Genomic DNA, 144179 nt, shown 5'->3' on the forward strand with positions numbered 1-144179 from the left:
CACCGGCAACAACGACATCACCCCTTCACAAGATCTCTGCGACTCCCTCGCCTCGTTCTTCCACCGCAAGATTGCCAACATCCACAACAGCTTCGGCGCACCATCCTCGCACCCAACCGTCGAACCAACGCACCCCACCGCCACCCTCCGCACCTGGACCGCAGTGACCACTGAAGACACAGCCCGCACGATGAATACCACCCACTCCGGATCTCCGACTGACCCCTGCCCCCACCACGTCTTCAACAAGGCCGACTCCACCATCGCACCCCAACTCCGAGATGTCATCAACACCTCCTTCGACACCGCCACCTTCCCGGAGAGCTGGAAGCATGCCGAGCTCAGCGCCCTACTGAAGAAACCAATAGCGGACCCCACCGACCTCAAAAACCTCTGCTTCATCTCGCTCCTCCCTTTTCCCGCCAAAGTCATCGAGAAGATCGCCAACAGACAGCTTGCCGCCTTCCTCGAGACTAATGGATCCCTCGACCCCTCGCAGTCCGGTTTCAGAGCCAACCACAGCACTGAGACCGCCCTCATGGCAGCCACCGACGACATCCGAGCCCTTCTTGACAACGGGGAAACAGCGGCACTCATCCTCCTGGACCTCTCCGCCGCGTTCGACACTGTCTGCCACCGCAACCTAGTCCAACGCCTTGGCAACACCGGCATCCAAGAGAAGGCATTGAAGTGGATCATCTCATTCCTCGCTGGAATAGCACAGAGAGTCCGCCTCCCCCCATTTCGTTCCGAGGCCACCGAAGTCATCTGCGGCGTCCCGCAAGGATCATCACTCAGCCCCACCCTCTTCAACGTCTACATGAGATCTCTCGCAGCCATCGCACGCAAACACAACCGCAAAATCATCTCTTACGCCGACGACACCCAGCTGATCCTCTCCCTCACCAGAGACCCCGACACCGCCAGAAGCAGCCTCCGCGAAGGGATGAGAGACGTCGCCGAGTGGATGAAGAACAGCCGCTTGAAACTGAACTCAGACAAGACGGAAGTCCTCATCCTTGGACCATCACCCTCCGCCTGGGACGACTCCTGGTGGCCCCCAGCCCTGGGCACCGCCCCCAAGCCGACAGACCACGCACGCAACCTGGGCTTCATCCTGGACTCCTTCCTCTCGATGACCAGACAAGTCAACGCCGCCTCCTCTTCATGCTTTCACACCCTCCGCATGCACCGCAAGATCTTCCGATGGATCCCGATCGAAACCAGGAAGACGGTCACCCAGGCCTTCATCACCAGCCGGCTGGACTACGGAAACACACTCTACGCCGGAACCACAGCCAAGCTACAGAAAAGACTACAACGCATCCAGAACGCCTCTGCCCGACTCATCCTGGACATCCCTCGACGCAGCCACATCTCCGGCCACCTGAGGAACCTGCACTGGCTCCACGTCAACAAGAGGATCATGTTCAGGCTCCTCACCCACGCACACAAGTCTCTCCACAACCTGGGCCCCAAGTACCTCAACGACCGCCTGACCTTCCACACGCCCACCCGCCAGCTACGGTCCGCTAGCCTCGCCCTCGCCTCCATAATCCGCATCCGAAGAGCCATCGCCGGAGGCAGATCCTTCTCCTACCTGGCGGCCAAGACATGGAACTCCCTCCCCATCCACCTTCAGCTGACCCAGGACCACCTCGCCTTCAGGAGACAACTCAAGACCTGGCTGTTCGAGAAGTAGCGGCCCCCTTCCCCCAAGCGCTTTGAGACCCTTCCGGGTGAGTAGCGCGCTATACAAGTGGTATGATTGATTGATTGATTGAAAGTCTGACATTATCTATAACAGAATGTACGGGCCCCACACTTCTTTTGATTAACTCATCTCTAATGTACAGGTTTAGGGATGTACTAGTAGCATTTTCAAAACGATGCTTGGCAAATAAAATAATGGTGCTTTTTAATTTTACCGTTTGGAACGAAAATATAGTTTCTCTTCGTATGTCTAATAAAAATCGATGGCCAGTCATATATCAGAGGTATAATAGATAGAAGTAAAATGGACCAAAACTCGAAAGAAAATAAATAATATGCATCAGGGGCCAAATGCAGTGCTTAACTGGAAAAGTTTAACATTAGCAGTGTAACTGAAAGCAGGAAATTATTTATATACAACAAACAAGTTTCAGCCCAGCAGCCATGTTGTGTAATCCCTAAGGATGGCTCGAGGACAGAACTAGTTGGACTGTGAGTGTCGTAAATAAATAATTGACAGCTTTCAGCTATTTTGGAAGCATTGAGCTTTCTGTTCCAAACTTATGCTTGCGTGAAATGTATTTGGTTAGTATTTCCTTATCAACTTTATCAATCAAACTGAATGGAAGCTAGTCTTGGATTGTGCATTATATACCCAGAACTAAGAGAAGAACGGGAGCAGTCTAAAATCAAATTCAGTGGGTGCCATTTTTTAGGTCATGGAAATATCTGTGAAACCAAGCCAATCTGGAATATAAATTGCGTGTTTTTCTTGTGTGTAACAGACACAATGGGGCAGATTTATGTTAAATGGCGCATCCCCAGGGATGCGCCAGTTAACATGCGCCACAGTGCGCCACAGCTCCGCCAGCCATGGTGCGCCGCATTTATAATGCGGCGCACCATGGTGCAAAAACGGCACAGATGCGTGACGCATCTGTGCCGGAAATCTGGCGCATTGCTGGAGTTGCGTCGCAAGCGCGACGCAGCTCCAGCAAGGCTCGGGGGTGCCCCATTTTGACAATGCTGCGTCAAGACCTACGCCTGCTTCAAGCAGGCGCAGGGTTTTGACGCAGCATTGGCTTAAAAGTGACTGAGTGAAATCTCATAGATTTCACTCAGCCACTTTTGCGAGGCGCACCTGCCCCGGAACGCCCACCCTGCGCCGGAACGCCCACAAGCGGCGCAGGGCTTTACAACGTGACGCATCTGCCTAGATGCGTCACGTTGTAAATCGTTCGTAGGGATGCGCCACGTTTACGCCGCCTTGCGTGACGCAACAGCGGCGTAAACGTGGCGCAAGGGCCTCATAAATCTGCCCCAATATATTTGTGGCTGAAAGGGTGGCTGTCATGATGGCCCCTCCGAAAAATGTAATTGAGTGATAATTGGAAGAAAATTTAATATGGTTCATTTGTTTTTATCAAAGAAATATTTCAAAGCCTTCCTATGCATTCTGTCTGCAGTACATTTGTTTTGCAATATAGTCTCATGTATGCTTCCTGGAAATTATGGGGCCTATTGACAACTTGCATTTTGTAGAACTTTTATTAGTGGTACAATAGTACTACTAACATATTTCATTATGCAAGTCAGAAAACTAATGTGGATGTCTCCTCATAGATTTCACTGTGTCACTATTACGAGGCTTTTTGCGAGGGAACGCCCCCTCTGCATACATTATACCTGACGCAGGTATAATGTGGAGCAGGGGTTTAAAAAGTGACGCATCTACCTAGATGCGTCACTTTTTAAATATGTCGCAACAAGGCGCATTTTTTTACACCGCTGGTGCGTCACAAAAAGTGACGCACCGGCGGCGCAAAACTGACGCAAGGCCTTCATAAATATACTTTTGGTATACTTTTTGGAGTAAATGAGGGAGGGATGGGGAGAGGCTGGAAAATTGGAAACACTTGTGAATACAAAGGAGAGGTTTCGAGAGGAGTAAGCAGGGATTAAAACTGGGGCTATAGAGGGGTTTAGAGAGGTGCCTCATGCACCTGTGCACCTACAAATATGTAAGCAACTTTCTATTCACAAACTGTACTTCTAAAGTGATTACAGCCAAAAGGGAACCAATATATTTGTAAATGTACCCCAGCTCAAAGGCTGAGGAAGTCCAGCACCACTAGGGTCACTCACCAGTACTCTAATACCCTCCACTAGAAAAATATGATGATAAGGACTTAGGGGCCAATTATGATGGAGGTCTGAAAGTCTCAGACCGTGTCTGACCCCCATCGTCTTTTTCAATTCCGACCGGCTGATTATGTATCAGCCAATTGGAATTGAAACCGGCCGGTCATTCTGGCTGGATTTGGTTAGCCATTCGGAGCTAGCTCGTAATCCCAAAGGGCAGGCATTTCCGCCCTTGGGATCACAATGCCATGCCACCATGTGAGAAAGCTTGTCTTTTGGGTCCCTAGCAAGGCCCCTTGTGTTTGCGGACTCCGATTGTGGGCCGAAGTGGCACCTATGGTGCCTCCCTTTTGATCCCTGCATCCTGAGGCAGGCACCTTTAGGTGCCTGCCACGGGGTGCAGGGATGAACAGCACCTCCAATTTCCCTATGGCATGAATTAGGGCCAGTTTACAGCTGTAATGCATGTTCCCATAGGGAAAGGTAGAAATGCAAACAAACAGAGTTCGGTCGCATCCTAATTAGGCTGCCGTTTAATTATTTACGTGTCCCTTGTTTATGTTGGCAATTTTGCTTGCAATACAATCAATAATGTTAGTTTCGGCGCACATGGTGATACTGACGAAGGCGACAGCTGTAACGTGCCTGTTCTCTACAAGAGTTCAATAATAAATCTCACTACCCACTCCCGCAAGTACTTTTTGCTTTGTAACATAGGATACCAAAAAACTGAGCTATCATATATATATATATATTACCTACTGGTGGTTGCCAGTACGTAGTTATAGTTAGGACCAAGTTTTCCATAGGAAGAGCATTTTTTGTTTTGCTTATAACTTTGGTGTCGTTTGATGAATCTTCATGACATTTTCCAAACTAATTCTTTGTGCATATCAGCTCCTATGTTGAACGTTTGGGGGTGATTTGTCAAGGGGGGGCCGAAAAAAGGGGGGTCCCAAAATGTGTTTTCGACACACAATTTCCATTGTAAACTGTAGACAAGGCTACATGTTGAACAGGTGAACGGAATTACCCCAGATTTGGCAGGGAGAAGAGTCTTGGTCTAGAAAGCACACTTTTGTTTATTTGGTGTAAATCCGTTCAGTAGTTTTGGATAAATATCTTCATCTACAGATATCGATATTTGGGAATTCTGTCATCTGATTGGCTGAGGAGTTACGAGCACAAGCTTGCTGCTTATTGGCTGCGAGCTGTTGCAATTAGGAAGTGTTGGCAGCCATTTTGTGATTCCGTTGATATGAGTAAGGGTAAAAAAAGAGCAAAAAGAGTAGGAAACCGGAGGATAGGAGCACTGTAACCGCTGCGGGCGAGTGGAAAGCGAAGTAGTCACTACTGGTCTGAAAGTGCGGTGTTGCTTAGAGTGACATGGTGCTGAAATGAGATGCTTCTACATTCGGGTATGAAATCGAGAGCCTAAACCGTGAGCTCATTGCTGTAAAGTGATATGCTCTGGTCTTTGTAGCATACGTGTGCAAGTAGTGTTAGTAGGCGTTTATACTATACCGGGAGTGGAAAGCGAACTACTGACCCCTACCATGCAATTATACTATACCGGAAGTGGGAAGCGAAGTACTCCCGCCTACCGGTGTGAAGACTCGGGGATCAAACCAAGCTGATTGCTGTAAAGTGATGGGCTCTGGGCGCTGAACCGTACTAGCCGCTGTAGTATAATTGTGTAAGTATTGTTAGTATGCGTTTATACAGGGAGTGGGAAGTGAACTACTCACCCCTATTGGTCTGAAGACTCAGGGATTAAACTGTGAGCCTAAACCGTGAGCTCATTGCTGTAAAGTGATGTGCTCTGGGCACTGTAGCATACCTCTGGAAGTAGTGTTAGTTTGCGTTTATACAATACAGGGAGTGGGAAGCGAATTACTCACCCTTACCGGTCTCAAGACTCGTGTATGAAACCATGAGCTCATTGCTGTAAAGTCATGTGCTCTGTGTAGTATTCCAATGTAAGTCATAGTAGAATGTTAGTATATAATGCTACTAGAATGTAAGTATGTAGTGTTAGAATGTAGGGCTGTCATGAGGGAAATCTTGGGGAGTTTGTACACAGTGCTGGAGAAAACGGTTGACTTGCTGTCTGCTCCTGTTGGTGATTGTTTAAGCTGTCTTGTTTCGCTGCAATAAATCTACTTATCGGATCCACTGCTGTCTGCCTCTCCACTACATAAATTTGGCGACGAGTGGGAGAAGGTAAAAAGGCAGCACTCTCCAATATTTTGAGCTTCCTTGTGTTCTGCTGAAGACACGTTTTCTTCATGAAGCTGTTTCTACTCATCCCAGGGTCGTCGGCTCATCGAACTATGTCATCCGACCGCTGGTAGGATTTTTATTTTTTGATTTTGGACTTCATCTGCCTCTTCACTACACTCTGGTCGCTGTACTACACATGTGCAAGTAGTGTTAGTATGCGTTTATACTAATTCTGAAGTTATGCAGTAACCAATGCATCATGGCCCTATGGAACGCCACCTCCCAGGCGCAGCTCATACAATGTCCTGGGGTATGCATCCATGAGACATTTATGTTTGCTATTACAGGGCGAGAGCATGGCTTCCACCCTGTGATAGCAAATCCTTTTTTGCCTCCTTGAAGTGAGAGGAGGGAAACCACGTATTGCTTCAATAAAGCTGAACCGGATGGTAAAAATTGAGAAAAAAAACTGAAGTGGGTCTCACCCGTTCAATTAAATGAGCCCCCGATGGGTAATGTTTCTGGGCCAATCCTATTATTATATTGCAGGGTCTCTGGAGCACTGGGGACCTTAATCTAACATGTAAATTAGGCACAGGAGGGCACAGAGACATATTGTAGCCTACGGGACCGCCACGTCCCCAGGTATTGCCCCCTCAAAATTACAAATGAGGTGGTTGAGCATCTCCGGGAACATCCTTCAGATGAACCATCCCTGGCTGGTGAGCGTATACCTACCCTCCTCTTCGCGGATGATACGCTTTTAATATCAAAATCCCCAATTGGTCTCCAAAGGCTTTTAAATAACTTCCAATCCTTTTGCTCTAAACGAGGCCTGGTAATCAACACAAGCAAGACAAAATACCTTGTGTTGAATCCCCCCAAAAAACCAGTCCGCCCACCTACTCTGAATGCTGAACCTCTGGAGAGGGTTGAAGTCTCTGACTATCTTGGAATCCGTCTATCACACAAAATGGAATGGACCCCACACTTGGACAAAATGCTTCTAACCCACAAGAGGATAACAGGAGCTCTTTTGAAAGAACAACGCTCCTCCATAACAAGACCAATAGCTGTAGTCCTCTAAATTTATTCGGCTAAAGGGGTCAGCTCTGCTCTTTATGGGGCAGAACTTTGGGGTTCATCCATTACTAATGATCTTCCAAAATCAGAGAAGAAATTTTGTAGAGCAAATATGTCACTCCCTCAGGGCACTCCTATGGTCCCGCTGATGTTGGACCTAGGCTCTCGCTCAATTGATGAACTTGCAAGACTCCGTCCACTCCTGCTATGGGCTCGATTATGGCGAGTGGAGGAACTTGGTAAATATGCGCAAGGCCTAACAGAAATTATGTCATCATCTGGGTGGCACAAAATCAAATGGTTGAGAGACATGAAAACACTACTACTAAATTTGGGCTTAAATGAATCGTGGGTAAACAGATCCTCACCCCCGAAGTCAACTCCTAAGAAACTCTATTGGGACTGGATTCTGACGCAAAGGAATACTAGCACTACCAAGGGCAGACTTACGGAGGATTTCTTGAGGTTTAAGGACCAACCTAAACGAGAAGTGTATCTTGATGTTATTGAAAAAACCCTTTGATAGGGCTTTGTATTTTAAATTTAGAGCAGGAACTCTTCCTTTGTACTCCTTTACCTCACGATGGAAATCCCCCGCACAGACTATAGAGCTTTGTCCAGTTTGCCTAGTGAAGCCAGAGACAGTGGCACACTTCATGTTTGAGTGCGGAGAGTATGCCCTTCCTAGGAGGGTTTGGCTTTAGAACCTATGTCGCCAGCTGGGTACTAGGCGTCATATGGATGCAATTCGGATATTAAGGTCTGACAGTCGTGCCATCTATGCTTGTGCCTTAGCAAAATTTTTATCATGGGCTTGGTCTATCAGAGCCAAAAGGCTAAAATTAACTGTTTAATTCCTCTTTTAAAAACTGATTGCCATATGAACTTTTTTAAAGGAAAATCTTCTTTTCTTATTAATTTCCTTTACTGGATTAAATTTCCTTTGTGAATTCATGTTTATTTTTCTTTACAATTTTTTTGATGTATCTGTGATCTATGTACTGCTTTTATGATAATTTTTATCGAAATAAAGCCTTTTTGACTTGCCTTGACAAATGTTTTCTCTCATAACCTCATATTAACCGTCGATTTTCACAATAAACTACAGACAAGTGTTGTCAGAAAAAGAAGACCCATACACTCCCTTATTTATTGGTAAAAAAAATAACCTTTATCAAAACAAGAAAAATAAATGGAAACACAACTTTATTCAAACAAACAACAGTATAACATGAAATAAGTGGGTGGGACTCCTCCGGAAGCAGCGTACAAAACCTGCAAGACAAAAAAGAAACAAGCATGTGTGCCATGTCCCAGTGAAAATGAAAGGTAGTCATAATGAAAGGAAGAACGTGAGAATGGGACATAGAGCAAGTGGGTGGAACGAAGAAGGGGAGGGAGAGTCAAAAGAACAGATGGAGGAGGAGACAGAGCGTCAGCCTATTGCACCCAGCCCTCACAGTTCACCTCTCATCACCCGTGTGTCTGAGACGCTGGGGTCCATGAGAAAGAGTACAGTCCAGCAAAGAGTGCAATGAAACAGAGATATGAATGAGGCCAGAGAATACATTATTATCTTAGGCAGCATCGCTTGCCCACACCTGTGCACCTAGGCTGCTGCACCCCAGCTCCTTCCCCTGACTGTGCTCAATTGCAGCTCCTGCGCATAGAGGCTTCACTGCTTACCTGCCACCACCGGTGTGTCCAACGACGTGCCGGTGCAAGCTCCGACTCCGCGGTGCCTCTCTCAGGGTGGCACAGCAGGTCTCTCGTCAGGGACGGTGTCTTGATACCACGATGGAAGGTGTCAGAATGCCCAGGGCATGATCACGGGCTGAGGACCCGCTCCGCCCATTTTGGTGCAACCAACTCAGTGTCTGAAAAGGGAGAAATAATATAATGCTGGAAATGTCTTGAGGTAAATGAATGTTTATTTCAAGCTTAATAGAGAACACCAGTTGAGTGCATCCTTCCTTCTTGAAGTACAATCTACCAACTGTTAGTGGTAATCATGGTTCAAAGAGGAGTTGGAGTGCACGAGAATACAGAATGTTAAATAATAATGTTATGCCAAAGTTCACATACAAAGGAACTGAGTGAATGCTAGAAGCATAATGTGCATGTGTACTGCAGTGGCGGAAGCTTGTGTGCTTGTACACTTAGTAATCAGCTCACTACAGTGCCCCAAAAGCCAACCCCATGTGTCTGTAGGGCAGCACTGCCCGCTGGCTCAGGCCTACAGTACGGTCCAGCAGGTCCTTAAAATGAGACAGAGATGTGACTGAATGAGGTCAGAGATTACATCATTACGCACAGCAACATCCCTTGTTCGCACCTACGCACCCAGGCTGATGCACCCCACACCTCCCCGCGCTCAATTGCAGCCCCTGTTCACCCAGGTCGCACTGCTCACCTGCTGTCATTGCTGTGTGTCCAAACACTACGGCCAGCAGGGTTCACAATTCAGATGGAGTTGCCAGGATGGTGTACACCTTATGGATTCCTTTTTTTATTGAGCATTGTGATATGCAAGGTGGATGCAGCCATATAATATACCTGAGGTTATATTATTTATACGTACGGAAAGTGGGCTGGGCTTGCGTACGCCAGGCCAGCTTAGGGGTGTGAATAACTATTCTGGGGACCTGGGCATTGACGTCACACAATCCGCAATTTACATTACTGTAGCATGTACCGGAAGGGTGGCAACTATTGCTAATTAGATGCTGTCTGAAAACATTGAATGGCCAACATCACAACCCGTTGTCAAGCTTGTGGATATATGCGCAGACATGCATGTCAATGATGTGCGGTATTATTGAGAGTGTTGCTATCACAAAGCGCACACATGTGAATGTGCTTGGAAGGAGGGAGGATCAACAGAGAGGCTACGTCATACACAGTGATAACGCTCATTACAGTCAAGCAAAGCATGTCAAACGTGAATCTGAAAGTCTCACATTTGACACACTACTATACTAGTAAAGCTTGACACAGAGCATACTGCAACACAAATCTACAAATTACTCTTTACTGTTTGTCACATGTGATCTAGGATGTGCACTCTGCTCCATCAAGCCACCAATACCCAGGCCAAAAGGCAGCACAATAATGCACACACACACACACACACACACCAGGGGCATTGTGTAACACACATTTGTTTTTTGATGTTTTTGATCAGTCAACGGCCCCACAAATCAAGATCGATACAAGCACACAAACTCCTGTAGTGATGCTAGAAAAGGCACCTGCCACCTTCAATGGCATGAAAAAATCACATCCCCTGGAACCACTTCCTTCAATCTTAACTAGTGAACAATATTCCACAACAAACGTTACAGTCACTACTCATGATTGGTCAAGCCAGCCAAGTATCTCCACTCTTAGTAAGATCGTAAGGTCTCCCTCACAAGACCTTCTTAACAGAACAGCTCTGCCTGCCAGCAATAGAGCAATTGCACCTGCTCAGTCAACCTATATATGGCCATACAGCCCCAGTTCAAACTTCCCACCATTGTCTAGGTATGCTGCAATGTCAAACTTGTTTTCTCCATGACAAGAACCCCTGATATAGCTATCCTCACACCCCGGTTGTGGGATTCCTCCACAAGTTCATGACGACACCACTGACAAGGAATCAGAAAAGCTTGAACTGATTACACGGTTTAAGACAAGAGGAAGTCATGACGTCCTAAACAGAAGCCCCATTATAACATTGGTGAGCAGTCTTGATAATCTCAAACATCTGGAAACAAATCACATAGATCAAATAGAAGTCAAGCCTAATGCATTCTGCCCAGACAGTGAAATAACGGTAGTCACCTGAGCAAACCCAATAATATAGCCTCTGATGTAAGGCAAAACAGGGAGAGATTCTCCAAATGAGGCATTGAAATAAGAAGGCCAGATCCAGAATCTTATCCGAGCCTCCTTCTTCCACCTCAGAGACCATCACTGAAGAGAGCACCACCTGCCAGCAGAGTATTAAGCAAAGAAATAGGTCCCATAGATCAGTCAATTCACACATTACAGAATTTAAGCATCCTGCAAACCACTGCCCGAGGAGCACCCAGCGACATGAGGCAAGTCTCCCTGCAACCACAGCAGAACCCCCTCCCAGGAGTCACGAAGGAGGGATGAACACAGGGAAATCAGCAGTGAGGAGCATCCCCTAAAGTTGTGTTCCTGCAATGTAAATGGAGGAATGTTGACGTCCTGCTCACAAAATAAAATCCCACTCATTGGATTTAAAGAATTTCACCTAGAAGAATTGAAACCAAATATGGCAGGCAGAGCCACAGGCAGTCTCTCCATATACACTGGAACTTACCTTCAGTGGTACCGATACACTGATTTGGTTCTAACTAGGGCACAATGCGTCAAACTCTCAGAAAGCCCAGAGCAGCAGTAATAGCCTCAATTGCCCGCAAAACAGGAACACATTCTATACAGGTTAGCTCAAAAAATTACTCAAATCGAGGCAGTATTTCCAGATACTACCCCTCATGAGAAACACAGGATTCTAACAATCTGTTTACCATTGGGGATCGCACTACACCTTGGGGACTGTGACACTTGGGGTACAGTCTTTGCTGCAATCTATACAAAAACACATGGTGCTCTGTCTATGGCGGTAATACCAGATGTCATGAAACAGATTCAAAATGAATACGGTGCAGAACCTGCTTTAAATCTAGGTATGAAACTATTGAAAGATTTCAAACAGGTCTCAACAATAATATTAGCTAATATTAAAGGTGAGGCAGCATCCGTGGCGATCCACCAAACGTTAAGAGAATTTGATGTAACTGGGCAACCATATGAACTTGCCAGAATAATTGAAAAATCCTATGAAGAACTAGGTAGAGATATTTTGGGTGGGAAGTGGGAGAACACTAAACAAACTTCTAAAGAGAAGCATTGTCAATCCCGAGGTAGGTTTCCTCAAAAGAAGCCCTCTGAAAGGAGATATAACCTCAGGAACAGGGATAATTTGAGAAAGATATCAAGATACTGATACACGTTCCTCTCGTACCTTTCAGACTTCCTCACAGAAATTGGAATGAAGAGGACGGTCAGAACACAAAGAAGAATGCGTGAAGTCCGAAGACGATCAACACATTCCAAAAAGTAAGAAAACCCAATTCACCAAAAAGAAGTTAGCAGGTCTAAAAATCAGACATGCCGAGGATCTTGAGAACACAACTCAAGAACGGGGAGTGGGTTCAGACAATGTTGGACAGCGCAGCAGAAGTAACCATAGCTCGCAAGATCTTGAAGGATCATCTGAAGACAGTGGACTTGAATGAATACATCCAAGTTGAAACTGCAGATACCAGGATTAGTGTATTCCATAAGTTATATGAAGTAACACTCCGGAAGGAGGGGGATGTAACTAGAAAAATAAGAACACTCTTTTGGGGAAGCTTTCTAAGGGTTATGACATTCTTCTAGCTGAAAAAGACTGGCCACCTGGATTTGTCAGGGAGTGCCCACATGGCAAAGACATCATTATGCCAGCCTTCTCCAATCATATTCCAATTCATTTAAAATATACTTATGCCAGACAATGGGCAGTAACCCAGGCTCCAGCATTATACAAAAATCTGTAGGATGGGATGAGGGTGTCCCTCACCATAAAATACAATTAAAAACTCAACCAACTGCACAAAGGCAGTACCCATTTAAGAAAGAAGCTAAAAAGCAGGTCAGGGAGATCTTAGATCAGCTTGAATACCAAGGGGTGATTGAAACTTGCACCTCATCCATGAACAATCCTTTGTTTCCTGTCTCCAAACCAGACAATACATATTGTCTAATTTTTAATTACAGACATCTAAACTCTTGTTGCAAAACTTTTTCAGTACAAAATGCATACAGTGCAGTACTAATGAATAGCATTGTGCGTAAAAAATATAAAACCACATTAGATATTTCTAACGGTATTTCTTTTTTTTATTTCAAAAGATTTTATTAGAAGAATTTTTACAAAACAGTACAGAGTAAGCCGAAACAAAGGCACTACTGGTTTTCTGTAGTTACACGCATGGATAATGATACATACTGGCTTGCTGAGTGGCTTGAGTGCTGGTTATACATAAACAGCTTGAAACCTCGGCGTTACATACAGGTTCATATGCGTTGCCCCCTTTGGCCGGAAGAGATAGTGTATAGAGGTAAGTAGGACGAAAGACGAGAAGAAGAAAAGGAAAAACGGACACGAGTGTGGTGTGTTGTGGGTTGCATGACTACAGAGTTTGCTGACTGGTGGCGCCAGGGGATACAACCAGTACATGTACTAGCAAACCAGGAAACAAGAACAGTGTTACTACCACCCCTTGCTGGAAGAAAGGAGAACAGGTTTGTATCCATTGACCTTGTAAAACCACATCTTGTGGCCGATCATAATTAGTAGGCCAAGTGGGCTCCAAAGATGTAGCAGACGACCAAATCTGGCTACTATCCAACAGGTTCAAACTGAGAGACTCATCACCTTTGAAGCATCTGCAGTGCGAAAAGAAGCACTATGCAACAAAGCCATGGAACTTGTACCTCTTGAGACCCAAATAACAGTTTGTCTAGAAACGCCTGTCTACAATGATATAGCGTCTGACTATACTAATATGACAAGAGATCAAGTAGCTCCAGCGATTTCAAATAATCCTGATGCAATACCTACAATTGAGAGAACTGCCTCTGGCAATTTCATTAACTTTGATACGTTTTCCGAGAAACCCTGTGAACCGGAAACAACGCCAGTAAAACGAACTTTTAAAGAACAAGCTACGGAACTTTTTCACTGCGCCAACACGCTCGCCCCCTCAAGACACTCTCCAACAGCCACACCAACAAGAAAGCGACCTGGTTCACTGAAGACCTCCAGGCCCCCAAGCATACCCGCCGGAAACTGGAGAAGAACTGACTTTGCGAACGATCAGCAGACAGCCACATGACCCTCAAGAACGCCACCCGCAGACACCATCAACTCATCAGAACCGCCGAGAGGACCGCATTCAAGGACCGCCTGGACAACAACGCACACAACAGCAAAGAGCTCTTCAATATCGTGAAGGAACTCTCCAACCCCAGCTCCAACAACAACAACATCCCCCCTTCGTAGGACCTGTGTGACTCACTGGCCACCTACTTCCACCGCAAGATCACAGACATCCACAACAGCTTCAACACCACGACCGCACCGCCAACTTCCGACACCCCCACCGCCGTGATCACCTGCCGCCTGACCGCATGGTCCAACGTCACCGACAACAAAATCATGAACTCCATCCACTCTGGATCCCCGTCTGACCCATGCCCTCACCACATCTTCAAAAAAGCCAGCACAATCATTGCACCCCACCTCCGGAAAGTCATCAACACCTCCTTCGAGACAGCAACCTTCCCAGAGAGCTGGAAGCACGCCAAGATCAACGCCTTACCCATCTCCCTGCTCTCGTTCCCGGTGAAGGTCACTGAGAAAATCACTAAGCATGGGCGAATTTTCCGAATTCACGATTCGCGAATTTGCGTATTCACGAATTTGCAATCCGCAAAATCTGCAAACTTTCGCGAATTTGCGGATTTTTAATTTTTTTCTGTTCGCAAGGGTTTCTGCCAGTTCGCAAGGGTTTTTACCAGTTTGCAAACGCAAACGGTTGCGACCATGTTGTTTCTACTTCTGGTTCATCACAGCACCCTCTGTTTCACCACTGCCACCCTCTGGTTCACCCATGCCACCCTCTGGTACATCACTGCCACCATCTGGTTCAGCACTGTAGATTATGGAGGGAAAAGCACACATGCCCTGCCTCAACTGACATGAATTAATTTGGGGCTGATTAATGTGTCACTGAATTTGAGCTGGCACCTGCTTCCTTAGCTGTAAGTGCTTCCTGATTAATGATGAGCTTGAACTTTTGCACCTGCTAACTGCTTTCAGTTTTGCAAAATTCGTTAGCACATCTGCCCTGCCTCAACTGACATGAATGAATTAGGGGTTGATTAATGTGTCACTGAATTTGAACTTCCAGACTGGCAACTGCTTCCTTATCTGTAATTGCTTTCTGTTGCAGTGTAATTTTTTTTAACAGGATCTTTGTGACATACTTGTAGCTATTCTCTGAGCCTGCTTTGAGGGTCAGAGCAGGGTCATAGAATAGCTGCAAGTAGGCAACTGAACTCTGGAGGGGCCCCTCAGGAAGCACTACAGGGAATGGTTACTAATGATGATCTTGAACTTTTGCACCTTCTGAGTGCTTTCAGTTTTGCAAAAATCGTTTTTCTGCAATTTCCCGGGATTCGCAGGTGCGAATTTGCGCGAGATCGAATTCGGAAGCCGCAAGTTCGTGCGAATATGTGATTTGTTTTTTTGCGCTGTGTTAGTTTGCATGGTTTTTTGCGTTTTCGCAAGCCGCTGGTAGCGCAACGAGGTGAAGTTACCCTAGTGGTCGTACATGGGCGCAGCCATCTTGTTTGAGTGACGTATTTCCGTTTCCGGGCGCTATGTGTAATCTCGCAAAGTGTGCGGCTCGCTAGTACAAGTTCGCGGGGGAAATCTCGCGCGAACTTACCCGCGCGGTCGTGAACGGGCGAGGCCATCTTGTTTTTCATTCATTGCTATGGTTCTGGGCATGCTTTCTGTATCCTCTCTCAATCTCTGCCATCCTTTGCCTGTTTGAAGTTTTTTTTAATCTATTTTACTTATTATCTATCCCTCTATTATTATAGCTCTATATTTTTGTGTGTTCTGCTACTTTTGGTTAATTTTAAACTACTTTTTTAAACTCTTTTCTTTTCTTCTTCCCTATTCGATTTCTTATTTATTATTTACCTTCCTTTCTGCCCAGACAATGGAAAAGGGAGCCAGGAAGCAGCCCGAGAAGGGGAAGGGTCCCGTACCCTGTGCCCGGCTCCTGTGCGTGCGTTTGAGGGGTGAGCTAGTGATGCCACGGGAGATCTTTAGCGCGGAGGAGGTGGCCGCACTAGTGTTCTATGTATAGCGCCGCCTCCCCAGGACCATCATGGCAGGCAGCAAGATCGCAAGCGGCTACGGGCTCTGGGAGCGCCGGAAGCGGTGGGAGAAGGTGTGCAGGGCTATGTATTCTCACTCTCGGATCCGGCGCACCTACAACCAGGCCACCCACCGTTGGACGGATCTCCTGGACCGGGAATGTGACCTGCTCGACATGCTCGACCTGCTTGACCTGCTTGGCATCGAGATCCTCGGGCTTGGTGAGTAGTAGTAGCTATTTCATCACTACTCTCTTTTCTCCTGCTCTGTGTGTTATTATATTGCAAATTTTTGTTTTTTACCAAGAGCAATAATGCTGCCGATTACATTGTAGGTAAATTATATTTCAAAATCTTCTGTGCATTTCAGGTGCACTGCTTCCTTCCCAGTAGCATTGCTACTATGCTTATTTGTTATTCGATTTTGTGTTCATTTCATTGGCCTGAGAAATTATGTATGAGTGTAGTTTACAGAACTGCGTAATGCTAGACACTAAGGGGCAGATTTGCAATTACGGCGCATTCCTGCAAAGTAGCAGGGATGTGCCAGTAATTGTGCGCCACGCCACCACCACCCATGGTGCTCCGTATTTACAATGCGGCGCACCATGGGCCCAAAACGTCACTGAAGCGTTGCGCATCTGTGCCGTAAAGGTGGTGCATTGCTGGAGTTGCATCGCAACAATGGCGCAGCTCCAGCAATGCTCTGGGGTGCCCTGTCTCCCCAATTCTGCGTCAAGCCATACATCTGCTTCAAGCAGGCGCAGGGTTTGAGTGACGCATCATTGTCCTAAAAGTGACTGATTGAAATCTTGTAGATTTCCCTCAGCCACTTTTAGGATGCGTTCCTGCGCAGGAACGCCCTCCCTTGCGCCGGAACGCCCCCTGATGGCGCCGGGCTTTACAACGTGATGCATCTCCCATATGCGTCACATTGTTAATATACGCCGCACCATGGCACCTCTTTTGTTCTGCCGCTGCGTCACAAAAGTCACGCAGCAACGGAGCAAAAGAGCCGCAAGGGGCTTGTAAATCTGCCCCTACAGACTCAAGTCCAGTCCTTCCTTTGTACACCTGGCAATAAGAAGAAATAGTGGTGGAGGATTGAAGTTTGAGTATTTTACTGACTGGTTAATGTATTAGGAAACTTGTTAGTGTTGTCACTGATCTGCAATCACGATGGAGTTTGTCTGTCACTTCGCGTGCTGCGGACTGCTGCCTGCCAGTCCTAGGCGAACGTTTTTAGTAGTTTGTTTAGTGAGTTACATAACTTTCCAAGTCGACGGTCCGCAAATCAAGCAATACTAATATCGAAGTAGACCACATGAGATAGGTCAATATATCCAGTGGAATAGTTGTCTATTTGCTATTTCGACAAAATATTTTGTTATTGTTCTTTTCAAATGTTTCATTTGGTTGACAACAATCATCCATGTTTTCGGGTCTTTCTTTCTTTTATGTTGTACATCAGCTCCTCCAGGGGCAAGAGGACAGAGGAGGAGGGGGTATCGGCTGCTGCTGCTGTACAAGGCCAGGATCGGTCGAGCGAGGGCTCCTTTGCTGGCCCCGGTAAGTTTTAATTTTAATATAGAGTACCTATTTTTTCCTAGCGTTCCTCATTCGTTTTTTTTTTAATCTTCTTTGATCTTCTTGGAGACTGTATCTAAATTCTTATCCTGCCTCTACTATGACTCCCTGTGGTATTTCTAGATTATTTTTATTAGTCAGTCTGTGTAGCTAACTAAGATTGCGCATTTGGCAAAAGGTGTTAAACGAAACTCCCATTCTAGTCAGCAATAGCTCTATGCACTGAGTGCAGTCCTCTGGGATTGTCCATAATGTCTTTTCAAGTCTTCTAAATATTTATGCTTTGACAATTACCAACAATAAAATGTGAATGACCACCAAGAAAGAATAAGATACTACTTTACTTTTGGTTTGGATAGGAGGACAATCCATTCCACTACTACTGTTGCAGGGACAAATCTGCACAAACAGAACTATAGACACTAAATAGTGCATTGTTTATCAATAATAATAGGTGCAGGTAGACTTTCCGCATACCTCAGTGATAGCAAACTTTGAAGAACCCCCATTCTCCTTACTGACTAGATAGTGTGGCAGAATCATTTAGCTCCCGAATTCATTGATTATTGATCCACAATGATGATTATCCAATGCAGGACAAGAGTATGGAGTCAGAGTTCAGAAGTGTCAGAGGCACGGACTCATGCTTGCAAATTGCAAAAATTTGCTCAGTCACTCTTGACCAAAAACCACAGAGTCTATTTAAGTTTTAAAGCTTTATTAAAAGTAAAAACATTTATTAAAATTAAGCTTGTCATAAAACATAAATGGTTGATTAAAAATGGAAAAGTGCTTAGTGATTTATTTCACACATTTATTATGGGCGAGCCGAGCTCTCACCGGGTTTGAACTTTAATTTTTCATTTTGGTGCTGAATCGTTGGTCACTCGGTCCTAGTGATGATGATCTGATCTTGCTCTTGTTCTTAGAAGTGAAGCTTCTGTCTGTTATGAGAAAAATGGTGCTTGTTAAAAAGCAAGCATTCATCAGTTGTGCCAAAAAGTGCAGCAAGACAACACCCTTCCCTGGAAAAAGGGACATTTTTACTTTAGCGTAGACAGTCACAAATTATTAGCTTGGTTTCAGTATTCACATTTCTTCATTCCTAGACAAAATACTAGTGAGTGGTGTATGTCTATGACATCTAACATTCTTAAATGTACTTTGTAGGTGGAACATCTGGTGTCGGGGCCAGCGCGGAGGTGGAGGAGGACACTTCTGGGGAGGAGGCGGTGCAAGTGCCGGAGGAAACTGCTGTGTGGGTTGCCACGGTAGCGGCGGGCAGTGGTAAACTCATATATTGCTTACTTATTGAGATTTCAGACTTCAGAGTGTGCTCTCTGCACGGGTGTAATATATATGTTCTACAGTTAAGTTACTATACTGTTAAGCAGACTTTCAAATTTAGAACAAAGTTTTTATCAACCAGGTATGTAGCCTCCTCTACAATTTACTTCAACTCAGCGGTGAATTTTCTTTCGAGAATCCAAATAAGATCTGAGATGAACATGATGGATGGGATGAACGAAAAGCAAAAGAAAGATGTAAGTAAGTGTAGAAGGATGAGCAAGTTTAAAGTAATGATGACTGACAAAGAGGAATGATACGTGTTTGATTGGTGCCCAAGGTGGCTGGGAAGGAATATGATGCATGGCTGGGTGAAGGATGAAGCAAGGATGGGTGGAAGGAGAACAGCCTGGGTAGGTGAAACAGAAACTGTATGTGTGCGCAATACATGCTTTGGTTGAAATTCAAATGCAAGTCAAGCACGGATGTATGGCTTGCGGTTTCCCAAATAAAATTAAAAAAAGGTTGTTTTCCCATGAGAAAACGTAAGGTTTGTCCAGATGAGAGACATAAAGAAGAATGATTAACATATAGTTTGAATGGATGGATGCCTGGATCATGGTGCTATCTGACTCTTAGATAGCATATGTGTATCTAAAGAGAGTAGACGGTCACTGGATGATCTAAGTGTTACTTTGAAGAGCATGTAACACCGCACCCGCACGTCCGTCCCAGTATAGGAAAGGCAAGGATACTACCATGAATAGTAGCAGTAGTTTGTATTGCAAGCACAGCATATATCCGGCTATTATGATGGCCACTCACTACCTCTGTAAATAAGTTTAGTAGAACTCGGTCATTCATGTGTGGATGTATCACTGTTCACTCAATAAAAAGCAAAGCACCTAAAGTCATCCCATATGTAAGCAAATACATACCTTGCGCAGTGATAGATAATCAGATTATTTATCTTCTTCATTTTCCTTTTCTAGTATTCATTGGCACTGTAGGGTCAAAGTTAAATTAATTAAGCAGTAGCCCTGGTAACAGAGTATTCTCAGTGCCACCCGTAATAGAAAAGTAAGAGCATCACCACCTGCATGTAATGGACTGGTACAGTAACGCAAGTCTGTCTCACTCATCATGGCGGGCGTCTGTTTTTCTCGGGTGCAAGTTGACTGCGCTGGCATTATGCCGGCTTGCAGAAGTTAACATACCAATTTTGGTAAACAAGAGAGAAGAAGAAGAATAAGACTGGTGTACTGTCATAGTCGACTCTAATGGAGTGAGTCCATAGTGCACGTAGAATTGATTCCTTAAACTCCCACTAATGTTAGAGCAAGGATGAAAAAGTGGGAGGTTAAATAGATACTGGCCACAATAGTTATGTACTGCGCTTGCAAGTTGCTAGTTCTACTGTGACACAACTTTCTGCTGAATCATTTTGTGTTAATCTTAAAGAGCATTGGTTACAGACTGTCTTTCTTTCTTCATATAGATGCTCCTTCCAAACCAACATGGAAGGAACTGGATAAAAGGGCCCGGCAACGGAGGCTGGAGGCGACTGTCACCGAATATCGGCGGCTGGTAGTCCAGGAGGAGGGGGGCACGCAGTCGACCACAACATCGACCGGGACAGCTGCATCCTCCTCCGCGCTCCGTGGGTCAGCCAGTCAGCGCAGCAGGTCTCCAGCTGTACGGAGCCGGGGTACCGCAGCCACCCGCCAACGCCGAGCAGCAAAAAAATCAGCTGCCCCCCACAGCAGTACTAAAAAAGGTTGCACCGCCTTTGACTTAGGGTGTCCTACCTCGAGCAGGAGCTGTTGAACACCAAAACCCTGCTCGAGACCCTCTGCAAGGAGCATGCTGACCTGACCCGAAAAGTGAACAGCAGCCAGCAGTAGGAGGAGACTGTCCCTTGCCCCTTTTTTAAAGACTACTGGGGGTGGGAATTGGGAGTTGGGTTTTTTGGACTTTTCACAGACATTCGTTGGGGTTAGGGATGGAAGTGGGTTGGGTCTTGCTGGAGATTATTTTTGTTAGGGATATAAATATACTTTAAACTTTATCTTAGCATACGTGTTTCTTACTGCTTTTGAGGCTGGTGGGTGGGGGTTTAACAGTAAGTTTGTTTTCCTGAAACGTAAGTGGCATCTTGATTCAAGTTGTGTAAGTAATTACTAATTTCCCAAATGTTTTCAAAACTAAGTGCCTCTCACAGAGTAAGTGAATTCAATAGTCCTAGGACTTTACTAGTACTACCGTCAGTCTCTCGTCTCTCCTAATACTCCATTATACTACGTCCCCGCAAACGCTTATCTTACCTGTAATTTGTGTTTGGAAATAGGGCTAGGCACAGGGCTGGCTGCACGGGAAATGGCAATTAAGGTTGTCAATCCTGGGCGGATGAAATGTCATCATTGCGGTGGTACTAGTGGTGTTACACAGTGGCAGTTGCAGCATATGAAAAAAAAGAAAATGAAACCTTGTTTGTCCTTACCGTAGCATTAGAACGGTATGATAGTGAATATAGCAGGTGACGGTACACTAGAACAGTGCCACAATGTAGCCTAACAAATGGTAAATTATTGAAAGTATAACTAGTACTTCCGTTGAATTTCTTTGACATTGGCTACTACTACAAGAAATAGTACTGAAGGTGAAGGACACAGCAGCGTAATAATTTGCCACGTCTAGGAGGAGGATGTTCTTGATCAAGTTGATGGCGCACATGAAAATCTGCTTTCATTTGCAATTAGTGACTCTGTGTCAAGCTGAGTAAGAATATATCCTCGTATTCCTTCACCAGCCTGTTGCTATGACCTTATCCTCCCCAGCAAGTGTGTGGAATTATTGCTGTCATTTAGTCACACATCAATCAAAACCACACAGCCCGGGGGAAGGGTTTGGAAAATGGATGGGAATGGGGTTTTTTAGGAAAGTTTTGTTTAGAGAAGAAAAAAAAGCACAGCATGGACAAACAATAATTGAAGATAAACAAATCTTTGGGTACAAAGCTATCCATAAATTTTTTAAGTGACATAAAGGAAGAGCATGCACTACTGCATGCATGGTTACTGAAAAGTAAGTAGTACTTTCGACAACCGTGAATGAAAGAATGCGACAGTACAGGGCTGCAGTAATAATTATGCGTTTTCACTTGCCTATCTCTGCACTCAGAGAAACACTTTGTACATTAAATTAGGTGTGAAAAATATCAGAAGTAAAACCTATACAATGGCTATAGGGATGAATTAAGAAGCAGAGATCAAAGAAATGCAGAGTCACACTCATAGAAGTTCACAGCAATAACATTACCTAAAAGATCATTAGAAAAGAACAGATACTGTATCTGTATGTTGTTGTAGTTGTCCTGTTGAATTTGGTAAGTTGCATGCATCCAACCATTTCTCTTATTAGCGGGACTCCTCCATTCCATCAGACACTCCGTCCATCAATGTTGGTGACCAGAAGACACCCTGTCCACTGCCCGCCTGGCGGATGCTGAATTGCGGCTCGCTAATGTGAAGCCTGACTTCATCCTTTTTTTCCCATTGCACAGGCTGAAACCCGGCCTGTAATTATTGATGGAAAAACAGGACGTGATATTAGAACACCACTGACAAATAAATATAAGGTATGTACGCTGTGTACAAAAGCTAATTGTACTGTAAACTGTGTTTTAGAACAAAATTAGACCTTCCCAGTAGTGCTCCCAGACCCTTACTAAACCCAGTCGCAAAAATGTAGAAGACCCCCAATCAGATCTCCAAAAACGAGGCCTAGTAGAAAATGGTGACAAAACGTACTTTGAAAGTAAAGTAGGCCCAAATCCCTCCTTACCCACCATGGATTGTATTCAAACCACTTGCAAGCAAGGAAAAGTATCCATACCCAGCATTGCTCCAAGACTCACAACCCCCCCCACAAACACCAGGAACCCCCAAAAACAGCCCCCCGAAAACGGTAGAGTGAGCAAAATCTCAGAAAATGCAAAAACTTTTTCCCCAGGGATTGTCTCCAAAACACTTCCTTTTGGGTATTAGACCTTCCCAGCAATGGCCCCAGAACTGTCAACCCGGGCGAAAACAAGTTTTACAACCCGGGAAAAGCCACACTTAAAAAACTTTGGGCCTACCTGGAATTCAGTCCAAATGCGCTCTGCAGCTAGGCCCCAACTCCCCTTTTCCACAATGGATTTCCTGTAAAACAAATGCAATCAACATTAGACTGTGCCATCAGTGCTCCCAGACCCCAAAACCCACCCACAAAAACCTGGAAGCCCCCCAAACAGCATCCCAAAGATAGGCAATTGAGCAAAAACGCAAAAACTTTTTCACCATGGATTTGGTCCAAAACACTTGATTCTGATATTAGACCTTCCGAGCTATGCCCCCAGACCCCTGCAGCCACCCGCAAAAAAGCAGAACACCCCCAAACAGGCAAAAAGCAAAAATGGGCCTACCTTCAATTCAGTCCAAATACCCTGTGCAGCTAGGCCCGAACTCCCCTATTCCACCATGGATTTCCTGAAAAACAAATGCAATCAACATTAGTCTGTGCCAGCAGTGCTCCCAGACCCCAAAACCCACCCACAAATACCTGGAAGCCCCCCAAATAGCACCCCAAAGACAGGCAAGTGAGCAAAAACGCAAAATCTTTTACACCATGGATTTGGCCCAAAACACTTGATTCCAATATTAGAGCTTCCGAGCTATGCCCCCAGACCCCTGCAGCCACCTGCAAAAAAGCAGAACACCCCCAAACAGGCAAAAAGCAAAAATGGGCCTACCTTCAACTCAGTCCAAATACCCTGTGCAGCTAAGCCCTAACTCCCCTTTTCCACCATGGATGTCCTGAAAAACAAATGCAATCAACATTAGACTGTGCCAGCAGTGCTCTCAGACCCCAAACCCCACCCCAACAACCTAAAAGCCCCCCAAACAGCACCCCAAAAACAGGCAAGTGATCAAAAGCGCAAAAACTTTTTCTGCTCCGATTTTCTCCAAACCACTGTTATCCGGTATTAGACCTTCACAGCAATGCCCCAGACCTGTCAACTCACCCGCAAAGAAGTAGAACACCCCCACAAGTGCAGAGTCTTTCTTCATTGGGCGTAATCCAGCCATCTGCTTTGAGGGAAATAAGAGTTTGAAGGAGGAGGATAGAGGAGCATGTTCTTGTGAACTTGTGAACCTGAGGAATGCAGACTGCGGCACCTTCAAATCAATAAGCAAATAAGTGAAGACAGTTCTGCTGATGGGCTTGTTTTTTTGATTAATTGATTAAAGTTTTTTTATATAGATTTTGCAAAACAAAGAAAGACAGACACGCAGGAATAAAAGTGAATAAGGACAAAAAAGAAAGTTAGTGATTCATTGACTCATTTTCAGGGCTGGGTGTCAGGGAAGAAGAGCTCGTCCTCAAACGCTGCGAATTCAGACGGGAGTAGGTCAGTTATCAGAGAAGAACTTCCCTCATCTAAGTTGGTGCCCTCCTCGTCTCCTTCCTGCGTGCATTCTCGTATTTTGTAATCTGGTGGTATGAGGTGCTGATTCATCTTGATCATTGTTAACCTCTCCACATTTTTGGGCGAGAGGCGGGTCCTTTTGGAAGTTACAACGCCACCAGCAGCACTGAAAACACGTTCAGAAGACACGCTGGCGAGTGGGCAAGACAAGTAATTTATAGCAAGGTTGGTAATCTCTGGCCACACATCTCTTTTCCCATGCCAATACGCCAATGGATCATCAGGAACATAGACCTCTGTTGAGTCATTCAGATAGTACTGCACCATTGACTCAAGGTTCTCCAGGGTTCCTCCACTTTACTTACTTTTTTCTGGGTCCTTTTGAGAAGCAAACCGAAGCTGAGTTAGCCAATCCTCTTCTTCATACAATGTTACTGTTGTGTATGGTGCAGATGATACGGTTGCTGGTGTCGTTAACGGCTGAGAGGAAAAATCACTCAATTCTACCACAGCTACAGATGCAGAAGTGGATTTTTTTGACTCCGGATGGCCAGCTGATGCTGATGTACTGCCTTTTCCTTCAATTTCCTGCCGTTCTCTTTCAAACCAACTGGCTGACACAGCTAGCCAATGTTTGTACTTTGTAAAATCTGCGTCATCAAAAGGAAAGAATACTCTGCCTGCCACTGCCTTTTTGTACCGTGGATCCATTATAGTAGCAGAAATGTAATGCTGTTCTGTGTGGATCTCGCAAAGTAGGCGCTGTAATAACTTCTCCACCAACTCAAATGCTTCTTGCTTTCCATCTTTTTGTAATGTAGAAGACACCGCCATCAGTTGGTGCTCTAGCATGCGCAACAATGGGATAGCTTTTCCCAAATTACAGTCCTCCCTGCTGACTGCACGCGTGAAGACCTCAACAGGACGAAGCATGTCTGTCAGGCTTTTAACTAGCTCCCATTGCTCCACCTGTATCCACAGGTCTATCATACGTGGACCCAGTTTAAAGAAATACTGATCGACTACCGCATACTGCTCATACAGACGCTCAAGCATGTAGAAGGTTGAGTTCCAACGTGTTACCACCTCCTGGAAGAGTGCCTTCACTGGCACTTTACGTTCATGTTGCAGGCACCACAGCTGCTTCCGGGCCTTAAAAGAATGGTTGAAATGTGTGCACATTCTTCGGCAGGTTGTCAGTAACTTGCACACTGGACTTTCTTCACTCAAGAATTTTTTAACAACCAGGTTTATACAGTGCGACAAACACGGCACTCTGAAATAGTTACCCTTATCCATGGCCTTAACTACATTGGAGCCATTATCTGTGGAAAAATAACCAATCATGCGTTTTGTTGGGGACAGCCATTGAAAGACCTTTGTGTTAAACTCATGCAAAATGTTTTCTCCTGTATGATTTTTCTCCATGGCAAACATGGCTAGTATTGCATGTTTCCGAGCAGCTTTATAAACTTTGTCTGTGTCAACATCAACGTTTACCTTTGCTTTAACCCCTGAAAAAGAGACCCAGTGTGCAGTGATGCACATGTAATCAAGGGCTTGGCAACTGGTCCACATGTCTGTTGTCAGATGTATAGTGTGAACAGCACTCTTCTGCAAAGCTGCCCCAATCACCTCCAGCACATCTGCATGTAGTGCTGGAACCGCAACTCTGGCAAAATAGAACCGGCTAGGAACCTTCCATTTAGGGCAGAGCATTGCCACTAATTGAAGAAAACCCACCCCTTCCACAAAAGAAAAAGGGAGAAGGTCCACCGCTAGCATTTTAGCCAGCTTAGTGTTATACAGACGCGCCGTTGGGTGGTTGCGTTCAAATGGTGCATCTGAAAACAACATGCTTCTAATGGTGGGCTGCACCATTTTACGGGATGATGATGACTTCTTCGACCCAGTCACGCTCGGTGATGATGAACTTTTTCGCATTGGTGTCTCACTCTCTCCCACACTCTTAGTGTGGCTCATATATCTTGCAGGGGGTGTGCTGCTGACAGTGGTACTGGGTGTAAGTAAAGAAATGTTTGACGCTTCTTCGTCCTCGTCATCATCAGATGAAACATCAATGGATACAATTTGTTGACTTGCAATTCGGGCTGCCTCGATCTCCTTTATGTGCGCATGCCATTTGACAGTGTGCTGTCTCTCAAGATGACCTCTCTGGCCTCCTGTACCATAGTTGGTACCAAGCTTACCACGACTAACTCGAACCTTACTAATGGTACAAATGGCTATGTTTTCCCTTGTTGGGCTAACACTAAAGAAGTCCCAAACTGCGGACTTCAAATGTCTGTGGGGGGCGCAGGAGGCGATACTGGGAATGCTAATGCCAGATGAAGTGGAGGATGTGTGTTGCCGAAATTTACTACGTTGTGCACTTACAGCACCACTAATTGAGGAAATGGAGGTCGAGGTGGATGGAGGTCCCTTCTGGCGAGAAAATATGGAAGCGGTAGGTGGTGGTGTACTAGTTAACTGCATTGGTGGTGGTCCCATTGCCACGTCGCCAACTTCACGCTCAGCAGCATTTCGGGATAGGGTAAAAATGTCTGTTTGCTGCATGCCCGCTGAGGCTGGAGTGACGTCTATGATGACTGCATCATCGTCGTGAGAGTCTTCATCAGCAGGAGTATACGCCACTTCTTGTTCAGCATCATCATCACACTCCATAACTATGAGACTTTCGAGGACCTTCCTTTTAAGCTTAGCTACCTTTGTCAGATCATAGTGTGCCTCACTCTCAGACGGCCGTGGTCTGAAGGAAGGGGGCTTGAAGAAGATGTAGACACCATCCTTGATCTTTTCCTTGCTAGGGATCAGGAAGACAATGAATGATTACATTCAAGACACCCCCCAAAACACTAGGCCCATGCACCACTGAGTACCCCTGGGCATAATGGATGAAAGCATGGCAGACTGGGTGCAGGCCTATGGAACAACAAAGCACACTGCCTGGCTTCAAAATGGCCCCTAGACCCCAACCCACATGGCCAGGCCCTGCCTGGACCCGGCCTCAAAATGGCCTCCACCCACATGGACAGGCCCCAACACCACCCCCAAAAATCGAAAAACACATAAAAATCACCACAATCCAATGCCATTCATGCCCTCAATGATGTTTACATTCAAGACACCCCACAGAAAGACGAGGTCCATGCACCACTGAGTACCCCTGGGCAGAATGGATGAAAGCATGGCAGACTGGGTGCAGGCCTATGGCACAACAAAGCACACTGCCTGGCTTCAAAATGGCCCCTAGACCCCCACCTCATGGCCAGTCCCTGCCTGTACCAGTCCTCAAAATGGCCCCACCCACATGGCCATGCCCCATCAACACCCCAAAAAAATGAAAAACACACAAAAATCACCACAATCCAATGCCATCCATGCCCTCCATGATGTTTACATTAAAAAGACCCCACAGAAAGACTCAGTCAATGCACCACTGAGTAACCCCTGGGCAAAAGGCCCCAACAACAGCCAAAACATCAAAAAACATACAAAAATCACCACAATCCAATGCCATCCATGCCCTCCGTGATGTTTACATTAAAGAGACCCCACAGAAAGACTCAGTCCATGCACCACTGAGTACCCCTGGGCAAAAGGCCCCAACAACAGCCAAAAAATCGAAAAACACACATAAATCAACACAATCCAATGCCATCCATGCCCTCCATGATATTTACATTAAAGAGACCCCACAGAAAGACTCAGTCCATGCACCACTGAGTACCCCTGGGCAAAAGGCCCCAACAACAGCCAAAAAATCGAAAAACACACAAAAATCACCAGAATTCAATGCCATCCATGCCCAAAATCATGTTGAAATTCAACAAAACAGTTTTATCATGCACCCATAACGAACGCTGGTCAAACTGGATACTGTGGCTACCCACAATATATTTTTTTAATGTTCTGAAAAAGTTCCAAAATTGTAGTTGCAGCAACTGTAATGCCCCAAACAAACTTACTTGTGAAATTTCTAATCCGAAAGTGATCCAAAGAAAGTCAAAAAGGCCTCAAATCCTAATATCCAGCAGCATCCCAAAAAAGTAATCCTTCCAGGTCAAGATCCAAATCAAAGTGACCAGGACATGAACAAAGCACTGGGAGGAGCCTGCTGGACAGGAAGAGGAAGTTGGAGACTGTGGGGCACTTCCTTCCTCTCACCCCCCCAAAATGGACTCCTTGCAAAAAAAAGTGCAGGCAAATGTCAACCTGAGGAGTTATTCTGATAAAAATCATCATTTTCAGAAGGTTTATGCTGCCTGCTGGTGGATTTCTTGTGCAGAATTGCAAATTTAGCAATTTTGCAAACACGAGATTGTTGCTGCCCGCCGCATCTATGTGTTCACAAATGTTTACTCCTGCGATGCGTGATCACGGGCCTTTATGACGTACTCGCGTTGACAAACTCTCGCTGTGCAAGGTGGCAAGCCGCGATGACGTAATCGCGGTCGACAAGCTCCCGCGGGATCCCGCAGCAACATCCAAAATGGCGCAGCACACGCAAAGAATGGAGATAAACAACTCTGCAAACGCTGAATGACGGTAAGTGAACACTGTGCGCCACAATATTATATCACCAAGCAAAAAAATCCGCTGCATGCGAATGTGGGAATTTTCGGGAAATTCACGAGAATTCGCGGATCGCGAATTTGCCAAAAATCTGCAAATTCCGCGAGCGGAACTGATTTTACGCCCATACTTAAAAATCACCAACAAGCAACTGACCAGCTACTTCGAGGACAACCACATCCTGGACCCATCCCAGTCCATTTTCCGCAGCAACCACAGCACCGAAACTGCCCTCATCACCGCCACTGACGACATCAGGACCCTTATTGACAATGGAGAAATAGCAGCCCTCATACTCCTGGACCTGTCAGCCGCCTTCGACACGGTCTGCCACCAGACACTACGAACACACCTACACAATGCCGGGATCCAAGAGAAGGCCCTGGACTGGACCACATCCTTCCTCTCCGGCAGAACACAGAGCGTCAGCCTCGCCCCTTCAGCTCCACCGCCACCGAGATCATCTGCTGCATACCCCAGGGCTCCTCCCTCAGCCCAAAACTGTTCAACATATACATGGCACCACTCGCCTACTTCGCCCGCCAGCACAACCTCAACATCATCTCCTACACCGAGGACACCCACCTGATCATCTCCCTCACCAAAGACCCTCACACCGCCAAAACCAACCTCCTTGAAGGAATGAAGGCCGTCGCCGAATGGATGAGGAACAGCCGACGGAAGCTGTACTCAGACAAGATGGAGGTCCTCATCCTCAGCTCTACCCCTTCAGTATGGTGCGACTCCTGGTGGCCGACTGCACTGGGAACAGCCCTGACACCCACTGACCACGCACGCAACCTGGAGGACATCCTCGACTTCACCCTCTCCATGACCAAACAGGTCAACGCCATCTCCTCATCCTGCTTCAACACCCTACGAATGCTCCACAGGATCTTCAAGTGGATCCCCTCTGAAACAAGAAGAACAGTAACCCAGGCCCTCCTCTCCAGTAGGCTGGACTACGGAAAGGCCCTCTACGCAAGAACGTCAAACAAGCTCCTGAGACGGCTGCAACGCATCCAGAACGCCTCGGCACGACTGATCATCGACATCCCCCGCCTTGGCCACATCACACCCCACCTGAGAGACCTACAATGGCTCCCCATCAACAAGAGGATCACCTTCAAGCTCCTCATCCATGCACACAAGGCTCTCCACAATGCCGACCCAGCATACCTCAACAAACAACTCAGCTTCTACACCTCTACCCGCAAGCTCCGCTCCGCGGGCCTCGCCCTCGCCACAGTGGCACGCATCCAAAGAACAACCACTGGCAGCAGATCCTTCTCCCACCTCGCTGCTTAGACCTAGAACACCCTCCCCACCAACCTACGGCAGACCCAAGACCTCCTGACCTTCAGACGACTTCTCAAGATCTGGCTCTTCAATCAGTAGCAGCACCCCCCTCCCCCCTGCGCCATGAGACCCTCACGGGTTTGTAGCGCGCTTAACAAATATCCTGATTGATTGATTGATTGATTGATTGATCAACTGGAAAAGACTTATTTGGTTTCACCATGGGTTGAACTTAGGATTGTGTTGGGTGCACTTTTTCTTCTACTTTGGTTGACAGCAAGTAAGAAAATCAATTTACTCCCCTACCCACACAAATCTTCCCATCGTGGACAACAAGACTTGTCATCAGTGAATATCACAGACGTTCCTATACCAGGTGGTATAGCTTGGGACAGAACTGATTATGACATCTTTGGTCCGGCGGAGCTGTTAAAAATTCTACACCAATTCAAGGTTTCCTTGAGTGAATTTGTTCCATCTAGTACCTTTTCTGATGATTGGGACTTTGAGACTGTTAATAATATGATGTCAGACTTAGAAATATCTGCAAAATTTACAAATCATGAATACTTAGAAGGTTCATCAGATTATGAACAAATGTACTGTTATAATCACTATTGTCATCATTTTTTGCACAATGCTGCAAATCCTAGGAATGTTTTTACTTATAACCAATGGGAACATTGTCCTACGCCACCAAAAGGTAGCTCAAAAACATTTTATGACAAATTTCTATACTTTTCAGGTTTTAATGTCTCAAATCCAGAAGCATTTTACTTTTATTCTGCAGCCTTTTATGCTCAGCTGTCTACATTAGGTTTTACTTTTGGAAAGACAACATTGAGACAAAAACTGTCTGGGGCACAAAGGACTGGCAGGTGTAGGGATTAGAAGCTTTATTTAGAGCCTGCATTATTCCAGAACAAATAATGTTTTAAATGACACTGTTCAACAGACATCTTGTCTTGGATTAGCTAAGATAAAAGATTTAAACAAACCGTCAATACCTACACCTGATAGTAAAGACACTAGAGGGGGGTAGTCGACGTAAAAACTATTTTACTTAAAAACAGAACAGATCCCGATTGGAAAAAGTGGTTAATCTGGCCCACAGACACACCCAGCTGTCAACATAGATTCCTTGATAAGACACAAGGGTTCACAATCACCAGGCCAGATCCAAGATATATCCAGAGACAACATCCAGGGATAGTAACATCATACAGTGTAGGCAAACTATGCCTTGAGTGGCTAAAAAAATCAATACTAAAAGAGGTAAAAACAACACTTATCATTACTTAAAGATGGTGTTGATTTAAGGGACTTCTTACAAGGACCCAGGAAACTGCATCATAAACATTTTATATACGCTGGTATCTATGCCATTTTTTAATGAAGCATGGAAAACGACTCCAGCAGAGACTGCAGAACGAATACGAGAAATTGATCGTATTAATTTACAGAAATCTCTCTTTGTAGTTGACAATGGGTTAACGACTCTGTCATCCAGAATTTATTCTTTGGACAGCATAGAATCCTCTGCCATTGACATAATGGAACTGGACTTGGTCATGTTACAGCATGATCAGTCGCAATTGTTTTCTATAATGCTTTTAGGCTGGACGTTACAAAATCTTCAGTCTGGCTCTTTGCCATGACGTCTAATCAACACCACGTCATTGTTTTCTGAATTTAACCTTACGGATAAACAAATCACTTTGGCATAGAGAGGAACAGACTATACAGTGCTGAGCATTGAAAAACTGGAAAGATTACCATTAACTGTTTCTGAAAAGCCAGCGACAGAATGGATAATACATGGGACAATCACTCTGCCTGTGACGATTTTCCATTTTCAGTATTGTTTGAAACATATACCAGCAGGCGTATATGAAAGGTTGGGTAAAGAATACATCAAGATATTCTGGGATTTATCATATACACACAGATGTTGGGGCATGTTGCCAGGAATAGCCTATGTCGTTAGCATGTCTGCCAGGGTCATTTTCTGTATGCAAGTATTGTTTCCTAAAACCAAGTCAGACGGGGAGTCGCAATTGTGGCCTTCACTGAACATCTCTTCTATACGAATTTATACTTTAAGCAGAATGAAAGCCATTATTTTACAAAAAACTTGCCACTGACCTCGTCCAAAGAGACGTAGGATCGACAAGTTGCAAAGACTTCTGCAGAGATGCATGCCCTTTTATCAACAAACTGCCCTCTACATTCCTCATAAATGTTAGGTCGTATCTTAAACATGTCTAATACCAGTAGTATTGTACATGTATTTAAGACAATTTTTTCGGGACTGTTAGCACCCTTTGAAGCAGTCATCTGCATATTTCCAAACTTCGTGCACTCAGTGTTTGGCGGCCTGCCTCTCGTTTTGGGTCTCGTAGCAGGAATACTGTTTGTATTCATTCTGCTCTGATATGTTAAGTCAAATCACCAGCGACACCCAGATTACCTTAGAGAACACTCTCCTGGCAATGAAGTGTCGTGAGCGCATGATACGTATTCTGGGCTTGGCTCGTTTAAGAGATCTAAATACCACATGGTTTTCATCATTCCGACCAATCTGGCAATATTGAATCTTACCTGTTCTATGATGCCTGCTATGTGGAGAAGAATGCGTGCTAGACATCTGTCTGACACTTCCATCAGTCCTGCCAACGGATGTTCATACTTTGCTCGGACCGGTAACGGCTCATGCACTGTGTTGTCCCCAGCGGCTACCAATCCTGATGACGGCATTCATTGAGATCTCACAGATGCAAACTGCAGACGATGAGATACTTGGAGCGACAGTCACACAGGTACCATCTCCTTCGAACATTGCTAATGCGGCTTACGCTGACAGCAATGCTTCTCATCTTTGTGTACTCAAGGTAGTCCAACTTTCACCTACAGTAGTAGACAAATTCTTTTTCAGCTTAGAAGATTTGATGTTTTCTCCAAGCAATGAGACGGACTATTGAAGTTAGCACACAGTGTTCTGTGGGACTCTGTATTCATCCTTTACTTTCCAAAACAAACTTCTAACTTTGGAACTCTATTTTTCCATGACTTGACTTTTTTCCAAAACTGAATTAATGTTTTTGGCACAAAGTAATCTGCTTAAAGTAGAACTATTTGTAGAGAATACAAATTCTTTGAATACTTCCAAGAGACAATATTTGACCTTGTCCACAAGCACACAAATTATAAAGTATGTCATGGAATGGTCTCAAATTTTATCATCTGTATTTAAGAGCCATTTCATGAATGTATTTTTTCATGGTTCATTTGTTTCTTTTAAATGGCATCTATATGCTTTGAATAAAACATTGCTTTCAAATGCGTGCAGCACAAATGCTCTTTTTGTGTACAACCATTTCAAATCCATTTTTATGTATTTAGGATGAGGGTTTTAACACATCATGTTTTAGATATGTTTTATGTGCTTAGAACTTAGTAATGTCGTACATAATAAAGTGGAGTGGGTGTTGTATGTCGCTTTAGGATCCAAGTGAAGATTCATGCCCTTATATAGGTACAATTCACATTGCCCTAATATAGGCATATAAATAATTCCCGTATTAAGACATAGCCCATGCAGTCCAAATACAGGCATGGCTACTTCCACCCATACCAAAACGTCACAACGATTTCCTGGAAAATCGGCTTAATCAGTCAGGGACCTTCCCTTGCTCGAATATTGATTTGTCCAAGAACGCATGTACTTTACAAAGAACTACGATTCCATTGGGGTTCTTTACTGCCGTTATTATGCCTGACTTTACATCTAACTAGGCACCTTCAAGGTATAAATGTGCCTTTACTTGCTCTAGCAAGATACGGTGGTTCGGAGCAGTTAGACTATCTACTTGCCCGATGCAGCTCGCTACAGCAAGTGCCGAATAAAGCCGACCCTCCAGATGACGCACTGATTGAGAATCCAGCTCGCGGGGTGTTGGGAAATTGAGTACCAAGACAGAGATACCAGACCTTCTTCATTCTAAACTAAGGTATTGAGCTGATTAGAACCTAGGAGAAACCTTGGATAGATTCTTGGCAACTAAAACTAAACCTATGCTACACCACACTTACTTCTTCCCTTGTACTAGACTTAGGTTAGGTACACTAGGGTAGATGTATTTTAGAAGCACCAGTTGAGTACTTTTAGTCACTATTATTTATGTATGTATTTTTATATGGCTTAGAAACCATACAATGCTCTTAGCGTATTACTTTATAATATTGTTCTTGCTGTACAAATTAAATTATACTTTGCAGCCTGCATTACGATTGTAGCAGTTCACTTTACTTGCATGAGAAAGAAGACTGTTCAATATATCCTTTTATTGAAAATGCCCGTCTCTCTATTTCTATGCACCTCTGTTGAAACGAAGCATGCACGATTGACTAGGTGAAATACTTATCTATTGTTTCTGCAACTCTAGAGATACATTTCTTATCCTTGGGAAACAAAGTTGTCATGTTTATGCGGTTGTCAGAAACTAATCCCTTCTTGTGTACTCAAGAAAGTTTCTAGTGACCACTGAGCTAGCTGGCACTCACTATTAAGTTTAATATATTCGATAGAGACCTAGTCGACCTCAGTCCTACGTCTAATCTATAGGATATATTATTTCAATGCGCAGAGCCTATTGGGAATATAGGAACTACATTACAATAGCCTGTGGGATTTCCTCCGATGTGTTTTGATTAAAATTCATTGTCTGGTTGCATGGAACACACTTACTCAACATCCAAGCTCCTGGTCCCGGCTGGTGTCTGTCAGTGCCTGGTGCAATGATTTTTTTATTTTAGTTATATTTTTGTTATTGATTTATAAACCACAGGGGTTTCTTGGGTGTAGGTTTTGCACACTGGGGGTGGTTGCTTATAGTGTGTGGTACGGCACACCGGTGTGGGGATCTAACTTATGCTTTCTACTGTGGAATCTGCATATCTGCTGGGACTTCCAATTATGCTTTCAACTATGAATATTTGGGAAAGTATTCTATTGTGGCAATTATTAATGCTTCTACACTTTGCATTTTGCTTATGTAAGCAGTTATGGTGCATCTATAGAGACAGATTTTTGACACTTATACAATTCTAGGTCTATTCAAAGGATGGCATTGTTACTATTTTAATGCATCCATACGTTTACTAATGTGCATAGATACAGTTGATGTGAATCTCGTGTGCCTATTTGTTTTATTCAACTTCTCCAGAGTTGGTGCAGGTGTGGTTAAAATTTAATTGTGCAATGCAAACTATCACACCATCACAATTATTTTCATCCTCTGCTTGGGACCTAAACATTCACTGGGCCAAGAGAAGAACGTTTTTCTTCATATGCTCAAGTCTGTGGGGTGTCTATAAGTGCAGAAACGAAAACATCTTTGTTTCTGCACTGCTTATGGCCAGAAGGCCAATAGGTACTAGAGCTTCTTCTCAAGCTTGATGATAGAGAATCCTTAATTTGAACAAGTTTGAGGTTTGTTTGAAAAATTAGATAACCATTATTTACCAAAGGTGAGTATCATAATAGATAAGTACTACATTGGAAGGAGGTGTCAAAGGTCTCAAGAGTCTGTTAAAATGTTTGTCATGGATCTTCGCAAATTAGGATCCACTTGTAAGTTCGAGGAATCCATGGAAGACTGGATCTGTGACCAATGGATGTTGGGGTGCAACATAGAGAAACTTAATGGATGAGTTGTGGCAGAAGGACAATCACAAGTTGGATGAGGCTCTGATGATTGAGTAGAGAATTGAACACTCTCTCGCATGTGTGGAGGTTAAAAAGAAAGAACATTCTCCTGTTACTGAGAAGTTGCAAAGTGTGAACAAAGCCACCTTGATACACACGAACCATGCCAAATCCAGCACCGCTGGTCCTAATGCTTGGAAAGGATACAAAAGCAAGTGTTTTGGATGTGGTACGGTGGGGCAATTGACAAATGATAAAAGTTGTAGTGCTTTGACATCTAAATGCCGCAGTTGTTGGGAGGTGGGCCAATTTGCTAAAGTGTGTCAGTCCCAGCAAAAAACTAGGCGGGTGAAAAAGGTGGTGTTGGAAGATGAGAGTGACTGTAAGTACGATAAACTACATTGCAGCTAAATAGTTTTGCAGGTGGGACAAAACAAAGGCAGGAGCCCCCCTGACAAGGTTAAAGTGAATGGACATATGATAAATATGCTATTTGATTCGGGGTGAAGATTTACCTTGTTCCTAGAGATTTTTAAAACAGGTACTGGAATGGAAAAGTGAAGGTGTTTAAACCTGACATGAAACCCCTGGCATATCAAGGACTACCTATAAATGTACTTGGTTTCTTTATAGGAGATATGGGTTATTAAGAAAATTTGACAGCAGGCACGATTTACATTTTTGTAACGGTGACAGCATTATCAGCTGGTGATCTGGATGTGATTTGGATCCTTGAGTTGATCCCTGCATAATTCTCAAGGACACTTGCATAGAATGGATCTCTCTCAATGAGGAGAAAGTGAATGTTATTTGTAGTGTTTCTAACAAACGTACCTGCGAGTTGCTTGACATACTTTGTGAGTTTAAGCAGGTGTTTTGTGAGAAGTTAGGATGTCTGTCAAATCATACCCCAAAAATCACGCTTAAAGAAGGAGCAACTGCTGTAGCAAGCAAGATACGTTAGGTGTCATTAGCCTTGCCGGAATCCATGTGTACTAAGATTAAGAAATTAAAGGATGAGGATATCATAGCGGAGACTAGGGTGACTGAGCTTGCTGACTTGCTTCAGGTGTTCATGCATGCAAGACTTCAAGAAAGGTGAGGCTTTGTGTGGATCTTAGAGCACTTAATCAGGTGGGGGTTGCTCATAAGTATCTGCTCGCAAACATTGCAAAAATGTTGACTCAATTGAAGGGTGATGTGGTTTTTTCAATGTAAGACCTCAAGGCTGTGTATCACCAGCTCCAGCTTGATGACAAATCCACTGATTTAAAAGCTTTTATAAACCCTGTACAGACTATTCAAATTCAGAAGGTTGCCATTAGGTTTAAATGCTGCTGCCTCTGTGTTTCACCGAGCGATGGAGGAAGTCTTGGTTGGAATTTCAGGGGTTAAGATTCATCAGGACGCTGATCTGATTTATGGGTACTGTCAAGAAGAGCATGAGGACAGGTTGAGATCTGTTCTATGGAAGTTTGGTGATCAGGGTCTTACATTAGGGGATAATAAATATAACTTTAACCTTGATGAAATAGAATATCTGGAACTCTTGTTCTGGGGTGTAGAGATGACTTGGTCACTTTTCTGGGCATGGCACATATTACAACAAATTCTCGGTTTACCAGCCGCGCGTTTTCGTTGCAGGCTTTGTTGAAGAAGGTGGCAAAATGTTGGTGGTCTCCACAATGTGAATCTGAGTTTGTTGACATAAAGAATGCTCTTAGTCACTCCCTCATTACAAAGCTTTGATACTTCTGCATACTCTATCTAAATTACAGATGCAAGTTCCATAGGGCTAGACATGATTCTGAAACAAGTAAAAGACGGAAGGGAGGAGCCATCATGTTCTTTTCAAGGGCACTGGTAGGCCCTGAAATTCAGAATTTGCTTATCAGCCTTGTTGATTTATTGAGCCATCAAAAAGTTAAAACATTTTCTCTGGGGTAGTTCATCCATAGTCAAGGGTGACTATAAGCCCTTGAAGAATGTGTTTTGTAAGAAGGGCTTGGATTCCATCTTATCTGGAATCTGTAGGTGAGTGGTAGACTTGCAAGGCTACAGTTTCATGGTTGAGTACATACTGGGTAATGAGAATAGAGTAACCAATTCCCTTTCTCACCTTGGTACTGTTATGTTATGTTATGTTGATTTGGGTGCTTCTATAGCGCACGGCTACTCCGAGGAGTGTCCCGGCGCTGTCAGAGCCTCACAAGTCTAGCGGATGAAAATAGACAGGCGGCGCAAGCAGCGTGGAAAGAGAACAAGGTAGATGGACTTATTGCTGAAACAACCAGGTTTTCAAATCCTTCCTGAATGCCAATAGATTGGAGCAGGATCTGAGCGCGAGAGGAAGATCGTTCCATAGCAGGGGCGCAAGATGTTTGAAGGAACGTTCCCCGCAACAAGCCCGTTGTATCCTAGGGGTGACTGCCCTAGCTTGAGTTGAAGAACGAAGGGATCTAGAGGGAAGATAGAAAGTGATCCACTTCTGAAGATAGCGGGCGCCTATGCCATGCAGGGCTTTAAAGGTGACAGTCAGAGCCTTAAAAGCGATCCGCTTCTTTATGGGCAGCCAATGAAGAGTTCTGAGGAGCTCCGAGGCTCTGGCTCTTCTGGTGAGTCCTAAGATGGCCCGGGCTGCAGAGTTCTGTACTACCTGGAGGCGCGATATGAGGTATTCCGGCAGACCAAGGTACAGAACGTTAGCGTAGTCCAGGCCAGAGCCAATCGGGGTCTGCACCGTGGTCTTTCTGTGCTCGATGGATAGTAGCGGCAGGAACTTCCTCAACATCCTCAGGATCGCAAAGCATCTGCCTGCCAGGCCCGACACCTGACCCCTGAAAGAGAGGCAGTTGTCGACCTGAATACCTGGGTTCTTCGCAGACCCAGAATCACTATCAGGAGGGAACATGGCGGCAGGCCGCCACTTTTCCACCTGGGATCTGCGGGGCAGCCAAAAAAGAGTACTTCCGACTTTTCGGAGTTGCATTTAAGGGAGTGTCGGCTGAACCAGTCAAACACCGCCCCAAGGCAGCCCCGAATGGAAGTCCCGTCAAAGTCGTGGCCCTTGTCGCTGGTGAACAGGAGTTGCGTGTCGTCAGCGTACGACACGATCTGGGCCCCAAAGCCCTCCGCAAGTGCCGCCAAAGGGGTCATATAAATGTTAAAAAGCGCAGGGCTCAGATTTGAGCCCTGCGGAACACCGACCTCCTGAGGTGGCATCGTGGCGGAGAAAGGTGGAGCCCAGATTGTTTGATGTCGATTAGAGAGGAAAGACCGGAACCAGCTGAACACCATCCCCCTAAGACTCACCTCCCAGAGTCTTGCTAGGAGGCGGTCATGGGGGACGGTGTCGAAGGCCGCAGAGAGGTCGAGCATCACCAGCATGGCTTTTCCTCCCTTGTCCAAGGTTGCCTTGATCAGTTCGGTGACCTCGAGCAGAGCGGATTCTGTGCTCAAGTTAGAGCGAAAACCCGATTGGGATCTATGTAGTAGGTCATTCGTCTCTAGAAAGTGGGACAAGGAAGTGTGGACATGTTTCTCGACCACTTTCGCAAGGGCGGGCAGAAGGGAGATGGGTCTATAATTGGCGTGAGAAGCAGGGTTTAGATTGGGTTTCTTGAGTAATGGTAGGATGAGTGCCTGTTTCCAAGGCTGCGGCACTTCACCTGTGCTAAGCGAGAGGTTAAGGATCGGATTGATGAGATGATTAAGAGTAGGGGCAAGTTGAGCAAGGGTTTTGGCGGGGCAAGGGTCAAGAGGAGAGCCTGATTTGAGTTTGATGAGGAGGTTGAGCGACGTCTGAAGAGACATAAAAGGAAAGTTACAAAGGGAAGGCTCTGACGCAGATGATGAGGGATCCAGAGACCAGAGGGTGGGAGTGTAGCTCATATTGGAGGCACCAAAAGAGAGCTGGAGATCCAGGACTCGGAGTGCGTGATTTTGGGATTGGTCCAGGGAGGGGAGATAAAATCCTTGACAATCCTGAAAATTTCTTTGCAGGAGTTAGTAGCCTCCTCAATTCTGCTAGCCAGGTAGGACTTTTTGTTGGCAGTGATGTTGTGATGATAGTCTCTGATCAAAGACCTATAGGTTTCCCTGGAGCTTGTGTCGTAGTGTTTACGCCACTTCCTTTCTGCTTTTTTACACTGCAGACGTTTGTCTGCCAGGGCCGAAGAGAACCAGGGAGCAGAGGATTTCACCAATGGTGTCTTAGCAAGTAAGGGGGGGCGAGGTCTGTGAAACGTTGGGTCAGCCAGCCCTGCAGGAGCTCGAGGTCCGTTTCCAAAGAGCCCGATAACATGCAAGGATGGGTCTCTAGTTCCTTTACTAGCATGGCTGGAGAGACTCGGTGGAGGGCTCTCGAGGGCAACACTTTGTCCCTTTGTCCGCAATCAGGGCTTTTTGTAGTGAGAGGGATCTCAAATTCTGCTAGAAAGTGGTCAGACCACAGTACCGGGGCAAGTGCCGTGTGAACTACTGGGACAGTAGAAAACAGTTGGTCTAATATGTGACCTTTACAATGAGTAGGGGACCGAAGGTGTGGGACCGGACCTAAGGATGAGGTGATGTAATTGAACTTAATGCTATGGGGGGTTGTCTGGCTTGTCCGAGTGAATGTTGAAATCGCCAAGGAGCAAGCAGTGGTTAGATCTCAGGCATAGTGAGGAAATCACCGAGTGGAGATCTTCAAAGAAAGTGCCTATAGGGCCCGGGGCCTATAGACCAACAGTCCTATGCAAGACTGCTGAGGTGATAGTGAGAGGGAGAAGGCAAGTGCTTCACTCCCCGGGATGTTATCCGAGGGAAGGATAGAGCAGGCGATACGCTTGTTGATGATTAAGGCCACTCCACCTCCCTTCCCACTAACTCTGTCTTTCCTATAAGTGACGTGGCTCTGGGGAATTGCAGTGGCGATATCCGAGCCAGCGCCCTTTCCAAGCCAGGTCTCTGTCAAGAAAAGAGACCTTGTGTTCAGCAGAAGACAGCTAGTGCTGACTGATCAGTCAGATAGTGGAATCAGGGATATGGAGGAGCAGTGGTAGGCTGATGACTATACAGTTTGTAAGGTCATTGAAGGTGTGGGCAGTGAAGAAGAATGGAGGAACTTGATGGAGTCAGATGTCGTGATACATGGTGTACTTAAAATGATTGCTGATGACTGGAGTGGGCGGATTATTGAGTGCAAAGAAGTTCTTAAGTTCTGGAACATGAGGAATGAATTGTCGGCAAGTGGGAGCTTCCTTTGAAGAGGCCCAAAACTCATTCCCTCTGTGTCTGTCAGAGCAATATCAATTCAGTCAGGTCATCAGGGCTACCAAGGCATTTCAAAAACAAAGGAGACAATCAGGCTGCACTTCTGGTGGTCTGGCCTGTATAACCCAGGAGGGCAATTTCAGGAAAGGGGACAAGTGGTATCCCAATTTTTTCCCTAGTGTCTCATGCACCGCTGCGCAGTAAGTCTGTAAGCCAGGACAGGACCAAGCCAGATGCAGAAAGTCAGCATGTGGAAATGCACATTTCAAACAATTGTGTGACTTAGTAGCATCAATCTTGTGGGCAATGGCTGGTGTAAAATAGACTTGGTGGAGAAATTTGAAATGTAATATCCTATGACGGTTGTTAAGCGAGACGTCCCTGGTGACCATACAACACTTCTCCCATTGGTTGTCTGTGATCGCCCCACCCGTATCTGCCTTACAGTCCTGTCTAATCTTGGAGTCCTCTACAGGTAGCATTCAAGCGCAGGTATTGTACATTTTGGAAATTAGGCATGCACCACTTGTGCTCTCCAGGACCAAACTAATTGTGGGAACGAGTCAGGTTCAACCGGGTATGAGGGGAACGCTGCATACAATGTGGATTTTATTCTGCTCATTAGGAAGCGGATCATAAGACTGCAGTCAAAGAATCTGTTGTCTTCATCTATGGAAAAAATATGACCACCAGGGAACAGATCGCCCACCTTCACGACGCCTGCTAATGCTAACGTACGGTGTACTATTCCTTCTCCAGTGAGTGGGAACCATCTGGTATTGGGTAGTGGTAGGGCGTAGTGGTAGGGCGGAGGAGTACAGTGATGTAGCACCCGTACATTTTCTCAGCTTGTTCCAAGCAGTCGTTGACACCGTTTGAATGTCCCACTTGTCCTGTAGGAAACCACCTGGCAGCACCTCGCTCAATTTGTCCAGGAGAACTAGGTCGGTCTCTGGTCTAAAAAATGGGATACGGGCATCAGGGTGAAACCAAGCGTGTGCGTAGCGGCATTGTGCTACTAAGTAGTACAATTGGAAGTCTGGGACGTTGGAACCCCCTCTGTCGTATGGCAGGGTCAGTAAGGACCAGCGAACATGGGCCGTTTACTACCCCATTCCAGTCTGATCATGAGTGTCCGCAGAAAGCGAAAAAAGCTGTCAGCCAGGGGCACAGGGATATTATTAAAAGGATAAGGGAATTTTGGGGAGAACCACCATTTTTAATATGACTACTCTGCCCGCTAGCGACAAGGGTAGTCTTAGCCAGCGGTCTCCCTGTTCTTCTAGTTTTTGAAAGGTCTGTCCATAGTTTAAGCGTATAATCTGAGTGGTGTCCAGATGGAGGTGGATGCCAAGATATTTCACTGAGTCTTAGCACCATTCAAGTGGGAATTCGCAATCCCATTTGACTGTGCTCTCCGTGAGCGGGAATATGATGGACTTATGCCAATTGATGCCTAGCCCTGAGAATGTACCAAAACTGATAATTTCATGAATTAAAGGAGCCAGGTTTAAGTGGGGCTCAAGGACATACAGGATGGTATTGTCTGCATACAGGGAAGCTAAAACATGCCTGACTAGCGGGTCCATTGCTCGAATGAACAATAGGGGGGACAGGCGGCATCCTTGTCTAGTCCCACGGGATAAGCGAAATGGCCTAGACAGAGTGCCATTCAAACGGAGACGTGGCGAGGAGCTGCTGTATAGTAAGGAAATGGTTACGATGAAGCCATAAGGTAGACCCATGCGCTGCATCACCTGCACTAGGAACGGCCCCTCCAGAGAGTCAAACGCTTTCTCTGCGTCAAGTAACACTGCTGCCGCCGGCACCTCAGGTTGTATTCTGTGCAGCACAGTAAACAATGTTCATAGGTTCAAGGATGTGGAGCGTTTGGGGGCAAAGCCAGACTGCATTGGGGAAATGATATACTGTGAAAGCTTGTTGGCGAGTTCTTTCACCAGAATTTTGTAGTGTAAGTTCAATAAGGACAGCGGCCGGTAGGAGCCGCATTGTTTGTGGTTTCTGTCTGGCTTTGGAAGAAGGATAATCACAGCTTCGCGCATTATGGGTGGGAGACTTTGCTTTTCCAATGCCTCTGCATACACCTCTATTAACTGGGGGGCCAAAATGTCCTTTAACTCTTTAAAAAAGTGCCCGGTAAAATCATCTAATCCCAGGGCAGTATATCCACGCTGGGTGTCTATGGCTAGAACGACATAGTTGACGGATATTGGTTCTGCCATAAAGTCTAGCGTGTATTCCTCTAAAAACACCAATGCGATTTTGTCTAGGTAATGTTGCAGGAATTAGGGTGTGCCAAAAACTCACCTTAGTACCCAAAATCCCCTACCAGACTAGCATCAGTGTCTCATTAGCTCTTTGTCCTACAGCAAAGTTACCAATGATTAGACAACCCAGAACATGAGACTTAGGATGTCTCAGGTAAGGTGGGAAACATGAGCACTCTTTCGTTATACTCTCATACCAGTCCAGAACAGGGAGTAAAGGAAGACATGAGCAAGTTTAAAATGTTTATTTTAATGCCGTGATCTCAGGTGCAGCATCTTAGCTAATACCAGCAGACATGTGATAAGAAATAAGATTGTCTGCATAGTTACTATTCGATAAAATACAAAGGGAGAAAGCATGTTATAATGCTAAATGGAAACAGGTTAAATATAAACCTATATTTCAACCTCCCTTGCTAGTAGGTCAATTTATAACTAAAGAAGCTCTCTTAGGCTTGCTTAGGTGACCCCATACCTCAAAGATTAGCAGGAGTGAATCACATTGAGTTCTGCACAAGCTCTCAACATACAAATGTTCTCCAAGTGTGTTCAATTATGCCTACACAGTGCATTGTTAAAGGCGTCAGTATCTGAGTTGGCCACAACTGCATATACGTTATGGCTAGAACGTGTGCTGATCAGCTACAGCGTTGATATAACCTTGAAGGCCTCGGCACTCACTTTTCAGACTAAGCTTACGAACCAAGTCTAGCAATGTAGAAAATTAGGTATTCTAATGTGAAGCAAAACACTCCGCCTAACTCTAAACAATAGTTAACGTGTTGGCCGTGTGCAAAAGACAGCAAAAGGTAAAATGACGTTTAAACTTCTAATAAGCTCATGCTAACTTAACACTGTATGAATGCAAGGCTCACCCCCACTACACCCTCCCTTGATTGGAGCATGGACAAGTAATGGGGGCAAAGCAGGAACGCAGAGTTCAAGTTCGAGAGATAGAATAAAGTTCAAATTTGCCATAATGGAAAAAACGGGAGCAAATTCCGAATTTTGAAAATACTCCAATTTAGTTAACACTTGTGGGCACAGTAAAACCAATAGGCCAGCATAATTATAATATTTAAAAAAATCTGATGTTCAGCATATGACATTGGTCGTGAAAGAGAGAGAGAGAAGGACATGTACCTCACTCCAACAGTGTATATGCACAGTATGTTGCAACAGCCTCCAACAGAAAGTCATTGTTCTCATCCGAAAACATTTCAGCCATCCAATTTAGTAATGGGAATGAACATACATGTTCCTCAATAACCGGAGCCTATAGTACCATCAGAGGACAACTCAGGTTTACTTCAATATAACTGAGTGTCATGAATTTATGCGCCAATGCAAAAATATTCCAACGTCCCAGGACTCCATGCATCGCTTCAAAGGCCATAATCCCGCCGCCAGAACAAAGCAATTCATGAGCAACTAATGGGCTCGTCAGTTGATCATAATCTGCATTGGGAGACACTGTACTGCAGAGACACAAATCCAGAGCCCATTCAAAATCGCAGCTCAGGCATTGAAAGACAGGCTGGATGCATGTGAAAAAGGAAAATCGAAACGATAATCCATAAGCTGCACTCAATGTACCCAGAGGCAGCGCTCTATAGTAACCAAGCATTCGATTGCGAAGCAACAACAGCCGGGACAAATTGTCTCGTGGCACAGGAAGTGCATCCATTCTTAAATAAACAAATTAGTAGAAGCACTCCGGCAACCAGAGCGAGCATCAAGGGAAATCCACCAAAGAGGCTGGAAAAAATCGAATGAAAAAATGCCGGGAACACACTGAATATAGTTTGGAAGGAAGTCACAAGGCCACTACTAACAACTTTAAAAAAGTGAGCCAGCCCTGTGGTCGAGGAGGCATTAAAGATAGTGTGAATTAACTCCCCGAAATGCAGGGGAAGATCCGTATTTAATAAGGCATGCACTTCTGTGCAGGTGTTTGCCACGTGAAGGACAAATGTTTCACAGGCAGATGTAAAGGTGACTTCTTTCTGGGACAAAAGAGCTCTTATTCAACTCATCTTGTTGAGCTCTGCTTTCAAGGTCGGAATCGACGGCCTGATGGAAACATCCAGCTTCCCATGTGGAGGAGGAAACATTATGTTTTTACAACACACTACACGTTGGGAGACCGTAACGATGTAATGAATTCCAGCCAGCATCCCACAACAATCTTCAGTATTTAAATGTAAATAGCTACTGTTTGCTAGTAATGTGAATGTGGGTGAGATAGCGGGTGTCGGAGTACCTTTCAAGACACAGGTCAAATTAGGTTCATTTTGATTACACTAGCCATGCAATTGGATATTCCTACACACTAACGAGTGATCAGGTGTTGTTGTGCAATCTTCACCATTTAAATAAATCTCTTTTCCCTCCCTCAGGCACCTATAGGTAAATGGTAGTGACCAAGCTTCATGGAGATACGCGGTGCCCAGAGGTTCATACCTGTCAATTGCATAATACTTCATGCAAGCTTCGAATATGAACAAAGGAAAAGGTAATGTTATCAACCCATGGACGAGTCACACAGCAGAATTTGTCACGGCCACAGGAAACTGCAAAGGTTCTAACTTTTCAATATGTAACATAGAAAAAGTTGCATCTTTCATACTCATAAATTACTGTTTGTCAGTCAAATTAAAAGGGGCAAACAATGAGGAAGTGTTCATGTAGTCCAAAGGCACCTTCCCTGCCTTTAACGTTTGTAAAGTCGGAGCAAACTGCATAATGGAACACAATTGATTTTGGCCATGGTACAAAACAGAGACATCTTCCTGCACAATATCAACAACAGAAGAAACAATATTATCTAATGTGTAAATGCGGGAAGAAAGTGTGTTAATGCTGTTATCTACAACTGCGAGCACCTTTTCTAAATTAGCTTGATCATAGCTCTCAAGCGGGAAGCAGCCTCAATCTGTGACAGTTTCCAAACTTCATTGTAAATAGCATATATCCACCTTTGGGATCTGCCGGAAGCAGGACCTTTGACAAAGTCATTCAAATTAACATCGTCACTGTCAGTAAATTTAGACAAATGAAGCTTAACTGATGCTAAAGTGGAGTGTTTGAGCCAATTCTGACACAGCTTGCCTATGGAATAGGTAGTTACAGAATGGTCACTCTCAAAATAGGGATCCACACTAACATGTGTGTAACCAGGGGCTAAACCCAGAAAACGATGTTGGCAAGAATCTGCACTTCTGTGCCACAACAACCAGCCCTTAGGATCCAAACTGGATATGTCGAAAGTAAAATTCAGCAACAGGGTCTGTAATTCCCGATAGAAATACTGGTATTATTATCCCAACCGGGGTACTCTTCCAATTCTGGAAAAGAAGGAGCAGTTAACTTTTTAGTAGTAGCCAATCCAAAGCAGGTGGTTTGGTAAATAGTCGAATTCAAAAACAACATATGATTCGGGATGAGACATGCGCGATGCAAAGCCTCTGTGCCTTGCACTTGCCAACTTTTAGAACCCCAAACTGATTTAAGATCAATAGTATCTTTCCACAGTTCATAGCCCCCCATAGACAATTGGTCAAGAAAGGACTTGGAATATAACAGTTTTGTGTGGGTAAGTCTAACTTTCGAAGAGGACTTTTTGGACATCTTAAAATAAAATGCATTAGGATTTGACTGATTAAAATCAGTAAAATAAGTGAATCTCTTTAAAAGAGAACTTGATGTCGTGTTGCGGCGTTTGCCGTTCCATTGGGGGCCGCTACCCACAGACAGGAGATCAAAAGCCTCGCTTCCGGTTGGAAGTAGGTTCCTGGTCCATTCTTCTGCTGCCCTGCTGACCTGGCATCGCTGAAGCACTTCCGTCAAAGCACTTCTGGGGGAAAACGCATTAACGCTGCGTTTCCCGCCGGCTCAACGCTTTGGATTCCTTCCGAATCCCGCAACCTGGAGTGCAGAGCCGGGGACATAATCTTGACGTGGTCAACAAGCAGAAGCGCTTGTTCGACTTCCCTTGTCTTTGCTGCACCGGAGCATTACTGAGACTACATCAGTAACCCTTGCCACGCTGAAGCGCTGATCTGGGGTTTTTGTGTTCCGCTCATAAACGCTTGTTAATTTCACTTCTGTTTTCACCACGCTGGAGCGCTGACTTGTATTAGTGGTTTATGACCTTTGTTGCGCAGGAGCACTATTTATGTTTTCACTTTTTGCCACACAGGAACGCCACGTGTTACTAGAGCCTGACACTTGGTTGTGCATCACCTTGCAGGAGCCCTTGACTATGGTAACCTCTTCTTCTTGGAGCAGCGCTGTATTCCTGTGTTCCTGGGTCTAGAGGTCTGCATGAACACTGGTGAGTTCGGTGGCAGAGAGTCCTTTGCTGTATGTGTTTAGAGGTCTGCATTGGAGGTGGGAGGTGTGGCCTTTCCCTGATTGAGTCTTGTTTTACCTCCCCAGTTGGCACCAAGACCCTACCCAAGCTCCACACACGCCAAGCCTCTTCGTTCCTTTCTGGCTCCCTTCCCTGCCTCCATCTCATCCCTGCTGGGTACTACAGTCCGCACGGGTCAGGTGGGTAGAGGGGCGGTGGCTCTTGTTGTCTCTGCGGAATCGTTTCACAAGCAGAGGTAAGTCTTGTGGGGCACCTGACACTTAAGCTGCCTTCAACAGGAGCGGGCAATGTTCAGATTGCGTATAATTAACTATATTCCTCCTTGTGTCAGCTTTATGCAGGTAGTTATTTCCATAGTGTTGATAACAGAACAAATAATCATAATTTGCTGAATCTAAATATAAATCCTCAGCATCAAAAGCAGCATAAAATTTCAAATCTAAAAACAAAGCCCCTATGGCTTGGACATCCCAATCATCAGAACGTATATTTTGTTTAATCACATCCCCCACAGAAACTCTCAGTACGTTTGGGACATTTATGACCTCTGTGGGACCGTGAATCTGAAATGTATAGAATCCCATACAATCCCATCTAAGACGGGCCAAGCAGTAATGTTTACAAAAGTCAGGTCCCTCTTCAATCTGTGTGATGAGGAATGGGGTGCCAATGTTCCATTTATTAGTCAAATTGAAGTTCTCTCTTCAAAGTAGTGTCTATTCACAAAACAGAAAAAATACACCACAAAGCCAATTGCCAATTGACATGAACAAAAAAATTGAAAAAAGCACCAACCAGATGTAAGTCCAAGGGGGTATCAAAAAATGTTTTTTAAACCATGCTGCAAAAACAGAAATTTTCAAAGGGGACTTCGATGTGGTAGAGTTAGTGTCAGATGAAAATCTGGAATCGGGCATCGATAAATCTGTGGGGTAAGTATACTCTGTATCATCAAGATGAGCATCAGGTGGGGTATTCAATAAAGGACTTGAAACAGCAGGTATCCCGATGGCAACGTCAGGCCTGTTGTTAGGAGCCGAAGCCAAAAGAGAATTTCTCAGTATTGATGGACAGGAGACCGCAGGTGTCATACTAAGAAGAATCGGCCACTCTGTGTAATTTGACATTGTCAATGGAGATGTACCTTTTTTCCTTATGACCTGGAAGTGGAGGTAAAACGACTGTTCTTGTGCCCTGCACTCCAAGTACAGGAACTGGAGCTCGATATGAGGGGCCAAACTCTTTCTTGTTCCCGACCTTCTCTCAGACCAGTTCTGTAACTCAGGGTAGCCAGCCAACTACCGGAATATGTAAAGCAGCATCAGATGTGGAGGGCTTATATTCTTTTGCAAGACTGTCTCTCGTCTCTTGTAGAGTCTGGAAAACATTACAATGTTCATCTACGTCAAAGGGGGCAGCTGGTCTAGACCTTCAAGGTCCAGGTCAAACATTTTGATACCAAAGAGCATCTTGTATGGGATCCTCCCGCCCAGAGACCTTCTAGGAAGATTATTAAGTGAAACTGTATGCCATTGAGATGGGATAGCCAGTTTCTGCTGGTACCTATAACTCTAGCTGTCAAGGATTGCTTTAAGTCACGGTTCATCTGCCCCACAACTGAATTACCCTCAGGCCTCTATAGAGACAAAAATTTGACCTGGATCCCCAATGAACTCATGGCATCCTTGTATGCCTTAGAGGCGAACGCTGGACCCTGGTCCGAATGGAAGGTGCCACACACAAAAATTCCCACATAGACACGTAAAACCGTTATGACAGTTCGTGAATCAGCACTTCGGTGGGGCCACACCCATACAAAGCGCGTGCAAGAATCAACTAAGATGTACTCATCCGCAGTATCCGAAGAAAAATGACCACAGTGATCCAAATAAACACAACCAAGTGGTTTATTGGAAATGTACAACTGTGTCTGGGGCGGACGCGTAGCAGTCGAAGGCTTGATCTGATGACAAATGTCGCATTGAAGGACATAATCATCCGTCTGTTTATACAGTCCCCGCCACCAAAAACGCTGTTGTAGCTGAGATACAGTAGCCAAAACTCCCGCATGAGCAGACGCAACACCCTCATGGGCAGCTGTAATCAGCTTTGACCTGTGGTCCGTGTTGGGAATCAATCTGTCACCAACGTCTGGTATTTTCACATAAGGAACTTTATCGGGACTTAAATGATAAGAATACTTGGAAGGAAATGCAGTAGGATATTTCCTTCCCTTCTCAGTAGCGGCAATTGCTGTCAAGATGTCATCATCAATCTTACTTTTGGAACGTGTAACTGCTGCAACCAAATATGTCGAAACTGCTGTCTTTGCGGCCTCATCGGCCAGACTATTGCCAACAGAGTGAACTCCCACAAGCTGATGACCAAGAGTATGAATTACATACACAAGTGGCAGGTGTTCTTTAAGTTCAGCCCCTCAAACCCAGATCATTTTATGTTCTATTGTGCTACCTTTGGATTCAATATAGTCGTTCTGAGTCATTGTAAGACTGGACACAGTAGTAAGAGTCACTCACAATATGAGTAGTCACACCAGGGTCTGCGTACTCCAATGAAAGCATTAGAGCACTGAGCTCTGCCAACTGGGCGGTACAGTCCCCTAATGTCTGTGTGTGGTCGACATCGGACTTGAATTCTCCATTCACCATGGCACCAACCAAAATTGCGCAAGCCGAGACGTATGCGTGATTAGACCCAAGCACGACTTGCACTGAGCCATCAGTGTACATTATACAATGGAAATCCTCCAAAGGGCGCATAGTCAACGGGGCAGGATGAGCAAATTCATACTGCAAGAACTCCGCGACCATAAGGAGGTGTCAAAAATGAACATGACATCTGGAGATGTCAATCATGTTGCCCATTGTATCCATCGTGGGTGCAAAGCTCTAGAATTAGGTACACTGACTTTTATCACTGCCTCCAAGGCAGGATACGGTGTAACAGCCAACATGCGTTTTCCCTGCGACAGTGCGCGTTCTTTCAGAATCGTCATTTGCACTACTGTCAAAACTTTTTCCACAGTGGAAAACTGCATTTCAGCCAAAGTGTACAAGTGCGACTTGTTAGCGACAGATACTGTGTCACCTTGGTTAAAAATAAGGTAGGTGAAACCCACCGCCCCAGGGACAATTCTTATCACCAGGTTCGTGAGGTTATCACGAGTCAGTAAGAATTTAGATTCTAGAAGATCAGCATGCAATGATTGCAAAATGGCTGAATGTTCAGGCAGCCAGCACGATTTGGTAAAAGTTGGTTGTATCAAAGCATATAATGGCTTGATACGCTGGGCATATTTGGGAATGTACGTACGCCCAAAATTCAAAAATCCCAGCAAGGATTGCAATTTTTTCAGTGTTGTAGGTGCGCGCAGTTGTGCGCATTTCTCCAAGAAGTGAGAAGCCAATCCTCGACCTTCATTGTTGAGCTCATAGCCTAGGAACAACACTGTGTACTCATGTTGTTGCACATACGTGCAATGTGCGAGTTTGCAAAGTTAAATTTGTAACCGAAGTCCGCAAAATTACAAATTATGCGGTCAACACGGCACAGATGCGCCCATATCTTGTTGTCTGTGAGATAAATGTCATCCACATACGAACACGCATCTGGGTCGACTCTCTCTAGAAGAGAAACTATACGGGCAGCAAACACACCTGGACTATTCTAATAGCCCTTAGCTAAACGTTTACATTTTTGATGTGTGCCACCGCTGGTAAAAGCGTTCCATTGACTACTTAAACCAGATTAGTTGTGGGCAAAAAAACCATTGCATATGCCAAGTGTGGTTTTAAACCTTTTACACACAAGACCATCCACTAGGGCAGAGTCGTGGGTATTCTTAACTGCACAGGTACGGCAATGCGAGTTCAGATGCTGGTAATCCAATACCAAACGGTAAGAACCATCAGGTCTTGGTCACAGTAAAAAGAGGGTTATTCATCGGAGACACACAAGTTTCAATCACACCTTGATATTCCAATTGATCAAGGATTTCTGCGACCAAAGCTTTTGCCTCACACCACATGGGATATTGAGGTTGAGGCTGTGGCATAGACCTGCGAGGGAATCTCATGTTTTGGGAGAATTCATCCTAACCACAGTAAGTACGGTACAAAACAGGCGCAAGGGCATTAGCCCACTCCTCTGCAAAATTCAGCACATGCTTCTTTGACACACTGTGCGTGAAACTAGGGAGGATGACTTCTTCTCCTCTCAGAGCAACAAGAACAAAAGGTGGGGGCCAATCAGCCTCCGCTAACAAAATGTCATACATAGTTGTAAGAGTTTCCCAAAATACCCCTTTTATAGTGAGTTGTATATCACCTTCAATTAAAAGGTCAATTTCAAAAAGCCTAGCAGGGGGAGCTACTCTAGTATCAGCTGTCTCAACAACAACAAATTTGTCAGTCGCTGTCACCTTCAGTAGTGGACGCAGGGCCTCTCGAACAATGGTAATCTCCGCCGCGCTGTCCAACAGCGTCAGAGACCACGTCTGATTCCGAAGCTGCGTTCCCACTATCTGTGGCAGATCTCGCTGTTAAAGTGGCAACATTCTTTTTCTGAAACTGGGGTCTTTCCTGCGAAGAATCGTCCTGCTTGCCTTTTTCTGTCTTACGGGCGGGGTTGGTCATGAGTCTGTTGGCCACCCCTTCCTCTGCCGCCGCCTCCACTAGGAGAACGTTGATCAGGAACCTCAAAACGATCAGGTGTCTTAATCATACCACTGTCGCGCAAGTCATAAGAGCGCTCAGTAGACGCAGGCACTGGTGACGCAGGATGGGACTCCTGTTTCTGTTGTTGTTTTCCTTGTTTCTTGTTTGTGTTCCAATTTTGCTTTGGAGCCTTGGGTTGATCGTCTTTCTCAGACTTCGATCCCTGAGTTTGTTTTTTATCCTTAGCAGAAAAGGGCTTGACACCTAAACTATTACGACCTATGGTCTTATAAGCCACCGTAATAATTCTTGGTAACTGTCAGGGTTTATAGGCATCGGGAACATCGCACAAAGCATTAGACACTTTGAAGTTTACTGCATCTCCCTTTACATTAGAAAGGACGAGATCGAAAACTATGTCAAATGAGCCAACGAGTCTCATTCCCAATTCAACCGCAGCCTCAGGTCTGTGTTCATCTTGAACACATTTAATGACCGTTGGAAGGAGAGCCATTGACAGAGTACCGAAGCACCTCGTGTACACTGCTGCAAAGATTCTATCCCATGACTCGCAGTCACCGGCTTCCGGTACTAAGTCCTTCGGCAAACTAATTGTAAGAATCCTGTATTTTTCTACAGGACTCTAATTAGGAAAAACTGCTTCCAGCTGGTAAAATTTCTCTGCAAGCCAGAAAGGCATATCATCCTTATCCTGAGGACGCTTGCCCATAACCGCATTAACCATGACGGGACTAAGATTCATCCCGCTCGGTCCAGCTGGAAGTGCCGCAACACTAGGGGCCCCGCCCTGGATATTGCGGGTAACATATTAAACCAAGGCCCTAATAACTCCTATTGCGGAGGTATAGAGGAGCCTCAATTCAGTAATGGGGACTGCCCAACACAAGGATGCCGGGTAAATCTAGCCAAAACAGGCCAAGAAGCGCCTGGAATGGACAAAGGACCTAATCTAATCGCCGTTAAACTGTGGGGAATGGCGCCATTAAACCAAACATGGTGCTGCCTTGCAGAAATCAAAATTTCCTGTGTCCTATAAGGAACATATTCCACGTGCAGGGGTGTGTAAGTATAAGTGTGAGCAGCAAAACACAAAAGATGATGTACGGAATGTTGCACAATGGCAAAAGTATAAATGTGAAACACCTGAGTAGCTGCATCCACTGCAGGGAATGTCCCCATGAGTAGAAAATCTCAAACAGGTAAGCTATCTCAGCACTCACTACTGAAATAACCGCCATGCCCTTCAAGGTGATGTTCTAAGCCTGAAAATGATTGCGGACCGCGATGCGACTATGCTGCGGTATGTCAACATCACCTATAACAACACAGACGGGAGAGGTACAATGCAAAAAAATGTAGCACAACTGGGTAGTAATTCAAAAGGAAAACGATTTGACCTCAGTGGATTAGGGTTTGCCAAAAAGTCATCTTAGTTCCCAAACCCCCCTACCAGACTAACATCAGTGTCTCATTAGCTCTTCGATCTATAGCGAAGTTACCAATGATTAGACAACCCAGAACATGCGACTTAGGATACCTCAGGTAAAGTGGGAAACATGAGCACTCTTTCATTATACTCTCATACTAGTCCAGAACCAGAACAGGGAGTAAAGGGAAACACGAGCAAGATTAAATTGTTTATTTTAACACCGTGATCTCAGGTGCAGCATCTGAGCTAATACAAGCAGACATATGATAAGAAATAAGATTGTCAGCATAGTTACTGTTCCATAAAATACAAAGGGAGAAAGCATGTTATAATGCTAAATGGAAACAGGTTAAATATATACCTATATCTCACCCTCCCTTGTTAGTAGGTTAGTTTATCACTAAAGAAGGTCTCTTAGGCTTGCATAGGCGACCCCATACCTCAAAGATTAGCATGAGTGAATCACATTGAGTTCTGCACACGCTCTCAGCATACAAATGTTCTCAAAGTGAGTTTAGTCATGCCTACACAGTCCATTGTAAAAAGGCGCCAGTATCTGAGTTGGCTACAGCTGCATATATGTTATGGCTAGAACGTGTGCTGATTAGTTCGAACAACATCTACATGGTTGATATAACCTTGAAGGCCTCGGCACTCACAGTTCAGACTAAGCTTACGAAGCAAGTCTAGCAATTTAGAAAAACAAGTTATTCTCATGTGAAGCAAAACACTCAGCCCAACTCTAAACAATAGTGAACGTGTGTGCCATGTGTAAAAGACAGCAAAAGGTAAAATGGCATTTAAACTTCCAATAAGCTCATGCTAACTTAACACTGTATGAATGCAAGGCTCAGCCCCACTACAGTATGCAGTCAGGGCCGTACCGTCGGGGTCTGCTCTAGATGTGTAAAGTGTAGTGTAATAATCTAAAAATTCATCCCGGATAGCCACCGTGGAAGTGAGAGTGAAACCGGCGGCAGAGTGTAATTTGGTGATATAATTTTTACTGTAAGGTGGCCTCAGCATTTGTGCCAGGACTTTGCCGGGCAGCTCGCCCTCCCGTATCGTCTTGCCGTGTGGTATTTCCCCAAGTATAGAATCTCGCGATCCGCTATGTCCATGTACTCAGTCAGTAGGGCAAGTCTCGCAGCCTGAGCCGTTGCATTGGGAGGGTCGCCAGTCGCCAGTCTATTGCAGCTATTTCTTGCTCAATGCGGGTCATCGTCTGTCTAATATCTCTAAGTACCCCCGCATGCTTGGAAATGCACACTCCCCTGATAACGGCCTTCAATCCCTCCCACAGCACAGCCACTGTGTCAATCGAGTTGGTGTTAAGTTCAAAATAGTCCTCTATAGCGTCCCGGACCTCAGCCTTGAACAGTTTGTCTTGGAGGGCTCTATCGGGTAAGCGCCACTGCCACTCGTACCCTTCTGGTCGTCGGAGCATTAAATGTAAAACTATCGGTGAGTGGTCAGAATATGTGCAAGGGAGAGTTGTATGGGAATCAAACCAGTCCACAACCATGGTAGAAATCAGCCAATAGTCTATCTTAGACCAGGTACCGTGTCGCCAAATGTCAATTAACGTGTGTTGCTCACAGAAGTCTCACAGGGCGTGCCGCGCTCGCGGCTTTGTGCCCGGTGCCTTAGAAGTGCTGTCTAGCATTTAGTGTATTAATAAATTGAGGTCCCCACCCAGGAGCAATGCGTGGGGGTAGTGCTTTGACCGTGCATTTAGGTCATGGAAAAATTCAGGGGCATCGACATTGGGAGCATAAGCATTTTCTAAGGTGACTTGTGTCTATAGAAGTTACCAGTGACTATCAAATATCTGCCCGCATCTATGAGTGTAAAAGGGTTCTGTGGACCAATATAGCTGTACCCCTAGCGTAGTTACTGTAATTGGAGAAGAATCTGTGTGCGCCCCAACTCGTGCCAAAACGGGCCGAATCTGTAATGGGGTGGTGTGTCTCTTGTAAATATACTATGTCGACCTTATGTTGGATAAGAAAATGGATCACCTGCCTCATCTTACGTGTGTTATTGAGTCCTCTAACATTCCAGGACATGAAGGTGACGGCCGAGGGCCCCTGTACGTTACCTAAACGTGACATTTGACCAGTGCGTAAACCCTAGTCTGCCAGGATTTGTACTCAATAGTTATGTGACAAGCAATGCTATAATTAAGTGTGAACAACAACCAAAACAGTGCGTAAATCTGGTCCCTGCCCCCCTCCCCCTACCCAGCCGCCTTCCATCCCGAAGGTGGCCATCCCCCTCAAAATTCTCCAGCCCGTAAGGCAAACGATCAAGGACCAAGAAGTGGATCCAAAGAATGCAGAAAACCAAACAGAAAGGATACACCCAGGGGGGGGTGGCAGCCCGGAATCAGACCGGCCAAGTGGTATATCCGATAATTACGATAAACAATGTGAAGTCCCCAAAGTAAGACATTAATACAATCAAATGCAATCAAACCATGATCCAGTTCCGGGGTTTGAGAAAAGTTCTGTACTAGCGTCAGATCCGCTGTGTGGCGGGGAAGGAAGAGCGCCCCCGCCGAGTTCAACGAGCTCCGCATCTTATACATGCGAAAGAATTCCTGGGCTTCTGTAGGAGTGTCAAATATTCTGTACCTACTGCGGAAGTCAACTTTCAGTCTCGCTGGATATAACATTCCATATTTTAACCCAAGGTTGCGGAGTGTGGCCTTCAGCCCCTGAAATTTCCGTCTTGCTTCATGGACCATTGGAGTAAAGTCTGGATAGAAGGACAGCTTCGAACCCTGCCACTCAATTAGTCCTTTTTCTCTCGCCTGACTCAACGCTCTGTCACGTTCTCGTTAGTTCAAGAGTCTCGCGACGATGAGTCTCAGGGGGTGGCCAGGATTCAGTCTGGGGCCAAGTGACTGATGCGCCCTTTCAACAACAAAGGCAGGAGTGACAGGGTCGCTGCCCAACAGCTCTGTAAGCAGCTTCTCGACGAAGAGGTCCATCCGGCCTGTGGACGTTGTCTCAGTGACTCCCATAATATGAACATTGTTGCATCGCCCACGTGCCTCTAAGTCCTCGTTCTTGAAGGCAACCTCTTTTAGCAGGTATTCCGTCCGTTCCAGTCTCTTCAACGATTGGGAGTCCCATCTTCCAGGTCCGACACCCGTGGTTCCACCACATCCAGACGGCGGTCGTGGTGCTGGACTTTGGTGGCCAAGGACGCAATAGTTTGAGCCAGAGAATCAAAGCGGGAGTCCAATGCCTTAAAACCTGCCCTCATCTCGAGCAGTAGTGACGCAACTGAGGCCTCAGGAGGCTCCGGTGCCTCCACAGTTGGCTCCTTTTCCGCCATATTAGGTGGGAGCGTTGTTGTTCCCTCCGTCGTCTTCCCGAAAGGTAGGGTGCTCTGTTTAGGATCTTTACGACCCATATACCTAAAGTAGAGCTGCTGAAGCAATGGGCTCAGACAGTCCAGTGAGTCCTGAGGGATGCGTGGGCCAATGAATCCTTCTATACACGCCACCAGCAACATGGGCACACTGGAGCGTAAAGCAACTGCTGCGTACCGCCAGATACAGACAATGGCCCCTGACAGCAGAGGTGATCAAAAGGTCTGTAGGAACAATCTCATTTGCAGCCGGGTAGGAGAGTCGATTGACTGGGTAGCTCCTGTTTATCGGTGATCTGGCAGGCACTTTCAGATCTCTGTCCCAAATTGGAACATCTATCATGTTAGACAGCTGATAGATTTTTCAGAGAAAGAGAACGTGCTCAACATCTCGACATTTCATTTCTAGGGTGGCACACAAAGTCACCTCCTTTCCCTTAGCCACGGATATAAGAGGAAGTGAGTCAGGGGGCTTTGGAAGAGAAAATTATTTAAACACACAAGGCAGTCTGTAACACTAGAACATAGACTCCACTACCTTGGAAGTGTATGTGCCAAAAAATTTCTTGAAGACAACAGGGTTTGCCCACACCTTCACTCATACTCCCGCCAGGACTTAAATGCTGATCTGCGCTGTGCAACTGGTGGTGCTGGTGACGTGCCGGTAACGTGGTGAACCTTAAGGCCCCATGTATTGCACTTCCAGTATAGCGCGTTCCTCGCAGCATTGAAAATGCACCTCAGGAGCGCTCCCTTGGGCGTGTGGTGATGGTGCAGTAAAGGACAGCACCAACTCTTCCCGCCGGGCCCGCCTGCCGTCCGAGACCGGCGCCCCAGCCCCTAACGATATCGGCACGTGGGCCCTGTCCCCACGGCACCGGAAACTACTCCGCTGAAATCACGGGGTAGGGCAGCCAGCCCAAGTGCAGATTGCTGGCACTGGCAATCGAGGGGGCAGGGGGGATCTCAAGGTGCTGCCCGACTCACCGGGGCCTCTCCGGTGCAGCTCTTGACCTCGGAGTACACTCGCAGGGAGCTGTGCTGTGATGGCTTGCCCAGGCACTCTATGAAGCTGCACTGGCAGGCCCAGACCTCACGCTGTTCGATGGTTCACCGGGTCAGGCTGGAGCTGGAATGCTGCAAACAGCCCTGGAGAGTCAGCGCCACCTGTGCTGTCCGCAACGCTTGAAGAGAGGAAGGCCACTTTGCAGATTACGTGGAAAATCACCGCTGGACCAGGCTGATGGTGAGAGCCTCTCTAGCTGGTGGCCATCTTCTCCGCCAGCTTGGCCACACCCCATTTCCAGGGATGAGTCTTGAATGGTTGCGTAGGGTTTAAAACATTTTGGAGAGAAAGAACACTTTTTGATTTGAGGCATTCAACTTCAATAACTAAAGTGAGTGTGGGTGACTGTGTGAGGGTAAAGTATCCACAGAAGCATGGGCTGTTTTAGTTTTCATCACCTTTTTAAGTTGTCAAGTTTTTTCAGAATGTTGTTAAACTGGATGATATCTGCATCTGGAATGCTACGGTTCTTTGTTATGGATGGGACGTTTTTTTGTAAAGAGCAACTTTGAATAAAGAACATTTTCAATATACTTTCTGGAGGCACTCCTATTTCTTTACAACTGTATTACTTCAGTGTATCAAATTTGATGCTAGAATGGGATTAGCTATAACACATTTTGAAAGATATTTCAAGATATAATGTTTTCCTTCTTTCATCTTTTGTGTGAGATTATGTTTTTGGAGGAGGTTCTTGGAGATTAGATAGCATAAAGTATACATTCAGAACATCAAATACGAGTAGTGGAGAAAGTTAGAGATGGAAAGTGATACAACCTAATGTCCCAATAACTGTGATGTGAGAATTTTGTTTCAAAGTGCCATGCTCAGTCTATTTTTTTCAGATGAAAATTAGGAACTGTAGTGAAAAATACTGCTTTCCTGACAGTGCCTTCAAAAGATCCTGATATGCATGCAAATTAGTAATGATTCAATGATACAGTTCTTGCTAGCACCAAGACATGGTCAACAACTGGCAAAAAGCAAGTTTGCTGATTAGCCTTGGGGTATTGCACAGCCTGAGTCTCTTATGAAACTTCTGCTTGATATGTTGAATACTTAACTCTAGGAAGATTTTTGTTAGAAGGTAATGAAAGTATTCCAGAAAGAGCTTCTGATCTCCTACAGAACACTGTTCCCTCAAGAAAACCTACATTTTGAGACTGTAACATGGAGCGTTTGTAGCCACTCAGAAGGGTCACATATAATTGGTGCATGTGGGAAATTGGGTTGCTATTTAAGTGAAATGTTAACCCTGCTCAAGCAACAGTCTCAGTCCTTGTCACAGTGAACTACAAAGTCACTAAAGTAGAGTACATTTTAATAAATTATTTGACACCTAAACGTCAAAATTGGTAGAACCTTAGTTATGAAATGTTAAGATTGAAAGTAATAACTACTGCTTAAAAAATCACAGTTCCAACCTAGGACCCCTAGTCGCATGAGATCAGGGTAAAGTAAAACATATTGTGCGAGTCAGATACAAGAAGTGGATTGGGCCCGATTGGAGCTCATCTTCAGACTAATTAGGAATTCTGATTCAAAAAATTCTGAGAAGGTAGAAGCTCAGCCAAGCAAGAATGCAGGTAGTGCTGCTGCTGTACAAACTGCCAGAATACAAGTTTTGCAGTCGGACTGTCACCAGCCCACTACTACACTGCCAGGATCCAATGGTGCAGCAGAGACAAGGGCAGCTGGGAATGGTGGCGGTGCCAAGGAAGGCATTGTCGTTGGGATTGCAAGTTCCCTTTCCTACAGCCTTTTCATGATGGGGCCCCACCAAGAAAAGGATGGCAGAAAGGGAAGGATGAAGTCCCAAACAGGGCCCCCTGGCAATTTTGTCCAGGGGGTAGTACATGGGGGCACATGTTATGCCCTCTCTGCATGCACTGTTGTATGTGCATTATGTGCCATGCATGACATGGTGCATGGCACAGAGTGCATGGACGTAGAGAAGGGGCTGAGCCATGGCAGCATCTGCTGCGACCATTTTGAATGGGTGAGCCATGCGGTAGGCTACTGTAATCGGCGGAAGTACCACCGACTACGGACCGCCAGCCCAGCAGTCCACTAAGAATATGGCGGTCTGAACACCACTGCCTTTACGGTGTTCTGACAACTGCTACAATGGTGGTCCGGCAGACAGACTGCTGATGTTGTAATTACGCACTTAGGACCAGTGTAGGTAGGCAAATGCCGGTCGGTAACAGACGAAATTCGGTAATTCCGGCCGTTACCGACCGGTATTTGGAAAATGAGACGTAGGTGGGCATTTTACTGATTTGGTAATTTACCGAATCGGTATTTTAAGGAATTGGTAAATTACTGATTCCTTAAAATACCGAATCAGTAAATTACCGATTTTGCTATGTAGGGAGCACTCAAATGAGTGCTTTTCCACTTTTAGGATTCGTTATTTACCACCAACTACAAGTTGGTGGTAAATAATGAAAACCTTGGAAAAAGCATTTTATTTGCTTTTCCAACAGTGCCATGTTGCAGACATACATGCCCTTAGGGCATGTATGTCTGCAACATGTGCACCCATACACAATTGAGGGGTGCAACAGGGTGTCAAAGTGCCACCCTGCCGCCCTTCAATGTTTCCCCCTGTTACCAAATCGGTAAATACTGATTCGGTGATTACCGAAACTTACCGATTCTGTAATTTGTTTCGGTAAAATTACCTACATCCCATTTGTCTGTTCTTAAATACCGAACTGGTATGATTCGGTATTTAAGAATCGGTAATCTGGGATTACCTACATTGGGCCCCTAGTCTCTTTTTTGGACGTTGAAATTTTCCAGTGGCACAAGACTGAAGGCTGCAGCTGATGAGGACTCCACAAGACTGCATACCCCTTCTGTGAAGGACCATTGAACAAGATTTGCTACTGCAGAGAATAATGTAGCAGGAACTGCACCAAGATTAGGCCCCCTTGCGATACACGTTGTGCGTATAGAAGAGCAAATTGGTCCTGTTCTCTTCTCAGTTCTCAGAGACGCTTTTAGCCAAAAAAATTCTAAATCGCAAGTTTTGGCATTTTGGCTATCTGGGCATATTTAGCACCATGTACTAGGGCTCAGGATTGAAGAAGCACCACTTGGAGACTCAGGTCTCACTCAGGCTCGATCCAGGCGTGGGTTCAAGTTAGTGGAATCTTTTCTGTTCCTAAACGACTTGTCAGGAGTCAACTGGCCCTTGGAGCCACTCTAGTAGTCCTGGATTTAAGAAGTGGACAGGGCTCATTCAGCAGAGCAGGCCTCTGTGGGTTCAAGCCATGCTTCAGGCAGCATAGCAGTACTTCCAGGTGCAAAAAAACAGTTTTCTGAAGTATACAGCAGGCCACAGCATCAGATAGTCCTCTGATACACCTGCCATAGGTCTAGAAAGTGAACTAAAGAATGGGTCTGAGTTGAATTCAGTCAAGTCAAGTCAAGTCAAAGAATTTGTATAGCGCACTACATACCCAGAGGGTCTCAAGGCGCTTAGGAAGGGGAGGAGGATTATTTGTCAAATATCCACGTTTTAAGTTGCTTTCTGAATGCTAGGTGGTTCTGGGTAAGGCGAAGGTAAGTAGGGAGTGAGTTCCATGTTTTAGCAGCCAGGTATGAGAAGGATCTGCCTCCCATGGTGGTCTTGTTGATGCGAGGTACAGTGGCGAGGGCTTGGCTGGAAGAACGTAGTTGGCGGGCGGGGGAGTAGAAGGACAGTCGTGAGTTGAGGCATTCTGGTCCGATGTCGTAGAGTGATTTGTGTGCATGGGTTAGCAGTCGGAAAGTGATTCTCTTATTGACGGGTAGCCAGTGGAGGTCTTTCAGGTGACCAGAGATGTGTTCGTTGCGCGGGATGTCTAATATGATCCTGGCTGAGGCGTTTTGGATTCGTTGGAGTTTCTTCTGGAGTTTAGCGGTAGTACCTGCGTAGAGGGTGTTTCCGTAGTCCAGTCGGCTCGTTACCAGAGCATGGGTGACTGTTTTCCTGGTTTCGGTGGGGATCCAGCGAAATGTTTTTTTGAGCATGCGAAGAATGTTGAAGCAGGATGAGGATACGGCGCTGACCTGTCTGGTCATTGAGAGTGAAGAATCCAGGATGACGCCCAGGTTCCGTGCGTGGTCTGTCGGGATGGGTGCTTTTCCAAGGGCTTCCGGCCACCAAGAGTCGTCCCATGCAGAGGGGGATGTACCTAATATGAGGACTTCTGTTTTATCTGAGTTCAGTTTCAGACGGCTGTGTTTCATCCATTCGGCAACTTCTTTCATTCCTTCGTGTAGGTTAGTTTTGGCGGTGCTGGGGTCATTGGTGAGAGAAAGGATTAGTTGAGTGTCATCCGCGTAAGAGATGATGTTGAGGTTGTGTTGGCGGGCGATGGTCACGAGGGGGCTCATGTATACGTTGAAGAGGGTGGGGCTGAGAGAAGATCCTTGTGGTACGCCACAGATGACTTCAGTGGCCTCGGACTTGAATGGTGGAAGGCGGACTCTCTGGGTTCTTCCGGTGAGGAACGAGGTGATCCATTCAAGTGCTTTTCCTTGTATTCCGATGTTACTGAGGCGTTGTAAAAGGGTGCTGTGGCAGACTGTGTCGAATGCTGCAGAGAGGTCGAGGAGGATGAGGGCGACTGTGTCTCCATTGTCCAGTAGAGTTTGAATGTCATCTGTTGCTGCGATGAGGGCGGTCTCAGTGCTGTGTTTTGCTCGGAAGCCAGATTGTGAGGAGTCGAGGGATTTGTTGGCTTCGAGGAAAGCGGCGAGCTGGTTGTTGACGGCTTTCTCGATGGCTTTGGCCGGGAATGGAAGGAGCGAGATGGGGCGGTAATTTTTGAGTTCGGTGGGGTCCGCTGTGGGTTTTTTCAGAAGGGTGGTGAGTTCAGCGTGTTTCCAGCTTTCCGGGAAGGTGGCGGAGTTGAAGGAGCAGTTGATGACGTCTCGGAGGTGCGGTGCTATGACGGAGTCTGCTTTGTTGAAGATGTGGTGAGGACATGGGTCTGTGGGGGATCCTGAGTGGATGGAGTTCATCAGGCGGATGGTGTCCTCAGTGGAGATAGGGTTCCAGTCGTTAAGGGTGTTCACGGGGGGAGAATGTTCAGCATATTAAATATCATGATAGTTAAAGTAGCTGGTGCTTACAGTTATCAATGCTTGTTGCTTTATTAAGTTGCTTCATAATGATGCCTTTTCTTGCAGTTAGCTGTGCTTGATTGCCCAGCATCGTGTAATACCCCAGTTTTCCGCATGTGCATTCACTGTTCAAACGGTTCCTGAAATTCACGTGAGGGAACGTGCCTTCATGATCCCTCGCGCACACCCAAGACTATAAAAACCCAGTCTTAACACGCGGTGATGCTTCGCTTCGCTTCGTTTCAGTGCATCACCGCGAGTGTTCCTGTGCCTGAATCTGCCCCGTGAGTTTTCCGACGCCTTGTCTTGTATCCAGAGTCCCAGAGAAGCCCAAAGCCCGCCCGTCTTCTTCTGTCCTGTCCCCCCATCTTCTCTTACCTTGCTGCGATCTCCCAAGGCTCAAGGACGTTTCCTCCTTCGCTTTTCCCCTACGTAGCAGCCTGGATCTCCATGTCATCAAGGCAGGTTGGATTTCATTTTCCGCTTCCGCTATCTGGAAAACAGCAAGTAGGAACGTTTTGCTATATTTCATGTTAAACAGCTGAAGATAGAGTCGGCTAAAATAGACATTGCACAACAAGCATTGGTAAAAGCATATTGAAACAAAGAAACAGTGAATTCGAGAACTAAGTGGCAGACACTTCGCTACATCGCAAATACCAATAGATATGAAACAGTGCACTGTGGTAAAGCCAGTTGGTGGGAACTGATAATCAAGCATTGCTACCAACAACAATTTAAACAACTGTCAAACATTGTTAAAAACAAACAGAAAGAACTAATAATTTCAAGAACTGCAAATTCGCCTTTATGTTATTTCTGTATGTTGTGTATGAAAACCATTGTGACAAGCATTGACAAATACACTTGTGTGAAGACTAAGGACCTGCTATTGTAAATTCTATTTTGACACTATTGATAGCGATTAGGAAAGTTTATCACTCGTGATACGGTGTTATACCTCTCTAGACATTACTAGGGTATTTTTTGGTTGTTCTTTTTTTCTTCTTTATTTTTCTTCCAGAACCCCCAGTTTGGCTATCAACACTACAAGAGTCAGGTAGGACTTGTTTGGAAATAAGTCATGTAACCTTGACTAAGTACTAACCAGCTAACCTAACTGTTCAACTTGGAAACTGATTAAGACTTCAGGTTAACGAGTGTTGTCTTGATGTTTTTTAAGGCGCTCAAAGAACAGTATTGTCATAAACAAGAAGCGTCTAGACACTTGTAGACGTGTGAGCATGGGCCAAAAGTATCTAGGTATGTACAGTCAGATCTGAAATGTTTAGGACACTTGCTTGACTGTATTCAAGGATATTTACCATATTTACTTGTTGTTCAAAGAAAGTATTCGTCGGCTGGCGAATTTATACACAGAGGCCCAGAACACTTCTCGCAGAGAAACCGCACCTGGGAATAGCAGGAACCAGTGTTTTGTTTGTTTCTCTCTCCACTTCCCCTTTCCCTTGTGGAAGAGTCAGTGTAGTCAAGTGTTTTCATCCTTGCTAACTGATTGGTTCATGAAGGAGTTGGGAGTTTGCATCGCCAGGAAGGAAACAACATGAATCTCGTGAGTGAACGCTCAACATGGGCTGCCTAGGGCCTATCTTAGGGGTGGATTAAATTTAATAAAAAGGGAGTTCATGGCTTGTTAAGAGGGCTATTGTGCCAATTCGAATTGACAGTTTACAACTGCACACACAGGCTGGACTAGCAGGTCTGGGACATGTTTTGAATGCCTGCAGACCACTAGTAGCAACAGTAGGTACAGGTTGTATGTGATTACATTATCCATACGGTGGTCATCCCTGGTACAGCGAACCTATCCAGTTTATATAAACACTTGGATCCAGGTGGAAATAATTTGTAATAACCAACTGTGGTGAAAATATGCAACTAAAAGAATAAGAAATAGTTGGTATTAAAGATAGCTCGCTACTACCAGATTCGCTCATAATTTGAGTGATTTTAAAAACCGTCCTGAAGAAGGTGTACACCGAAACGCCGCGTCGACCTTTTGGTTTTTAATGTAATTGTTTGTATGATTGTGCAATATCAAATTCTATGTACTGTAATGAAAAATTATTTTTAATAAACCATTGTTTTTAAGACATATGCACATAGGATTGTTTTTGTAATGCTACAGGACTTATATATGACATTGAGTACCCAACAAAATTGTCGCTCAGCTAATGGTCAGCTGAGTCTTATTGCTGTCTTTCTGTTGCAGTGCAATTTTTTTTCCCAGGACCTTTGTGGCCTACTTGTAGCTATTCTTTGAGCCTGCTGTGAGGGTCAGAGCAGGGTCATAGAATAGTTGCAAGTAGGCAACTGAACTCTGGAGGGGCCCCTCAGGAAGCACTACAGGGAATGGTTACTAATGATGAGTTTGAACTTTTGCACCTGCTGAATGCTTTCAGTTTTGCAAAACTCGTTTTTCTGCAGAACCGCAACTGTACGTAGGCAACTGAACTCTGGAAGGACCCCTCAGGAAGCACTACAGGGAATGGTTACTAATGATTAGTGAACTTTTGCACCTGCTGAGTGCTTTCAGTTTTGCAAAACTCGTTTTTCTGCAGAAAAACAACTGTAATGCCCCAAACAAACTTACTTGTGAAAGTTGATTTATAATCCAACAGTGATCCAAAGAAAGTCAAAAAGGCCTCAAATCCAAAAAAGTGCAGGCAAATGTCAACCTGAGGAGTTATTCTGATAAAAATCATCATTTTCAGAAGGTTTATGCTGCTTGCTGGTGGATTTCTTGTTCAGAATTGCAAATTTTGTAAGTTCGCGAGTGCAAGATTGTTACTGCCCGTCGCATCTACATGTTCGCAATTGCGAACTCTCGCGATGCGTCGCCAAACTCCCGCGGGGTCCCGCAGCAAGATCCAAAATGGCACAGCACTCGCAAAATGTCGAAACAAGTGAATGCCGCATGCCGCAATATTGTATTACCAAGCAAAAAAATCTGCTGCGTGCGAATTTGCAGATTTTCGGTAAATTCGCGAGAGTTCGCGGATTGCAAATTTATCGAAAATCCGCAAAATCCGCGAGCGGAACGGATTTTCCGCCCATGCTTAGAGTGTTTGCCTTTTTTCCAAGTCCGAGTTAATGTCTTGGTTTTGCGCTTGTGTAGCGCTTTCCGGATAGTGTTACCAAGTTATTTTTGCCCTCAATAGTGTTTCTCTTTGCACATGTGGAATGCATTTGGAGTTTGGCCAAAATATATGACATGTCGCTTAGACTTCTAAAAGGGACTTGAGCTTGAGTAGGAGTTTAAAGAAAAGTCTTGTAAGTAAAAATTCCTGCGAAGTCAGAAAATTTACTCTTTATGCCTGAAAAGCAGAGTTTCATGATAGTATGCCAACTAGGATTTCAGGTAGTTTCTCATCTGTATGCAAGAACATTTTTTCAGTAGACGTCAACTACCTTGTAAGAGAAAAGCACAACAAGAGAACTGTACAAAGAGTAATGCTCAATGAAGAACAAAAATGATACTGATAGAAATTACAACCAGACTTTGGAAAATACTTATTTATTCTTATAAGAACTCTAACATCTCCACGTAGAGAATTCTTCGATTTGTGAGTTCTACAACCTTAAACCAAGTATACAATATAAGAGACAATCAATCGCCTAAAACTCTATTTGGTAATTAGAGTATAGATAGATGAATAGGTTTTAAAGTTTAATGGGAATAGGAACAGTTATTAAGGTATGCTTGTATGATTCTTTACCCAATGCAGGTGCATTGTGACAGAGCCCAGTAGAGGTTTAGTAGAAGATTCCAGGAATCTCTGCTGCAAGGCAGTCTCTCTTTTCTCCACTTCCCCTTTCTTCCCTGCTGTTGTACTCACCAAGAGATAATGCTGTTAGTGGGAGTACTTGTGGAGGGGCTTTGGGACCGTCTACAACTCCTGTGGAATTTGATAAGGGTACCTTCTGACAGAAACCGAGTTATGCGTCAGTTATATATTCTATTGTTTATTCATCCTAGGAAATGGAACCCAGATAGAATATCTAAAAGCATAGAGAGTTGCTCTCTCCTCCTGAGGAGGAATCCAAAATACTCCCTATAATTAGACAAATAACAGCTAAACGCCCAGACTTTAAGATTCTGCTGTGGAACATCAATGGAATGGGAGATAAAATAAAAAGGATATTAGTGACAAAATTCAATAAAAGTCTCCACCCGGATATTGTGATGCTTCAGGAGTTACTCCTCAAGGGCACAAAATGCAAATTCATAGGCCGAGGAGCATACACGGTGCTAGCACACACTGGATTCCCCACAGGGGCAAGGGGAGTAGCAAGAATGATCAAGAAAGCTATCCCCTTCCAAACCACATGACTTTGGCAAGATCCCATGGGCAGATATGTGGGAGTGATTGGCCAATGGGGTGAAAAGTGGTGACCCTGATATCCATATATGCACTGCCCTGGCTTCAATCACCAACAATGAGAAACATAGTAGATGTCCTGCTCAAAATTCCCTCTACCCTACATATAGTAGGGGGGATTTTAACAATGTAATGGACCCCACAGTGGACCGTTGAGAAGGAGGGGATACGCCCACAAAGACCACCCCCTTGTCGAGGTTCACCAGTATGATGGTGCTGGTTGATGCATGGCGACACAAGCAATCACACATAAAACAATTCTCCCATTCATTACTCAGGCCTACACAATACATATTCTAGACTGGAGACAAACTGAACGAGATACAACAAGCAGAATTTGTGGTAAGAGGCCTTCCTAACCACTCACCTCTTCTCATTAAACTAGGAGTGAGAGGACAGGGTATTGACCGAGGATTGCGACTTAAAGCATGGGAACTACGGCAAACAGAATATTGGAGGGTGTTCAGGCTGACGCAGAAATATACTTCTCAGAAAAAACAAACTTGCTCTCATCTGGTCTGATAGTATGGGAGGCATACAAAGCAGTACTGTGAGATAGAGGCCAGAGCTGCATAGCCTGGGAAGAGAAATAGAGAGGTAAATGTCTAGAAGAAATGGAACACAAAATACTAGAGCTGGAGAAACAAGTCACTCAAGGGAAAGACACCATATTAACCCATTAACTGAATGCCTTGAGAGAAGAATATAAGGATATAGCCATGGACAAAGCTAAAACACAAAGACTGGACACATTTCACCACCTTTACAGGGTGGGAGATAAGGCAGGGAAACTATTAGGCTGGATAAGGAAGAAAGAGCTGCAGGCCAATGGGTGAAAGAGATAATTGATAGTCAGGGGAATACTCACAACACAGACGATGAGGTGGAGGGGGGATTTGTGGAATATTATAGAATTTCAACACAGCGGATCATTTAAGATCCCACATGGAGATAGAGGATTATCTAATGCCAATTAGGACCCTGATTCTAGGGAGGGAAGTGTCACAGGAAGTAGAGGCTGGCCTGTCTTTAATGTAAATCTGGGAGGCAGTGGCAAAACTGCGTCCAGGAAAGACCCCCAGCACTAATGGACTGCCGGCAGGACAATATAAAGATGCATCAACCTTCTGACTCCCACCTGCTCTGGCTTTTCATAGATGCACAAAAGGAAAGTATACTGCCTCCTGATATAAGATTAGCAAACATAGTGGTCATACACAAGGAGGAAAAACCCCACAACCAATGTGGTTCGTACAAACCTATTTCACTATCAAACACCAAAGTGAAAATACTGGCCACAATCTTAGCAACCTGACTTCACAAACACATCACATCACTAATACACAACGACCAGTCAGGATTTATGCCGAGCCGAGCCACCCAACTTAACCTCTGATGGGCCCACAATTGGCTAATGAAGTTAAAGGAGCGGGACAAACCCCACATATTTTTATCACTGGTTGCAGGAAAAGAATTTGACGCAGTGCACTGGCCCTTCCTAGACTGTACACTGGCCAAATTTGTGATACGCCCAGGTCCACGACCATTTGGGTCATTCCATTTCTAAATTGGCTACCAAATTTGTGATAGGGCCCAAGTTTGGAAGCTGGGTAGCATTTCTCTACATGCAACCTATAGCCACAGTAAATGGGACAAGCTCAGCACCATTCCCCATAGGGAAGGGGACGAGGCAAGGATGCCCCCTCTCCCCACTGCTCTTTGTGTTAACCCTTTAATCCCTTGTAAAATCAGAGAACCCCTAGAAATCAGAGGTTTCCAAATAAGCACCACAGACGAAGAAGAGGAAATGATTTCTCTCTAGACAAATGACATCCTCCTTCATGTCTCAAACCCTGACACAACAGTTCTGATGCTATTTAACGCCATAATGGAATATGGCAGTCACTTCGGGTATAGAATAAACTGGAACAAAACTTTGATTTATTGTCCCAACGCCACTCCGATATGTGGTCCCGATGCCCTGCGAACTAAGAATTGTTCAGGAGAGATTTCAATATTTAGGGATCTTCATAACTCCACAACGGTTGAAATGTAGGGCCGAAACCTGGAAAAGGTCCTATGAAATTTTAAGACAGAAGCAGAGAGAAGAGCACCCATTTTTAAAATGATTACACTGCTATATGCCCTACAAAACACATACTACCCACTCCCAATGGGACTTTTTGCCGAATTGGAAAGCAGGATCAGATCTTTTCTATGGCAAGGAGGACACCCCAGAATTGTGCTTAAAACATTACAGTGGACCCCGTATAACAGGGGATTGCAGTACCAGATGTGAAAGCATACTTTTGGGCTTCCCACCTTGTCCCTATAAACAAATGGATACACGGAGCTAGAGACCACCCAACATACCACCTAGAAAGAGAAACCATGATACCACACACACATCTACACTATCTGTATAGGAGAAGGACGATCCCTTCTACTGCCCACAACACAAATCACACTAGAAGCATGGGCAAAAGCAACACAGACCATAGGATGGATGGGCCGGGTCACACGCACCACACCATTCAAAGAAGTACACAAACTTAAAGAGTTTGAGACCTGGGACCACCTGGGCATTTCTACAATAGGGGACATAATGGATAAAGGGGAACTCAAAACCTGAATAAAACTCAGTCAGAAATATGATCTAAATAAATCCCAATTCATCAAATACGCACAGTTGCACCACGCATAGCAGGCAGAGGATATTCAGTGCGAAAACCTCCTAAAATATGCCCCTTTAGAGGGAAGGTTACTGCAGAAGAGCTAGTGGAACAAGCAGTCTCCTTTACATACAAAACTATCAACAACAACCTGCTAGACAGATTAGGGGGGTTGCAGGAAAGATGGGTAAATGATATTGGACCTATAGAAGACATTGATTGGGAAGACGCATTAAAGCACCCCAGAGAACTAGCCATTAAGGCGAGGCTACGCCTAATACAATACAAGGTGCTACATAGAATTTATTCAGATAAAGATAAACTACATAAGATAGGATGGCCAGAATCACCATACTACCCCACCTGTAAAACGGTTAAAGGTGATTTTTTTCCACACACTGTGGGCATGTCCTCAAATACAGACTTAATGAGAGACTATAATAGGGACCCGAGGGTCAATATTAAGAACAACGCTGCCAGTTGAACCAAAATGTGCTTTATTGGGTATCCCGAGTGAGGCGGACCTAACGAGAAAACAACTGATTTTCACCTCCCTAGGATTAGTGGTGGCTAAGAGAGATGTGGCTAGATGGTGGGGAGTGATGTAGAACCCAACGGCCCAGGAATGGACAAACGGGATACACCTATATATGGCCGCTGAATGCACCACATACCAAAATAGGGGCTGCCCAAAACAATTCCACAAAATACGGGGTCCGTTGAGATGACACTTTGGGATGATTTGCAAACATCCATGTCACAAAACACACAAGAGGCATATAGGGCAAACAACGAAGATGGGCCCTAGTGATAAAGATTCCTGGTCTTTCATTATTTCTGGGTTCACAGGGGAGAGTAACGGATACGAGATGAGCAATGGTATTGAACAAACTTAATATACAGCATGGGGAAGGGAGTGGTTTCCATTGAAAAAAGAGGGGTTTCTATGCAACCAATCATTGTAATATTGTTTATTGAATGTATTGACTATTGGAAAATAAAAAAGATTACAAAAAATAGATCATACAAGGACCAGGTTGGACCCCGTCAAAAAGTTACCTTCTGACTTAAAAATGTTTATGGAAAAATGTAGTAGTTGACGAGTCGTTCGGTGGGGGTAACCTGCAAGCTAGAGCCAAAGTGGAGGCTCAACAACTGCGGGTTGCTGAAGAGCAGGGTTCTGGTGTAGTCGTGGACAGGAAAGATCCAAGTGGGCAAAGTCCTTGCCAAGGAAGGACTGAACATCAATTGGATGCTGTTTGTCTTTGGTCTAGGTGAATCCCTCTACGTTCAGACTTGAGAACATTTCTGGAAGTCAGAGATCCTTCAGTTGGTAAAACCAGCAAACAGAAACTGACGAGCGAGTCAAAGCCAGTTCTTCAGGCAGAAAGTTGGAAAAATATTTTTAAATCATAGCTCATGCGGTTTAGACCAGAGAACTTCAAGAACAGAACATTGGGGTATGGACTGACTCCAACAGAACCTCCAGGAGATTCCAATGCAGGACCAGTTGAAACTGGTCGGCTAGGCCCTTTCAGGAAAGTGGGCTTCTCTCAGCTTTTTTGTCCCAGTAGCAGTTGTTTTACCTGACAAAATTAAAACTGGTTTTCCCTCTGTTACTGGCCAAGCTGTCTGGTAGGGTCCTGTCAAAGAACAGTAGAATCCGTCTTTGGTGACTGTAGTGTTAAAACAGTTTTGTTCAGTCAACTTTTCCTGTTAACTCTAAAATATCTAATTCCTGCTAAATAGTCAGCAGTTAACATCCACTGACCCTTCCTAGGCTCACTGGAAGGCTATTTTTTCTCTAAGACTGAGTCACTTACGTTTCTAGCCAGGATGTTTAATAAGTGGCAGTACTGGTTTCAAGAAATCTCTGACTCTGGAAGCTTTCACTATATTTTTATAAGGATACTTTTGTGCACAAGTAAATAAAATATTATTTCACCATTAAATCAGATTTTAAAAACTGAGCAGAAAGTCATTTCTGTGGATTTTTCTTAAACTGAAAAAGGAAATTAAGCTTGTAATCCGCCCTTTAGCCCTCCGCTTTCACAGGACGACTGGGTGCGTTACTGTAGCCTGACTGGAGCCCTCACTTCCAACGGTTATTTACTAAGTATGGGCGTAAAATCTGTTCCGCTCGCGGAATTTGTGGATTTTTGGCAAATTCGCTATCCGCGAATTCTCGCGAATTTCCTGAAAATTCGAATATTTGCACGCAGCGGATTTTTTTGCTTGGTGATACAATATTGCAGCGCACGGCGTTTACTTACAGTCATTTAGCGTTTGCAGAGTTGTTTTTCTCCATGTTTGCATGAGCTGCGCCATTTTGGATCTTGCTGCGGGATCCCGCGGGAGTTTGTCGACATCGATTACATCTTCGCGGCCTGCCACCCTGCACAGCGAGAGTTTGTGAACGCGAGTACGTCATAAAGGACCGTGATCATGCATCGCGGGAGTAAACAATTGTGAACACGTAGATGCGGCAGACAGCAACAATCTTGAGTTTGCGAAATTGCAAAATTTCCAATTCTGCACAAGAAATCCACCAGCAGGCAGCATAAACCTTCTGAAAATGATGATTTTTATCAGAATAATTCCTCAGGTTGACATTTGCCTGCACTTTTTTTTGCAAGGAGTCCATTTTGGGGGGATGGGAGGAAGGAAGTGTCCCACAACTTCCTCTTCCTGTCCAGCAGGCTCCTCCCAGTGCTTTGTTCATGTTCTGGTAACTTTGATTTGGATCTTGACCTGGAAGGATTACTTTTTGTGGATGCTGCTGGATATTGGGATTTGAGGCCTTTATTACTTTTTTTGGATCACTTTTGGATTAGAAATTTCACAAGTAAGTTTGTTTGGGGCATTACAGTTGCTGCAACTACAATTTTGGAACTTTTTCAGAACATTAAATAAAATATATTGTGGGTAGCCACAGTATCCAGTAGGACCAGGGTTTGTTATGGGTGCCTGATACAACTGTTTTGTTGAATTTCAACATGATTTAGGGCATGGATGGCATTGGATTGTGATGATTTTTGTGTGTTTTTCGATTTTATGTCTGTTGTTGGGGCCTTTTGCCCAGGGGTACTCAGTGGTGCATGGATTGAGTCTTTCTGTGGGGTCTCTTTAATGTAAACATCATGGAGGGCATGGATGGCATTGGATTGTGGTGATTTTTGTGTGGTTTTCGATTTTTTGGCTGTTGTTGGGGCCTTTTGCCCAGGGGGTACACAGTGGTGCATGGACTGAGTCTTTCTGTCAGGTCTCTTTAATGTAAACATCATGGAGGGGATGGATGGCATTGGATTGTGGTGATTTTTGTGAGTGTTTTGATTTTTTGGCTGTTGTTGGGGCCTTTTGCCCAGGGGTACTCAGTGGTGCAAGGACTGAGTCTTTCTGTGGGGTCTCTTTAATGTAAACATCATGGAGGGCATGGATGGCATTGGATTGTGGTGATTTTTGTGTGTTTTTCAATTTTTTGGGGTGTTGATGGGGCATGGCCTTTTGGGTGGGGGCCATTTTGAGGACTGGTACAGGCAGGGCCTGGCCATGTGGTGGGGGTCTAGGGGCCATTTTGAAGCCAGGCAGTGTGCTTTGTTGTGCCATAGGCCTGCACCCAGTCTGCCATGCTTTCATCCATTATGCCCAGGGGTACTCAGTGGTGCATGGGCCTAGTCTTTCTGTGGGGTGTCTTGAATGTAAACATCATTGAGGGCATGGATGGCATTGGATTGTGGTGATTTTTATGTGTTTTTCAATTTTTGGGGTTGGTATTGGGGCCTGTCCATGTGGGTGGGGGCCATTTTGAGGCCTGGTCCAGGCAGGGCCTGGCCATGTGGGTGGGGGTCTATGGGCCATTTTGAAGCCAAGCAGTGTGCTTTGTTGTGCCATAGGCCTGCACCCAGTCTGCCATGCTTTCATCCATTATGCCCAGGGGTCATCAGTGGTGCATGGACCGAGTCTTTCTGTGGGGTGTCTTGAATTGAACATGATTGAGGGCATGGATGGCATTGGATTGTGGTGATTTTGTGTGTTTTTTGATTTTTTGGCTGTTGTTGGGGCCTTTTGCCCAGGGTACTCAGTGATGCATGGACTGAGTCGTTTGTTGGGGTCTCTTTAATGTAAACATCATGGAGGGCATGGATGGCATTGTTTTGTGGTGATTTTGTGTGTTTTTCGATTTTTTGGGGTGTTGATGGGGCATGGCCATGTGGGTGGGGACCATTTTGAGGACTGGTACAGGCAGGGCCTGGCCATGTGGTGGGGGTCAAGGGGCCATTTTGAAGCCAGGCAGTGTGCTTTGTGCCATAGGCCTGCATCCAATGTGCCTTGCCTTTATCCATTATGCCCAGGGTTACTCAGTGGTGCATGGGCCTAGTCTTTCTTTGGGGTGTCTTGAATTTGAACATGATTGAGGGCATGGATGGCATTGGATTGTGGTGATTTTTGTGTGTTTTTCGATTTTTTGGCTGTTGTTGGGGCCTTTTGCCCAGGGGTACTCAGTGGTGCATGGACCAAGTCTTTCTGTGGGGTCTCTTTAATGTAAACATCATGGAGGGCATGGATGGCATTGGATTTTGGTGATTTTTGTGTGTTTTTCGATTTTTTGGCTGTTGTTGGGGCCTTTTGCCCAGGGGTACTCAGTGGTGCATGGACTGAGTCATTCTGTGGGGTCTCTTTAATGTAAACATCATGGAGGGCATGGATGGCATTGGATTGTGGTGATTTTTGTGTGTTTTTCGATTTTCTGGCTGTTGTTGAGGCCTTTTGCCCAGGGGAACTCAGTGGTGCATGGACTGAGTCTTTCTGTGGGGTCTCTTTAATGTAAACATCATGGAGGGCATGGATGGCATTGGATTGTGGTGATTTGTATGTGTTTTTTTATTTTTGGGGTGTTGATGGGGCATAGCCATGTGGGTGGGGGTCTAGAGGCCATTTTGAAGCAGGCAGTGTGCTTTGTTGTGCCATAGGCCTGCACCCAGTCTGCCATGCTTTTATCCATTATGCCCAGGGGTACTCTGTCAGTGGTGCATTTTATTGGTCTTTCCATTTTGGGGGGTGGGTATAATAAAAAGGCTTACTTGCAAACTATTAATTACAGCGCTACATATGCAACATTTATTTAACTGATGTTCCTCTGGCTCTGTTTGCTTTTAGGTGCAGAAAGACGAATCATCAGCCTCATCGTTCCTCATCAGTGCCAGGAACAAGTCCTGCTGCGGTGTGTGCAGCACAACGTCACGTGTGGCCACAGACAACTCTGCAACTTGTGCAACTGTGGCCTGCTGTTCTGACATCTGAAGAAGATGGCCCCAAAAAAAGTTGCCCGTAGCTCCTCTAGCAAGAAAGTTGCCAATAAGGAGCAGAAGAAGCAAGTGGCGCCACTTACCAAGGAGACTGGTGTGCTGATCGCCGCATTTTTTGGGAAAAAAAAGTACGCCTGCAGCAGCAGCGGGGTCTGCTGGGGACCAAGCTGGGTGCAGCACCTCTGCTCCATTGGGCTCAGTGCCACCACCACCACACCAACTTAAGTCCAAGCCCTTGAGTGCTGCAGAGGCAGCCAGTATAGTTGTTCAATCACCATCGACCAGTGATGTTGGCTCATCGCAAGAAAGTAGCAGCATCCCTCAATCAACACAGGTTGTTGTAACTCATCTGACAAGTGTTCAACAACCACAGCCGCAACAACAACCACAGCCGCAACAACAACCACATGTGCAAGTACAAGCCCAAGTACATGTGGAAGGAGAGGCGGCGCAAGGAGAGGAGCAAGCAGAGGTGCATGGAGCGGCACAAATGCCCACAATAGTTGTTCCTCCCGAAGTAGGGGCACATCAGGAAATCGACATTCAAGCCGAGGTATCATTTGAGAAAGCCACTCCTCCTGATCATTCATTGTCTTCCAGATCCCTAGCAAGGAAAAGATCAAGGATGGTGTCTACATCTTCTTCAAGCCCCCTTCCTTCTGATGATATGGATGAAAATTGGGAACCACCACTGCCGTCTGAGAGTAAGGCACACCATGATCTGACAAAGGTAGCTAAGCGTAAAAGGAAGGTCCCCGAAACTCTCATAGTCATGGAGTGTGATGATGACGCTGAACAAGAAGAGGCATATACTCCTGCTGATGAAGACTCTCACGACGACGACGCAGTCATCATAGACGTCACTCCAGCCTCAGCGGGCATGCAGCAAACAGACATTTTTACCCTATCCCAAAATGCTGCTGAGCGTGATGTTGGCGACGTGGCAATGGGACCACCACCAATGCAGTTAACTAGTACACCACCACCTACCGCTTCCATATTTTGTCGCCAGAAGGGCCCTCCATCCACCTCGACCTCCATTTCCTCAATTAGTGGTGCTGTAAGTGCACAACGTAGTAAATTTCGGCAACACACATCCTCCACTTCATCTGGCATTAGCATTCCCAGTATCGCCTCCTCCGCCCCCCACAGACATTTGAAGTCCGCAGTTTGGGACTTCTTAGGTGTTAGCCCAACAAGGGAAAACATAGCCATTTGTACCATTTGTAAGGTTCGAGTTAGTCGTGGTAAGCTTGGTACCAACTATGGTACCGGAGGCCAGAGAGGTCATCTTGAGAGACAGGTGTGAGAAAACAAGGACCCCCTGGGTATCGACAATCTACAGATTCCTAGGGCAGGGTTAAACCAACTTGAGAGACAGCACACTGTCAAATGGCATGCGCACCTAAAGGAGATCAAGGAAGCCCGAATTGCAACTCAACAAATTGTATCCGTTTATGTTTTATCTGATGATGACGAGGAGGAAGAAGCGTCAAACATTTCTTCACTTACACCCAGTACCCCTGTCAGCAGCACACCCCCTGCAAGATATATGAGCCACACTAAGAGTGTGGGAGAGAGTGAGACACCGATGCGAAAAAGTTCATCATCACCGAGCGTAACTGGGTCGAAGAAGTCATCATTATCCCGTAAAACGGTCCAGCCCACCATTAGAAGCATGTTGTTTTCAGATACGTCATTTGAACGCAACCACCCAACGGCACGTCTGTATAACACTAAGCTGGCTAAAATGCTAGCACTGGACCTTCTCCCTTTTTCTTTTGTGGAAGGGGTGAGTTTTCTTGAATTAGTGGCAACGCTCCCCCCTAAATGGAAGGTTCCTAGCCGGTTCTATTTTGACAGAGTTGCAGTTCCAGCACTACATAAAGATGTGCTGGAGGTGATTGGGGCAGCTTTGCAGAAGAGTGCTGTTCACACTATACATCTGAGAACAGACATGTGGACCAGTTGCCAAGCCCTTGATTACATGTGCATCACTGCACACTGGGTCTCTTATTCAGGGGTTAAAGCAAAGGTAAACGCTGGTGTTGACACAGACAAAGTTTATAAAGCTGCTCGGAAACATGCAGCACTAGCCATGTTTGCCATGGAGAAAAATCTTCACGCGTGCAGTCAGCAGGGAGGACTGTAATTTGGGAAAAGCTATCCCATTGTTGCGCATGCTAGAGCACCAACTGAAGGCGGTGTCTTCTACGTTTCAAAAAGATGGAAAGCAAGAAGCATTTGAGTTGGCGGAGAAGTTATTACAGCGCCTACTTTGTGACGAACGTCTTGAAAAGATACACACAGAACAGCATTACATTTCTGCTACTATTCTGGATCCACGGTACAAAAAGGCAGTGGCAGGCAGAGTATTCTTTCCTTTTGATGACGCAGATGTTACGAAGTACAAACATTGGCTAGCTGTGTCAGTCAGCCAGTCAGTTTGAAAGAGAACGGCAGGAAATTGAAGGAAAAGGCAGTACATCAGCATCAGCAGGCCATCCGGAGTAAAAAAAATCCACTTCTGCATCTGTGGCTGTGGCAGAAGTGAGTGATTTTCCCTCTCAGCCGTCAACGACACCAGCAACCGTATCATCTGCACCAGACACAACAGTAACATTGTGTGAAGAAGAGGATTGGCTAACTCAGCTTGGGTTTGCTTCTCAAAAGGTCCCAGAAAAAAGTAAGCAAAGTGGAGGAACCCTGGAGAACCTTGAGTCGATAGTGCAGGACTATCTGAATGACTCAACAGAGGTCAATGTTCATGATGACCCATTGGCGTATTGGCATGGGAAAAGAGATGTGTGGCCAGAGATCACAAACCTGGCTATAAATTACTTGTTTTGCCCACTCGCAAGCGTGTCTTCTGAATGTGTTTTCAGTGCTGCTGGTGGCATTGTAACTTCCAAAAGGACCCGCCTCTCGCCCAAAAATGTGGAGAGGTTAACAATGATCAAGATGAATCAGCACCTCATACCACCAGATTACAAAATACGAGAATGCACGCAGGAAGAAGACGAGGAGGACACCAACTTAGATGAGGGAAGTTCTTCTCTGTTAACTGACCTACTCCCGTCTGAATTCGCAGAGTTTGAGGACTAGCTCTTCTTCCCTGACACCGAGCCCTGAAAATGAGTCAATGAATCAATAACTTTCTTTTTCGTCCTTATTCACTTTTATTCCTGTGTGTCGGTCTTTCCTTGTTTTGTAAAATCTATATAAAAAAACTTTAATCACCTAATCACAAAAACAAGCTCATCTGCAGAACTGTCTTCACCTATTTGCTTATTGATTTGAAGGTGCCGCAGTCTGCACTCCTCAGGTTCACAAGTTCGCAAGAACATGCTCCTCTATCCTCCTCCTCCAGACTCCTATTTCCCTCAAAGCTGATGGCTGGATTACGCCCAATGAAGAAAGACTCTGCACTTGTGGGGGTGTTCTACTTCTTTGCGGGTGAGTTGATGGGTCTGGGGCATTGCTGTGAAGGTTTAATACCGGATAAAAGTGGTTTGGAGAAAATCGGAGCAGAAACAGTTTTTGCGCTTTTGATCACTTGCCTGCCTTTGGGGTGTCGTTTGGGGGGCTTTTAGGTTGTTGGGGGTGGGTTTTGGGGTCTGGGACCACTGCTGGCACAGTCTAATGTTGATTGCATTTGTTTTTCAGGAAATCCATGGTGGAAAAGGGGAGTTAGGGCCTAGCTGCACAGCGTATTTGGACTGAATTGATGGTAGGCCCATTTTTGCTTTTTGCCTATTTGGGGGTGTTCTGCTTTTTTGCGGGTGGCTGCAGGGGTCTGGGGGCATAGCTCGGTAGGTCTAATATTGGAATCAAGTGTTTTGGACCAAATCCATGGGGAAAAGGTTTTTGCGTTTTTGCTCACTTGTCTGTCTTTGGGGTGCTGTTTGGGGGGCTTCCAGGTTTTTGTGGGTAGGTTTTGGGGTCTGGGAGCACTGCTGGCACAGTCTAATGTTGATTGCATTTGTTTTTCAGGAAATCCATGCTGGAAAAGGGGAGTTAGGGCCTAGCTGCACAGCGTATTTGGACTGTATTGAAGATAGGCCCATTTCTGCTTTTTGCCTGTTTGGGGGTGTTCTGCTTTTTTGCGGGTGGCTGCAGGGGTCTGGGGGCATAGCTCGGAAGGTCCTATATCGGAATCAAGTGTTCTGGACCAAATCCATGGTGATTTTTTTTTTCATTTTTGCTCACTTGCCTGTCTTTGGGGTGCTGTTTGGGGGGCTTCCAGGTTTTTGTGGGTGGGTTTTGGGGTCTGGGAGCACTGCTGGCACATTCTAATGTTGATTGCATTTGTTTTACAGGAAATCCATGGTGGAAAAGGGGAGTTGGGGCCTAGCTACAGAGCGCATTTGGACTGAATTCGAGGTAGGCCCAAAGTTTTCTAAGTGTGGCTTTTCCCGGGTTTTGCCTTTTGGCTTGTTGGGGTGTTAAACTTGTTTTCGCCCGGGTTGACAGTTCTGGGGCCATTGCTGGGAAGGTCTAATACCCGAAAGAAAGTGTTTTGGAAACAATCCCTGGGGAAAAAGTTTTTGAATTTTCTGAGATTTCGCTCACTCTACCGTTTTCGGGGGGCTGTTTGTGGGGGTTCCTGGTGTTTGGGGGGGGGTTTGCGAGTCTTGGAGCAATGCTGGGTATGGATACTTTTGCTTGCTTGCCAGTGGTTTGAATACAATCCATGGTGGGTAAGGGGGGATTTGGACCTACTTTACTTTCAAAGTACATTTTGTCACCATTTTCTACTAGACCTCGTTTTTGGAGATATGATTGGGGGTCTTCTACATTTTTGCGACTGGGTTTAGTAAGGGTCTGGGAGCACTGCTGGGAAGGTCTAATTTTGTTCTAAACCGAAGTTTACAGTACACCTAGCTTGAGGGGAAAGATCCGCTATATTAATTCGCCCATACTTATTTATCCTTCAAAAGGAGACTCAGTCAGAGTACGCACTTTCAAAAATATTGTACTGTCTATTAGGAAACGCAGAGTGTGACTTTTAGCACTACAAAGCGTACATACCTTATACTTATTTGTCAGTGGTGTTCTAATATCACTTCCTGTTTTTCCAGCAATAATTACAGGCCGGGTTTCAGCCTGTGCAATGGGAAAAAAGGATGAAGTCAGGCTTCACATTAGCGAGCCGCAATGCAGCGTCCACCAGGCAGGCAGTGGACAGGGTGTCTTCTGGTCACCAACATTGATGGACGGAGCGTCAGATGGAATGGAGGAGTCCCGCTAATAAGAGGAATGGTTGGATGCAAGCAACTTACCAAATTCAACAGGACAACTACAACAACATACCGATACAGTATCCGTTCTTTTCTAATTATCTTTTAAGTAATGGTATTGCTGTGAACTTTTATGAGTGTGACTCTGCATTTCTTTGATCTCTGCTGCTTCCAAATTCATCCCTACAGCCATTGTATAGGTTTTACTTCTGTTATTTTTCAAACCTAATTTAATGTACGAAGTGTTTCTCTGAGTGCAGAGATAGGCAAGTGAAAACGCATAATTATTACTGCAGCCCTGTACTGTCGCATTATTTCATTCACGGTTGTCGAAAGTACTACTTACTTTTCAGTAACCATGCTTGCAGTAGTGCATGCACTTCCTTTATGTCACTTAAAAGATTTATGGATAGCTTTGTACCCAAAGATTTGTTTATCTTCAATTATTGTTTGTCCATGCTGTGCTTTTTTTTTCTTCTCTCAACAAAACTTTCCCAAAAAACCCCATTCTCATCCATTTTCCAAACCCTAACCCTCTTCCCCCGGGCTGTGTGGTTTTGATTGATGTGTGACTAAATGACAGCAATAATTCCACACACTTGCTGGGGAGGATAGGGTCATAGCAACATGCTGGTGAAGGAATCCGAGGATATATTCTTACTCAGCTTGACACAGAGTCACTATTGGCAAATGAAAGCAGATGTTCATGTGCGCCATCAACTAAATTGATCATCAAGAACATCCTCCTCCTAGACGTGTCAAATTATTACGCTGCTTCACCTTCAGTACTATTTCTTGTAGTAGTAGCCAATGTCAAAGAAATTCAACGCAAGTACTAGTTATACTTTCAATACTTTACCATTTGAAAGGCAACATTGTGGCACTGTTCTAGTGTACTGTCACCTGCTATATTCTCTATCGTACCGTTCTAATGCTACGAGGAACGCTAGGAAAAAATAGGTACTCTATATTAAAATTAAAACTTACCGGGGCAGCAAAGGAGCACTCGCCTGACTGATCCTGGCCTTCTACAGCAGCAGCAGCCAATACCCCCTCCTCCTCTGTCCTCTTGCCACTGGGGGGAGCTGATTTACAACATGAAAGAAAGAAAGACCTGAAAACATGGATGATTGTTGTCAACCAAATCAAACATTTCAAAAGAAGAATAACAAAATATTTTGGCGAAATAGCAAATCGACAACTATTCCCCGGGGTATATTGACCTATCTCATGTGGTCTACTACGATGTTAGTATTACTTGATTTGCAGATTTTCGACTTGGAAAGTTATGTAACTCACTAAACAAACTAGTAAAAAGGTTCGACTAGGACTGGCAGGCAGCAGTCCGCAGCACGCATAGTGACAGACAAACTCCATTGTGATCTCAGATAAGTGACAACACTAAAAAGTTTCCTACTACATTAACCAGTCATTAAAATACTAAAACTATCAATCCACCACCACTATTTCTTCTTATTGCCAGGTGTACAAAGGAAGGACTGGACTTGAGTCTGTAGGGGCAGATTTACAAGCCCCTTGCGGCTATTTTACTCCGTTGTTGCGTGACTTTTGTGACGCAGAGGCAGAACAAAAGATGTGCCATGGTGCGGCGTATATTAACAACGTGACGCATATGGGAGATGCATCACGTTGTAAAGCCCTGCGCCATCTGGGGGCGTTCCGGCGCAAGGGAGGGCATTCCTGCGCAGGAACGCATCCTAAAAGTGACTGAGGGAAATCTATAAGATTTCAATCAGTCACTTTTAGGACAATGATGCGTCACTCAAACCCTGCGCCTGCTTGAAGCAGACGTATGGCTTGACACAGCATTGGGGAGATAGGACACCCCAGAGCATTGCTGGAGCTGCGTCATCGTTGCGACGCAACTCCAGCAATGGGCAGCCTTAATGGCAGAGATGCGTAACGCTTCGGTGATTTTTTGGGCCCATGGTGCGCCGCATTGTAAATACGGCGCACCATGGGTGGTGGTGGCGTGGCGCACAATTACTGGCACATCCCTGCTACTTTGCAGGGATGCGCCGGTAATTGCAAATCTGCCCCTTAGTGTCTAGCATTACACAGTTCTGTAAACTACACTCATACATAATTTCTCAGGCCAATGAAATGAACACAAAATCTAAAACAAATAAGCATAGCAGCAATGCTACTGAGAAGGCGAGCAGTGCACCTGAAATGCACAGAAGATTTTGAAATATAATTTACCTACAATGTAATCGGCAGCATTATTGCTCTTGGTAAAACACCAAAATTTGCAATATAATAACACACAGAGCAGGAGAAAACAGAGTAGTGATGAAATAGCTACTACTACTCACCAAGCCCGGGGATCTCGATACCGAGCAGGTCGAGCAGGTCGCGTTCCCCATCTAGGAGATCCGTTCAACGGTGGGCGGCCTGGTTGCAGGTGCGCCGGCCTGAGAGTGAGAATACATGGCCCGGCACACCTTCTCCCACCGCTTCCGGTGCTCCCGGAGCCCTTAGCCGCTTGCGATCTTGCCACCTGCCATGATGGTCCTGGGGAGGCGGCACTGTACATAGAACACTAGTGCGGCCACCTCCTCTGCGCTAAAGGTCTCCCGTGGCATTACTAGCTCCCCCCTCAAACGCCCGCACGGGAGCCGGGCACGGGGTGCGGGGCCCTTCCCCTTCTCGGGCTGCTTCCTGGCTCCCTTTACCATGGTCTGGGCAGAAAGGAAGGTAAATAAGATATAGGAAATAGAATAGGGAAGAAGAAAAGAAAAGAGTTTAAAAAAGTAGTTTAAAATTAACCAAAGGTAGCAGAAAACACAACAATATAGAGCTAGAATACTAGAGGGATAGGTAAAATAGATTAAAAAAAACTTCAAACAAGCAAAGGATGGCAGAGATTGAGAGAGGATACAGAAAGCATGCACAGAACCATAGCAATGAATGAAAAACAAGATGGCCGAGCCCGTTCACGACCGTGTGGGTAAGTTCACGCGAAATTTCCTCCGCCATCACACGTGAACTTGTACTAGTGAGCCGCACACTTTGCGAGATTACACATAGCGCCCGGAAATGGAAATACGTCACGCAAACAAGATGGCCGCGCCCATGTATGACCACTAGGGTAACTTCGCATCGTTGCGCTACCAGCGGCTTGCGAAAACGCAAAAAACCAAGTGAACTAACATGCCGCAAAAAAACAAATCGCATGTTCGCACGAATTCACGGCTTCCGAATTCGATCTCGCACAAATTCGCACCCCGAAAATCCAGCAAATTTGCAGAAAAACGATTTTTGCAAAACTGAAAGCACACAGCAGGTGCAACAGTTCAAGCTCATCATTAGTAACAATTCCCTGTGGTGCTTCAAGAGGGGCCCCTCCACAGTTTAGTTGCCTACTTGCAACTATTCTATGACCCTGCTCTGACCCTCACAGCAGGCTCAGAGAATAGCTACAAGTATGCCACAAAGGTCCTGTTAAAAAAAATTACACTGCAACAGAAAGCAATTACAGATAAGGAAGCAAGTGCCAGACTGGAAGTTCAAATTCAGTGACACATTAATCAACCCCTAATTCATTCATGTCAGTTGAGGCAGGGCAGGTGTGCTAACGAATTTTGCAAAACTGAAAGCACTTAGCAGGTGCAAAAGTTCAAGCTCATCATTAATCAGGAAGCACTTACAGCTAAAGAAGCAGGTGCCAGCTCAAATTCAGTGACACATTAATCAGCCCCACATTCATTCATGTCAGTTGAGGCAGGGCAGGTGTGCTTTTCCCCCCATTATCTACAGTGATGAACCAGAGGGTGGCAGTGATGTACCAGAGGGTGGCATGGGTGAACCAGAGGGTGGCAGTGGTGAAACAGAGGGTGCTGTGACGAACCAGACGTAGAAACAACATGGTCGCTACCGTTGCGACCCGAAAAGTAAGTTCACGTTTGCGAACTGGTAAAAAACCCTCGCAAACTGGCAGAAACTCTTGAGAACACGAAAAAATCCACAAATTCGCGAAAGTTCGCCGATTTTGCGGCTTGTGAATTCGTGAATACGCAAATTCGCGAATCGCGAATTCGCAAAATTCCCCCATGCTTATTATTTACGCATTATACACTTTAAATTTCTTCACCAGGTGTATCATACACCTCGTAGACTCTTCAGACTTGGACTGCGCGACTCAGACATATGTGCGCGTTGTGGTGCACTAGAGGCTGATTTCTGGCACCTGTCCTGGGATTGTGGGCGGGTACAGGAATATTGGGCTGCAGTGATGATTAAATTGTCTAAAATACTCGGAGCGAATGTGCCCTGCTCACCGCAAGTCTGTTTATTGGGTCTCATCCCCTTTTGGAAAGGTATAAGGAGCAAACTGGTGAATGTTGCATTAAATAAATAAATATGTAAAGCCACAAAAAAAAAATAATAATAAAAAAAAAAGATTGTAATCACCTCTTTCATCCCACTTTAGGAAATGTCTACCAAAGCCTACATAGTGAAGTAACTTTTGGAATATATTTATTTATGAAGGCACATTAATCCCAAAATGCATCACCGTGACTTTAGGGTTTACAAGGCAAACCTTAAGGGTGACTTATGAACATAAAAAAAAAACATTTTCTAAGAGGAATAGACCTTCTCCAACCATGTTTTACTGTGGTGCATTCACACTGCAGCACAACTATAGCTCAATGTGCTACAGCTACATATGACTACTAACTTTTAAAGCCATAATGTCACTTTAGGCACCATTCACAATGGAGTTATAGGGAAGCTAAATAGACCAATTAAGGATTTCCAATGTACAGGACATGTTTTAAAAAGAAAGCAAAGACCCTTTACTGCTATATAGCAACGTCCAATTGTATTTATTTCTGAAGCCATCTATAATAGGGACCAGACAAAAGGTGAAACCTCAAGGGGTGACCATGCAGAAATGGAAGATTTGGGACACAGTGCCTACTACAGTAAGATTATATGAACATTTATTCATTGATTACCTTTAGCTGCAGCATGTAGAGATACAATTATGAGTAGATCTATGTGTCTGGTTTTAAGCTGAGGTTATAATAAAATCGTGTGCAATGTTACCATTACTTTGCAATAAACCTGCAACAGTATTGTGTGAATATGAGTAAAACCCCTTGAAACAGGAAATTACCATGTGGGATTGATTTTTCTTGCCATAAAACCGGGCAGAATTTCAATTTTCTCTGGGTTTTATAGCATAAATTGACCACCTTCTTTCGGCTGGTGCTAAATGAATGAGGAAACAGAAGAGCTACAAGTAAGGCTCCATGATTCTGTGGCATTAGTTATCAATAAACAGTGTCAGCCTGTAGCCTTTAGCTCAGATATCTTTACCATACAGTTTATTCTGCTGAAAGCTCAAAAGTAAATCTGAAGGTGTCTCTCCTCTAAGATGCTTTTACATCAGACTTAAACTTTTTTCCTATTATAAGTAGGTCATACCTTGTGATTAATGAGGGAAAACACAGGAATAAGCATGCACATTTTATTTCACATTTTGTAACATATGTCACACATTGTAATTCATTGTCATATTTAATATAAGAACAAAGGTGTACTATCAACCTATAGTAAAGTAAAACTTTATATGATCAGAAATTTGCATGTAATGCTAAATAAAAAAAATGCATTTCTAAGTGAGAGATGGGCATACAACTACACGAATAAATTAAATGAAATCAGGGGAACATACACAGGAAAAAGCAAGGCATGCAAAGCTGTAAGGTTAAAGAAAGGGTCTACCAAAACAAATAATGCCCAGAATTAATATACATGAAATACCTATTGTATTCTACCTCCCACTACATTGACACTCACTCTCCAATTTCGACAAGAACAGAACATTCCCAAACAAATTAGGCACTTAACTTCTCACCAACATCATCCTATCTATAGTCCCACATATTCCCCACAACCCACATAAATAACACATTCCTACCATTCAAGCTCATCAGTTATTACTCCATGCATACACAAGCAGCAGATAGTTTTGTGATATTAGTATAAGGAAAACTCAGGTAAAAGGCACCAGGGCATTGTGCAGTGTCAAAAGCAATGATAAGTCAATAAGTGAAAGGAGACTTACCTACGGAAGTAGAAAAACACACTTAAATCATTGTGATGTAGTGTTCCTTAAAGTGGAGCGCCTTCAGCTGTTTCCTAAATTGGAGCAGAGTTGTGATGGGTCTGTTGATCAAAGGGATGTTATTCTAGATCACAGGCTCCTAGATGGAGAAGGCTGCTGCCTTAGCTTTACTTTTTTGCACTTCTGTGTCTCTAATTTGATGATCTCCTGGCAGCAGATGTGTGGGAACCACAGGATATTGTGAGTTAATCTACCCGATATGAGGGTGTGACTTTAAATATGATGCAGCTGTCTTTGAAGATGGTCAAGCAGCAATGGGAGTCAGTGGAGTTCTACTTATACAGGAGTGATGTGATCATAATTGTCAGGCCCTGGATGAGAAGTGAGAAGCCTGTTGCATGCACCTAGGGGCACGTGGCGTCTGGGACACCAAGGAGAATGGTATCGCTATGCTCCAGATGTAAGAGTTTCACTTTTTCAGCAGAGACCTGGTGCTGTGCCATTTTTTGTTCACTAGGAAATGTTCTGTTTTTCCTTTTTCCTCAAATGTTCTGTATAATGATGCCATGAGCACATACAATAATCAAACAGAGTCTCCTTACTTCCTTTTGATAATGTTGTACACATATCCTTCCTAATTGTCTTTGAATTACACCAGTTGGGATATCATATGTTTGTACCATACTAATTAAATGTACACACACACATACATGAACAAAACTCCAACTGTGCACAACAGTCATGCTATAGAAACTTAACACATCATACCCATTCCACTTTGTAACCATCCTTAGGCCACACAATAAGCAAATGTTAGATATTTATTCCATTAAATAATGTTTCCCTATCTGGCACTTTACAGATACAGGCATCTCAAAACACATCACAGGGATACAATCTACATCATGGAAATATGGCTTATATCTTCACACACTTTCCGGAAGCCCATGTCCTCAAAGATTATGAGATGTGACACGCAAACCAATGTACAATATCAGAAGAGGCCTCACAGATATCCAAACATACCTGCATCTGTCTGCACATACTACTAGAACCATCCACTTTTCATTCCATAGGTCCACTAATCTCCCGCTTTTACACTCTGAGTATTACAGGCTACGGTTTACTTGATTTCCCATCAACCATTTCAAGTATGTATTTGTAAGAAAAATCAATTTGTTTGGAGGGCACTCTCGCAGGAATATAAAGGATACTGTAATTGATCCTTTCAACAGTGTGAATACTAAACACAATGAAAACACTCCCAAATCAACGGCAATCTCATAACATTGCCTTCATTACCATGAAGAATTTTTGGGGGAGGCACAGTTATCACTGAATATTGTATAAATAGCACATACATCTGTGAACGAAAATTGTGCTTATACACCATGCTTTAGTATTATATTTTCAGTAATGTGGTCCTAATACTATATATATATACTATACCCGTACCACTCTCTCGCTGAACGGGCAGGACTGATTTGCTATACTTGTTATTTGTGTGACGCTTGGTTTTTCACAATCACTATCACTTCAATAATGTAACATTGATGGTAACACCCTCACTCTGAAAATTGTTCTAGCACCACTGATACCATATCCACATTGAACCCAACTGAATGCCAGAAGGATCCTGACTGGGAATGAGAGAATGAGAAAGGCAGTCATGGCAGTGAATGTGACAGAGAAAGAGAGAGTGAATAATAACTGAAAGGGAATGTGTCAAATTGAGATTGAATGGAAATAACTGTAAGGAAGGTGACAACCTGGAAAGAAATTAAAATAAATGTGAAGAAATGTGATAGACAATGTTTTTTTAGTAGAATGAAACAGCCCTCAATCAAAAGCAACTGAAAGGGACCTTTGGGTAATATGAGATATAAAGAAATAATGTAACTGAATATTTTACTCTAGGTACAATTAACCTTAAGCTCAAAGCCCTGGATGCATAAGTGAAAGTTACTTAAAGCCTTACACTTGTAAGAGAAAGGCATTTTACGTCAGAAAGCCTTTAATGGGTCAAAAAAGTCACTTCAAGTTCAGAGCCCTATATGCAGAAGAGAAGGATGCGTCATATTAAAATTCCTTTCTTGCTTGTAGTTGTTGAAAGAAGCTTGGAGATGGTATGCAGCAGCAATTAAAAAACGATTGCTAATGAATCCGAGTAATTATATCCTGTTACCGGAAATAACTTTAGTGCATCAATCATGTTGGTGTACAACCTTTCTGATCGTGAAACACTTACAATCCCAAAAAGACAAAGTGAACAGGTGCATTGAAAACACAAATTTCAGGCGAGTATTACAATGTGACATGTGTGCAAGTAATGTGAGAGGTACACTTTCATAGCTGTGTTTTTCAGAATGTACCTTTTCAAATACTGTGAGGAGTTTAAATGAAACAGTGTTGCATTCGGTTCATTCTCTGACTTGTATAATCCTGCTGATAGAAATCAAGAAAGCAATAGTACAAACTTCAGGAAACAACAGGGCTGCCACTTAACAACATTGATTTTGGGCTGAACACATTTCCCACAGGTCCGGTCATTATGACTTGTAACAGCTAAAGGATGCTTAATTTTTCAGAGCCGCTAAATACAAATTGCTAAATAGAAGTGTGTACATATGGAAGTTTACTTTTTCACACTAAAGAAAATTAACCCCCATGATATTTTTCTGCATATTGCTCACTGTTGAAACTAATGAAAATGTTCATTGAAAATATCAAATGAAAGGCATACTTACAGCACTATGAAAACATGGGATAATTCAAGTGCCTAGGACTTGTCCTTGATCGTCATTCTTTCCTTCAGAAACGTTCATCTCTGCCTCAAGTTCCCACAAGTGGTGATGTTCAGAGGCATGTAGTGCTCAATGTTTTCTGTAAGGAGGCAGAAACGATAGAGCTGTGTCTGTGATGTAGGGCCTTATAATGAGTAGGAAGCTTTAGATAATAACTATCTAGTGATAGCTGACAGAGGCATTTGGAATTTATCGGTGAAATGATGGTTTAAAATGGCACATAACATGCATACTTTAGTGCACACCAAACCAACATTCCCATGTACTGTATTGACAGGACATTTTTCACTCCATAAAATCCGACCAATTAGGGCACAATGTATCATAGGGCACAGGGGCAGAGACAGCAGCAAAAAAATAAAATATTTCATTATCGTATTATTTTTAAGCCACTGGCTCAGCCAGCATGTGCAGGGAGGGGCGAAACAAGGCATGGGCGGGGGTGAGAGAGGGGGGAGGAAGAGTGCAACGTGCACTCCCTAAGTGCTCATGTGTGTTTGGCTGACTGTCTCAGGCCGACCAATACACATATGCGCACTTAGATTTCTCTAACCCGGCTTTACTGAACAGCCGGGTTAGAGAAAGCCCACAGACTCCCTGACCTAAGTGGAGCTTCTTCCCAGCTTGCTCAGGCCAATCCACGCACTGCTCTGCAGCACAGGGATTGGACAGGGATTCTGGGCACCGAGGTGCGACGTGGGAGGTGGCAGGCAGCAGTTAAGTTGAACTTTTTTAGATTTTTTTTATTATTCTAAACTGTCCCGGGTCCCCCTCCCCTGCACCACCTCCTGAGCTTCCCCCACGCCCAATACCTCCACCCCACCCCTTTTTGTATGTGGCGGCTTCCACTGATGGAGCAAACTTAATTGATAATTTACCTTTCTTGAGCAAATGATTCTGCGCTCCATGGATCGCTGTGATTTTGTTGCCCTTGCTCCCTAATTGACTATCTTATGCAACTCGAAATCAGCTGTACCTAGATAGGGACACAAGCTCGTTTACCTTTTACATTTCTTTCAGTCTATATTCATGTTTCAGTTAATATCCAAGATGGTTCAGTGATTATGATAGGAGGCACTTGTGTTTTCATTATCCAAAATTCACCAAAAGATTATTTGGCTTCTCGTTTCTCTATTTATCTTGCAAGTGTTTTGCCCATCCTTTTGCTTCATCTGTGTAATAGTTGTTGTGGCCAAGCAGTAATGTCAAAATCTCTATTTATGTGTGTTTTTCGACGAGTATGTTATAACTACAAATCTGCTGACTTCTCTCCAATTTTTACCACTAAAATCTCATCCTTGATCAGCCCGGAGGATGACATTTTATATCGCTCGCTGCAGTAATATTTTACAGTTGGTAATCCAACTAACAGTATGGGCACTGATTTGGTTGTGTGATACGCCTGGATACTGGACGTAGTGTATTGGTCTTAAAGTTATGACAATGCTCAAATCTGAGTACATGTAGAGAGGATCAAGTCAGAATTATCGGTTTGGAAGCGATAAGAATATGGACTAAGCTAAGTCAAAGTTTTGGGGAAGAGACTCCCTTGTAGAAAGACGAACATAAGAAACCTAGAAGAAGTTTAAGGGGAAGTACTTGAGAAGTAAATAAATCAAGGCTTACATATCTGAACAAGGCTTATTCAGGATGGAATCTGGTCAATGATAATTCACAGAATAAATAATAGCAACTCACAAGTCATTAATGATTTGCACTTTATGAAGAAAATGATGTTTTCCATTTACTAAAAACGTTGGTTCAATCAGCAGTGGTCCGTGGCTAAATTGAAGGTCACAAGAATGTGTTTTCCGTTTCAAGCTCTATTCGGAATTTACCTTTATGCAACTGCATGAACAACTGACCATATTTAAATCAAATTGCGGGAAAAGGGGGGACATGATTATTTTGTATTATTTTAATGTTGAAAAAGCATTTAATATCATGAGCTGGACTTGCCTATTTTGCAACCCAACTCACAAGGTTTATCTCTCCGTTGCATCAGCATGTCAGCTTAGGTAAGTTGAAATACTGAAACAGCTAGTTACATTTTCTCTAAAAGAGGTATGTATCAGGGTTGTTCTCTTGCCACTAACTCTTTTTCTGCTCCTTTCATCAAGCCCTCAGTAGAGTTGATCTGCTATAACAGTTCAATCTTGGATTAATCCCCAAAGCATCTAGGGCTAGATGTAGGTAAATTGGATTTACCAATTCTTAAATACCGAATTTTACTGATTCGGTATTTCAAAATTGGTAAATCCTATGTAGGTAAAAAATCGGTAGAAAATACAGATTCAGTAAGATTCGGTATTTACCGAATCGGTATTTACCGATTCGGTATTTGCCATTGATTCCTATGGGCGCCCATAGGAATGAATGTCAATTATTCAGTAAAATTGTGAAGAAGTCAAGGGTGGCAGGGTGTCACTTTGACACCCTGTTGCACCCCTGATTAGTGTTGGTGTGCACATGTGGCATACATACATGCCCTAAGGGCATGTATGTCTGTCACATGGCATGGGTGTAAATGCACATTTATGCATTTACATAGGAATTCCTTATTTATCACCAACTAATAGTTGGTGGTAAATAACAAATTCTTAAAGCCCTGTAGCACTGTTTACAGTGCTTTCTACATTTCATTTACCGATTCGGTAAATTCCGAATCGGTAAATGTTGATTCGTTAAAAACCGAATAGGTAAACCGATTCGGTATTTACCGAATCAACATTTACTGATTCGGAATTTACTGAATCGGTAAATAAGCCTCCTATATAGGGAAAGGCTTTTACTGGTCGGTAACGGCCAATTTCGACCATTACCGACCGGTAAAAGCCTACCTACATCTGGCCCCTAGTCTTCAGTTTTGTGCAGATGTGCTGGAATTAACACCCTCTGCAGGGTCACCCCCAGACCTTTTGCCTTCACCTTTCCTGTTTGAAAAATTTGTTTTTCTTGGCATTAGACCTCCGTGCAGTTTACTACTGCTAACAAGTGCTAAAGGGATTGTGCTCTTCCTAGAACAGGGTGCATTTGGTTTACACCTGATTGGCATATGTAAATGACTTTTAAATTCCAAGTATATGGTATTACATGTACTGAGGTCCTGTAAAGTAAATGCTACCAGTGGGCCCACATCACTCATTGTGCCACGTGTTTATGTAGCACTTTAAAAATCTCTCAAGCCTGCCATTGCAGCCTATAATGGAGTTTTACACGGCCAATTAGACCTGGCAAAATACATCTGTTGTACTGCCTGAACATTCCTCTTTGAAACATATAAGCTGCCCCTTAGATAGACCCTAACTACCCCATAGGACTGGGTGCTTTTAATTTAAAAAGCAGGGCATGTATCTTTAAGTCCTGCATGTCCTGGTAGTGAAAACATGTCAACATTTTTTTTTCACACTAGGATAAGTCCTATCTCTTCAAATGATTACCATTGTGTTACTTTATTACATTTATTAAGTGGTAACTGTCCTATCTCTGCAAATGAATGCCATTGTGTTAACTTATTACATTTAAGTGCTAACTTTTGAATTAAAAAAGATGGGGATTTCAAGTTTAGACTCAAGTTGTAATTTTACATCATCTTTCATGGTAAAGTTGGATGTTAGGTCAAATTCTTAAAATGCCACTTTTGGAAAGTTGGCCTTTTCCTGTCTGAACCATTTGGTGCCTGCTGCCAGTGCCCTGAGTCACATGGCTGTGAATGGCTTAGCTGTTGGCTTTTGTGTATTCCTCTCAAACTGTGAAACAAAGGGGGTCAGGTGATGGCAGGATGGGTCATCATGCCTGGATTGCTGAGGTTGGAGCTGTTTCCCGGCACACCTATATTTCAAAGGGCTGCCTCCAGCATACACAAAAGAACATGACACTCGTCTTTTGTACAACACACTTCTTAGAGCCTTTGCAGGGGAAGAGAAGAACATTTGACAAACAGATGTGGGGGGTACCCTAAAAGATTTCCCCACTTTAAAGACTGGCACCAGGCATACATATTAAAACCCTCAGAGTAACACATAAATGATTGAGACCAAACTGGACCCAGAGCAGAGGACCCACACTCTAACACACATATTATCCATTATCTCACAGTACACATTTGCTAATTAGTTTGTAGTAATTAGTACTGTGTGTGTAGTACAGTACTTTTAAATTTTATTATAGAATAAAAGCATTGACTGGATTATTATTTACTGAGTGTTGTTATTGTGTACCTGTGAGCTGAGAATAATATCTTACACCTCCTCTCCTGAGTAGGCCTTAAACTGCTCTGCTTCGCTAGTCTGAGAGAATCAAGTGCTACAATGGAATACTTGGTTCCCAGTAAAGGGAAAGTTTCAGAATTTTTACTTAATTCCTTCACAACTAATTTCCCAAATTCTTACTCTTGCTAAAGGATTGAACAATTTGAAAGTAAGTAAGTAAAAATTTTATTTGCACAATTTGAATTTTATATGTGCTTTCATAGAAAATGCAAGATAGGGCGGTAAAGTTTTCGAGGCATATAGCTTGGAGGCCAAGGAACAATGGGAGAGCTGGAGTACCTGTTGCGCGTCAAGGTCATTTGATAAGATTTCTGCTTGTTTGTTTAGAAGCTTCGATTTCACCTCGATGGGCAAGGAAGTTGACCATATGTCTGTTGCTTCGAGAGAAGTAAGACAAAATGTTAGGTATTTATTCCATGGTGTTTCGGGATTACTAAGCACTAACCATATACAGCTCTTTAAGGTAAGGGAGCTAGCTTGTTTCGCCTTTAGGCAGTAGGTGATATACCTCGCGCTCATAATCCATCGCATGGAAGATAAAGAAAATTCTTTCCGAATTTGGGCGTGGGAGGTCGAGTTGGGCAGTCGAAAGACCCTGCGGTAACATGATGATTGCGCTCTATCTAGCCAATTATTCATTTTATCTTTAAAAATTATTGCTCCAAAAGAGATTGTGGGGAGAAATTTTGCGGTGATCAATTTTATCAGTGGGACTAAGTCCTGAGAGTGCAGGGCGTTCTTCGTTCTTATGAAAGCCCCCTCCAGGCTACCAGCAACTGCCTGCATCTCAGTTGTAGGGACAGAGGAACGCCCTTTATGATTGATTCAGATGCCCAGATACTTATGTGCGATGACAGTCTCCAGTGGTTTCCCCTCAATAAACCACACAGGCTTTTTTTATTTTCATGGAAGATATTGCCATTGCTTTTGTTTTAGTAACATTTATCTCAAGCATATCAGTGCTACGGTACTGGGCGAGGGAGTCAAACAGTCTTTGGAGACCCACCTGGGTTTGGTCTAAGAGAATGGTGTCATCTGCGTATTGCGGGGATTGAATTTTTCTTTGTTCAATTCTAGGTGGAAAAGCTCTGGAGCGGGACAACCATTCTGGGAGGTCCGCGAGGTACAAGTTGAAGAGCAATGGTGCAAGGGTGCACCCTTGTTTTAGACCTCTGCTGGTATAGATTTTGTTAGAGGTGGACCATCTCGATGTTACTCTTATTTTGACCCAGGTGTCTGTGTGTAGGGCTATTAGTGCATTCAATAGCGACCGTGGGATGCCTCATCTTGCAAATTTTTCCCACAATTTAGATCGGCTCACACTGTCAAATGCTTTGCGAAAGTCGATAAATCCTAGATACAACGATTTGCCTTTTGATGCTAGTGTGGTTTCCATCAGGTGGGCCATACAAATCAAATTGCCCTCAATATGGCTACCTCTTTGGAATCCCGTCTGGGTGAAAGGAATTAGGTTGTTTTTTTCAGCCCATTTTGTGAGTTCCTTTAAAAGGACGCTAGCGTATGCCTTCCTGTCCACATCAAGTAAGGCTATCATTCTGTAATTGTCAGGATTGGAGCGCGAGCCCTTTTTATGGAAAGGCACGAGGAGTGATCCTTGCCAAGAGGCCGGAATAGGGCCACCCAGTATTGCGGCCTCGTAGAGATGGGTCAGTATCGTGGCCCATTTCTGGGCGGAGGATTTAAATACTTGAGTAGGAATTCCATTAGGACCAGGGGCACCTCCTGGGCGCATTTTCTTTATTATTCCTGCAATGTCGTCTGTTGTTAACTTGATGGAGGAAATTGTTTCGTCCTGGGGGGTTAATTGGTCGGGCAAGGCCGAGCTGCAGCTGTTGATATTCGAGGCATGTGGTGCTGCATAATTTTTAACATATGTCTCCCAATTAGGTGGAGAGATGTTAGTTGCTGTGGGAGTTTTAATAGCTTTGGTGGCCTTGTTCACCCAGTTCCAAAATTTTCTTTGGTCTTTAGTTTTTATAATCTCAAAGGCTGTTGCCCAGCGGTGCTCTTATTCCAGTTTCTTTAGGACAAAGCAATCCTTCCTGTATTCTTTTCTAGCAGCTGATATGACACTCTTCAGTGATTTTTGTTCACTTTCGTTGTTCGCGTTGGTACGTTGCACCTTATTTAATCTGTTTTTAGTGGTGATTATAAGTTGTTTTTGTTCTAGCAGAGAAGTCGGACCTGGAAGGTCCTTCGGAAGGCTATTTGTTGGTTTTAATGCTAATTGATCTCTGAAGTTGGACATTGTAATTTCCCAAAAAAATGCTGGTGAATGGCTAATGTCAATCAAAGCCCATGCTGCCATAAGGTTATCCACTTCTGCTTCTATTACTTCACGATTGCCTTCGGGCCATCTCAGTCTTTTTACATTCTGAATATTTGATTCCATCCCAAGCTGGGGAATGTTCGGGCGATATAGCTGCCTAAGGGCAAGCTTGCATGTTAAGATGGCATGGTCGCTATCTGAGGATGGAATTATCGAGAGCTAACATACCCGGTGGAAGCGGTAAGTGATATCCATATATAGTCTAGAGTAGCCATACGGGAAGAGGATATATGAGTATATGTGGCTGGTTGGTCCGAGGCAATTCTTCCGTTGAGAATGCGCAAGCCAGATTGGTTTAGTTTTGTTGCTAGTTTTGTGCCAGCGGCTTCCCTCCGTTGATACCGGGATTTTATCTCTGGGATTGCCCACATTTCGTTTACTGATAATAGTTGAGGGGATTGGGTGAGGTCGGTATTCATTAGATTAGAGTTGAAGTCGCCAATTAGGAGCCACAGATCGTTTGGGAATAGGGCTTCAAGATTGTTTATTATAGGCAACATATTGCTAAAAGTGGACTCTCGTCTTGTTTTTGTAGGATACAGGTAGACACAGCCAAGGATGATTTTTAGCTTGGTTTTTCCCTTATCGTGGTTCTTGATCTCAATGCTAATGAAGATGTAGTCGCCCTCGCCACTATGAAGTGTTTCAAAATCTGCCACCAATGTATTCTTCACAGCAATCAGCACGCCCCCTGATGCATGGCCACCTGCTGTGCATGGAATAGTGAAGGGTTCCATTAAGGTAAAATCTTCCCAGACGGTTTCCTCCAGGGCCCAGGTCTCTTGGATAGCAAAAATGTCATGGGTCCTCTGGGGGTCTGTGGTTAATCGTCTGATTTTCTGTTTTGTTAGGCCTCGGATATTCCAGAAGCATATATTCAAGCAATGGGCTACATCATAATTTGGATTGATTTCGTGCGAAGTTGTCTGTGCTCTACCCTAAGGCCTGGGAGAGCCAAGACCAATCTTGGGATTTATTCAGCTTGAATACGCATTTTCGTGGTCCTCCTGCTGTTATAGCTGTAACTTGAAGCGGGGTCTCAATCCATGGAGCTGTTTTTGTTTTTGGTTCCTATCTTTGGCCACGTAATGTCGGTGGTAACTGCTGGTTCGTCCTTTCCTGGTTTGAGTCTGGTCTGATATTATCAGTCGCGGAGGGTTCGGAAGTATTTTTTAGAAAGGTCGGATAACTAGTGACTGTATAAAGGCTAGCCTGAATGCCCCATTCACTCAGTTGTTTTGCGTTCTTCATTAGACTTGCAGCCTGATTTGGATTGAAGAAAGTAACCATAGTTGACTCATTTTTCTGTACCCTTACGGGGTCTATAAAAGACTGTTTCGATGTCCGCTGAGTTGACACTTTCTAAGCCTGTAAGGTGCAAGCATAGCTTTAGAATATTTCCTCTGTTTAAAATGTCCCACTGACCCTGGGATTCATATTCTGGGTACAATAGTTTTTTTTGTGTCGTTGCTGTGTGGGTCGAGGCTCTTGGTTGTTAGGATTCAGATTGTGTAATTGAACCTGGTTAGGGGTGCGGGTTAGAGGAGGCTTTTTGTTACGTGGATTCTCTAAAATTTCTTGAGTGATTGGTTTTAAAGTCAAGAAGCAGGTACTTGTGGGCGAGTTCTTTCCCGTAGCCGATTTTGAACGAGAGACGCAGTATTGTCAGGTCTAACATCTTCTGTAGTGGCCTCGTTGTAGGGCTGTTCTTCTTCTGTTCTTGACTGTGGATTTTCTGAAGTTTGGATTCTTGTTATTAGTCCTAGATCTTGAGTGGAGAGTTTGCTTTTTTCACCAATGGTGGCAGAGGGACTTATATTAATGAGTTTGGTAGGATTATCATTTTGACTAGGATGGTCACTATGAGATTTTTTATTATTACTACTGTTTTTAGTTGATTTAATTTCCTTTAGGTCTAATAATTTCTGCGTATGATTAGAAGGTGTTTTCAGGTTTTCACTTTTTTCTTTTCGTAGGTCGACTGGTTTTTCTAGCTGCTTAGTCAAGTTCGTAGATGGATCCCTCTTATTTGTTCCAAGCCACTGTAATAGTGCGTTGCCTTTTTTCCTTGCTTTGTTTAATTTCTTCAGTTTTTTCTTGTTCTTCCTAGACAAGGAGGTTCCTTCCATCAAAGTTTGTTTGGTGTTGGTTGAGAGCGTAGAAAGGTTTGATGGATTAGGTGGTATTTCTTCAATGTTAGGTTGTGTCATCGTGTCTTCAGCGGTCTGTGATTGTGAGGGAGAGGTGGTAGCGTTGTCGGGATAAAGGGTGTTTCCTTGTGGGTCTGAAGTGGGATCTTTAGCCACCAAAGAATACTGATCGTGATCGAGATTTGTTATGACATTAAGTCGTGGTTGATCCAGCTTTGGATTATTGTTATTGTTATTAGGGGAATCTTGATTGTTAGAGCTTAATTTTAGTGGTCTAGAGGTTTCTTGGATTTGAGATTGAGTCAGAATGCTTGATTTCTGTGGTCTAGTTTGAGACTTTGGCCTAAAATCTTCTATTAAAGTGGACATTATTTCGGGCAGAGATTCCAGTTTTTTGATTAAGGGCTCCCAGTTACAGCTGATTTGAGCATAATTTGAATATGGGTTTGTCTTTGTATGTGTTTCCTGACTTAGATTTACTGTGGGAGTGTAGTTTTGAGCCACGTTTTTTTGGGCTCTTCATATCAGCGAATTTAGCTGGTCCAGTTTTAGGTCTATACCCGTTATGGAGTCTGCTAATAATTGGAGAAAAGTTATGAGTGTCAAGCTTATCAGCATGCATATGGGCTGTGTTAGCCATGGAATTCAAAGCTTGGTTAGTGGCTGCGAGAAGTGCTTCAACTTTAGGCATTTCTGAATTGATTTGAGAGGTCCCTTGTTTATGGCCCGTTAAGGGGTGATTATTTCCAGAGGAAAATTGAATACGAGAGGTGAATTGAAGAATGAATTATCATTTGGAAATTATTGTTTGACGCTTGATTTAGACTGCAGTCTTTGGTTTCAGTTTTTGGATTGTTGGTAATTGCAATTGGGAAATTGGGGGAATTTGCTTAGGTTGTCACCTTAGGTGAGTCATTGTTACTGAAAAGAGTGAAGTGAGGCGGGGGCGTGGCCAAGATGGCGGGGTGAGCGGACGCTTCCTCCCGTAGCTCCTCCGGCCCGGCTCAGCTCGAGCCCCGTTTTCTGCGCTTCTCTCCCCCCGCAACTGCCTAGCGGGTGAGAGGCTTGTGCCGGAGCTCCAGGCGCACACATTGATACCACTTTGGCACTCATCGCCCCGGAGGAAGTACTTCGAAAGTTTGCTCAAAGATCGAAGCATGGAGGAGAGCCTAGGGGGCGGAGCGACCTGCAGTGCTGTCCAGACGCCTCGGCTGGGCCTGGTGCTGAAAGCTGGCGATCCCGAGGGATCGGACCCGCCGCGCTCCGAGGAACAACGGAGCTCTCCATCCGGTGCCTCAGTGGCCGGTGTCGCCGAGGCACAGCGGCCTTTGGACCCGAGTTGGCGCTTTGGCCCCTCGCTAGCGATGACGGCACAGGGTGTGGTGCGGACCCCCGACTCAGAGGCGAAAGCCGAAGGCATCTTCACGGCGGCCGGCCTATATGAGCTCATCGGTGACATTGTGGAGCATTGGCTACGGACTTTCTGTGATTATTGTACCCCGGGTGCCGCCGGTGGTCCTGCCGGCCCAGGTCGCTCTCCCTGGCCCCGCCCTGCCGCCATCTTGCCCCTGAAGAGTCGGCGCTGGCGACCTCCACCGTGCCTCTGGCGGGCGGGTGCTCACTTTTGCCTCGGCTCCCGGACTGACTTCCTGAGGGGATTGCGGCGGAAGGACCCTAACTTTTGCCCCCGGTCGCCACCCTGGCTGGGTGTCGTGACTGGCTTTGCCCGGGCCGGTCCGCCATTTTGTCGCCTGTGACGCAGCACCCCTGCTTTCGGTGCGGACTCCACATCTGGTGCCCACAGACGTCTGGGCGCCTCTGCGGCGGCCGGACTTGAGCCTTCTCCACTACAGCGGTCGAGATGTCTGGAAGAGGAGGCTCGAGGAAGGGCGACCGCACCCTGCCGGACATGCATGGCAGGGCCCAGCAGCTTCGGGACAGAACACAGCCGTCGCCGGGCTCCTCCCGGGCCTCGGCAGACGCCACTGGAGGCGAACCGCCCGTCACGAGGTCCTTTATGGAGGACTTATTTAGCTCCCTCAAGGAAGACTTCCAGACCCTAAAGAAGGAAGTGGCCAGCGAGGTCCGCGAGGTGCGCAGGGAGGTGGAGGGCCTCGGCGAGCGAGTCGACACGGTGGAAACAGCGGCCCAGCGCCGAGATGAAGAGATAGTTCATCTCCAACAGGACGTTCTCCGCCTTCGGGAGCAATGTGTCGAGCTCCAGGCCCACTCCGAGGACCTCGAGAACAGGTCCAGACGGAATAACATCCGGGTGCGGGGAGTCCCATCTGCAGAAGAGGGGACCGATTTGGTGGCCTATCTACAGGACTTGTTCCGTGAGATCTTGGGGGAAGATACAGATTTCCGATTCGCATCGACAGAGCGCATAGAGTGGGCCGACAGCGCCAGTCATCGGCGCCCCCCCCGGATATTTTGGCGTTCTTGCCCGACTTTCCTTTGAAGGAGCGCATCATGGCGGAGGCCCGAAAGAAGCAGCCTTTAACATTCAGGGAGAGGCCTGTGGCGCTCTACCAAGATCTGTCCGCCATCACGCTGCAGAAGCGCAGGTCCTTTAGGATCGCCACTGACTTTTTGCGTGAACATGAGACGCCCTACTCCTGGGGGCACCCCTTCCGTCTGATCTTTCGATGGAAGGGCGCGCTCCACCAGCTGCGCTCCCTGCAAGACATTTGCGGAGTACTGGGACTCACAGCCACGGAGGAGGACGGTGCGACGCCGTCGTGGAGGCGCCCAGAGAGACGGAGTCGGCGGAGATCGACGAGGCGACCATCACCGGCGAGTGCGAGTCGCCCTGACTCCTCCACCATCAGGGCTGATATGGCGGAAGCTTTGAGAACGGCGGCCAGGAACTTGCCTGACTCCAATGGCGTGGCCTTGACGGCCTAACTTCACTCCGGGGGGAGAGATTCTTAGCCTCTACGATGCTGGGTTGGGGCCGGGGGTTGGGAGGGAGCGGTTTGAGGTGAGTGGCTGAACGTCCACTTGGTTGGTTTCTACGGACTTGCCCGTTCGGGCTTGACTGAGACAATGGGGAGTTTCTGCTTGTTTTTGGTTTTGGCTAGTTGCCATGAGTATGTTCTGGGAGGGTGTAAGAGTTGTTTTGTTGTTGGGGGGGTCCCGTCCGATGTTGCCCATGCACACGCTTGGCCTGTCTCGGCCTTTCCCACGCGCCTGCCCCATGCGCCCCCCCCGCTGATCCCTTGCTTGCCACATAGCGCTTCTGTTCCCCGGGAGGGATGCCATCCCTAAAGGTAGTGACCCTTAATGTTAAGGGTCTGAATAATCCAGTGAAACGCAGAGCGGTCCTATCCCTGTTGGAGGGGACACAAGCGGACATATGCCTTCTGCAGGAGACTCATCTGCTGCCTAAGGATTGCCATAGGCTGCGCTCTGCCAAGTTCCCCACCCAACTCTTCTCCTCAGCGGCGACCAAGACTGCAGGTGTAGCCATTCTTTTAGCTAACTCTTTCAGGGGCGAGGTGCTGTATAAGTATGCCGAACAAAAGGGGAGGCTTCTAGCATACCGCATGCGACTTGGGGGAATTGCTTTCACGGTAGGCTCCGTTTACAGCCCGAATGATCACCAGGATCGCTTCCTGGATTCCGTATTGGTGGACGTCACTGCCTCACCCGATCGTCATGTTGTCCTGGGGGGAGACCTGAACACCGTCTTCGACTCGGCTATGGACAGGTCTGCACAACGCTCTCCGCAGACGGGGGAACTTTCCCGTGTGGTGCAAAACCGGATTGCAGAGCTGGATTTGCACGACCTCTGGCGCGCTATGCACCCCACCGATAGGGACTATTCCTATTTCTCCCACGCGCACCGCACTTACTCGCGGTTAGACTACCTGCTGGTGAGTGGCCCGCTACGCACGGCCGCCACAGCGGCGGACATTGGGGTCCTCTCCCTGTCCGACCATGCGCCGGTTTCCGGCGTTTTCGCATGGCCTGCGACCTCCCCCTCTCGAGGGTTGTGGCGGCTTCGTGATACGCTTCTACATAAGAAGTCTGTTGTGAAGCGGGTAGGGGAGGTCATCCAGGATTACTTGGTCCACAATGGCAACTCCGACACGTCTCAGGCGACGCAGTGGGCGGCCTTGAAGGCGGTCCTTCGGGGAGAATTCATCTCCATCTCCTCGGCCGAGAATAGGGAGAGGCAGTGTAAGAGGGATGAACTGACTGCGCAGGTCAGAGAACTCGAGCAGGTTCACCGCCGCACAGGGGCTCCTCGAGTTTGGAGGCAGCTGAAAGCGGCGAGGAAACTCCTGTCTGCACTAGACCTGGATCGAGCGGAATATGCCGCTTTGCGCCTGAAGCATGCCTTTTGCACGGGGGGAGACAGGTGTGGTAAGCTCCTGGCCCATCGGCTCAGGGTTGCACAGCAACGTAATGTGGTGAAGGAACTCGTAGGTGCGGATGGGGTTACTGTTTCTGGTGACGCGGAGGTGGCGGACTCCTTTCGTAGCTTCTACGAGGCGTTATACGCCGCGGAGCCCTCCTCCCCGGGGGACGCCGAGGACTATTTGGAGTCGGTGACCCTCCCGGTGTTAGAGCCCGCCCAGGCAGACCACCTAGAGAGGGACATCCACGTGGAGGAAGTCATCTCCGCTATAGCGCGACTGAAGCACGGAAAGGCCCCGGGCCCGGATGGCTACACGGCCTTGTTCTATAAGACATTCTGCTCTGCTGTGGCACCAATCCTGACTCGCCTGTTCAACTCCTTCTCCGAACCGGGCGCTATCCCACCGGACCTTCTTAACGCGACCGTGTCGGTCATTCCGAAACCCGGGAAGGATCGGACCGTGTGTGGTTCGTACAGACCTATTTCACTTTTGAATGTTGACCTTAAGCTCTACACGGGGATCCTAGCGTCCAGGCTTGGACCACACCTGCCGGGCCTAGTGGAAGCAGACCAAGCTGGCTTCGTACCCAGTAGACAGACGGTTGACAACACCAAGAGAGTGACGCACATACTGGAAAAGGCCTCACGCGTTCCGGGGGAGCGGATGTTGCTGTCGGTGGATGCGGAGAAGGCCTTTGACAGAGTTCATTGGCCGTACCTTGAGCTGGTTCTCAGGAAACTGGGAATCGGCGAGAAGTTCCGCACCATGGTCTTCAACTGTTATAAAAGACCGTCAGCGTCGGTGCTGGTCAATGGGCACAGCTCTGGCAGTTTTATCATTGAACGCGGTACGAGACAGGGCTGCCCCCTCTCGCCGCATTTGTTCGCCCTCTATATGGAGCCGTTCGCCCAGAGGATTCGCAATAATCCTGACACTATTGGGGTCAAGATGGGTCAATATGTCCATACTGTCAGCCTTTACGCGGACGATGTCCTGCTGACCCTGGACGACCCCAAGAGGTCACTCCCTGCTTGCATCCAGGAACTGGACGCCTTTGCACGTGTGGCCGGCTTTAAAATGAATATGGCCAAGTCGGCAGCCCTGGACGTGTCGCTCACCGCGGACACCAGGAGAGACCTTCAGCGTCTTTTCCCCATGCAGTGGTCCTCGTCTACGATGCCATACCTGGGGATCCTGTTAGCGCCCTCGCTGCCTGAAATGGTCACAGCTAACTACTCTTCCCTCACCAGGAAGATTAAAGAGGAACTCGGCCGATGGAGCAAGGGCCTGCTTTCGTGGCTGGGTCGTATCGCAGCGGTGAAAATGACGGTGCTGCCCCAGATCCTATACCTCTTTCGCGCTCTGCCTCTCCAGCCCCCTGTGGGTTGGATACAGCGAGCGCAGGCTGACATCTCCCGTTTTGTGTGGCAGGGTCGCAAACCAGGGATGAAGAGGGTTCTCTCCACGCTTGCTCCGGAGGCGGGGGGTCTTGGTATCCCTGATCTCCGGAAGTACTTTCAGGCGGCGCAACTCCGATACTTGGTGGAGTGGAGCAGGTGGGAATCCGACAAGCACTGGCTCTTTCAGGACCATGCGGTGGCGGGCCGCACCCTCCAGGAGGTCCCATTCCTGTGCCGCGCGCATCGCCCGACTAATCTCTATGCCTCTTATATCACCCGGGTCCCCCTGCGGGTGTGGGATGCGGTCTGCGAACCCCGTGAATTAACTACCTTCCCCTCACCGTTCACACCTATCGTTGGTAACCCGGACTTTGCTCCGGGCTTAGAGCCGGGAGCTTTTTCTCACTGGGTGAGTGCAGGCTGCAGGGCACTTTTCCAGATTTACGGGCCGGAGGGCGTGATTTCTTTCCAACAACTCCGACAGGACTTTGGCCTGGCGGAGATGGACAGATTGCGCTACATGCAGGTCCGACACTGGGCTCTCCAGCCCCAAGTTCGTGATGTCGCAGCCCGTCAAATCACACCTTACGAGCGGTGGCTGGTGACCCGGGCTTCGGACGCCAAGCTCATTACCGACCTGTATAAATTCCTCCAACCCCCGACGTTTCACTATCACAACCCGGGGAGGGAGCGCTGGCATAGAGAATTGGGCAGGACACTAAGCCACAAGGAGTGGGACAAGATCGCATATCGGGCGAGGCATTCTGCATACCACACTGGGCTTACGGAGACCTTTACTAAGGTGTCCACTTATTGGTATTACACCCTGGAGAGGCTATATGAAATGCACAAACATACTGACAAGGGATGCTGGCGGGGCTGTGGACAGGAGGGTACCCTGTCGCATATTCTTTGGGCTTGCCCAGTGCTGACTGCTTATTGGAAGGAAGTCTTGGATGAGGTAGATAGGCATTTCGAGATTGAGCTGCCGCGCTTCCCAGCGTATGTTTTGTTGGGCCTTCCCAATGACCTAATGTACCCGCTGAAGTCCCGCAGGGGTAGACAGATTGCTATTGCGCTAGGCTCAGCGGTCCAGAATATCCTTGTCCACTGGCGCACCCCCACTGTCCCCTCCATTACTGGTTGGCTACATAGACTCTGGCAGGTATTGGGTATGGAGAAGATGTCGCTTACAGTGGCTGGGAATGTAGATCAGTTCGAGGAACTGTGGCAACCCTTCCTGGCGCTACTGTCCACGGATTTCCGCGAACTCACCTGCCCGAGATACCTTCGTCTTCTTAGGCTGACGCCACCTGCAGCCCCGGCGGATTAAGGTCGAGGAGGGAATAGGGGATTAGGGGGCGGGGGTAGGCTGTTTGGGGTGGGTTATTCTACTACGGGCCATTGGACGAGGGGTTGTGGTATTGTTTTCTTTCTCTTTTCTTTCCCTGGAGATGGGGGGTTCGAAGATACTGAGCTGGGGTTTGTTGGATCGCTGTAACTACTCGCACTCAGCTTTGGGTGGGGGGTTGGGGAACAAGAGGGGGTTATGTGCATTGCCTTATTGCCTTACAATTGACGCCTTCCCCTCCTGGACCTCCGACCTCCCCTTGATCAGAACTGTTGACACACGCTTCTCTTTCTTTTCATGGTATTGTATGTAACCTTAACCTCTTACTCCCCCTTCCCCATGTTCCTTTTGTTTCAATAAAAATGCTTTAAACCTAAAAGAGTGAAGTGAAGTGCTCCGTTGGGAATCGGGGTGGATGTTTGCGACGGAAAATCAAAACTACGATTTTGAGTGGAATCATTTGATGTGTCATTTGGGATATTTGGCATATTTTCGTGCAGCAGTGGACTTTGCAAGGAAGAAAGCTTTAATGATTGATTCGGGGAGTAAATCAATGAAATCCAGATTATAGAGTCAGCTGAGATACGATCCTTGGTTTTAACTTCATCTTTGTCTTTTCCAAGCTGAGGGAATGGATTTCCTTTCTCTGGCTCTGAGCCACAGACAGGATTGTTGGTGTGCGACGAAACCGGAGAAACAGATTTTGCCGAGGATGGAGTGGCATCAGATGGTTTACTTGGCCTTGGTTGTAGAAGTTGCATCTCTGAGAGAGGCAGAGGTGATGTCGGGTGGAAAGGAGAATGACTGACTGATGAGTTGGCTGGGGCAGTAGCAGTGATGCTAGCTGCGGTCTTGCGATAGATGGTTATTTCAGGATAGAGAGAGATTGGATTAGGAGAGACTGGAGAATTTATTGATAAGTGAGAGAGTTTCATATTCTTATCTTTTGAAGGTTGAGGGGCAATTTTATTTAGTTGGTTGACCCGGAGGAAGTGGTCTCTGATGTCTGCATTGCCGTTGTTTTTGGCTTTGGATGAAAGTGAAGGACTAGCGAGTTGTGTTGGATGATTGATTGGCGTTTTTGCGCCCTTCGAAGCCTCCATTGGGGCCTTTTGGAGCTTCTCGCTGGCCTCTTCCGTTCGTTCTAGCCGCAGTGGGCGGAAAGGAGATTGGTGGCCACGGCTTACCTCCTGTGGATACAACAACTTCGATTTCTGGCGTTTGGCAGATTTGTGTGGGCGGTTTATGGGATGCTATTGGAGGCTGCTCCTGGTGCGCATTGTAGTGAAGGCGCAGATTGAGGCGAGAGTTTCTTCTAATAGCAGGTTGGTTTGTAATAGGTTTAAATGAGGTTAGTGCCCTTAAAGCAATAATGGGTCTGATAATTCTCCCAGCGTCCGCGGTCTTCTATTGGAAGCCTACTGGAGGACTAGAGTAAGCGAGAGGAGCACACAGGGGGCGCCACTGGCGAAGTCGGACCTAGTCGGACCAGCCTAGACCACCACCCCCGGCTCTTACTTCGCAGCGGCTTCTAACGGCAGCCGCACTCGTGAATACTCTGTCACGCTGGGCTGCCCCGAGTTGCTTCTCTTAAATCCTGGGAATCTTGCCTTGATTGTGGCTTAGGTGAGGGCGATGGACACTGGGCACTTGGACAGGAGACCAAGGAAGACCAGGCAGGAGACTTATCCCAGCGTCCAGCACAGCGACCAGTACGGCAGTAACTTAGCAGCAGTAGCAGCAGCTTAGTGGCTTGGTAGCCTGGTGGCTTAATAGCTCCTGGTAGCGCCCGCCTTGCCCTGCCCAGCTCCAGCAACGAGCTCAATACCCACAATATGCACAGCAACTGACTGTGTATTTTCAACCGAGAAGAAAGTAAAAGAAACAAAGGAGTTCCGGGCGAGTTTTCTTTTTTTTGGGTGATAAATGATAAGTCTGGGGGCTGAGAATTGGAAGCTCCTCACCCCAGTGGATGAGCCGTTGGGCGGCTGTAGCTCCTTTTCCCTTTTTCCCTTTTTCCTGTTCCCTTACAGGGGACGTCCTTCCCCCTGCCACCACCGCAATACACTGCACCAAACAGACAAAGCGCAACAGCGCTACGGCGTTGCGGCTTACCTCCCAGCCTGTCTGCTCCTGCTGCACACGGAAGAACTGCCAGCACCTCCAAATCGCCAACCAACCAGCCAGCCGCCGACCGCAAACAACAAGGCGGCACAAGGCGGTGCGGGCTGAAATGCGGCGGTGATCGGGCGCAGGTGCAGCAACCGTCAGGGAAGGGAAGGGTAGCAGCCGACAGGCAGCGGCGTTGCAGCAGTGCGGCAGACTGGTATTCGGTATTGGCAGTCCGACAGTCAACACAGCAAGCACAGCCAGGTTCGGCTCGGCTCAGCTCAGAGCTCAGAGCGGCTCACAGCTATGGCACGTAGCTCCTCCCTCGGTCTCACAATTTGAAAGCACTCTACTCTATTTATATTAGAAACTAAAGTGAAGTTGACAAATCTATTTGTAGCTGATTCAAATATAACTTTTAGTGAATTGCTATTAAACTGATATGTTAAAACTGACAGTCATGAAGCAGAGATTTCAAGTTGGCTTCTTTCATGTTTGAGTCTGTTTTGTCCTTTCGATTCTGGTACTTGTCATCTTGCATACATAATGGAAAATGTAAAAGTACAGTGGAGAATGCCCAAAAAGGAACTCAATAGAATATTCATATTTGACTTATAACAATGAGAGTTCTATCTGGAACTATTTAATATAGATTTTATAGGGATGTTAGGGATATGTGAGTCTTTTTCAATGTGTTCCATGGATATGTTGGTGCTCTTATGCTCAAAAAAAGAAAACAGCACTATTCAGTACCTTTGGAAATATTAGTGTTTATAATTTTCCTATGCAGGATATATGTTTCAAGAGGCAACTTGAAGCATTTAAATAATGTAATGTACAGCCAGCTAGGCAAAATGGGACTGTGATTTGGGTAAAACACATATGAATAGTAATAACTGCCTCATCTTGTCACAAAGGGAACTGCAGTATATGTCGGATTTCTTCTCTGTGCCATATAGTTTTCAGTATCTACATGCTTAGCCTGGCTAAACATCAAGATGAACATCAGGTGCATCTGTGAGTACAATATAAAAATACTCATCTATAGCTTACTCAACTCAAACAGAACTGAAATCTTAATCTTAGGAGTGGTTATTCCTTTTCAATTGGCCCATCAACCTGCACTCCCAGAAATGGCCAAAAACTGGGCATCAATCTTTATGTGTACCTCAATTCTGACCCCAAAATCAATGCAGTTGTGATAGGAAGTACCTTTCAGCTTTTCCTCTTCCAGAGGGTCTTCCCACTTCTCAAAGTGAACAATCGTAAATGGTTAATAGTACCCCTGGATAAAACATGTCTCAATTACACCTGACTTTAAAACATGTATATTGCTCTCTACATAGAGTGCGAAATCAAGCAGCCAAAATCTAAGTGGACCTACACAGACATTTCTATGCTGAGCCAACCCTAAAAGCTCTTCACATTTAAAGCATACTGAGACACTGGACCTGTCTTCCTCAAGAAGCTAGCTTACCACTGATCTGTAAAGAGACAGCTTAGATAACTTTGGCTAATCTGGAATTCTGGAGCCCAAAGGGACTCTCTTCAAAGGTTCAGATTTTAAAGAACACCCACTTAAAAATAGCTCCATGGGGAATCCTCCAGACTCCGGAGAGGTTGATAGACCTTTTCCACCATGCTTAGAATTTGGCCACCAACAAAATAAAGTTAGCCAAAAACATGGACATTTAGGACTACTTTGAGTAGGGGTAGGCAGAATTTGCAAAGTTGCCTTTTGCAAAATTCCACAAAACAGCAAAAAATCTCCACGAACATGCGGAATTTCGCGTACTCGTGGAGATTTCCGGGCGGGGCTTCTTTGCGAGTTCACATGCCAGTCTTAGGGTCAGAGAATGATCAGAGCAGCAGGTGAGGGGAAAGCAGCCTCCTTTGGACTTGTTGTAATATTTGCACTAGTGCAAACTAGCTGTGTACACACATTTAGGTCGCAATGGGAGAGGTTACAGGTGGTACACGACACAGACAAGTGTACACAACACAAAACCTTCACTACAGTGTGTGTGTCAGCGTTTAGTGAAGCACTGATAGCCGTACTCAGCTGAACTGCACAAGTCTGCAACCCGTTCTGTTTGGTGAAAGGCAGGAACTACACAGGGATTGCGCTAGAGAAACTCAGGGATGTAAATACCTCCATCAAGGATTACAGCTAATTTTCGGTGGCAGATATGGGGAGAAAGCAAACCTGCACATCCTCGACCCTGCTCACTAACTCGGGCACATGCTTTATTTATGTCTGTAAGTGCTTCCTGTTGAGGTTTAATTTTTGTGACAGGAGCACCGTGCCAGAATGAATGCTGCCCTGCATATATATCCACAAAGGTGCCCCCGTTTTGTGCAATACCTCTACTCGACTGGAGTACTTTCTACTGGCTAATCAGTAAGTGCTACTTTGTTGGTTAAATGTAAAGTGCTTTTCCTACACTACAGCTACGTAAAGGACTAGAAGAGTTGTTTCCAGTGACCATGTGTGTCTGTAACTTTGCCACCGTGCCAAAAGGCGCTGAGGTCCCTTGAGTGAGCTGTCCATCATAGTGGGGAAAGGGCGGAAAGACGATGCATACCGTTAGTGTGTGTAGGCCGGGACAGACGGGCGGGGCTTCTATGGGAGTTCACATGCCTATTCAATATTCATAAAGGGTCAGAGTTAGACAGATCAGAACAGCAGATGAGGAGAAAGCAGTCTCCTGGTCACAGGAACTACAGAATTGATTGCAGTTGAGAAACTCTTGGATGCAAAGACCTCCATCAAGGATTACAGCTAATTTTTGACTGCAGATATTGGGAGAAAGCACACCTGCCCAGCCTTGACCGTACTCACTAATTTTTTGGGCTGATTAATACGTTACTGAATTTGAGCTTGGGTACCTGCTTTATTTATGTCTGTTAGTGCTTCCTTTTGAGATTAAATTTTTGTGACAGGAGCACCGTGCCACCCCAAATTCTGTTCTGCCGCGGATCGCAGAAATGTCGACATTTTTGCGGAACGTGAAAATGCCGAAATTTTGCAAGTTCCGCGAGCTGAACGGATTTTGTCACCCACCCCTAACTTTGAATCAATTATGAGAAGTTAAGTTTAGTTTTTAAAGGCTTTATGTATCTATGTGGTTTGGATATCAATGATATTTTTTCAGTTTAGACATTTACAAAAATATAGAAGTAGGTTAGGTTAGAAATTAGCAATCAAGACATGTGTTCCATAAAGAAACCTAATAAGCCAACTACATAACTTATTCTAAATAAGAACCCATAAAGAGTTATTCTAAAAAAAGAGGTAAATACAAAGATGAACTCCTCTTGAATAGTAGTTCTGGAAACATGACCGAGTTCCCAAAAGCTGTATTAGCAACTTTTAGATTAGTTATCTATGCAGTAGCATCAATCATAAAATGAATAAAGAAGTCACTTCAAGGCTCTAAAGGAATCCACCTAACATGATGAAGAGTCTCGAGCAAAAGAGAAAATCCAGCAGCAAGACTACCAGACGGGTAAGAGGGAAGGCAGAGGTGTGGTAGTCTAACTAGTTAGCAACACTCGTTAATATAGCCTTTTAACACATGTATTGATTCGTAATACCGTCTTCTCTCTGTGTTCAATCAGTACAGTTCATAAGGTGGTATTGTCAGTCATACGATGCATCTTTTTCCAATTTCCACAGTCTGCACTCTCCCCATCTGTTTTGATACAGTCCTTTGGCATGATTGGTACATGTAGGAAGGTTCCCATGAGAACCCTTTTACCTAAGTTAAAAATGCAATATGAATGTCAGTGCAAAAGCAAGGATAGTCAGCAAATGTGAAAAAATACATTGAGTTAATATGAAAGCAACATTATAAGTCTACAACACCATTTATTTCATTCAGTTTCAATAAGTGTATTATTCTTAATGGAAATGATCTTACATGGGGTGAGAAGAACTAAATGAACATAATACTAAAGTCAGAACATTTCTAAGATGACAACAATGTTAGGCTGTTGCACAGAACACTTTCTATAAGGAAAGGTCAATAACAAGCTTTGGGCCTAGTCGGTGCACAGGATAAAGTAAAGTTGCTTGGTGCAAATCTTTTAAAAAAGACGCGATTGCAATGAAGTATTTCTAATAGAATGTGTACGTCTACGTTTGTCACTCTACAATATCTTTTGGTTTTATTTACTTATTCTACTAAAAGAAATTCACACATTTTGAAAGACATTTCTCAAATATGCACTTTACTTGTATTAGAATATGTTCTAAATTACATTTCTAATATGCTAAAATGTGTCGATTTCTAAATATGCAGTCATTTTGTCCTACACAAGATTAACGTGTAAAGGAATATCTGCTGAGTTTCCAGCTGTGAGATTATAGAATACCATCAGATATTGCATCAGACATCGGCACAGGGCAGAAATGTGCTACTTTCATTTTAGGAAATATCTGAAAACTGGGACTTTTCAGACTGATATTCAAAGAAACGTCAAAGACTCAAGAAGGTAATAAATGAAAAATTAAATGTCTAGGTCTGTTGCTGATTGGATAGACTTATAATCAGCTGCCATAAATTCAACATGTTTCCTTTGGAACTCTACAATAACCCAAGTGACATGTAGCACTAACATAAAATGAAATTAACAAAGCTAATTTATTGGGATTCTCATTGAACCTTTCTTGACATTGTTATATTTATTTTATTATTCACAAGGTTTTTTTTTATTTATCAAGCAAGACGTTTCTCTGCACATGTATCTTCATAGATAGATATAGAGCTTTCCATTATCGTCTTCCAATTTTATTTTCATAATGTATGAGAAAATCATAATATTACTTATTGGCAGCATAAAATTAATCTGCATATCGTCATATTACAAATAAATCTTTCATTCATCTCTAACACCATCTCAAAATGTATGCCTTATGAAATCTTTACTAATACAAACTGGCATCTTATTGATGAATTATCATAATTACTTTTTTGTTTATAGATATTTACCAGCTCCTTTGCACACATTTTTGCCTACACTGCTTATTGTTACATCAACCATAAGCAGAAGTAAACAAACCAGAAACATACAAACAGCAGTTTTCTCTGCTGTCAGACCTGCTTCGACGATGTTTTTTGTCCAAAAGATGCATTGTGAGCAACTATGGACTGAGTGTTGGAGGAGGAGCTCGCTAAGATGTCCCAAAACTCATTATTGAAGAAGTAGAGAATGTTGTGGACCGCTTCCTTTCAAAGTTTCCTCAGCCTTACACAAATGAAAAGGTGTCTCTGGATTTGAAAGAGAAGTTGGTCGTCTGCCAGACATCCCTGGAATGTGCAGTGGAATCGGAATCATCTGCAAGAATGCTCAGGTGTTAAAGTGCTTGGCAGGGCTTCTGTAGCTTATCACCATTGAAATCAATGCAGCTCCTCAAAATGCCCTCACCTATAAAGAGAAAGAGGCGCTCTTGGTTCACTCCATTGTAGAGTAGATGTTTGACAGTGACCTGTCTCAAATGTTACACCCAGCTGCAGGGTCACAGACATTTGTAAACTGGTGATTACTATTACCTTCAATTTTTCATGTTAATTTGAACTATCTCACAGAACAGTGAAACTATTCAACAAATAATGTGCACATTGAATTTGCAATGCACATTCTTAATATTGTTAATGAGCCACTAATAGTACAGGTGAATTTGTAATAGCCTAATATCAAGTTAGTCTCACATCATTCATCCCTCTCACCTCAGTCTATGGCTCACAAAACTTGTGGCAACAAATATTTTAAAATGATACATTTTACTGGGTGTTCCTTCATTCCCCCTCCAGGAATTACTAATAAAGCTAGGTCTTGGGGTCCCAAAGACACGCACTAGTGTAGTATATGTGTCAACCTTTTGTTGATTGACGCCCATGATTTTCTATTGATCCACTCTATATAAGGCAATGCATGGCCAACAGGATGCCTGAGTAGTCGCACTCTCCATTAGCTCTAGTGGCACTAGAAACATCCAGCATTAATCCTACCTTTTCCAGGGACATCCTGACAAGCCTTGCTCATATCAAATATGCCACAGTCACCCAGCATCTAAATCTAGCGAATTCAGAATCTGATGCGACCGAAAATGTTTGCTCTATGGATTGGGAGGAAAGAACTGGAAGCAGGGACTCAAAATGACTCCATTACTGAGGATACGGACTCTGATTGCAGAGCAGCCAATCCCTACCCCACCTGGCGATACTAGGCCGGTTAGTGCCCCCCCCCCCGGTCATGAAGAGGCATGGGAATCACTTCCCGGGGATCCCACGGAATGGATGTGGGGCACATAGATCCTTTTGTGGAGGCTGCTGATACTGAGTAACTGCACAGGCGACAGAGCTGTATAGTTGGAGTGACAGCCCGGAGTACACAGGCTTGGGTTTCACCATGGAAGCCCGCCCTGGATCGGAGTGAGGAGTGAGGAGCCCCTGAGGAATCTGCCAGATGATATGTGCCTGGGGGGGGGGGGGGGGGGGGGGGCTGCAGCATTACAAAATGGTGCTGTCTCTGGAGAGGCAGCCCCAGATTGCCAAGCAGCGGACTTTCACCCCAGAAGGTCTCCAGTCCTGAACTCTAACCGCCTGGTTCCCGGTAAGGGGGCTACCAGCACCAAGCAGCTGTGCAGGCGAGAGGTGCTGGACAGCCGGAGGAACAGCCCAGCACTTAAGGATCTGCCTTGGATTCGGGGGTGGTGACCCTAGCCTCTAGAGACTCCTACTGATGGCAGGTCTGGGGGAGGTTAGTGCACATGGGATTAGCCAGCATTGACAAGTTAATTTCTCCCTCTCCACCTTTAGGTCACCATGTACACTGCCAGTACTGTGATGGAGCATGCCTCCCCTTGACACCCAGGGAGGTCGGAGTGCTAAGGGCTGGGGGCACTCCCCCCTCCCTGAGAAGATTGTTTCAGTGTTGAAAGAGGCTCATGAGTGCTGTGGCCCTATGAGGCTATCCACGGCAGAGGAGTGGGCAGATGGCCCAGGGCACACGATTACGGGGAGGTCCTGTTGAAGAACAGCTTGGGCCCCAATAGAACCGTTGAAGAATACCCTCTCCTAGGGGAATTATGGCTACAGGTGTCTGGTACTTTGTAAAGTGCTCCCCGGCGGTCTCTGACGCCCGGGCCATGTCAGCTGGGCTGACCAATATAACACCACATGGATCAGGAGGAATGAAGTGGAGCGTAGAGACCCGTGTGATGAGATTCTCCTCTGCTGCATCCTGCACCATGACACAATGTTGCAGGGACTTGCAGCTCTGACCCGGCAAACTGGTATTTATGCTCCCTGTCAGCCTAAGGCCTTCCCTTGCTAATCCTCTATGGCATAGTGGCTGTAGAAATCAGCAAAAGGGGGCTGTCTTCTAACCTCATGGAGCCCTAGCTGTCCATGCATAGTTTTGTGAATGGCTCCTCTGCTGACTACTCCCAACTTCCAGGAAGACTGTTGTACCCTCAGAAGCATGATGAAAGACAAAGACTCTAAATAAAGTAGACAGGGGAAGATGGACTGTTATGCTAAGGTAATGATTACCTCGTTGGACACAGAAAACTGAGGGGCAGATTTATGTCGGACTTGCGCCGCCGTTGCGTCACGCAACGGCGCGTTAAACGTGGCGCATCCCTGCGACCCATTTACAACGTGACGCATCTAGGCAGATGCGTCACGTTGTAAAGCCCTGCGCCACATGTGGGCGTTCCGGCACAGGGTGGGCGTTCCGGGGCAGGTGCGCCTCGCAAAAGTGGCTGAGTGAAATCTACAAGATTTCACTCAGTCACTTTTAGGCCAATGCTGCTTCAAAACCCTGCGCCTGCTTGAAGCAGGCGTAAGGCTTGACGCAGCATTGGACATATAGGGCACCCCCGAGCCTTCCTGGAGCTGCGTTGCGCTGCGACTTAACTCCAGCAATGCGCCACCTTTATGGCACTGATGCGTCACACATCTGTGCCATTTTTGCCCCATGGTGCGCCACACTGTAAATGCGGCGCACCATGGGTGGCGGAGCTGCGGCGCACAATAACTTGCGCATCCCTGGGGATGCGCCAGTTATTGTAAATCTGCCCCAGAATATCCCCTCTTTACTCAGCAACGCAACACTCCTACAGGTGATTCAATCTTCACAAGAGGTATTGGAGGGCAGAAAGGAGAGGTGTGTTTGGAGGTCTCTCTACTGCGCTAGGACCTGCGCAATGTCTTAGAGAGAGTGACAGTGGCTAAAACCAGACTTTCAGAAGTGGAAGATACAGTACATGACCTCAAGAATGAGATAAAGGAGCTTTGCACCACTTTTAAGGACATCGTATGGTGTCTTGAAGATGCAGAACATCACACATGATGAAACAACCTTTGTGTGGGCTTTCCAGAAGGCTTTGATGGTACTAACACGGGTAGATTCCTGGCACCTTGGCAAAGACTTTCTTCCCTCTGAAAATTTTTCCACATGTTGTGCAATAGAAAGGGCAGACAGAGCCTTGGGTGGTAGGCTGCCCCCAGGTGCTCCACCCCGGCCTATCATAGCAAAGTTCCTCAACTTCCTGTATCACGACATCAGCCTTCGAGAAACACACCACAAGGGAGTAGTACAATACAACAACTCGAAGATTATGGTGTTCCTTGACAATACCAATGATGTACAACGTCAACACCTCACATTTGACTCGGTTAAATCGAAATTGAGAGCCGTCCACCTGCAAAATATTCTGCTGTTCCCTGCAAAGTTAAAGGTCATATACCAAGGAAAATCTGTCTTCTTCCAATTTCCAGAGGAGGACTATACCCAACTTGTGCAGCAGCCCAGACTCACAAATCGAGCGGGTCAAAGGTCTGGATTGACAATGACTGGAGACCCGGGGGCCAGACCCAAAGATGAACAACCAAGATGCTAGAGAAGAGGTCCAACCACTGTGCAACAGGGTAGAGAAACTCCATACTCAGCAAAGAGATCAGGAATTCGAATCAGACACCAAGGGAGACCGTGGGTGGTGCTGAAGTGCATGGGGTGTTGCCACCTCTCGAATCCTTCCCCTTCAGAAAAGGGGAAGAGGGCTTACCCTCTGACTCAGAAGGCCCACATCTGTTTGCCAAAGCCATAACAGTCTTGGAACATGAGGCTGGCATGTGGTTCCAGATCATTGCCCCAACCATGGGCAACAGGACCCTTGAAAGGCAAGCTGAATGCCAGAGGCCCGAGAGATGGCCAAACACTTTACAACCATGGGACTACAGAGAGCTTCAGTTTGAACTCAAAGGATTTTTCTCAATGTTGTTTTGCTCTCTTTTTCTTAGCTTTTTGGCTATGTTTACAGTTTATAGTGTTTGAGTGGTAAATTGAAAGTAGGTGGATGTGCTCTTTTCTTCTTGAACATTAGCATTTTATGTGTTGCTGGGAGAATGTGTCGGCCTGGTTGGTTGGGTGGCAGGGATGTTTATTGTCTTATTTCTTAGTTGGTTTTGTTGGTTTCTGGAGGGTGCAGATAGACACAGTAATGCGGGCTATGAAAGACACTTTAATATTGGTAGGTAATGATACTGGAGTCCGCGATGGCAGCAATTGACTGCCATGAAAGCTGGAGCATCTCTGTTTTGACATGGAATGTAAATAGCATGTGGGACAAGATAAAGTGGGGATTAGGGGTGCACTACATTAAAAGAATGTAGTCAGATGTAGTCATGTTACAGTAGACACACTAACAGGGTACACAGTGCAGATTCCTAGAAAGAGGGGCATACAAAACCCTGGCCCAATCAGGTAACAAGTCTGGTTCCCAAGGAGTGGCAATCCTGATGAAAAAATCCACCCCTTCAGGGAGGCTCACTGTTGGACCGATGCGCAGGGAAGATAAGGGTAAGTCAGGGGAACATGGCGACAACAAGAGGTTACCCTTGTGTGTGTCTACGCCCTTCACGGCAGCAAGCCCCCATGCTATCTAAAGTGGTAGATTTTCTTTTGGAGGCACTTTCCTCTTTCCACAATATAGGAGGGGTCTACAACAATGCGGGGTATGTAACACTCAATAGATCTGCTACACAAGTCGTTGCCCTGCAAGACACCACACTGGCTCGTTTTGTACATACTTTGGGGTTGTCTGACTTATGGCGACGTAAACACCCAAATGCCCATCAATACTCATATTTTTGTGGGGCACGCAGGGCATATTCCCAACAGGGTTATGTATTTGTTCATGAGGGTGAAGTAGGAGATGTATTTCAGGTTGATTAATTGGCCTGGGGACTGTCAGACCATTCCCCTCTCCTCATTAGACTGAGGCCAAGACCTACACACCAGGCTGTGGGGTGGAAGTATAATGCCTGGGACCTACATGATAAAAAGGTAGAACGGGATCTCAAGGTGGACACCAAACTTTATTTTGCAGAAAATAAGGGCCCGGTCTCTTCCTGTGTTACACTATGTGATGCATATAAAACAGTTCTGAGAGACAGGGTCCAAAACCTGATCTCCCAAAAGAAACAGCAGGAGGTCAGATCATTAGAGGATCTAGACCAACAAATCCTTGAATCAGAAGGACGATCCCTCTCCTCCACAACCCTAAGATGCTTTGACAGCTTGAAATGCAATGCACAAATGTTCGGGACCTAGCTCATGACAATGCCAATAAGTACATGATGATGATACTACATTGATTATATGAAGTGGATGATAAAGCGGCAAATCATCTTGCATGGCTTAGTAAAAAAGAAATGGGAGCACATTGGGCAAAGAACATACTAGATAATAAGTGGGTTCCATACAACTCTGATTCACGGATTGTTCAATGAAGCGTGTCCTTCAGTGATCTCTCGGACATTGCCTAATATTTGGCAGCCATCCCTTCTCCAGGGTTAGTGGCAGAGTCAATAGAAGCACTGTAATCCAACCTTACCCTTAATTAGGTGCAGGCTACTATCACTAAGTTGTGGACAGTGAAAACTCAGGGACCAAATGGAATCCCTGCCGAGTTCAATCAGTGATACTCAGACCTTATGGGACCTCATATACTAAACCTATATAGAGAGATGAGTGAATCAGGTGCCCTACCCCCAGATCTCGAAGGCCACAATTACAGTCATACATAAAGGGTGTAAAACCCAAAGAGAGATGCGGTTCCTATCACCCAATTTTTTACAAAACACAGAGATTACACTACTGGTGACTTCTCCTGGCATCACGATTACTGCAGGTGAGTCCCCCTCTCATCCAGGTCGTGCCACTCAGCTGAACCCACATCGCACAAGCAACTGGATGGTAGTGGTTAGTGGTGAAAGATCCAGTGTCTCCTCATGTTTTCTTTTCTTTTAATGCTGAGAGAGCATTTGACATGGTCCACTGGCCATTTTTGGAACACACAAGGATTAAGGGCCTGATTATCAGTTTGCAAAAGACATACAGATGATGGACAGAAAGCAGAGCACATGAAACATTCACCCCCAATCATTAGATCTAGGTTACATCCATCATTCTTTTGCTCACCATGCCACGCCAGTTTACACCCAGCCATATTCAAATCAGTCTTGACCCCGTTCCTCATTGTAACAGACTAGACCGAACTGCCAAGACAGGTACTCCCTGGACTGGAAATAAGCATCCTGGAAGCGGTTGGGAGCATTACCCCATCAGCCAGGCTAGCTTGGATCCAATGACACAGTGAGCCCGGTTCCTATGTCTGGGCATACCTAGCGCACTTAGGCTGAGAAAGCAAAAGACACACAAATTATGGACGGAATGCAGAACAAGTCCAGAGCTCTACATGCCACTGGAGTCAAGCTATTATGGCTTATGAGGGGTGAAACGCCGAAACCGGTCCTAGGATGGTTGGTTCCAATCCTGGGAGGAACTGGCCTGGCAGTTCGGGCTGGACTGTTCCCATTGGACACAAGGTCAAGACTGATTTGCATATGGCTTGGTTCAAACTGGAATGGCTTGGTGAGCAAAAAAATGATATATTGAGGCCCAGATCTCAGTGCTGGGGTGAATGAATGACCTTGTTCTGCATTCTGTCCTTCAATTTTTCTTTTTGCATTTGTCACCTAAGTAGGACAGGTATGCCCAGACGTGGGTCCCGTGCATCCCATGCCATTGGAGTCAAGCTAGCCTGGCTGATGAGAGGTGAAACCCTGAACCTGGTCCTAGGATACTTGTTTTTCAGTCCAGGAAGAACCTGAACTGGCAGTATGGGCTGGACTGTTCCCTTGGAGAACAGGGTCAAGACTGGTTTGCATATGGCTGGGTTTAAACTTAAATTTAGGCCCAGATCTCTGTACTGGCATGAAACTTTGTACATTGTTCAACATTCTGTCCATCAATCGTTCTTTTTTGCGTTTGTCACCCTGAGTGGGGCGGGTATTCCCAGACGTGGATTCTGTGCCCTCCGTGCCGTTCCATTCAACCTATCTTGGCTAATGAGAGGCGAAACCCCAAAACTGGTCCAAAGATGTTTCTTCTCCAGTCAAGGGAGAACCTGGCCTTGCAGTTCTGGCTGAAATGCTCCCATGGGGAAAAGGGTCAAGACCGATTTGCATATGATTGTGTTTAAACTATAGTGGCACAGGGAGCAAAGAAATGACAGATTTAGGCTCAGATATCTTTACTGGGGTGAATTTTTAACATTGTCCAACATTCTGTCTATCAACTTTTTTTTTTATTACAAGTTTGGCGGTGTTGGGGCAGGCAACTATGCCAGCGCCCCGCTCCAACACTACTAAACTTGACTGCTGGATTACGAGTTTCCACATGGTCTGGCGGGTGTTCCTTTGGTGGTCCCACTGCAATGCCCATTAGAAAGACACCACAATGGGAGCACCAAAGCACATTCCGGAATGGCCTGGACTGTGTAGTCCATGCCGTGCAGGATGTGGCTGCATGCACCCAGGGTGGCACACAATTTGCCCCCCTGCCTGTATCACCAGAGGCAACAGGGGACCCTGTAGGGCCCCAAATGTTTCCTTAATGCCAGCATGAGAACCAACCTTGAGATTGCTGGTGGTGAGGAAAATCGTACTTAGCTTGGCGGTGCTTTAGTGGCACATCAAGCATATTGTGGTCTCATACCGCTGGTACACTGCCAGGGATCGTGGTTCCCTGGTGGTTGTGGCAGTCCCATGGTGGTCCAACCACCAGACTCATAATACAGCAGTCAGAACACTGGTGCAACATGCCACTGGTGGTTTGGTGGTCCATGAACAGTCAAACTCATAATCAGGCCCTATGTTTGAATTCAGACCTAAATTCAGGAACTGGGTGGTGGACTTGAACCATGACCTGGCTGAGGCCCTGAAGGTAACCAGGACGCTGTGCTCAGAATTTGTGATCAGAAGAGGGTCAGGGCAAAGATGCCCCCTGTTTCACCTCCTCTTTTCCCTCATTGTGGAATCCCAGGCCTGTAAGATATGTACTCACCCTGGTATATAAGGCTTCCGAACTCCCATAAGGATGCATAGAGGAAAAGATTTCCATCTATGCAGAAGACATTCTTTTATACACGATGGGACACATAATAACTATCCCACTCATATTTCATACACTAGAAGAGTATGGGAGACATTGAGGATGCACAATTTGGGATACAAAGTTATCTGGAACAAATTCCTGATTTTGGGGTCAATCACAGACCTGCCACCACTGCCAAGACACTTAACTGTAGTGCCTGATGGTTTTAAATAACTTGGAATATTCATGACTTCAAATAGGAAAGTGTGCCACACTCGTAATGTAGGGAAGGTACAGTCTAATTTCCAGAAAGAAGCTGAACGATGGAGGGGCCTCTCTCTCTTGCTGTTGGTGCAGGCTGCCGATTTAACATGTTTACCCTCCCTCAGTTGTTATATGCCCTTCAAAACACATAATACTCACTCCCCAGGGTCACATTCGTATGTCTCAATGGCAACATAAGATCTTTATTATGGAAGGGCAGACATCCTAGAATACCTCTTAGGTCCCTACAACAGAATCAATATAATGGCGGAGCTGCCCTCCCTGATAATGAATCCTATTATTGGGCAGCAGACTTTATACCCATTAATGATTGGACCCATGCATCCTAGGATCACCCCACCTATAGATTGTAAAGGGCTATCTTAGAGCCAGTCCACACCTCCACTATATATATGGAAGCAATAAAGAGGTGGGCCTCAGCCAGGCCTACCAGTGCTAGGGGTTCGCCCTTCTCTGCACGCAAGTCCTCAGACGAGTAAATATAATTTGGCACGGAAACTGAAATGTCAAAAGAGATATTTATTAAACCTCATAAGGTGGAACTACATTCACACAAAACCCTTTAGTAGTGTATGAAGTAGCACACTGAGTAGAAAAACCATGGGTCTTTTATACCCACACAGGAGCTCAAAAGAAGCCGGCACAATTGATGTGATCTGTAATTGATGTTTGTGTTTTTACTTTTTCAGTGGAGAATCACAATGTGTATATTTTCATTATGTTTTGATGATATTTGTGCAAATTATACTGTTTTTACCAATATAGTGTCATACCACAATATCTAGGCCTACAGGGTGTTGTTTGCCTTCTTTCAGTTGTGTCGTGATGTACAGTATCTCGTTGCCTCCTTTATACTGATGTGCCTTTAAGCTTGTACATATCATGTACAACATATCTATCACTAATTATACTTAATTTTCTAATCAAACACGTTTGGCACACAGCAATGTATAAATTAAGGAAGAGATAAAGAGTTTCAATAGAAAAATATATAACATTAGGGCTTGTTCAAATCCTACAAATATTAATTGACAGAATACGTAGAACGCTCAGAGAACTACTCATCTCTCATGAAAATTATGAGGTACAGACATGCCTCTAACACTTATAAATAAGCCTTTATGCTGATGATAGCCGTTTACTAAACTTAACTCAATGTAACACATGGATGATGGATGGTACTTTTAAGTTGTGCCCTCCATCCTTCTCTTAACTATATAAAATGGTCAGTAATAAATATCCTATTAAGACATGCATGTTTACCTACTAAGAATGAAGTGCTAACAAATAAAAAAACAATAAGCTATCACCTGTAACCCTAAAAATCATCATAAATTTTGAACAGGAAATGATTTAGAATATATAAAATCTACCCAAACACTACAATTCAGGGGTCCACTAGAATTGTAACCAGAGCATATAGAGCCCCCTACCAAGATCCATCTTTAGCATATGTTGCCTGCAATTAACCTAGATTTTGCACACTAAATAAAAAGGCAATATAGCATATATACCTGTAACATAGATCACTAAACCTCATGACATATTATTTGAATCCCCTATTACCAATAAAATGAAATCAAACTAGCTCCACAAATGGAATATTTGTAGGATACTTGCGTCGGTTTCCTGCACCGGTCAGGCCACAGTCTCCAACCCAAGTATCACATTTCATTTGTTTTCTTTAAAAAAAAATTATTCGGAGGAGTAAACATAATAAACATAAAACATCAAAATCATAACAGAATACAGTGCATATACAGCAGAAAAAAGTGCCATTATACATTAGGTAAGTAGATGAACATATAAGGGTAATAAGAAGAAGTTAAACAGATGAAAGTAGAACTACACAAATATTCCAAAGTGGAATGTCTATGTTAGCAATATGTCCCAAGAAGCGGGGCAAATAATGCACTGGAAGGCTGGCACTATTCCTTTACAAGAAACGCTTGGAAAATATTACTCTACATCCCTGCAACTACTAGAAATAATAAATAAATAACAAAGTCATCAGTGGCTAAAAGTGAAACAACCCCTAACCCATCTGAATCTAGAGGCCCAACAGAGTAAGCAAATGCATGAATTACTAGCATTCAAAGTGATACTCATTACTGCCAACCCAGGCCTACCATAGCTAAACTCAATAGTAAGAATCACATTAAAAACTATAATCAATAACATCATTTGAATTTCCTAAAACTCAAAACCTCATACTTGATGAATAACAATTTCTAAATATTAGTAAAGCAAATTTAAAATACCAGTCTGAACAAAAAAATTAAAAAGACAAAAAATCTGATCGATATAAAAATATATATATATATACAATCGAAAACAAGCAATGTTTTTAATTAGACAACCACTTTTCTACTGCCTATATCTAACACTGTACTGAATCTTATATTTAGACAACAAATAAAGACACATAAGCAAATTTCCATTGCCCACCCAATAAGATAAATAAGTAAAAATATAACTGAGAATTCAGTTGTAGAATTCCTAGTAAGTGAAATGATGATACAAAAACTACAATCACAATAGGTAGATAATATACTGCCCCAAAGAAAATGCAAAAATAAACCAGTGAAAAACAGGAAATCCACAAGTTCATTCACAAAACCATCCAAAGCATTAAAAATTAAAATTAAAATAAATATCGACTTAGGGAAAACCATTAAATCAAGGGAAAAGTAAAACATGTTTCAGTTAAAAAATCTCCAAACTTTTTTCTTGAAAAAAACCTATGACTCATCTAACTTAAAAATAAAATCTGTGTCCAAAAATAAAAACCTGCAAGGGGAAGCCATATATGTCCATCAAAAAATTCACTTACAACACTAGTACAACTGAAATCAGAGTTAAAAATAATAAAATCAATATTAAACACATAGAAACTACATATAAAATTAAATTAAGCATCACAATTCGCAATAAGGTCTACAACAGTGCCATGAAACAAACACATTTTACACTCAAACAAATACGCTAAAATAATAACCATTTGCAAAGACTACCCTATGTATATCCATCTCCCTCTATCACACAACATGTATTAAATATGTTTAAAATAGTATTACTTGAATCAAAGACTAGCAAGGGGAAACTACATTCACAAGATCCAGAACCTGCCCAAAATGATAAAGAAAGACTCGGGCCCGATTCACAAAACTAACTTAAGACAAAATCCTAAACTTACTACCATTTTGGTATTCACAGAAGACACCAACTCATTTTGGTATTCACAGAAGGCACTTACTCATTTCAGTATTTACAGAAGTTAGGACTTCTAACTTTAGGACTCCTAAATGCCTTCTGTGAATACCGAAAGTCTTAAAATTAGGATTTTCTCAATTTAGTAGTAGTAACATTAGGACTCCTAACTTTAGGACTCCTACATGGTTCTGTGAATACAGAAAGTCTTAAAATTAGGATTTTTCTCAGCTTAGAAGAAGTAAAGTTGGGACTCCTAACTTTAGGACTCCAAAATGCCTTCTGTGAATACCAAAAGTCTTAAAGTTAGGATTTATCTCAGTTTACTAGTAGTAAAGTTAGGACTCCTAACTTTAGGACTCCTAAATGCCTCCTGGGAATACCTAAAGTCGTAAAGTTAGGAGTCCTAACTTTACTACTCCTGGAGCTCACAGTGATCTGTGGCTCTCACTTTTCATATAGTGTGAACGTTTGCAAGGGCTATAGTTAAAAGGACCAGGAAAAAACGAGAATGTGATTTTCAAAATAGAAGTTTGATTATAGGCCATTTGTGTTACGGATAGCATGAAACAAACTTTCTTTTTTTTCTGTACCATAGAGGGTAGCTGCCTGGAGAAAACCATTTGTGAAAGTGAGACAGTCTATCTGGTTGCAGGTGTGGAAGTGGCAGGCTTTAGGTGGCTGCAGCTGAAATAATGTGTGCATGGCCACTTACCAAAAAGGTTTAGAACATGGATCTCTGGTCTCTGCATGTTCAACAAGGGTATTATGGCACACATGGAGATATGGTAGTGATGCACAGTGAGGACAGTTTGGTCCCAAGGATCATATTGGAAGGTAGGGGCCTGAATGACAAACAATTAAAGCAGAAATATGATATACTTCAACCTGGTTCCAAGACAGATATCAACTGCCTGGCCTGACCCAGTGGCATTATTCAAAGTTCCACAATGATGTTGCAAAAGTTGAGGTTGAAATAGGAATTATATATAGTCAAGTCAAGTCAAAAGTAGATTTATTTGACTATACAAGTCATAAAAGTGTTGCGCATAAAAAATTTAAAACATACAAAAGTTAAAATCTAGGTTACTTTTTTTTTGCGGAGTGGCAAGAAAATAGAGAGAGTGTTCCCCAATATAGTGCACTTCATAACATGACATGCATAAAAAGCATAACATTCGAATAGTCTCACAAACATTTAGAATCATGCTGAACCCCACACATCACTTTAGCCCAAGTGCACCATTGTAATTGGAAAAGTATTCCCATTTTCATTTTTCAGCTGTAGTTTGCTGGGATCGGATATGCCACATCCATCTTAAAAAGTTTGCAATTGGGATTGCATACCTAGGTGATGAGTCTGTATAGAGGATTTGCAGAGCTGTACTGCGTGATCTAGTACCCATATTCCTACAAGTCTGCACCAACCAAACTTTGCCCGGACCAAAGTAGGCAAGGCAGACAAACAGCACATGTGAATACGTTTCTGTGTGATCTGCACATATCTGGCATTTGTTATTCTCAGTGGAGGCCCATTTGGATGTAAAGCACTTTAAGGGTTAATGTTCCTAATCTGAGTTGAAAATAGAGATTCCAGTCCAAGGGTTTTGTGATGGCATCTCAGTAAAGCTTGAGGCTCGGGCGTGGTTTTATCTGTAGAAAGGACCCTGAGAGTAAGATAGAATCTTAGCTCCCGATCTCTTCATGTGCAATCATTTCCAAATATGTATCCTTAAGTGAGTCTTCTGACAGGAACATGGAGCTGGGGGGAGAATCTCACAAATATGGTAAGCCCATTTTGTTGAGAAGACTTTTCAAGTCTTGCAACCAACTGATTTTATGGAATTGATACGTATTGATAATGTCCCTTAGACCCTCCGAATATACAGCCAGTTCCGGTGTACATGATATTCTGCGCCAATATAGGATAGGCCGTAACCTGGAAAGATCCATCATGGCTTTCCTGCCTAAATCATTCATTAATGGGAGAGTGGGTGAGCTTTGTGGGAGACTAGTTTTCACTCACAATAACGTGTTCTCAGCAGTTGTTAACTGTGGCATGTTCTCTAGGTCCCACAGCTCAGCACCGTAAAGGACTGAGCTCACCACTTTGGTTTTATACATTTGGAGTACCGGAAAGAGGGGCTTGGTCAGGGAGGTTTTAAATTCCTTTCTTAGGACACCGGCTAACTGCAATGTTTTAATGCCATGGCGTCTATATGTGGCTTCCATCTCATATCCTTCTGCAGTTTGATGCCCAGGTGGAGAAATGCATCAACCTGCTGAAGGGGAAGCCCATCCATCGTCATTCTTCCCTTAAAGGATCTGTTCTGGTGGAAGGCCATAAACTTTGTCTTGGCAGCGTTAATTTTTGAACCTTGTAAGAGACAAAACTCTTCATAATGCTGCATTGCACACTGCAATCCACTTGAGGTTTTAGAGATTATCAGCGTGTAATCAGCAAACATTAAAATTGGGTTCTTTCTTCCAGCTAGAACAGGTGCATCACTGTGGATAGCAGCAAGGACGTTTGTGATTCCATTAATAGAAAGGGAAAACAATGTAGGCGCCAACACACATCCTTGGCAGACACCTTTTCATACAGGGGAAGGATCTGTCTTGTTTCCCTGCACCACACAGCGGATTTGTGCATAATTTTCCTCGTTGAGGCGAGTAATGAGTCAAAGTAGATCGAGTGGCCTCACCATCTCCTTCAGTACTTCCCACAATTTATGCAGTGAGACCAGGTCGAAAGCTGATTTAAGGTCGACAAAGGCAGCATACATGCTGCCCTTGCCAAGAACTATTGTCCGCCAATGTATTAGGCTAAAGCGAAAGGCCCAGTCAATTGTGCTAATATAAGCCCTAAAACCTGCCTGGAGCAGGGGTAAGAATGATGTTTTCATCTATCCATGCTTGAACCTTATCCCGGACAAGCCAGGCCATCACTTTTTGTATGGAATCTATGAGGCTTTTTTGTCTACAGTTACCAGGCAAGGATTTATCGCCTTTTTTGTATATAGGGATTATCTCCGCTCCCGCCAAGTGTCCAGATGTGAGCACCATGGGCAATAGCATTGCCAAGTAGTAGCATATATTGTGTCCATTTGGGTCGGTCCTGCAAAAACAATATCAGCAGGGACACAATCTATCCCTGGAGCTCTACCTCCTGTGAGCGATCTAAGGTCAGAACCGATGTCTGCCTCGTCAAATACTCTAACAGTAGGGTAGGGGTGAGTCCAAAATCCTCTGCTTCATCACAGGCATGTTGAGAGATAAAGAGACTAACCCACCAGGATCAACATGGTTTTCCTGGGGCTGAGCTCCCTTACCCCATTTTACCAAATTCCAAAACCGCTGGGAATTGTTGCTACCACAAGCACATTTTAATTCCAGTCGTCTATCTTCATCCCAGGCTTTTTGGCACAGGGAATAGCCTTCTTATAGCTGCACCGAGCAGTTGGCACTCTGGCCACATTGCCCGACTTGACTGCTTCACCAAGGGCACTGCGGGCATGTCTACAGTTAGTATTATACCAATGATGTTTTAGCTGAGTATCTTTCACTGTAGTCTTGCTCGGTCTTTGGAAAAACCTGTGTATTTTTTAAAATATTAGTTTGTGCAGCTTCGTTAATTCGGTTAACGGCTGGTGGTTAAGGAGACATGTCTCCATCACTTTTACTTTGCTTTCCATCTCAGTAGTTCTTGGGGAAAGTATTGCCCGGCATTCTAGGGTTATGGGCCATTTAACCCCTTCGCTGCCAGGCCTCACCCCGCTAAACCTTTTTTTTGTCTATTTGGGGTAGTTCGGGCTTAGGCTCCTGTAACTTTTTGATCACCTAAGGTATCCACGCCAAATTGGTGCCCTTTTCTTTCAACATCATGGGGATTCTAAAGGTACCTAGAGTTTTTGGATTGCCCTGGTGGTTAAATTAGCCGAAATATAGCTAATTGTTTTTTGTTGAAAAATGGGAACAAAGTGCTGCAAATGAAAGCGTCTGTTTTTTCCCCTGCAAATGGTATCAACAAAAGGTTTGTGGAGCTGAAATCACAATTTTCCCTATTTTAGGGAGAGGCAGACTTTTGTCAGAAAGTCAACATGTTTTACACGTTATTGGCATTTTACTGGGACATAGCCTGTTTTAGAAATGTTTTGTGCTTTTGACCTTCTTCCAGTTAAAGGGATAAATGGGTATGAAAGCAATAATGGATCCTAGAAAGCTATGCATTTTATAAAAATAGAGGAAATTATGGTTTCAGCAAGGGGTCATTTGTGTATATTTTACAAGGTTTCCTTATAGAAACTAACAATTGAATATAGGAATAATTTAAAATTAGTTGAAAAAACAGCCATTTGTACCAACATTTTTACCTGTAACTTCTTTTAATTTCGATAGCTGTTTGAAAAATATATACCGTTAAATCCGCTGGTCCTTTCTGGTTGTGGGGATATATAGGAGTTGTAGGTTCACCAAGAACCCGACGAGTCAATAACTGAGCAGCATCTTGCCATGGTTTTTTATTATGTACTGGGTATGTAGCAATTAATTTGGGAAAATATATACATTGAAAAATCGGTATGAAAGACACCTATGTTTTTCTGAAATTGAAATAAAATGTAGAGCTTTTAAACAGGAGATATTTGCATATTTTCGAAATTGTGACTGACTTCTTTTTTACACATTGTCTTTCATTTAGAAGGCAGAAATGCATCAAAAGTCAATAGGTAATAACAGTTGCTCTACAATTCTGTATTACCCTATGTCTCCCAATAAACATGGTACCTCACTTGTATGAATAGGCCTAGTGCCTGTGGCAGGAAACTGCTCAAGATACAATGTGGATACACTTTATTTTTACAGTGAAACCTGACCCTTTTTTTGCAGAGGGCCTACCTGTAGATTTTGAACCCTAACTCTCCCGGCACCTAGGGAAACTGAGCAAACTAATACATTTTTGAAAACTAGATACCCAGGGGAATCCAGGATGGGGTGACTTGTCTCTCTCTCATAAGGTTCTGTTACCCAGAATCCCATGCAAACCTCAACATTTGTCAAACAAGCCACATTTTCCTCACATTTCTTTGGTGGAAAGTTCTGGAATCTGCATGGATCCACAACATTTCACGCATCCCGCAATTCACGAAAACCTTCTGAGAAAAATGGTACCTCACTTGTGTGGGAAGGCCTAGTGCCCGGACAGGAAATGGCCCAAAACACAATGTGGACACACAGCATTTTCATAATGAAAACTAACCTTTTTTTGCAAAGTGCCTACCTGTAGATTTTGAACCCTAGCTCTGCCGGCACCTAAGAAAACATAGTAAACCTATATATTATCAAAAACAAGACACCCAGGGGAATCCAGGATGGGGGGACTTGTCTGGCTCTCACCAGATTTTGTTACCCAGAATTGCTTGCAAACCTCAAACTTTGTAAACATAAAATCACATTTTCCTCACATTTCTGTGGTGAAAAGTTCTAAAATCTATGTAAATTCACAAATTTCCTACTACCCAACATTCCCCCAGGTCTCCCAATAAATATGGTAGCTCACTCATGTGGCTACCTCAAGTACCCATGATGGGCAAGGGCCCAAAACCTATTGAGGAGACATCAAAATTACCTATCACAAAACAACCTGGTTTTGCAAGGGGGGGTCCCATGAGATTTTGGCCTCGGGCTCGGCAGCCATCTAGGGAAACCTACCAAACCCACACATTTCTAAAAATTAGACAACAGGAAGAGTCTAGCAAGGTATGGCTTGCGTGCGTCTCCCAACATTTCCCTACCCATAATCCCCTGCAAACCTAAAATTTTATTGAAAAAATCAATTTGCTCTCACATTTCTGTGTGGGAAACTTGTAGTATCACTGGGCTAACACAAGTTTCCTACCACCCAGCATTCCCCCAAGGCCTGTGTGGGTAGGCATAGTGGCTGCAACAGGAAGTAGCCTAATTCGTACTGTGGAGACTTCAAAATTACATATAACAAAACTACCTTGTTTGGAGGGCACCTGTTTTTTTGGCCCCGGGCTTGCCACCATCTAGGGAAACCTACCAAACCCACACATTTATAAAAACTAGACGACCTGGGGAGTTGAATGAGTTATGGCTTACATGGATCCCCCAATGTTTCCCTATTTATTTTAAAAGTAGAACTTAGAATTCTCTGTGCTATACCCTTGATCCCTATGTTTTGGGCTCTTCCTAGTCACAGGGCCTTGCCCCACCCACACAAGTGAGGTACCCTTTTTCTTGGAAGACTTTGGGGAATGCTGGGTGCTTGGAATTTTGTGGATCAACGCAGATTCCAAAGCTTTCCACCACAGAAATGCGAGGAAAATGTGGGTTTTTGCCAAATGTTGAGGTTTGCAAGAGATTCTGGCTAACAGAACCTGGTGAGAGCCAGACAAGTCACCCCATCCTGGATTTCCCTGGGTGTCTTGTTTTAAAAAAGCATAGGGTTGCTGGGTTTCCCTAGATGCCGGCAGAGCTAGGGTTCAAAATCAACAGCCAGGCACTTTGCAAAAAAAGGGTCAGTTCTCACTGAGAAAATGTGGTTTGTCCACGTCACATTTTGTGCTGTTTCCTGTAAAAGGCACAAGGCCTACCCTATCCACACAAGTGAGGTACCATTTTTCTCTGAAGACTTTGGGGAATGCGGGGTGGGTGGAATTTTGTGAATCCAAGCACATCCCAGAACTTTCCATCACAGAATTTTGAGGAAAATGTGTTTTTGTTTAACTAAGTTTGAGATATGCAAAGGACCCTGGGTAACAGGACCTGGTGAGAGGCATACAAGTCACCCCATCCTGGATCCCCCTTGGCGTCTAGTTTAAAAAAATGTACAGGTCTGCTAGGTTGCCCTATGTGCCGGCTGTGCTAGGGCCCAAAAGCCACAGGTAGGCACATGATGATAACAAGCCTGTGCCTAGTGGGCTTTCTGCTGCCCTGGCGGGGAATCGGGGGGGTGGCCCTGATATAAACCCAAGGGGGCAAGAAAGACTGTGGCAATTTTTTAGGGAGGTGGGGCATTGGTATGCCCATTCTGGACAGCCCCCAACCCCATGCATAAAAAAGCCAGCGTAATTGCTGGCGCCTAGTGTGCTTTCTGCCCCCCCCCTGGCACATCTGGACCCAATGCCCCTCTCTTCCCCCTGGGGGCAGAGAGACTGGAATTTCTCCGGGGGGTGGTGGTATTGTCATGCCATGAACATCCCTGGTTTCTAGTTGGCTTTTTGCCCCCGTGGGGGGGGGGGCAGAAAGGCTGTAATTTTGGCAGGGGGTGTGGGCATTGGCATGCCCATTTTGGGCAGCCCCAACCCTATTTCAATTTACCCCAAAAAAATCCCTGGCGTCTAGTGGGCGTTTTGCCCCCCGGGGGCAGAAAGGCTATAATTTTGGCAGGGGTTGGGGGTATCAGCATGCCCTTTTTTGGGCAGCCCCCACCCTAAATAAAATTGCCATTAAAAAAATCCCTGGCATCAAGTGGGGTTTCTGCCCCCCGGGGGGCAGAAAGACTAATTGTTGCAGGGGGCGTGGGGGCATTGGAATGCCTATTTTGAGCGGCCCTCAACCTCATAAAAATTGCCAACAAAAAAAATCCCTGGCTGTCTGCCCCTGTGGGGGGGGCAGAACAACTAAATGTACCCGATATATTTGTAAAGAGCAAAAGCCCTTGCCCAAGGGGCCGCCCCTCCCTCACTGGTGTCTAGTGGGTGTATCCCTGCTTGGGGATCACCCTCCTGGGGTGATCCCCAAGCAGGGATCCACAGGGGAGGGATCCCATTGGAAAAGGGAGATTCCTCCCAGGTTGCACCCTGAGCACATAGATAGTGAAACTGAAATGAGCCTAAAGGCTCATTGCTATTTCCGTTTCCATGAAATGATGTCAGCATGACATGGACGCTGATTGTCATTTCATAGAAACCACATGGGGCCTGTGGAGCAGGGGAAGCTCTTCCCCAGCTCCGAGGCTCAGGGGGAGAAAAACAAATTCCTCTGGTGCCTGCACCAGAGGGATTTCCTGTGCCATGGCTTCGTACACACGAGAGCCATCCGACGCACATTAGCATGTGTCAGACGGCTCCTGCGCGTCCGACGCATAGAAGGGGTTAACTCGGCACATGTTGTTTGAAAGCTGAACATCACTAGTAATGGGTAAGATTTCAGTTTGTGCTGGTCCCCTTAGGTCTCTGAGTATGAACCTAGAGCAGAGTGGATCATGGTCACTCTCCACCCTTTTCTGCACATCCATGTCCTCAAAAGTATGCCTTAGGTTCAAGCTGACTAAGAAATAGTTGATGCGACTAGACTGATAACCATTATTAAATTTATTTGACCCTTGTCTGTCAGAGATGGATCTACCATTGGCTTCCCTTAAGCATTATTCTTGACAAAGAGCTTTCAATTGAATGGCAGCCTCGGTCCATCGTTTATTTGGGGTTACTTCCTAGAGTGGAGCACCCCATTTCTCATCCTCCTCCCTTGCAAGGTCATCATCCTCACTTTTGAAATGTTCGAATGTCGTGTTTAGATCCTGAACTACGTCATCTGCGACTTCCCCTGAAAGGGTGTCTAAAAACTTTACTAAGGCGTCAATGGTTTCAGATCTCCGCCCCCAGCTGAGGTCTCTAGTGTACACATTTAAGATGACAATGGTGCAATATGGGCCAGACACCCGCCTAATTGTGAGGATATCGTTACTCTCTGAGGGTAGTACCAGGATCTTGAGACCAATATCCTGTCTTACCAGAGTGCAAGTGCCCCAATGGATGACCCCTAACACTATGGGTGGCCGGCATGTAATAGTTTAGGTAACCAGCGTGGTAAAGTGGCTCTATGGACTAGGTTTCCTGAAAGGCACATATGTCAAACTTTTCTATGAAATTGTTCCAGTCAGGAACGATACCCCTGTGCCTCAATCCAGTGACATTCCAGGATAGCATTGTAAAAGTGTGGGTCGATAGATGTATATTTGGGATCGGCTGGCCCTAGGATTTATGGATCGTGACATATGCTCTAGCTCGCTCCAGGCGCTACTAGGAGATCTTGTCTCAGTTAAAAGATTTTCCTTTGGAGCAAGAGATGGTATGTTCAATGGCTTGTACTGTCATAACAACTGGCGAGCTATCGGCGGGGGACAGAGGAAACCATCTGTCTATCTCTCTGAGTGGGGACACTATGGGTTGAGGGACAGCAAGGTGTTTAGAGTTTGGGTCACTGATCACACCCAGGGGGCTATATTTGAGGCAAATATTTGTTTTGGAAAGATGTTGGGTCCATAAATCGAAGGCTACCAGGTTCTCAACCAGGTCATGTGAGTTAAAGTGAGGACAATAGCATATGTATCATACACTAAGGTAGAGTGCCTTTTTGCCCCGACTATATTGTTCCTTATTCCGGATCGGCACCCCCTCACTTGCCCAATCCAATGAATAATCCAAGGCACCTCATCCTCTGTGTATGATCTAGGTGCAAGCTTAGGTATGTTAGTCAGGTATATTATCCGCTTCCGCACTGGAGTACTGCCAATGCCACGTGGATGAAATGCCTGTTAGCCTGTGGGAGCAGGATGCTTGCTTGAGGGCCCTGCACCTGTTTCGAGATTGAAATTGAAGGGGGGCAGCCCTGTAGTGGATTTTCCCACCTAAATACTTTGGGTCATAATGGGCTCCCTTGGCACTCCCTTGGTTTGTGCTGCTGACACTAGCGTCTGTGTTTGGACCCTGAAGTTCCACTGTTAGTGTTCGATGGTTACCAACCCACCCTTGTCATTTGCCAGGCAGGTAGACATAGATCCTAGGTTTTTATTGAGGAATTGAACATCATTGAGTACCTTACTAAAGGATTCAGATAGACAACCCACAGCTGCCTTAAGAGCTCTAATTCCTTCTGACAAGTTTATGATTTGGGTTGATAATGATCTATTCGAGGTTGGCTTGCCACATGTTGAGTTTGTGTGTGTAACTATGATTTCACTAGGGTGGGCCGCTTCGTTACTGGGACGAGGGACAGAACTTGATGGTAAAACTTTCCTATGAAGTCATCTTTTTGCCTTTAAGCCCTCTTTTTGGGATCACTGAAACAATATTGATGTCAACAATATCGAACTACAAAAATATCGAGGAAAAAATATAGAATGCCAAAATATCGACCTCCTATCTCCAAGCAGGTAGGTACAAAAATATTGAATCAAAAATATCAATGTAAAAAACTATAGTTAGTCAAAATATCGATTTTTTTAAAATGCTTTAAATTAATTAAAAATTAATGAAATAATAAATATAATTAACTTAAACATACTTAAAATAGTTAAATAACCTTAAAAATAATAAATAATTAATGTAAGTTAAAAAAATACACATTTATTTGTTAATACATATATATATATATATATATATATATATATATATATATATATATATATATATATATATATATATATATATATATATATATATATATATATATATATATATATATATATATATATATATATATATATATATATATATATAAATATATATATATAAACGTAATATTAATAAAACAATTACAATATTTTTACCGTAGGATAGAGGAAAAGGTCAAATTTACTATTACCACTCCAGTGAGTGCAACAGTAGGGAAAGCGTTGGATAGTGTAGGGGTAAAATTTACTATTCCCACTCCAGAGAGTGCAACAGTAGGGAAAGCGTTGGATAGCGTAGCGGTAAAAAGTACTATTCCCACTCCAGAGAGTGCAACAGTAGGGTAAGGGTTGGATAGCGGCAGGGTAAAATTTGCTATTCCCACTCCAAAGAGTGCAACAGTAGGGAAAACGTTGGATAGCGGCAGGGTAAAATTTGCTATTCCCACTCCAAAGAGTGCAACAGTAGAGAAAGCGGTGGATAGCGTAGGGGTAAAAATTACTATTCCCACTCCAGAGAGTGCAACAGTAGGGAAAGCGTTGGATAGCGTAGGGGTAAAAATTACTATTCCAACTCCAGAGAGTACAACAGTAGGGAAAACGTTGGATAGCGTAGGTGTAAAAATTAATATTCCCAATCCAGAGAGTGCAACGGTAGGGAAAGCGTTGGATAGCGTAGGGGTAAAAAATTACTATTCCAACTCCAGAGAGTGCAACAGTAGAGAAAGCGTTGGATAGTGGAATTGTAAAAATTACTATTCCAACTGAAGAGAGTGAAGCAGTAGGAAAAGCGTTGAGTAGCGTAGGGGTCAAAAATACTATTCCCACTCCACAGAGTGCAACAGCAGGGAAAACGTTGGATAGTGTAGGGGTAAAAATTACTATTCCAACTCCAGAGAGTGCAACAGTAGAGAAAACGTTGGATAGCAGCAGGGTAAAATTTACTATTCCCACTCCAAGGAGTGCAACAGTAGGGAAAGTGTTGGATAGCGTAGGGGTAAAAATTACTATTCCCACTCCAGAGAGTGCAACAGTAGGTAAAGCGTTGGATAGCGGAATTGTAAAAATTACTATTCCAACTCCAGAGAGTACAACAGTAGGGAAAGCGTTGGATAGCATAGGGGTAAAAATTACTATTCCCACTCCACATAGTGCAACAGTAGGGAAAACGTTGGATAGTGTAGGGGTAACAATTACTATTTCAACTCCAGGGAGTGCAACAGTAGAGAAAACGCTGGAAAGCAGCAGGGTAAAATTTACTATTCCCACTCCAAAGAGTGCAACACTAGGGAAAGCGTTGGATAGCGTAGGGGTAAAAATTACTATTTCAACTCCAGAGAGTGCAACAGTAGGGAAAACGTTAGATAGAGGCAGGGTGAAATTTACTATTCCCACTCCAGAGAGTGCAACAGTAAGGAAAGCGCTGGATAGCGTAGGGGTAAACATTACTATTCCCGCTCCAGAGAGTGCAACAGTAGGGAAAGCATTGGATAGCATAGGGGTAAACATTTCTATTCCAACTCCAGAGAGTGCAACAGTAGGGAAAACGTTGGATAGCAACAGGGTAAAATTTACTATTCCCACTCCAGAGAGTGCAACAGTAGGGAAAGCGTTGGATAGCGTAGGGGTAAAAATTACTATTCCCACTCCACATAGTGCAACAGTAGGGAAAACGGTGGATAGTGTAGGGGTAAAAATTACTATTCCAACTCCAGGGAGTGCAACAGTAGAGAAAACGTTGGATAGCATCAGGGTAAAATTTACTATTCCCACTCCAGAGAGTGCAACAGTAAGGAAAGCGCTGGATAGCGTAGGGGTAAACATTACTATTCCCGCTCCAGAGAGTGCAACAGTAGGGAAAGCATTGGATAGCGTAGGGGTAAAAATTACTATTCCAACTCCAGAGAGTGCAACAGTAAAGAAAACGTTGGATAGCAGCAGGGTAAAATTTACTATTCCCACTCCAAGGAGTGCAACAGTAGGGAAAGTGTTGGATAGCGTAGGGGTAAAAATTACAATTCCCACTCCAGAGAGTGAAACAGTAGGTAAAGCATTGGATAGCGGAATTGTAAAAATTACTATTCCAACTCCAGAGAGTGCAACAGTAGGGAAAGCGTTGGATAGCGTAGGGGTAAAAATTACTATTCCCACTCCACATAGTGCAACAGTAGGGAAAACGTTGGATAGTGTAGGTGTAAAAATTACTATTCCAACTCCAGGGAGTGCAACAGTAGAGAAAACGCTGGAAAGCAGCAGGGTAACATTTACTATTCCCACTCCAAAGAGTGCAACACTAGGGAAAGTGTTGGATAGCGTAGGGGTAAAAATTACTATTCCAACTCCAGAGAGTGCAACAGTAGGGAAAACGTTAGATAGAGGCAGGGTGAAATTTACTATTCCCACTCCAGAGAGTGCAACAGTAAGGAAAGCGCTGGATAGCGTAGGGGTAAACATTACTATTCCCGCTCCAGAGAGTGCAACAGTAGGGAAAGCATTGGATAGCGTAGGGGTAAACATTTCTATTCCAACTCCAGAGAGTGCAACAGTAGGGAAAACGTTGGATAGCAACAGGGTAAAATTTACTATTCCCACTCCAGAGAGTGCAACAGTAGGGAAAGCGTTGGATAGCGTAGGGGTAAAAATTACTATTCCCACTCCACATAGTGCAACAGTAGGGAAAACGGTGGATAGTGTAGGGGTAAAAATTACTATTCCAACTCCAGGGAGTGCAACAGTAGAGAAAACGTTGGATAGCATCAGGGTAAAATTTACTATTTCCACTCCAAAGAGTGCAACACTAGGGAAAGCGTTGGATAGCGTACGGGTACAAATTACTATTCCAACTCCAGAGAGTGCAACAGTAGGGAAAACGTTGGATAGAGGCAGGGTGAAATTTACTATTCCCACTCCAGAGAGTGTAACAGTAGGAAAAGCGCTGGATAGCGTAGGGGTAAAAATTACTATTCCCGCTCCAGAGAGTGCAACAGAAGGTAAAGCATTGGATAGCGTAGGGGTAAAAATTTCTATTCCAACTCCAGAGAGTGCAACAGTAGGGAAAACGTTGGATAGCAACAGGGTAAAATGTACTATTCCCACTCCAGAGAGTGCAACAGAAGGGAAAGCATTGGATAGCATAGGGGTAAAAATTACTATTCCAACTCCAGAGAGTGCAACAGTAGGTAAAGTAAATACTTCATATATAAACAAACATAAATTAAATATTAATAACAATTACAAATTATTTAAACGTAATTAACAATTTTATATAATATAATAATTAATCAATTAAAAATACAAATACAAATTAATTATTAAAAAGTATTACCTATTAATACAAATTATTTACCAATTAACAATTAATTAATGAACAATTAAAAAATAATTAAAAATTTGGACCAAAAAAAAAGATTTAATTAAGTACAATTAAATTACTTCTCACCCTATTCCCCTACAAACCCACAACCCGCAACATAAAATAAATTAATAAAATTAACATAATTATCAATTAATCAATTAATTAAAATAAATAACCAATTATATTTTATTTAATTACCAATTAATTATTTTGATATCAATTAATTCAAAATAAATACCAATAAATACATTAAAAAATGTAATTAATTATAATTAAATTACTTCCCACCCTATTCCCCTACAAACCCACAACCCGCTACAGAAAATAAATTAATAAAATTACCTAATTATCAATTAATCAATTAATTGAAATAAATTACCAATTATATTGTAATTCATTACCAATTGATAATTAATTAACAATTAATTCAAAATAAATACCAATAAATAAATCATATTTAATTAATTATAATTAAATTATTTCCCACCCTATTCCCCTATAAACCCACAACCGGCTACAGAGTTATATTACGCAAAAATAAAATACCATAAAATTAATTAATTAAAATTAATTAGAAAATAAATATACTCTTCACACATATACTAAGATAAAAAATACTTTAAAAAATTAGATATTAGTAAAAAATATACATTAACTGACTTACCTCCAAATCAATATTTTCGTTGTCTATATTCTGTCCATTGTATATTTTTGTTGTCTATATTCTGTCCATTCTATATTTGTGTTTTCTATATTCTGTCCATTCTATATTTTTGTAGTCTATATTCTGTCCGTTCGATATTGTGTCCATTCTATATTTTTCATTCGATATTAATGTAAATCGATATTAAAAATTCGATATTTTGACGGTATACCCTCTTTTTGTACCTCACTTCTCATTTTAATGTGCTTATCTGATGCATCTGCGTTGTCCATAAGTGGGGCATAGCTAATACTACAAGGAAAAACTGAGAGGTCATCTCCAAATACTTGCTCCTCAATGGCTTAATTATCAATCAAGCTTTGACTCGGACTTGTGGCAGCTGGAAGGTTTCTTACTCTATTGAAGATCGATGGGATGCGGCCAATAACGATATTATATGTAGGACTTCCAGGGGTCTGTATACTGTGCACTGGGATACTTTTTGTGTTAGGGTGAAGGTGGCCTTCACATTCAAACAATAGGGTATCAATATGGTCCAGCACCCTCCTCCCCCACCGCCACCCTCTTCAGCAAGGCTCTGGGCCAATTTGCTCTTCTTCGACGTTTTTTCCGTTGCATCCTTCGTCTCATCGTCATTAGGTTTATGCTTTCTCATTGTAGAGTTAACACTCGCCGCTTGAGGTTATTATGTGAAAGGAGATCTATAAAGATAGAGAAACGAGGTCACCACTGTATGTGGCAAAAAGATAATCAGAAACAGTACCTTTGTCCACTGATAAGCCACCAATGTGATGGAGGTGGGAATGTCAGATATCAAATATCACTGAGGGGGTGGCCCAGCCCAGCCTCTTTCAGGCTCTGATGGGTGCAGGCGGGCCTGCCTTTGGTCCGGGCGTGGCCCGGGCACTTCCCCGCATGTCCCACGCTGCTGGAGTGCAATTGTGTTCTTAAGGCATCAGGATGGTGATGTCACCTCCTGCGCCATGTATGATGACTGCTGGGGGACCGAGTCTACCCCAGCACTGTAGAGGCACTGAGGGCTGGCACTGCTAGGGGCCTTAGATGGCCCGTGAGGAGTGCCGCTCCACTGACTGTGGGTGAGTCCTGGCAGTGTGGCAGCTGTGTCAGCCCTTAGAGAAGTTCTACACTGCAGGTGTACAAGGGTGTTCTTAAGGCTTCAGGAGGGTGACATCACCTCCTGCACCGTGTATGAGGCCTGCTGGGGGACTGAGTCCCAACCCAGCGGTGTAGAGGCACTGAGGGCTGGCGCTGGTAGGGATCTTGGATGGCCCGTGAGGAGTCCTGCTCCACTGCCGGCTGGTGTTTCCCGGCAGCATGGAGGCTGTGTCAGCCCTTCGAGGAGTCCCCTGCTGCAGGAGTGCAAGGGTGTTCTTAAGGCATCGGGAGGGTGAAATCACCACCTGCACTGTGTACGGGGCCTGCTGGGGGGTCTTGTCCCACCCTAGCGGTGTAGAGGCACTGAGGGCTGGCACTGCTAGGGGCCTCAGAAGGCTGTGAGGAGTCCCTCTCCACTGAGGTTAGGTTTTCCTGACAGCATGGGGACTGTATCTGCCCTTAGAAGACAGAAATGATATATGTACATGTCATGTCCACATTATAAAGGAAGGAGATGGATTACAGGGAGGTTATATGGGCAATACCATGACAAAATATGCCTATCCATCTCTATCACAGTTGTAGGAACTAAATATTGTATCAATACATCCATCAAAATACACCTTTCCATTTTGCTGGTAGCAGAAAGCATAGGAGGTTGAAACAATGAACCTATAATTTAAGACAGGTATGGTTAGCTGGTGTCTAGGTACTGGACGCAGTTAGGAGGCATTGCTGACTAGCCAAAACAGACGTGAACATTAAGTAAGGGCATTTGATTTATTGTGACTACAACATAGGAATAATGTAAATAACAACAATGGGAATGATGGGGTGGTGGATTAGTGGGGAAGGGGAACGATTGAACCTTTTAACCTACAATTGGAAACTTCCTTGAAGAAATCAAGAAACCTTCCTAGGGGTCCCACTGATACTTGGTCCTTTTAAACCAACAAATAAGAAATTGGCACAGAAGCTGAAATATAAAAGTTAAATTTTTATTAAACTTAAATGAGTGAGACAACGTCACACAGAAGCCTTAGCATCTGAATGAGGCAGTCTCTGGAGTACAGAAAGATGGGTCTTTATTTATGCTTAGGGTTACATAGTAAACATAAATGCAATGGGCAGTCCTGGCTCATGTAAGCATGCAATATGACTAAGTTTGGCATACAACATCTACTTGCTCAACAAAGTGGGAGGAGAGTTACTTCTCCATACAGCAGCAAAAATAGCCTGCCAGTAAATACTAGAGAAGCAGGTGCAGTCTACTAGCTAGGCCCTTCTGGGCATGTGCGAAAGTGGAAGATGCTGAATATACTTTGTCTCTAGGCAGATGTCAAGAGCAGTTAACACTGAGGTAGGACAGAGCACATGGCGAGAACATGGCAAACAAAATGGCTGCCAGAAATACAAAATGGCTTTTACAAAGCAGATAATATAACTTCTAAATACAGGATGGCTTCAGCTAAATGCTAACCCATTGCTGTCAATTTACGACAGACAACCGTTTTAGCGTTAGTTGAAGACATTCCTATGATCCAGTAGGAACATAGAAAATATTTACACATTAATTTTCATAATTTTATATATTTCATAATTCATTGCTAGGTGGGCATTTTCCACTCTAAACATTTAATTAAGCTGGAATGAGCAGGAATACAGGGGGAACAGAGCATTTAGTCATCATTAACATTCAGATAGCAGTAGAAAGTAATGACCACTATTATAAATAGAATTATCATTTTTCTAGTCCTAAGCAAAAGCAAATCCTAAAATCACCTAGGAGACATTTTTGGGGCTCCTATGCATTTCAGTGACTATTATATACTTAGGTGAGACAGTGGCGATCCTTATCCATGCTCTCAGGTGAAATGGGAATACCCTTTATCAGAGTACAGACAGAACACTACTTCAAAACGATGCCAGCAGAACAGTAAGAACAGTCATACAAATTCACTTCTGGTGGACCATTTTGGATGCTATGGGCGGATCCACTAGAGGCTATTCCTCTTCCATGGCAATTCAGTCAAATGGGAACATATCCAACACCCACTTTATACAATTGCACTGGAATCACTATTGCAACTATGCCAAAGTCCGTTCTAAGCCACTTTGGTAGGCTTCTATCGTTCATCAAATCTGCTTCCGTTGTCTTCTTCCACGTTGGGCCTCTTGATTCAGGCCTTCCATGAAAATAGTGCTCTTCAGTATCTATTGGAGTACCCTCCTGGCAAACACTCACAGCTCACTCGAAAGACTCAATGTCTCAATGCAGTGCACCAGTGTCTCTTCTCTGCGACAGGCACTACAGATATTGTGCTCTTTGTTGGTCGTGGGCACAGATCATCTCGTGCAGACCCGGGTACTGCTTAAACAGAAAAAGCAATACAATTTCATGTTCAGCTACATTCTCAGGCTCCAACACTTGTTATTCATGCTCTTTCATTTTATTTTTCCTTTCAACTTGGGTACCACAATGTAGTGCCTTTTTCCAATCTTGGATCCTCCGGTGCACTGCCTTTCCGTTGGAACAAAGAAAAAGGGGGGGTGGCCAAAACTCAGGCCAAGGGGCTCAAGGGACCGCGCACTGTAGAGGTTACCAGCCCATGACAGGTAGAAAACTGAAGCCTCAAACCAGCCCTGCCATCAACAACAGGGATCCTTCTCTTGTTCTCTATTGCACTGAAACTCTGGTTCTGTGGCAAACAAGGAACCAGCTCCTCCTTCTTGTCTGTTGTCCAACGCCGTCTGATGGAGCAGGCACGATGCTTTGGAGATGCCATTGATGGCGCGCTGGCGATCGCTGTCAAGCCTTGCTACTTTCTGAGTGTTGGGACTGTAGGTAAAAGACGTCTGCCCTTCATCTGTAGCTGTCACTGATGAGAATTAGAACTCATCCTAATTTTCGTTCTGCAGGTTATTATGACTCTTCCTTTTATTCTGGAAGATCTTGCAGAACCTGGTGATATAAGAATCTAACACAGCTGTTAGTTTCCTTCAATACAGTACAAAAACAATTCATTGTGTTTAACAATAGGACTGCAGGCAGATGGCCTGCAATCTTCGAAGGAGTGGCCAGAAGCCATGGGACAACTCTGGTCTAGAATGCACTCGCATTCTCAAAGGCAAAGGTAGTACTTCTAGGACCAGATGTAGGTGGCCATTTACCGACCAGTATCGGCCGATTTCGGCCGTTACCGACAGGTAAATGGTCATTTGTGATGTAGGGGCCCTATTTTACTGATTCGGTAAATTTACTGATTCGGTAAATTTACCGAATTGGTATTTTTACCAATTCGGTAACTTGCAGATGTAGGTAGGCCTTACAGAATCAGTATTTTACCACCCAATCCAATTGGTTGGTAAAATACTGAATCCAGGTGTGCATGCACATGTGTGCATGCACACCTATGCCATGTGGCAGACAGACA

Source organism: Lissotriton vulgaris, chromosome 8, assembly GCF_964263255.1.
Source record: "Lissotriton vulgaris chromosome 8, aLisVul1.2, whole genome shotgun sequence".
NCBI lineage: Eukaryota > Metazoa > Chordata > Amphibia > Caudata > Salamandridae > Lissotriton > Lissotriton vulgaris.